The sequence below is a fragment of the Girardinichthys multiradiatus genome, chromosome 19, assembly GCF_021462225.1.
Source record: "Girardinichthys multiradiatus isolate DD_20200921_A chromosome 19, DD_fGirMul_XY1, whole genome shotgun sequence".
Classification (NCBI taxonomy): domain Eukaryota; kingdom Metazoa; phylum Chordata; class Actinopteri; order Cyprinodontiformes; family Goodeidae; genus Girardinichthys; species Girardinichthys multiradiatus.
In genome coordinates, this window is record NC_061811.1 from 38,103,676 (window position 1) to 38,247,854 (window position 144,179).

General features: G+C 40.2%; 3 protein-coding genes across 7 annotated transcripts; all 3 read right to left on the reverse strand.

Annotated features, from left to right (window-relative positions):
- Positions 1–280: 280 nt before the first annotated feature.
- Positions 281–99,798, reverse strand: mipol1 (mirror-image polydactyly 1). Of its 5 annotated transcripts, none has more exons than XM_047344914.1 (14): positions 98,856–99,797; positions 85,441–85,532; positions 69,143–69,218; positions 66,599–66,639; positions 66,072–66,357; positions 59,766–59,871; positions 58,164–58,269; positions 57,212–57,338; positions 44,598–44,631; positions 44,311–44,481; positions 30,707–30,760; positions 15,522–15,616; positions 5,833–6,024; positions 281–763 (listed from the first exon to the last, which is right to left on the reverse strand). In XM_047344914.1, exons 1-14 carry the CDS (start codon positions 98,945–98,947, stop codon positions 697–699), a joined length of 1,539 nt encoding a protein of 512 aa, XP_047200870.1. In that variant the 5' UTR covers positions 98,948–99,797; the 3' UTR covers positions 281–696. The 5 variants fall into 5 exon arrangements, with proteins under 5 accessions (XP_047200870.1, XP_047200873.1, XP_047200869.1 ...); XM_047344917.1 differs by lacking the exon at positions 98,856–99,797 and adding an exon at positions 88,531–88,664; XM_047344913.1 differs by lacking the exon at positions 98,856–99,797 and adding an exon at positions 87,569–88,500.
- On the reverse strand, positions 88,802–98,824 carry c19h5orf63 (chromosome 19 C5orf63 homolog). Its single transcript, XM_047344918.1, has 4 exons — positions 96,736–98,824; positions 95,529–95,629; positions 94,326–94,382; positions 88,802–89,034 (listed from the first exon to the last, which is right to left on the reverse strand). The coding sequence occupies exons 2-4, from the start codon at positions 95,622–95,624 to the stop codon at positions 88,861–88,863; spliced, it is 327 nt and encodes a 108-aa protein (XP_047200874.1). The 5' UTR covers positions 95,625–95,629; positions 96,736–98,824; the 3' UTR covers positions 88,802–88,860.
- A 483-nt stretch (positions 99,799–100,281) lies between the features above and the next one.
- traf3 (TNF receptor-associated factor 3) lies at positions 100,282–113,349 on the reverse strand. The gene is made up of 14 exons (XM_047344912.1): positions 113,209–113,349; positions 109,271–109,442; positions 109,019–109,184; positions 108,113–108,164; positions 107,923–108,027; positions 107,665–107,829; positions 106,689–106,769; positions 106,498–106,572; positions 106,309–106,401; positions 106,067–106,207; positions 104,282–104,456; positions 103,851–104,194; positions 101,557–101,748; positions 100,282–101,473 (listed from the first exon to the last, which is right to left on the reverse strand). The coding sequence occupies exons 2-14, from the start codon at positions 109,428–109,430 to the stop codon at positions 101,438–101,440; spliced, it is 1,785 nt and encodes a 594-aa protein (XP_047200868.1). The 5' UTR covers positions 109,431–109,442; positions 113,209–113,349; the 3' UTR covers positions 100,282–101,437.
- Positions 113,350–144,179: the final 30,830 nt, after the last annotated feature.

Below are 144,179 nucleotides of genomic sequence, written 5' to 3' on the forward strand. Positions count from 1 at the left end.
TTTTTATCCAATTTGAATAAATAACTGAATCTGACTGCACTGTTCAATGGTTAGGACTAATTGGAATGTAGGAACCTGACTGTTGTGAAGTGCCTTGAGACGACATATGTGAATTGGCACTATATAAATAAACTGAATTGAAAACTGAATTCTTGTTTTCTATCGTAATCATTTGTTCTTTACATAATTAATAATTGGATAGAAACACTTGAAATGTGTCACCCTGTGTGTATCTATAACAGAGTTTTGCATTTTTATGGAATTACTGAAATAAATGAACTCTGATCATATCCAAATTTATTTACGAGCACCTGAAAAATCTAAATCAGGGCAGCTGGCAGACAGAAAACCTTTAAACAACAACAGATGTTAAAAATGAAAACTGCATTAGGAAGAAAACAGACATGTTAACAAGAAAACTCACATCTTTGTGGAACAGCAAGTTCTAAAGACATAATTAATATTTATTTCATACTCTCCTTCCAACCAAGGAGAGGAAAACACAGAAGATAAAACTGAGGTCTGACTGAAAGAGACAGAAAAGGCTTTTAGAAATTCTGTTGCTTAATTCCTACTGCTGCCACTACATATAGTTTTATTCTTAAAAAAGTAAAAAAAAACTGTACAGTAAAAAAAACTCCAAAACATCAATTTAGTTATACAAAAAGGACCACAATAAAAGTCCTAAAATTTAGCTCAGATGACAGAACGAAGACTTCCTGCTCCAACTTTCTTCCTCAACACTTCCACCAGACGCTCCAACCTGAGGAGGAGGAAGAGGAGGATTTCAGTGTCAGAAATGCAGAACTCCTCAGGGATGAAAACAGGAGAGATGATGAACCCTGCATAACTGAGTGTGAGTGGACAGGAGGAGGACGGATGACACCAAAGATCAGGGAGAAGTGGAAACTCTCCCTGAGCAGAGTCTTTGAGTAAGTCCCACCTGGTCCCTGTCACTGTCACCAGGTTAATGCAGCACTGCCAGCATGCACTGCTGACAGCAACGACGGGTTTCTAACCATCAATGAGAAAGTTAAATGGTGCAGAGTGAGGTTGGTGTATTGTGTGTGTGCATGTGATTTGGATGACCTTCTAACAATCAGCGAGGCTCTCTTCCTTTCCTATTCAAATTAAACTCCCCATTTGTAATAAGCTGCAGATTTGACTCAGTCCTTCCCATCAGAGAGCAAACATTCCTCTTCACAGCCCAGAAACTTGGATGGCACTTCCCATCCCCCACCCCCTGCTGGCAGCCAAATTACTGAAGAAAGCCCCAGGTTTGAGCCCAGGAGGACAGCACAGGACGCAGACGGAGGACTTAAGCTGTTTTCATCACGAATCTCATCCCTTCATCTTCAGGTTGATGAGTTGAGAAGCAGCAGCAGCAGAAGAAGAAGTCACGTTCAATCAGAGCGTTTTCCTTTTTGAATCCAAATCTGAAGGCTTAGTTCTTCCTGATCATCTCGACTGCAGGGACACCCGCATCATAGTTTGCTGAATATGAATCATCAGAGCCAAATCCCCTTAGTCCCACATACTTAACCAGTCTTTGAACACCTCCAGAGTCTCTGAGGGAAACTGTTTCTGGTGGCATGACACAGCTGGTTTCCACCACAAAATTACAACCTCCAAAATTCTTAGTGAAGAGATCATTAGGAGTTTTTATTTATTTTTAGGAGTTTTTATTTGAAAACAGCATTCTGTGGAAGAAACATTTGTTTGCTAATCATTATCTAATGATCCATGAACATGCTGAACATCCCCCTTTTTTAGTCTAGGTACACCTACCTGAATGTTGGTCCAACCTGCCTCCTCTAAATCCCAGATCATGTCTGCTACAGGAGTGTTAATCTCAGCATCAAACATTCAGATATGGCCTCAACATTCCTGTGGCAGACATTCACAGACCCCAGAGTGCAGGTTCAAATGACAAATTTCAGAGCAGACTGAGGAGTTCCTTTGCACAGTGTTTGGCTTGTAAGACAAGCTGAAATTTGGTCTCATCTAAGTAGAGAACGTTCTTCCACATGTCTGCTGTGTTTCCTAAATGGGTTGTAGCAAACTTCAAGCAGGATTTTTATCTAGCTTAATGGATTTCGTCTTGTAACTTTACTAAAAAGAGCAAAAGTGTGAGTCTCGACACATTGTTTTCCTTTCAAAAGACTGCCTCGTCTGAGCTGTGGATCTCTGCAGCTCCTCCAGAGTTACCATGGGCCTCCTGACTGCTTCTCTGATTAATGCTCCCCTTGCCCAGCCTGTCAGTTTAGGTGGATGTCCATGTCTTGGTAGGTCTGCAGATGGTCCATCCTCTCTCCATGTTCAGATGTTGGATTGAACAAAGCTCTGGGAGATGTTCAAAGCTTGGGATATTGTTCTAGAACCTAACCCTGCTTTACACTTCTCCCCAGCTTTCTCCTTGACTATCTGCTGTGTTCCTTGGTCTTCATGATGCTGTTGGTTCTCTAATGTTTTCTAACAAACCTCTGAGGCCAGAAACAGAACAGCTGTGGAGCTTCAGAGAAAACATGTTGGTGGGGTTGAATATACAGGGGTTGGACAATGAAACTGAAACACCTGTCATTTTAGTGTGGGAGGTTTTATGGCTACATTGGACCAGCCTGGTAGCCAGTCTTCATTGATTACACATTGCACCAGTAAGAGCAGAGTGTCAAGGTTCAATTAGCAGGGTAAGAGCACAGTTTTGCTCAAAATATTGAAATGCACACAACATTATGGGTGACATATCAGAGTTAAAAAAAAGACACATTGTTGGAACACGTCTTGCTGGCGCATCTGTGACCAAGACAGCAAGTCTTTGTGATGTATCAAGAGCCACGGTATCCAGGGTCATGTCAGCATACCACCAAGAAGGACAAATCACATCCAACAGGATTAACTGTGGATGCAAGAGGAAGCTGGATGAAAGGGATGTTCGGGTGCTACCCCGGATTGTATCCAAAAAACATGAAACCACGGCTGCCCAAATCACGGCAGAATTAAATGTGCACCTCAACTCTCCTGTTTCCATCTTGGGCTGTTGACAATGTGAAACATGTATTGTTCTCTGATGAGTCCAGCTTTACTGTTTTCCCCACATCCGGGAGAGTTACGGTGTGGAGAAGCCCCAAAGAAGCGTACCACCCAGACTGTTGCATGCCCAGAGTGAAACATGGGGGTGGATCAGTGATGGTTTGGGCTGCCATATCATGGCATTCCCTTGGCCCAATACTTGTGCTAGATGGGCGCGTCACTGCCAAGGACTACCGAACCATTCTTGAGGAGCATGTGCATCCAATGGTTCAAACATTGTGCCGTGTATCAGGATGACAATGCACCAATACACACAGCAAGACTGGTGAAATATTGGTTTGATGAACATGAAAGTGAAGTTGAACATCTCCCATGGCCTGCACAGTCACCAAATCTAAATATTATTGAGCCACTTTGGGGTGTTTTGGAGGAGCGAGTCAGGAAACGTTTTCCTCCACCAGTATCATGTAGTGACCTGGCCACTATCCTGCAAGAAGAATGGCTTAAAATCCCTCTGATCACTGTGCATGACTTGTATATGTCATTTCCAAGACGAATTGACGCTGTATTGGCCGCAAAGGGAGGCCCTACACCATACTAATAAATTATTGTGGTCTAAAACCAGGTGTTTCAGTTTAATCGTCCAACCCCTGTATATGCATAGCAGATATTTCTGATATTTATTTATAAAACAAAACGTTTAATCACGTATGATTTTCTTACCACTTCACAAATAAGTGCTATTTTGTCATTTCTATGAAGTTTGGGGCCAAAGTCTAGTTTTACGAGCTAATGTTCCTCATAGAGTTGAAACTCTGGACAAAAATCTTTTTTCTAATGTACTCTCTAGTTTTGCTTTTGCTTTATGATCTAATACACAAACAAACCATGTCACTGTCTGTTCTAGTTTTTCTTATTTCAGTCAGTCAGTCAGTCAGTCATTTTCTACCGCTTATTCCATAGTGGGTCACGGAGGAGCTGGTGCCTATCTCCAGTAGTCTATGGGCGAGAGGCAGGGTACACCCTGGACAGGTCGCCAGTCCATCGCAGGGCAACACACAAACAACCATGCACACACTCATTCATACACCTAAGGGCAATTTAGAGTTACCAATTAACCTAACAGTCATGTCTTTGGACTGTGGGAGGAAGCCGGAGTACCCGGTGAGAACCCACGCATGCACGGGGAGAAGATGCTAACTCCATGCAGAAAGACCCCAGGCCAGGAATTGAACCCAGGACCTTCTTGCTGCAAGGCAACAGTGCTACCAACTGCGCCACCATGCAGCCCTTTTCTTATTTCATTCTCTGGTAAAATCACTTGATCCCAGTCTTAATAGGAGTCAGTTGATTATCTTAATGGGGCAAAATTCTCCTCCTCACATTTAAAGCCCTTATTGATCTAGCTCAATCATACATCAGAGATCTGATTGTTCCATACGTTCCTAACAGAGCACTTTGTTCTCAGACTGCAAGTTTACTGGTGGTTCCTAGAGTCTCTAGAAGTAGAATGGGAGGCAGATCCTTTATTTATCAGGCTCCTCTCCTGTGGAACCAGTTCCCAGTTTTAGTCCGTGAGGCAGACACCCTGTCTACTTTTAAGGCTAGGCTTAAAACTTTCCTTTTGATAAAGCTTATAGTTAGAGTGGCTTAGGTTATCCTGAGTTATCTCTGTAGTTATGCTGCTATAGGCTTAGACTGCTGGAGGACATAATGACCACTTTCACTCGCTCTGCTACATTCTCCTACTACTTTGTAATTTTGCATTATTTGCTTTATTTTAGCTTTTAACTTACAATCTTCCTTATATAATTGATACACTTGGCCCTGTCTTTTAGTGTTCAATCCTGGCTCTCTCGTAGACATAACTACTGACTGCGCTTTTACTACGACTATGTCCTTTCATCCTCTAGACTTAAAAACTGCCTCAGAGCTTATCTGCCTAGCTGTGTTTCTCTCCTAGATGAAGGTGATAAAGGAGCTACTGCTGCTATTAACGCACAACCTTTCCTTCCCATAGAAAGTACTCCTGGATCAGTGCTTCTGTGTTCTCTTTGTGTCTCTGCTCTGTTCTCTCAAACCCCCAGTTGGTCGTGGTAGATGGCCGCTCACACTGAGCCTGGTTCTGGTTCTGCTGGAGGTTTCTTCCTGTTAAAAGGGAGTTTTCCTCTCCACTGTCGCTACATGCATGCTCAGTATGAGGGATTGCTGCAACGTCAACGGCACTGACTGTCCACTGTCTCTACATGCTCATCCAGGAGGAGGGAATGCTACAAGACACTGACTGGATTCAATCTGCTGGGTTTCCTTAGACAGAAAAACGTTTAACCAACTTAAATAATAAACGGAATCTGACTGCACTGTTTGATAGTTAGGATTAACTGGAATTGATGTGGTTGACTTGGAGTCTTTATGATTCCACTGATTTGACTTTGTTTGTCAGTAAATGCGTTGAGACAACATGTATTGTGAATAGGGATTTTATAAATAATCTGAATTGAATAATAAAAGATATAAACCTGCTGACATCACCTGGAATGTTAAAAAATGAATGCTGATGTTGATGAATGTTACTCCTACAACTATTGAGTCTATTTTAGAAGCAGTACAGAAATTCTTAAAGTACAAAACAAATCTGTAGTGAAAAAAAATAAAGAAATTAGTTTCCATGTTTTTTTTAGGTTTAACAGAACAGATGTAGTCTGAGCTGTCAATGCTGTAAGACTGTATTCATTCAAGACTAATGAGAACATGTAAGTGATACAGAACAAATCTGGGTTCATTTGTTTGTTAGTAACTGACCTATGAACTCTCTCACTAGCTTCCTTCTCAGCCTCCTGGCTGCGCTGGAGCTCTGCCTCAGTGGTTTCCCTCTCTCTGGACAGATGTTGCAGTTGAACCATGAGAGTCTGGACCTGAGATGACAAGTCCTCCTGATCTGCAGATGACTCAGCTGAAAGTGATGGCTGGGAAGGAGTGACATAGCCCTGACAGCTGACAGAGGAGAAGGAAGATGGGGTTATGTGGCAGACCAAAACAAATAATTGCAGCTATGTGAAGGGGAAAGACAATAATAATAAATATGGCATACATTTGTATTCAGATATCCATTTTTGCCCATTCTCCTTTATAACACAGCTCAAGCTCAGTCAGATTGGATAAAGAGAGGCTCTGAACATCATTTTCAAGTCTTGCCACAGTTTCCCAAGTGGCAAACTTCAAGCAGGGCTTCGACTGGACTATTGGAATGGGTGGGTATACTCTGTCCCAGTCTCAAGTCTTCCGCACTATCTAACAATATTCTCTTATACTCTCCCAACACCTAATGTCACCATGGGGGTGATATATTCAGGATGTTGTGCAGAATGCTATGTTTTCCTCCAAACATAGCATTTTACATTAGCATTTTACATGTAGGTCAAAAAATGACATTTTTGTTTAATCTGACAAGATCTTAAATTGACCTATTTTGGTTTTCCTCTTGCCACTTTTCCATAAAATGCAGAATTGTGGAATTGCAACTAATAATAGTCCTTTCAGCACATTCTCCCACCTGAGTTGTGGACCTCTGCAGATCCTCCAGAGGTAGCAGGGGCCTCTTAATGCTTCTCTGATTAATGCTCTCAAAGCAGCCTCTGAAGTCAGTTTGTTAATCTGGATTCTATTCTGGGGGTCAAAGCTAAGGGGGATGAATACATGCCACATATCAGATTTTGATCTGTAAAAAGGTTAGAAAAGGTTTTATTGTTTTAGTTTCTCTTTACAGCTATGTTCTACTTTGTGTCTATTTGATCAAATCCCAATAAAATTGAAATGATGTTGTACATTAAAATTTGTACATGTAAGAAGACAAAATGTGGCAAAATTCAAGGGGTATGAATAGTTCTGCAAAGCACTGTAAAGAGTGCACCGACAAATGAAAAACGAATGAAAGAATTAATATTCCATTACATTTTTATCCCGTTGCTTTGTAGTTTGCTACAGAAGACATTCTGAATAAAGCACAGATACAAGCAGCACATTAGACAGCTGAACAAGTTTTGACAAAACATAAACTCAATTTAAAGCTTTCATTATGAGCAGAGATATGAATTTCTATCTTTGCAAGAAATTGGTCTCAAGAAATTTTGACAAACTGTAAAACTGACAGTTTTAGTCACAAGCCATCATTTGCTGCTGTGATGAATTACAGGCAGGTTGAGCTCACCAATGACAGCCAGTTCCTCTCTGTGTAAATAACCTGTTTAATAGGTCTACCTAGCTACTGCTCTCAGACAACATTTCTCCTGACTTCCTCCTCCCCACTGGACAACATGCCAAACTAAATCTGACTCTTATGGACTCCTGTACTATCTGGAGACTGTGTAATCTCTACTTTCGCTTTGGGTGACCACTACGTTATGCATTGATATCAGAGTTTGAGGTTATGTACATAAAGTCATCATTTGTTAGCACCTTCTAGCCGAGTCCTCAGCTGCCTTGCAATAGTTTACATTTTTCTGGGCATATTTTTTACCTTCTGACATGGAAATGAATGCAACTATCATGAGCTGCAAGTCTGAACACAAAAGAAAAGGAAAAGTTAAGAATATATCCCCTTTAACTCCACTCAGAGCCCGCCTCAACTAACTCATCATAAAATAAAAATCTATATCGGCCCAATTCACATTCTAATACATACTCTTCAATTCAGTTCAACCAGTCAATTCAAATAAGTCAGAATTACATTCAGTCCATCTCTATACAAAATTTAAGCTCCATCAGAGCCATGGTACCGATCCTTCACAGGACCTGAATATGGAACACAAGGTGTCTAATGATTTTAGTAACACTAAATTTAAATGTAACAAATCTTGAAGAAATACAAATTTAAACAGGATCTAAGTTTTTATTTAATTTCTTCTATCAGACTAAAAGTGAAAACAAAATGTCTTCATCCTCTCCCCTGCTTTGTGCAGCCTCTTGAGGTGTCTCTGCAGGCGTTCAGCATCAATCCTAGTAATTTATGGAGGCTCACATTTTCATCAGCATAGACAGACTTGCTCCTCATCTTTATTTTGTTTCACTTTGCTGCAGCTGCTTTTCTCAGAACCGGACTCAGACCCCTCTAGGAAATCCTCCAACTGATCTTAAAGCCCAAAACACACCTCTCTGGTGGTTCAAATCTGCCTCATAAGATCTTATCTAATTACTGTTTGTTTGTTGTCCTCATTGCTGGCTGTTTACGCCTGTTATTATTCTACAGGTTATCCAGATTCCTCTCTGATGATGGGACACCCGTCGCGTGTCTCTAGCTGCATTTGGACAGAGATGAATCAAAACCTTGGACTTGTCCCACAACTTCTGTGCTTCTTATCATTCCTCTACACACAATTTTCCTCATACGGTCACTTCGCCCACCGGATATTATTTACGGTGCTAAATGTAGTTTTCAAAGGATTTCATTTATTAAGGGAAATAAGTTATCAAAACCAATAAGTATGTGAAAAACTAGTTGTCTTCAAAACCTAACAACAGGTTGCGCCACAACTGTCATCAACTGTTTGTTAATAACAGGTAATGAGTTTAAAGTCATGAAACAGAATCACAATCAGATTTAAGCGTGGACATTGACTAGGCCACTCCAAAATATTTTTCTGTTTTTCTGAACCATTCAGAGGTGGGATGTTGTTCTTTGGATTGTTGTCCTATTGCCCAGGTGAGCTTGGGAATAAGGTTGCAAACGGATGGTCAAACATTCTCAAGGATTTTCTGCTAGAACACAGAATTTGTGGTTCCATTTACCAGTAAACCATTCCAGTAAAGCATTACACTACCGCCACCATGTTTAGCTGTAGGTGTGATGTGCTTTTTCTGAAATGCTGTGTTAGTTTTGCACCAGATGTAATGGGAAGATCACCTTCCAAAATGTTCCACTTTTCTCTCATTAGTCCACAACGAGTTCTTGTAATAGTTTTGGTACACGACCATTCCTGGGAAGGTTCTCCTTTGTTCCATATTTTTTCCATTTGCGGATAATCGTTTTCACTGTGGTTCACTGGAGTCCCAAAGCCTTAGAATGACTTTGTAAAAAGGTTATAGTAGTTTTGGATAATAGTTTTCAGAATAGTTTAGTTTTAACGTTTTTTCTCTATTTAAGTTTGGTTTTAGAATGGGTTTGCTAGATTTTATTATTATTATTATATAAGTAAAACTTAATTTTAGTTTAGTGTTAATCAGTTCAAGTGCTAGTTTCAGATTTTTCATACTTGGGTTAATTTGTAGGTGCAGGTTTCATAAGGGTCAGAGTATCGTCTTTAGGAAATTAGGTATATATGTATTGGTTAATAAAGAGTCAACACATGATACCATTTAGAGTAAATGGATACAATTATTGTTGAACAACCAACTGTCCACAAAAACTAACAGTTCACAAGAAAGCAGCTTTAAGGGCAACATGTGTGTAATACTGCACCTGCTCAAAGTAGCCCATAGACTAAGGACACACGTGAACATAATAATATTAACTAATATAATACCACGCAATATAATGTAAACTTATCACATAGTCTTGTGGACATCTCAATCTCAGTAAAACATATTAACCAATGCATCCTGCCGCTCGTGGTGTTCTTGCGTATTAACTGGCGAGCAGTGGAATTTTTTTCTTAAGTGTTGAAAATTTCAGAAATGTACTCCAACTGTCAGACTTAAATGGACATGCAAGTTGGTGTTGCCACTAGGGACATGTGATGGCACTGAGAGGACAGACGAGTGCGAACCTTTCAAAAAAGATAAAATGATTTGAAAATGTTAATTACCGTTATAGTGTTTATGTGAAAATAAATGGACGAAAAAAGATATGGTCCTACACTTTCCTTGAAGTGAGACTCCGATGCTCGATAACTAACTTAAGCACAGCTTGAGCCAAGATTATTTTTACACTTAAGTCCATTCTTAACAGCAATCTTAAGAGTATTTCTGAGAGGTTTTATAAATATGGACCCTGGAGTCTCTGTGAGATTACCTGGGTAAAAAAACAGGTTAAACCTGACAAAAGTGTAAAATATGTGAAAATAGTAGAAGTAGTGAGATCAACAAAATTACAATATTATTGAGACAGTGGCAGCATCCATCCATCTTTTATTTTCCACTTGTCCAAGATCCGGTTGCGAGAGCAACAGGAAACCCCAGAAATCACTCTCCCCAGCGACATCCTCCAGCTCATTTCGGTGGGATCCCAAGGTGTTCCAAGGCCAAACGGGATATAAAGTCCTGCCAGCGAGTTCTGGGTCTTCCCCAAGGTCTCCTCCCAGTGGGATGTGTCCAGAAACCCTCCAAGGGGAGGTGTCCTGGGGGCATTCTGATCAGATGCCTGAACCACCTCAACTGATTCCTTTCGATTCATAAACGCAGCAGCTCTACTTTGAGCTCCCTCCAGATGTTGGAACTCCTCACCGTATCTCTAAGGGTGAGCATGGCTATCCTCCAGAGGAAGCTAATTTTGGCAGTTTGTATCCTGCAGCACCCCCCACAAAATACCTTGGGAGACAGGGTCGTAGGGTTTCCCCAGATCCACAAAACACATGTTGACCAAAGAAGCATACTCCCATGACCCCCGCAGCAATTCCGCAAGGGTAAAAATCTGGTCCACTGTTCCATGGTCAGGCTGGGAAGTGTGATCCCTCGATAACTGGATCTCACTCTCTGTTCCCCTTTCTTAAAATGTGGACCACCACCCCAAGCTGCCACTCTAGCTGTGTTTTCTCAGCCTACCATGTGGGCAAGTCAAATATGACAATGGCCAGAGCCTTCAGAAATTCAGGCCGAACCTCATCCATACCTGTCGCTGGGGAGCCTTTCAACTGCCTACACGACCCCTGCCACAGTGATGGAATCACATTCTCCCAAGTCTTCAGGCTCTGCCTCCTCTGCGGAAGACATGGTGAGCGGATTGAGGAGATCCTCAAATTGCTCCCTCCACCATCCAATGATGTCCTCAGTTTGGGTAGGCTGTTCCCCTCGCAAAACAAACACAGCTTAGGATAGTTCAAATTACGCTTCTCTGAGTCGCCAAAGGGTTTTTTAGAATTTCCTTAAGTCCAAACGAAAGTCCCTCTCCATAGTCTCTCCGAATTCCTCCCATGTTTGAGTTTTTGTTTCCATAACCACAGAAGCTGCAGTCCTTCTGGCCACCCAGTACCTTTCAGCTGCTTCTGGAATTCCCAGGGACAACAAAGCCCTCAAGGCCTCCTTCTTAAGCCTGATGGCTTCCATCATCACTTACACTACCAGTCAAAAGTTTTAGACGCACTTTCTCATTTAATGGTTTTCTTTATGTTCATGTCTATTTATGTTGTACGTAGATTCTCACTGAAGCTGTGAATGAACACATATGGAATTATGTAGCCAACGAAAAATTGTAGAGGAACTTTAAATATGTTTTCATGTTAGAGTCCTTAAAGTAGCCGCAAATTGCTGTGATGACTGAAATATTAACCTTTGGTCGTCTCTCAGTGAACCTCTGGGAAGTTCTTTCAAGACTCTTTGGAAAACCATTTCAGGTGACCACCTCATGAAGCTCAGGGAGAGAACGCCAAGAGAGCAAAGCAGTCATCAGAGCAAAGGCTATTTTGTAAACATCTAAAATACACAATTGTTTAGAGTTACTTCACACTTTTTGTTTACTACATAGTTCCATGTGTTCATTCATAGTTTTGTTGCCTTCGGTGAGAATCTACAATGTAAATAGTCATGAAAATAAAGGAATTCATTAAGTGAGAAAGTGTATCTAAAACTTTTGACCGGTAGTGTATATCCACTCTCAAAGAAAAAAAACTCCAAAATCAAAGCATGCAGCCAAGGCCTAGTATGTGACTGATGCCTCTCTCACTGGGCAAAGCCATAATAGGAGAGATTCCAGCCCTTCTCCAGGAGCTAGGTTCCAAAGCCCAATGATTTAGTTAAGTAAAAAAAAAAAAGAAAATAAACTCCAAATGTATTATTCTTTTGAATTATATATATTCCCTTTGTTTTCTCCTTTTTCGGTTTTGTCAAAGATAACTAGTTTTTAGATTTGTTTTGTCCCAGGGCTGTTGTTTTTTTCTATAGGAAGTAAACAAATAAGTACTACACTTTAAAAACATAAAACGTTGACTGCTCCAGCAGCCTTTATCTACTCATCAGTCAGTCACGTTTTTGGACCTCATCACAGCACATGACCATGGAAACGGCCATCATGTGTAACACTAAAACATTTCCAGGTTGCAACGCTGCAATACTACAGAATAGTCCCACTATAAATAAATAATATTAGGAAGGTCCTTGCACCTTTCCGTCATGAAAACGTGGTCCCCCAAGGAGGCATGCCCCACACAAGGGTTACTACGAATTTTCTGAAGTGAGATTCGTTGAAGCATTCGGAAATAGTAGTAGTAGAAAGATGTCCTATCCCTGTGAGCTTATTGAAACAGTAAATACATCCTGGAAGTGGTGGAAAATCAGTCTGCTTCATCAGCTGATTTGGTGAAGCAGCTGAGTGTGAGTCCTTTGGGATAATTTTCTAACAACTGTAAGACCTTGAAAGCACAGGGACATACCACCTTCGGGGCTGCTGCACAACTGACAGCCTGACACAAATTTAAAAGTTTCCCCCATTTTTGGCAGAGCAAAAGCGGACTTTTGAGTCCAAGCTGATCTGGCATACTGATACAGCTGGCAGGCTAAACCAAAGTTACTTCACATAGAAACTCGGTCGTCGTTCCAGCTGGACAAAACGGCACCAAATGTAACATCGGTGTAGTGAAAGACTAGATGTCTCACAATAGTTTACTAGAATTTTGGCCCATTCCTTCTGACAAAACTGGTGGAACTGGGTCAGATTTGTAGGCCTCCTTGCTTACACACACCCTTTGAGCATATTTTCACATATTTTCTCTGGGACTGAGATCAGGGCTTTGTGATGGACAATCCAAAACATTGACGTTGTTGTCCTTAAGCCACATTGTCATGAATTTGACATTAATTACATCACTGTTTGGAAGGTAAAATTGTGCTCAAGCTTCAACTTCCTGGAAACCACACAATAACATGTATTTTGTGAAGTGTACCGGTCCCTCCTACAGCAAAGCACCCCCTCAACACAATGCTGCTAACCCTGTCATTCACAGTAAGGATAGTGTTGTCTGGCTTGCAAGATTGCTCTTTTTTTCTCCAAGTGTACAGTTAAGCTCACAGTTATTCATAACCACATCCCTGGTAGATAATGGTAATCTTTTAATTTTACCAACATGTTTTTTCTGGGGGATGCACAGAGGCAGAGTTGTTAGCTCTGCTGCCTGGCAGTAAGAAGGTCCTGGGGTCTTTCCGCATGGAGTTTGTATGTCCCCCCATGCATGCATGAGTTCACCTTTAGGTATTCCGGCTTTCTCCCACAGCACAAAAATAAGCATGTTAGGTTAATTGAACTCTCTAAACTCCCCCTAAGTATTAGTCTGTAAGTGCTTGGTTGTTTGTCCTGTGTGTCTCTGTGTTGTACTGTAATGGTCTGGTGACCTGTCCAGGGTGTAACCCCCTCCTCTCGCCCAATGGTGGAGATAGGAACCAGCTTTCATGCAAGGATAAGTGGGTAGGGATGATGGACAGATGGTTTCATCTGACTGGAACATTTTAAATCTGATAGAGTAGCCTGTCTCAAAGTCCAGACTACATACATTGTTTGAACATTGGTTATGCATTGTAACCCCAGATTCTGAGTATAGGTGCAGCCCTCTAAGGCTATCGCTAGCGATAGCTATTAAGGGCAAAACCTATATGAAATAGAACTGCAGTCAATCTGGAACAGTCTTGCAGTCTGGAACACGAAGGGAGAGTCTTTAAATTGGACATAAAAATGAGGAATGATGTTGAATTTGGTAATTTGTGCATTTGATCTAAGAAATCTGGGGGAGTCCAACAATCTAAGTTTGCATATTTGTGCCCTTTTCACTGAACCTCACGCCAGTGTAAAGTCACTTTACTCTGTCTGAGCCTAACAACCAGCCAGCCAGGCCTAGCTCTCTCAGACGGTCTCAGTGGGAGAGACCTGAGCCCTATTGGTAAGCTTTATTCAGCACAGGATTAAGAGGAACCACGCAAAGAACATATTACGAGCCAAATAATCAACCAGAGCATTTCAAAGCAAAGAGAAAACAAGCTAACATTTGTTTGTTTCTGTGAACTCCTCTCTGCACATAGATCCTCACAGAGCGATATGCACTTTTAAAGAAAGAGAGCATACTATTTTGAAAAAAATATACCCCTCATGTTTTTATGTTTTGAAAGCTGCCCGTCTCATTTCCCATTAGAACCAAACTTCTTGCTTGATTAAGAATAATTTTCAATTAAAATCTGCTGGGAAATGAATCATCTTGGTTCTTGACTGTAATAAAAGTCATTATAGCCAAACAATGTTTTGTTTCATCAGACCACAGAACCAAAAATTAAAGTCTTTTGTCCCTGAGTGCATTTACAAACTAATTTTTAAACTGCCTTTTCATTAATGGCTTCTTCCTCTTAGAGTGGCCTCTTGGCTTATGTTGGTACAGGACTGGTTTCATTGTGAATGATGACACATAGACCCAAGGATGAACCAAACTAGTGGAGGACTACAGCTCTCTTCTTGATATCTTTTGATTTGTCCATGATGTCACAAAAATTTATAGTGTGTTGTAGGTGTTCCCCTAAAATACATCAACAGGTGACCCTCCAAATAATTCAAATGTTGTGAAAACCATCCTAATCCATGATATCATTATGTGGGCTTTCCTAAATTGTTTAAAAGATATAGCAAACTTAATAAATGCAAACTTCTCACTTTGAAAGTAAAGAAAATTTTGGAAATAAAATATAAATAATCTTGCTCATCTTAACTGATCTAAAACAAGAAGTTTAGTCAGATTTACTGTCAGACAGTGAGGTAAACCTACATATGTGTTTTTATACAGTCTGGTTTTAACTGGAAATAAAATAAGGCTTAATGAATGATGGTTTTTAAGTTAGTACAAGTTCAGTTAACGTTCTGCTAATGTGCAGACCAAAGGTGAATAAGTTAATAAGACACTACTTTCATTTTTGTGTTTTACTAATTATTTTAATTTAGTGTGGGGATTTCTACTATGATGTAGAGGCATCAGGGTCACAATCTTGAAAAGTTGGAGTAATACTAAAGTAGACAACTGAATGCAAGCTCAAAGAAATCAAATATGGAATAAAATACTCACTGACTGATCAACTAATTGGAAACAGATTAATTACCAAAACAATCATTATCTGTGCTGTGTGGTCAAACATGTCCAGTTTGGTCTCGACTATTTGTGTTTCTATTTCTATGTGTAGATTTTGAGCAAAACAGTTTAATTTCTGTCAAAAACAGTTGCTAGTTTGGCACATGGTCTCCGAGTCTCACAGTAAAACGCTGGACAGCAACGGCGGTTATGTAAAGGTGAATTGTATTATTGCTGATGATCACTAACCTGTGATTGGCTTGTAATGCTTGAATTTCAGCCTCGAGTCGTTGTCTCTTGTCCAGAGCTGCATCTCTCTCATTCTGCAGCCTCAGCAGCTCCTCCTTATCAGATAAAACACATGGCAGTCACCTTGTGATAACACAAAGGTCTGTCTGAGCATGTTGACAGCAGAAAGGACAAACAAGCTGTGTGAACAATAATCCTTAGCAGAACCATTTCCATCAGTTGTTACCAACTGCTGTAATAAAAAAGCTGGTAACACTTAAATTAATTACCTTTCAGTGATATAACCCATGAACTGGGTGAATAATACCTAAATATGTACAGTGGCTTCTAAAAGCATTTATCCCCTGTGCACGTTTCCACATATTGTCACATTACAAACACAAACATAAATATATTTTATTGGAATTTTATGTGGGTGACCAACACAAAGTGGTATACAGTTGTGAAGTGGAAAGAAAATTTTACATGATTTAAAACATTCTTTACAAATAAAAAACTGAAAAGAGCGGTGTGCAAAAATATTCAGCCCCCTTTACTCTGAGTGCAACCAATTGCCTTCAGAAGTTGCCTGATGATTGCTAATGACTAAATAGAGTCCACCTGTGTGTAATCTAATCTCAGTACAATACAGCTGCTACAGATGTTGGTTAAGAGAATATTGGGGAGCAAACAGCATCATGAAGTCCAAGGAACACACCAGACATGTCAGGGATGAAGTTGTGGAGACGTTTAAAGCAGGCTTAGACTATAAAAAGATTTCCCAAGCTTTGAACATCCCACGGAGCTTTGTTCAATCCATCATCTGGAAATGGAAACATTACGGCACAGATGTAAACCTACCAAGACAAGGCCGTCCACCTCAACTTACAGGCCGAACAAGGAAAGCACTGATCAGAGATGCAACCAAGAGGCCCATGGTGACTCTGGATGAACTGCAGAGATCCACAGCTCAGGTGGAGGAATCTGTCCACAGGACAACTATTAGTCGTGCTTTGCACAAATGTGGTCTTTATGGAAGAAAGAAGAAGAAAGCCATTGTTAAAAGAAAACCATAAAAAGTCCCATTTGCAGTTTACCAGAAGCCATGTTGGAGACACAGCAAACATGAGGAAGAAGGTGCTTTGGTCAAACGAGACCAAAGTTGAACTTTTTGGCCAAAATGCAAAACGCTATATGTGAAGGAGAGCTAACACTGCACATCACTCTGAACACACCATCCCCACTGTCAAATATGGTGGTGGCAGCATCATGCTCAGGGAGTGCTTCTCTTGAGCAGGGACAGGGAAGGTGGTCAGAGTTGATGGGAAGATGGATGGAGCCAAATACAGGGCAAACTCTGAAGAAAACCTGTTGTATTCTGCAAAAGACTGAGGGGGGAGTTTCACCTTCCAGCAGAACAACAATTATATACATAAAGCCAGGACTACAATGGAATGGTTTAAAACAAAACTTATTAATGTGTTAGAATGGCCCAGTCAAAGTCCAGAGCAAAACGCAATTGAGAATCTGTGGCAATATTTGAAAACTGTTGGTTACAAACCCTCTCCCTCTAATCTGACTGAGCTTAAGCTGATTTTGCAAAGAAGAATGGGCAAAAATTTTAGTCACTAGATGTGCTGATAGAGACATACCCTAAAAGACTTGCAGCTGTAATTGCAGAAAAAGGTGGTTCCACAAAGTATTTTGGGAAGGGGACGACTTCACAATTGTATCCCACTTTGTGTTGATCTTTCACATAAAATTCTAATAAAATATTGGCAGAGTGTGTGTTTGTGCTTTAAATGTGCAAACCCACCAGGCAGCAAGGAGATCAAGTTCTGGATAACAATGGGACTGACTGTTTAAATAAAGGCTTAATTTACTAACTGTGTAATTAATGAACATAAATGTCAACACACCTTATAATAAGGATTGCTGTTACATCAGCTCTAGATCTTACACCATAACATTATCACATGCCTCCTGTACCAAATCTGCAGGTGCATTTAAGGACTGGTTGGGGGAGTAGGTTTATTGTGGTTTGTGAATTGATGAGTGGATTTGGATTACTAAACTCTGTTGGAAAGGATGCAGGAGCAGATGAAAACAAGCTCATGCATTACAAGAATAGAGTGGTTTGTTTCTGGTACCGCTGTTAATCTTTGCTGACTTAAATTAACATTAAACAACAAAACGTTTCAGTGATTAGATGTTCAAATCTGAATTTGCAATAAACAGTCTAAATAGTGCAGATTTCTACCTCCTTCTATATTTACCATAGTTTCTGTTTTTCCACACCACAAACATTCAGCAGTGCTATAACAAAAAATGAGAAGCACTGTAGGAAAATCTACAGTCATGAAAAAATAGGACACCCTACAAAAACATGTTTGTTCCTCCAACATATTTGGATATTAAATATCAATTTGAATCCTGGAAATTCAAGAATATAAGTTATATAAATTAACAATAAAAACTGATGAAAAAATCTTTTGAAATTTTCGGTAAAATGTATTTAAATAATTCAGGTGATGAGTAAATGAGGACATCCCCATATCTATTTCCACTTAAAATGGCTAAAATCACACACAGGTGTGTCACATCAGGATGAGAACATAGTCCTGTTTAAACCTCAGACATTTAGTTTGGTGCTCCTCACTAAGTGAGGGTGAACACCATGGTGAGATGAGATCCAAAGATCTGTCTGAGGCCTTCAGGAAGAAAATTATAGCAGCTTCTGAGTCTGGAAAGGGATTTAAAGAGGTCTCTAAAGAATCTGAAATCAGCCGTTCCACTGTAAGGTAAATAGTCTACAAGTGGGGGAAACAGGTGTCAATATGCTCAGGCATGTCTGTCCTAGCAAGTTCAACCTTAAAACAGATTACAAGACTCTAGATTCCAAAGAAGAGTCCAGACGTTTCCAAAAACCCTAAAATACTAGTGTGGGGCTTATAGCAGGCTCTCTGTTGATATGAAAGTGCATGTCTGTACAACCAGAAAGAGACTGCAGAGGTAACTTACTGCTCTCAAGGTATATCAGGGATTTAAAAATCAATGGTTCAAAACCTTTCAAATGTTCTGTCATAAACCTCCTATGGCTTGAGGCACTACTAATAAAATACCAGTAAAGGTTCTGGTGTGAGTGGAGTTGGAGTAGAGTAGTTCCCCACTTGCTGCCCCTCTACCTGCTTTAGCACAGCTCAACCTGGTCTCTTTAATTTTACTTGTTTACAAGAAAGACGGGGAGCTGTTTGGAATATTATGGGGTGGGAATTAAAAAATGCAACTTATTACTCTTATTAAAATGTCCCTTTAAAAGTAAAGATGGCATGCTAAAAGTCTATAACAGCATGTCTTTTAAGCAAAATCCAGACTCTAACCGAACCCAGCTAACTAGCCAGCTAATATTAGTTTTTAGTGTTACTCAATAAAGACCAGGGCCCGTATTCACACAGATTCTCAGAGAGCTCCTAACTTAGCCTAAAGATTCCTGCCAAGGACTCCTATCTTAAGAACGATTCAGGTCTCTGCTGAGAGGGACTCTGAGAAAGGAGACGACAGAGATTCCTATCTTAGTGAGGAGGAGTGGTTGACCCGTAGTTAGGTGTGACGCTGCCTTCTAAGAGCTCTGATTGGTTGTTGCAAACAGCAAAACCAGACAAAAGGGCTCCTAGTAATCAATGGAAAGATATTAACCGATGATAGAAGTTAGACTGGATTCAAAAATAATGATAAAACTTGGCTAAATTAAATGATTTGTCACACAGCATCAACATGTTTAAAAGTAGCATATTTACATGATCATTATTTTTGATTTATTAATTATTATGTTTACTCGCCATGCTGGTAATTTTTATACTGCATCTATTTCATATTAATTAATTTCATACTAATATTAAAATTCAGCCTTTTACTGTGATCTCCTTCTTGTATAATGAGGTTTAGTTTTGGAAAATGACCAAAACAAAACAGAGAAAAAAAAGGTGGAGAAAAGCGAACTGAACAGAGAAGCAGAGCCTGCTGGTGGAGAAGAAGAGAGGAGTGTTGAAAGGTAGATTTGGTCACGGTGGGAACAAACAGGTATTCCCACCAGATCAATGCGTCGCTCCTTCAGCTTTCACCAGGTTGGAATGTGAGCAGCTCTAGTACCTGCTGCAGTTAGAAGCTAGAGAGGAGATAGCAGCTCACCAGAGAACGTCTCCACAGATGGGAGCGTTCTAGATGATCATTTAGGCTAAGGCTGCTGACATCATCATGTACAATACAGCAGATACTTTCTCTCCTCATTTACATCCTACTTCTATATATATAGTACTTAGATTATTGTACTTTCTCTTGTCTAAAGTTTGTATTTAAGTATACAGTACAGACCAAAGGTTTGGACACACCTTCTCATTCAAAGATTTTCTTTATTTTCATGACTATAAATATTGTAGCTTCACACTGAAGGCATCAAAACTATGAATTAACACATGTGGAATTATATACTGAATAAAAAAGTGTGAAACAATTGAAAATATATCTTATATTCTAGGTTCTTCAAAGTAGCCACCTTTTGCTTTGATCACTGCTCTGCACACTCTTGGCATTCTGTTGATGAGCTTCAAGAAGTAGTCACCTGGAATGGTTTTCACTTCACAGGTGTGCCCTGTCAGGTTTAATAAGTGGGATTTCAAGTCTTATAAATGGGGTTGGGACCATCAATTGTGTTGTGCAGGAGGTGTATACAGTACACAGCTGATAGTCCTACTGAATAGACTGTTAGAATTCCTATTATGGCAAGAAAAAAGCAGCTAAGTAAAGAAAAACGAGTGGCCATCATTACTTTAAGAAATGAAGGTCAGTCAGTCCGAACAATTGGGAAAACTTTGAAAGTGTCCCCAAGTAGTCGCAAAAACCATCAAGAGCTATAAAGAAACTGGCTCACATGAGGACCGCCCCAGGAAAGGAAGACCAAGAGTCATCTCTGCTGTGGACGATAAGTTCATCCGAGTCACCAGCCTCAGAAATCGCAGGTTAACAGCAGCTCAGATTAGAGAACAGGTCAATGCCACACAGAGTTCTAGCAGCAGACACATCTCTAGAACAACTGTTAAGAGGAGACTGTGTGAATCAGGCCTTCATGGTAAAATAGCTGCTAGGAAACCACTGCTGAGGACAGGCAACAAGCAGAAGAGACTTGTTTGGGCTAAAGAACACAAGGAATGGTCATTAGACCAGTGGAAATCTGTGCTTTGGTCTGATGAGTCCAAGTTTGAGATCTTTGGTTCCAACCACCGTGTCTTTGTGCACCGCAGAAGACGTGAACGGATGGACTCTACATGCCTGGTTCCCACCGTGAAGCATGGAAGAGGAGGTGTGGTGGTGCTTTGCTGGTGACACTGTTGGGGATTTATTCAAAATTGAAGGCATACTGAACCAGCATGGCTACCACAGCATCTTGCAGCGGCATGCTATTCTATCCGGTTTGCGTTTAGTTGGACCATCATTAATTTTTCAATAGGACAATGACCCCAAACACACCTCCAGGCTGTGTAAGGGCTAATTGACCAAGAAGGAGATTGATGGGGTGCTGCGCCAGATGACCTGGCCTCCACCGTCACCGGACCTGAACCCAATTGAGATGGTTTGGGGTGAGCTGGACCGCAGAGTGAAGGTAAAAGGGCCAACAAGTTCTAAGCATCTCTGGGAACTCCTTCAAGACTGTTGGAAAACCATTTCAGGTGACTACCTCTTGAAGCTCATCAACAGAATGCCAAAGGTGTGTGGAGCAGTAATCAAAGCAAAAGGTGGCTACTTTGAAGTACATAAAATATAAGAGATATTTTCAGTTGTTTCACACTTTTTTGTTCAGTATATAATTCCACATGTGTTAATTCATAGTTTTGATGCCTTCAGTGTGAAGCTACAATATTCATAGTCATGAAAGAAATCTCTTTGAATGAGGTGTGTCCAAACTTTTGGTCTGTATTATATATATATTTTTTTTCAAGTTTTATAGATTTTTTCCAAATGTATTTTTTTAAAGCATTGTACAGTCTGCAAATATTTAAATAATCCTGTACTATATTGTTTTTAATTTTGTTGACTTTTTATTCATGGTTATTTATTATTGTTTCTATTATTTTATTATCCTTCCTAATGTTACCTTGCTAGAGGTTGACCTTTAACCTGTCCTGCTGCTGAAACTATTTAATTTTCCCCTAGGGGGAAGATAAAGTTGATCTTATCTCTATATTAATAATTGTTTGATTGTTATAGAAGTTTATGTGCTCTTTTACTCGACTATTAAGGAGGCGATCGAGTCGGTAGCATTTTTATAAATTTGCTGTTGTTCATTGTAGGACAATATTTCTCCATTCTCTCTGTCTTTCCACCATCTTCTCTGCTTAAGACACTCTTAAGCTCACTAAAAATTCTCCTCACTACTCTTAACATTTCCTCAAGTTAGGAGCTCTCTTAAGGCCTAAGATGCTTCATGAATAACTTTAATCTTATTAAGGGAAAATTCTAAGAAAAATCTTGGAATTCGAGAAATTCTAAGATTTTTCTTAGAATGACGTCACTAGGAGCTACTTTTAGTCTTAAGATTCTATGTGGGGTGGGGGGATAAGTGTGTTTGTGTCACCAACACAGCCCAGAATAATTAGATTACATTCAACTCTTCCTCTGCACTTTTTGGTTTTGCCTCAGAAACACCCTGTTTAATGTCACCCCACAGGATTCCTGTTGGACTAAGGTCTGTAGATTGGGCCGACTTAGTTTTGTTTATTTTACTGGTTTGCCACCAAGGTGAGGTAACCTAGGTTCAGTTTACAAAAAAAAACCAAAACAGGAAAGCACCACAATGAGAACTGACAAAAGATTTTATTCTATTTGAACATAATTTAGTACAAATGCAGACAAGCGATGGGTATGTAAATGACTTGAATTGCAAGAGTGGTTTCTAGAACACCACCAGGGTGAATGCATGGTGACATTTCAAGAGCAGCAACATTATTATTGGAAGTTGCTGGAGCATCCAATAGTCAGTCTAACCAGTGAGGAAGGGCCAGCAGACATGGATGAGGCCTTGTAGACTCAATAGACAGGGGTAGGATCCCTTGCAGGTGTTTGATAGGAGTTACATTAGGGCTTTACAGGAAACCGGATGGTTGTATTGTACAACTGGTAATGCCACCACATGTCCTAGATGTGCTAACTCTTTGGAAATCGGATCATTTACCATCAATGTTACCATGGCACGTACCAAATGATGTCCAAATGGGAACAGTCTGTCTACGTGCTAAATGTATCTGTCTCCTCTGCTTGGTAAGCTACTTTTTATGTGAACTTGTTAATATTTCATGTGCAGTCTGCCATAAATGATAGAGAAACTGAAACATTACCAAATTCCTGCTGGTCCCCCATACCTGCTGCCCCTGCACCCAAATCCCTACTCACAAATTCTGCTGCAAGTGTTAAACCTGTCAGCTGACTCTTCCAGGACGCTGTGTCTCACTGTGTCTTTGGTAAAACTCTGTTAAGGCTGACTCCAGCAGGGATTACAGGCCTGACCCTGACCTCCTCCTCTTCCTTCTGCTCTATTCTAATTAAAGCCTCCGAAGGTCTGAGAGTTTAAAGTGAGACATCAAAAGAGGAACCAAACCCAGAGAGTCAATATGTGTTTTTTCCAGCCGGGCCGGAGGAGATGCTTCAAAAGAGCTGCCCGCCTTATTAATCAGAATAATTTCCAAATGAGGTGATCAGTAAGCAGGAGTGACACAGAGCTGACCTTTAACATGAGGAATTAAGGTCAACGAAAGAAAGGAAGAGTAGTGGGAGGAGGTAATAAAACTACTGTGCCAGGACCTTTGACATGATGAGGGCAGATTATAGAAGCAGAGGAAAGATGGGGGAGGAGGATAAAATGAGAGGTTCTTTATTGGACATATTAGAGAGAGAGGAAGAGAACAGGAGGCAAACCTGGAGCTATGAGAGCCAAAGGGGTTAGGAAAAGGAAGGCAGAAAGAAAGAGGGAACGTTCTTTGACCTTTAACAAAAAGAGTTGAGGTGAGCAAGAGGTTTTCTCTTAAACAGGGGGAAAGATCTCATTCAGGATGTGGAAATGAGGAGAGAATGAGCTTAGTATCATAAGCCTTTTTTACACATGAAGACCACATAATCAGCTCCAGACATTCTGCAGAGAGTCAGACACACTCCTGAAAGTGGGAGCCTCTGGGTGGGAGACATGTTTTTGTGAAGTAGGACCACAGAGCTACAGGTATTTGAATGCACTGACACTATCTACTGACTGCAATGAAGGCAACAAACAGGCTAGAGAAAGAATGTTAACACACAGTCAAACTTTAAACCATAGAAGGGGATATTACAGAAATACAACTGCAGATGAACAATAAAGCATAATGCCACACGTTTAACCAAAATGGAGGCAAAATACAGATACAGTCCTCACCTTTGCTTTTCTGTTTATGTGACATCCTGGTGTGGGAAGCCACTTTGTTTCGGAAGTGGACCCATTCAAAATCACTTCTACTGTTGGAATATAAGGTGTTTTGATTTTATTCTGCTTTGGATGGAGGTTCAGAGTCTGAGTCATGGTTCACCACTGGATTACACTATAGGGCTGAACATCCACTGATTAACAATGGATTTTAAATATTGTGATATACATCAAAACTATAAGCGATAAGATAAAGCCCAAACGTGTATATATTATTTTTTGACCATATGGCCCAACTGTACCGACATGGGCCCATTAGTGTACCCATACTGTCAACTTTGTAATCCAGTCACATCACATGTTGTACATTTAGATCCACATGCTAAGGAGGTCTTTGCTCAACCTAGCTATATTAAAACTGTGGAAATATGACATTATTGGTTCTTTGTTCTGAGAACTTCCAAGAGATAAGGTGGTTACCACAGATAAAGGATGGAGTTTTATTTGCCTGCTGCATCCATTTAAAAATGTATTGGTTGGGGTCTGTGGGCTCGACACTGCAGCTCCCTGGGGCTTCTGCACTGTGGCTGCTGGGTGGTTTTCCTGGGACTCTCCCCTACTCTTCTCTGGGGGGGTTGCAGTAGTCTGGCGATGGTTCTCCTGGGGTTCCTGTGCTCTGGGTGGCCTTTGGGTTTCTATGGCTCAGATCTCCTCCATGTCTGTCTCAGGTCCAGGGGGGCAGGTCTGTGGCTCCTCACACTCGTTATTGCATATTTGTATGGAGAAACTTTATATACACAAGTGCTGTCGAAATAAGGTGAGATCTTTCCATGTAATCCATGCAACATTCATTAACTGTCAGTCATTTTCTACCACTTATTCCATAGTGGGTCGCGGGGGAGCTGGTGCCTATCTCCAGCAGTCTATGGGCGAGAGGTGGGGTACACCCTGGACAAGTCGCCAGTCCATCGCAGGGCAACACACAAACAACCATGCACACACTCATTCATACACCTAAGGGCAATTTAGAGTTACCAATTAACCTAACAGGCATGTCTTTGGACTGTGGGAGGAAGCCGGAGTACCCGGTGAGAACCCACGCATGCACGGGGAGAACATGCAAACTCAATGCAGAAAGACCCCCGGTCGGGAATTGAACCCAGGACCTTCTTGCTGCAAGGTAACAGTGCTACCAACTGCGCCACCGTGCAGCCCCACATTCATTAACTGCTCACAGTTAAATCCATAAAAATTACAATAAATATCCTTTTGTGTAATCCATGCAATAATTATTAAAATACACAGTTGAAGCAGTAGAGAGTGAAACAAGCATATTCTCATATTCTAGAACTGAGAGACTGGAGAGGCCTGTGTGTCGTCACATATTAACTGTCTTATCTTTTGCAGAAGTATAACCAAGAAGTGTAACCAAAGGAATAATGTATGATGATTTTCCATTTTCTACAAGTATTAAATGAAATTAGTAATCTTTGATTATCAAGTTAAACAAGTATTAAATGAAACAAGTAATGTTTAATTTTCAAGTTAAAACACATGATTGAAATATGATTGAGAACTGATAATTATTAAGGTTTGGAAATTCTCAATCAGCTACATATGAAAGATAATGTTGTGATGAATAAAAAGGATGAAGTTTAAGTAATGGTTTTAAACTGTAAATGAAGTAAACGCTGTAACTAAAGGTTTGAGCAGCACCGATTTAAAGCCTCTGTTTAAGAGGAAGTGTAATGTTGAGTGAGAAAGGAATAGAGCAGATGTTCAGGAATTGGGGAAGTGAGAGCTGTAGCTTACAGCACAAGGCTGATGACTGAGGCGGGGGCGCAGGTCAAAGAAGAGGCCAGCAGACAGCTCAGGACCGAGGTGATGATGGCATGTCTGATATGGACACGGCTCGGGAAATTCCAGAAAATCACCTTATGTCATGGGTGACCAATGGGACAGCCATGGCAACAACCACTGACCAATGAGCACAAAGAGTTTGGTGGAAATGCTCTATAAAATGGGCAAGAATAGAGGAACTAGTTGGTTGTTTCCTCGCAGAAGACCAGCGAACAAGATCGGACGGAGAAAAGACGCTCAGATGAAAAAGGAACAGAGACACAGCCCAGCTGATCGACTGCATTAAAAAGAGGATCAACCCATGTGCCCTGAAGGACTGTGCCTCAAAATTAAGAATCTGATTTCATCTACAGCCTTTTTATCCAGACAACAGAAGTGAACTTGATTGGTGAATAGCTGATTGCTCTAAGTTTCAAGCTTCTGGAAGTCCTGAATCAACCTCATTTATGTCTCCGGGGTTTCCTTCAACTCTTCAGCCTCTGGAAGCTATTGTCTTGTGACATTTGACAACAAAGTTCCTGTTCAACCATCAAAACCTGGAGCATCAGTGCCTGTCCACTTAGAGGAAGAAAACTGAAGATTGAGTTGTATTTCCTTCAAGAAATCACTCGTTGTTACCAGAAGAAACATCTCCATCGAGTGCATGGATGAGCCTCCGTCTTCAAAGCCTCTCCAACCTCACTAGTTTCAGCATCAGGGAAAGACAGGTTGAGTTGATTGATTTATTTCTATTATTGAAATGATTATGTGTTGCCGAATTTAAGCTGTTACTGACCCCTGCATAAGCGTTACTAATTAAAGAAAGCATATAAAATTCTAGATAAATCGTGGACATTCAATTATTTGAGTTACCGTATTTTTGGTTTTTCATTGGTGGTAAAAAGTCTTGTTGCCTGGTTCTAAGAAATTTTAGGAGGTTTTTATAGGTTGCCTTAGTCAAGTTTGTTAAAATAGCGCCCCTGGGGCTCGTGCCGAGTCACTAAAATTAACCTAACCCATATACCAATAGCCAGTTGTGATATTAGGGAATGAGCAGCCGTTAACAGAAGTGATTGTTGAATGTGAATGACTGCGATAGGCTACTCAGTTGTCCAGACCTCCAGTTGAAAAAGGGCGAGACCTTTGTATGAAGGCTGTCAGAGGCTAGGCGAGTCATTTCTTGACACCAGCTTAAACAGAACTTTCAGTAAACCTGTTTAGTAAGACCTTTCAGGTTTGGGGAAGTCCGGACCCGTTGGATGGAGAGCTGGATTGAGCAATCCCCTTATACATAGGGAAGTAGGAGGGAGGGGTTAGCTCATCGGACAACGAAAGTGCGCTTACACTTAAAGGTGTATTATTATGTACGTTTCTGCAGGTGTAGAAGCAAGCAGGGTGTTATCTTGTATTCTTATCATCCTTCTTTCTCTCCTCCATTCTTTTCTCCTTCTCTCCCTTTTTCCTTTTTGCCCCACCTCTCTCTCTTTTGTGCTTCTAATTCTTTCCTTCTCGTTTCTATCTCTGTGTCCGTAACAACTGAAATAATCCCAAAGTAGTTTCTAATAAAGTTTATTTTATAAATATCAAGCAGGGCATTAAAGCGTTAGCTGTAATACCCTGCTTGTGATAGTAAATCTGTTGGGCTTCTTCTTGGCACTCAGCCAACAATACTGAGCTCTACTCTGCTGGACAGGGCACGGTAAAAAAAAAGAAAAAGATTTTTGTCTGTTATTCTTCTGATGACCTGTAAAGCACTTTGCATTGCCAGGTGTATGAGCGGTACCATACTTAGGACCTGATCTTTAAAGATCCCAAATAGCGGGTGCTAATTTGCGTGTACGATAAATAAATTGCATGTGCAATAAGTGGGCGTGTTGCATGTGATTTTCAAAGATTGTGCGTGAGCAATGGATAACAGGTGCAAAACAGGTGCATACTACCCTATTTAAATAAGGAAATTGCATGTGCTACTTACTGGCTGGAACAAGAAGAAAAGCAAACAGATCCTCTGCTGTGTTGCTAGAAATATGCAGGGATTGTTATGCTGCATCATTACAAATGATCCAGTTGCTGATTTCTTCCTTCTGTTCTGTTCGGCCCTTGCTTTTCTGGACTGTTACAGGTAGTTAGCTTTTGTTGTGCTACTCACAGCAGGTTTGTCATCTGCCCTGATGAGATTATTTTTCCTATCTTGCGTGACGTAACTCGCAACAAATTGACCAATCAATATTAACAATATAAAAGACAAATATGTCTGTTTATTAATTTGTCTCCCTTGATCTTTTAATTCTTTTCAGAGACTGCCCGGGTTCTGTTGTTTTTTTGAGAATATATGTTTGACCATAAACAGCCACAATATTTAAGCCTGAATGTAATATTAGCAAGATAAAAATAGGTTGTTGTAAGAGTTGGCAATCTGTATGCTATAGCTTTGCTAATTTAAAACATAGCATCACATAACTATCCTGCAAAAAGTTAAATCGAACATTATGTATGTAAAAATAAATTATTTTCCAAGGACTTTACTAAATTAATTTTGCCAATATTTGAACGATATACAAAGTGTTTGATTGTTTAAATAGTTTTTTGGTGACACAAAATGTTTTACTGCATAAAGCAAACCCTGGCATATGTTCATATTTAAACAGCGTATTCCAACTGATCCAGCTCCGATTGCCCTGCGATGACACAACGTTATTGTCAATAATGCATTTATTTTTGTTTAATGACAAGGTCAAAGCATACACGGTCTTTCTCACCACATGGAAAAGCTGCCATAAAATGATGATTTTTCACCTTCAAAGAAGTGATTTTACTGTCCAGTTTGTAAATGAAGGATTTAATTTTCCTTATAATGTCTTTAGTTCTTTTCTATTAATTATATTATCAACATCAAGCACAGTGGGTCTTTGCATGATGTGCAGTTACAGGCTGTGCGCGCTTGATCAGTTATGTGTGCATTTTGCCATAATCAGGTTTGTGCGTGTGCAGCAGATGATCACTGACAGCGATGTTACGCTGGAATGATGATGAAGTGTTGCAAGGAGTTTTACCATAGGAGAAATATCATGGCTTATGTTTGTGATTGGCTCCAAATCGAGTTTAAATAATCCTACATAGAATCCTCTGTTATCATCTCTTTTTAATATTTTTATTTTTGACAACCCAAATCTGTTGGCACATGTACATAAGATTCTCTCTCCCTGTCATCTGTCTCGGAACATTTGCATATCCTCCTCCCATGAATTTGCGCGTTTGGGTCATTATCATATGTTTTGCACATTCATGAAGGCAGACACAATAAAAAGTTTGCGCCCGCAGATTTTGCACACGCAATCCGATTAGCACCTCGTTTGTAGATCAGCTTTGCTGACGCAAAAAGGTTTGCATTCTAGTTTGTACACGCAAATCTTTTCAAGATCAGGCCCTTAATTGTGAACATGACATGTTCTTTAACATATTCCTCCTCAATCCTTTCTCACCAAAACAGGGTTTCAGTTAAAGCCACAGTAGAGTTTAGAAACTCCACTCATTTACTCTGGTGATGGTAGACCAGAAAAGGCCTTTTCCTGCCATACATTGCAAACAGTCAGGTGGCCTTTAGATGACATCTAACACAGGGATCTCAAACTCTAGTTCTTGAGGGCTGATGTCCAGCAACGTTTAGATGCATCTCTGCTTAAATGAACCTGAATAAGGGCCATAGGGGGTACTCTGTAGAACATAATGACATGCTGGGGAAGTAATTCAGCCATTTTATTTAGGGACACATCTAAAAGTTGCATAACATCAGCTCTCGGGGTCTGGAGTTTGGGATCCCTGATCTAATGTTTGTTTCGCAGTCTGACAGACCCCAATATTAGTCATCAACCAGGCTGTGGCTTCATGTTTTATAACATGGGATTTTTTTCATTTACTGAATAAATGAACCCAAATTAAAGGTGGGATTTTTCTTAATGTTTCAGTCAAAGATTTTGGTCTTAAAATAAAAGATCTCTGGGTACAATGTTTATCACTTTATAGTGTACATTAATTAAAATAGGTGGTCAAGGTCCAGTTTCACCACGGACTGTTAGTTTGATTTGAAACTTTAGATTCAAATCGGTTCAAAGGCCTGATTTAAACAATCAGCCAAAAATTGTGGTTTGTGATATGGGTGCAGGATATCCACAGCTCAATGAGTGTCTGGCGTTAATTTGATGGCAGCTGCTGATGTTTCTGTGTGAAATTAAAATGCTCTCCCGGTTCTAATCCCCCCAGAGCCCAGCCTAATTAACGGGCTTGAGGGGGATACACAGAGCAGCGATACATTAATAACAAAATTTAATTTATTTCAGAAAAAAAGATGCAGGCAGAGATACAGGAGAATATTTGTTAGCATAAAAAAAATTCATTCTTCTCTTCTTGTTTGAGATTTCTGTTATCTTTACTATGTTTTTGTCTTGATTTAAGTGTAAGCTTTAAGGCTTAAGCACTGAGACAGGTGTAGGGTTTTAGCAGCAACCTATGTATGTTAGTCAGGATGAGGGAGGTAGGAGCTCTCTGCTTAAGCGTCAAAACGTGATCGATAAACTAGAGCTGATTCAAAGTTTTTAAAGAGTGAATGAAGGATTTTACTTAATTTCCCATTTTATCTGGATATACAAGGGAAATGTTTCTAATAACACACTATAAACTCATACCTCAGTATTCCTTCTACTGACCCAGAACAAATCTTACAAATACTCTTTTTGCTTAATTCCATTGAATCTCACTGATTGTACCATATTTGGTCTGTGACCTGTGTGCAGAGTAACTAGCGGCATAGTGAGGTTTTAAGAACTAAAAAAAGAAACAAAAATAAGATTCCGACTGACTGAGAATAAAATAACATTTCCAACATGTCCAGCATGTTAAGATAAAGTTATAATCGGTATGTCTTTACCTGGCTGACTGATTGGTCCTTCTGCTGAAGCAGGTTCTCCTTCAGCCACTTACACTGCAGACACAGAAAAGGAGGAGTCAGTGCTTCATGACCCTTAGTTCACATTCTCACACAGCATCTCCATGTTCTGACAGAAAAATCTCACACACTTTTTAAGAAGTTCTATTTTCATAGCCTATGTTAGCTAATAACTAACGTACCAGTTATTGTCACTACTTGGTACAAACCTGATTCCAAGTTGGGACGTTGTGTAAAACATAAATAAAAACAGAAAGCAGTGATTTGCTAATCCTGTTCAATATATATGCAACTGAATACACTACAAATACAAAATATTTAATGTTCAAACTTATATACTTTATTGGGGTTTTTTTTGTGCAAATATTAACTCTTTTTGAATTTGATGCTTGGAACATGTTCCAACAGAGCTGGGACAGGACCATGTTTATTATTGTGTTACATCACGTTTCCTTTTACTCACTGTGTTTGGGAACCGAAGACACTAATTGTTGAAGCTTTGTAGGTGGAATTGTTTCCCTTTCTTGGTTGAAGAACAACTTCAGTTGCTCAACAGTCCGGGGTCTCTGTTGTTGTATTTTGCACTTCGGGTTTAGCAGGAAATCTCGAAAAAATATCCCCTAAACTTGTTTTTAGTAGTTTCTGTTAGAAGATAAGATGAATGGTCATAAAAAAATCACCTTTTTTAGTTAAAGCGGTGGTTTAGGTTCAAAAACTTTCTTTATAGAACACTTTTTGTACAGCCAAGAGTAGCATTACATTTTTACAGAGTTTTAAAAAGTGGGAGCAGAATGTTTCTTGATAGACCCTGGAGGACTTCACCCTAATCTCCAAAGATCATCTGCAGTGTGGGAGATTTTTCTTCCTCTAGCATACATGCCCCCTTGTTAACCTCTATCTTTAAAGAGGCCTTTCACAGTGATGAGAAAGAAATCTACACTTTTTAAAATCTAGAATTTTATGTATCAGGACTAAATAATATAATATGGTCTGTATAAGGTTCTAAAATGATATAAATTTGACCTTAAGTGTACAAAAACCCACAACAAATTCCACATGGATATTATTCATCACGCAAAATGAAAAGAACTGTGTGAGAATGAACAAGTCCATCCTCGCTGCTTCCATTGTCAAGAAGGAAAGATATGAACAATGATGTAAGTGAAGCAACTCTTACTGCCCGTCTATCTGGAAATATTGAAAAAGAATAGAGCAGCATGCTGGGGTTAGTTATCAGTCATCCTGGACATACCAATCTTACTGCTGGTTTGGTGATAATAGTGGCTGATGGCTAGAGCTCTCCTTGTCGTCTCCAACATCGTTGGTGGCCATCATTTCTGCTCAACGTGAATCGACTTTCATCAGAGAACAGCACTGATGCCCACTGGTCTCTCATACCGCAGAAATGTTCCCATTCTACGTAAAATGATGATGCCTGGTACTGTGGTCAGGTACCCTTGCAGGTCATCTAGAGCACAGTGTTTCTTAACCCTGGTCCTCAGGGCCCACTGTCCTGCATGTTTTAGATTCTGCTCTCTGCTCTAGCACACCTGATTCAAATGATTGCATAATCTCCTCAGCATGCCATCTAGTGCTGCAGATGCCTGTTAATAACCAATCTATTTAAGTTAGGTGTGCAACAGCAGGGAAACACCCAAAACATGCAGGACAGCGGGCCCTGAGAAACAGGATTAAGAAACCCTGATCTAGCACACAGACCACACTCATGTAAACTATTTCTAATGGTCTGAAGTGACACTCGCACCTCCCTTAAATGTGCCTGAAGTCGAGTGGCGTTCTTCATGTGGTTTCACAGGGAACTTTCACAATGAAGAGGTCATAAGTGTATGATGTGGCCAAAGGATGTCTACTTCCATCCCTTTCTGTGACTTGTATTGGTCTCATGAAGTCAGAATGTGAAAATCATGATGAGGAGGACAGTTTAAATATCACCTCTGATTGAACCAGGACGTTTATTGGTCAATTCATGGATCAAACACCTGCTGTGAATTATGTCATTAAGCTTCTTGTTGGAGAACAGGAAGTTGTACAAAAAGTACTGAAACATTGAACAGTTGAACATTCAAATGTTTAGAGAAGGTCACATTAAGTTCAACTGTAGAAGTTGTAGTGCATTTTGGGTTCATCCTTAAATTTCAGCCGAACCCACAACAGCTGCGTCAAGGACTGTAGCCTCTGTATGTGGGTTGCACGCTTTATCCCTGCACCACCGCCGCACAGATGACGTACTACTTGAATACCACTTCCATTTAATCTGTTCTTAAAGACCTAGAGGGGAAAAACTGTCTGGTTTAGTTGAAGGTAGGCAGTAAGGGAATTACTCCATTGTCCATTTTCCTGTGGTACAGGGAGATTTACCAACAACAGAATTCCATTGGTGGCTGTGTGTTACGCCACATAAATGCTTCCTTCACCTACATTAGCTGGTGTAGGCTGCCACATGAAAAGGGGCTTGGCAATAAAAAGGGCAACACCGTCTTCTTCCAGTTGCTAATGGATTAGGTTGGAGAATACTTTGGTTAGTCTCCCTCTCCTCTTGCCTTATAGGATGCCAACAATGTGTGAGGGAATCTGGATCTACTTTGTTGATGCAACATTTTAGAATCTAGCTTCTATTTCTCCTGTTGTAATTATGCCACAGAACTTCTGATTGAAAGTGTGACTTTTGAGGTCAGAAACCTTGAATTTGCAGATGGCAGTAGCTTAACCAGAATGTCTTTTGTTACATTTAAATGGGAATACAACAGTCTCTCTCAAAATTTCATTTAAAATTCTAAACAAGAATAAAGGTGGTCCATTCTGAAGCCCATGAAGCCCTGTCACTTCTTTGATGGACGTTTCATACTTTTGTTAGCCCCTGTTTTGTATGGTGCATGTCCATTGGGATAAAGGGTGTAAAATTCTACTTGGTGAGTAGTTCTACAGTGTCAGAACAGGTTTTGAGTTTAGAAAACTCTGCATTTTCTTTAATATGAGACAGAAAACAAAACTACTTCTCTAGGTCGAGAATTTATTGGAGACTCAGGACTTGATTTGCACAAGACTGCCCTCTCTGTCCAACCCACTGCACTTGCTAAGGCACACACGATATCCCAAAGAAGAGGCCTTTCTCATGCAGTGCATACATATAGGGGTTGGACAATGAAACTGAAACACCTGGTTTTAGACCACAATAATTTATTAGTATGGTGTTGGGCCTCCTTTTGCGGCCAATACAGTGTCAATTCGTCTTGGGAATGACATATACAAGTCTTGCACAGTGGTCAGAGGGATTTTAAGCCATTCTTCTTGCAGGATAGTGGCCAGGTCACTACGTGATACTGGTGGAGGAAAAGGTTTCCTGACTCGCTCCTCCAAAACACCCCAAAGTGGCTCAATAATATTTAGATCTGGTGACTGTGCAGGCCACGGGAGATGTTCAACTTCACTTTCATGTTCATCAAACCAATCTTTCACCAGTCTTGCTGTGTGTATTGGTGCATTGTCATCCTGATACACGGCACCGCCTTCAGGATACAATGTTTGAACCATTGGATGCACATGGTCCTCAAGAATGGCTCGGTAGTCCTTGGCAGTGACGCGCCCATCTAGCACTAGTATTGGTCCAAGGCAATGCCATGATATGGCAGCCCAAACCATCACTGATCCACCCCCATGCTTCACTGTGGGCGTGCAACAGTCTGGGTGGTGAGCTTCTTTGGGGCTCTCCACACCGTAACTCTCCTGGATGTGGGGAAAACAGTAAAGGTGGACTCATCAGAGAACAATACATGTTTCACATTGTCCACAGCCCAAGATCTGTGCTCCTTGCACCATTGAAACCGACGTTTGGCATTGGCATGAGTGACCAAAGGTTTGGCTATAGCAGCCCGGCCGTGTATATTGACCCTGTGGAGCTCCCGACGGACAGTTCTGGTGGAAACAGGAGAGTTGAGGTGCACATTTAATTCTGCCGTGATTTGGGCAGCCGTGGTTTTACGTTTTTTGGATACAATCCGGGTTAGCACCTGAACATCCCTTTCAGACAGCTTCCTCTTGCGTCCACAGTTAGATGTGGTTCGTCCTTCTTGATGGTATGCTGACATTACCCTGGATACCGTGGCTCTTGATACATCACAAAGACTTGCTGTCTTGGTCACAGATGCGCCAGCAAGACGTGCACCAACAATTTGTCCTGTTTTGAACTCTGGTATGTCACCCATAATGTTGTGTGCATTTCAATATTTTGAGCAAAACTATGCTCTTACCCTGCTAATTGAACCTTCACACTCTGCTCTTACTGGTGCAATGTGCAATCAATGAAGACTGGCTACCAGGCTGGTCCAATTTATCCATGAAACCTCCGACACTAAAATGACAGGTGTTTCAGTTTCATTGTCCAACCCCTGTATCTTATACAATGGATGATATCAAACAAAATTACAGAGAATGGTTTTAAAAGGTTAGGGGGTAGAATCCATGGGTTAGACTTCAGACCCCTCTTCATGAAGATGAAACATTACCTCATCTCCGCCTCGGGTCAGTAAGTCTTGTTCTGTTATTTAGATCCATTTATGTCAATGATTTATCAGATGAGACTCAGAGCCTGCATCAAAGCAAGCATCAATCAATTAGGGTCAGAGTTATGTTATGCACAATGCAGCTGACTGTTGCTCGGCCTCATAAGCAAGTATTCACCTCACTGCAGCCCCCCCTTTAGAATAGAAGTTTGTTTTCTGATAGTAAATGAGACAGGTATCTCTAACAATTTGATAAACCAATATAAAAGGAGTATTACTTGTAAAAAAAAGATGTTTTCTTTTTACATTTTATCATACAATTAAAAATATCCTCAATAATACATTGAAAAATCTGTAGTAGTATTAAAGCAATTAAATCGTTCTTATAATTGCTGACCACATTTTTGCATGTTTTCTCTGCTATTGTGATGATTTATTTTTGGTAATGACCTTCAATTCTTTAAGATTAGATGGTCTCCTTGCCCGTCACCCTAATCATTAGCTCCCTTCACAGATTCTCTGTCAGATTCAAGTCAGGACTGTGGCTTGTCTATTCCAAAACTTTATTACTGCCAGTCAGAAGAAACATGGAAGTCCTCTTTAAACGATTGCTTTAAATCTAAATCTGCCAGGGATATTAATCATTTTGAGCTAACATGTAAAGACCAAACAACCATCTGGCAAAGAAAGTTCAATGCTCTATGTGTAGGCGAGACTAATGGAATCAGTTGGAGCTGCTCTGAGCATTCGGCATGCTGATGTGAGTGAATGTTCATCAGCCATGTTTCTCAAAAGCTGTGCATCTTCTACTCCATATTTAACTCAAGGCAGATCCAGCCATACTGGCATAGACATGTACTGAAGAGGCAAGCACTATTAATGGTAAAGGTTAGCAGAATGGTTTGGGTTAACTTAAACAAATTGGGTAATTTCAACATAATGTCCTGGTTTTGATAGAAATATTTGTTCAGACATGTTAGGGTCAGGTCTGCTCTGTGGATAAGTGTAAACCTATGTCCTCTGATCTCTGAAGCAAATATCTATTCATATAAGTGCTGAAAATGTTGTTATAACAGAAAGTTACCAGAAACATGGAATCAAATTTAGCTGGTTAAATGGTTGGAATTCTGTCTAAAAAATCCCTATTACTAAGGGAACACCTCCATGTCATATTGACACTGAGCACTAAGAGACTTCCCAGAACACATCACAGTGACATTAGTGCTTCTGGTGTAAAAAATTAGGCTATTAGACCAAGATAAACCCACTGTCATTGCTCTCATTTAGAGGCAAAAATGAAAGGTTTTTCAGCTTAGACTGTGACATTAGAAGAGATTCATTATTAAACCAGGGAGAACAAGAACAGCTCTAGGTTCCTTCTAAGTATTGGAGACAGGTTGACAAAGAGCCGCAGCTCAACCTTCATCAAGGTGTTCTTAACCATGGTCATAGTTATTGAAGTTATGCAAGCTATTGAAGTTTTAAAAAGGTAATTTATTCTCTATTGCTGCCTTTCAGCTAGTAAAAGCTAATTAGAACCTGGAATAAAGTGTTCTAATGTCTCATGCACCTGTCAACAAGTGACTCCAGCTGTTTCTATCCTTTTGGTCACTCAGGGTAATTGTGTGGAAATCAAAACGTCAGTCTTCTTTTAGTGCTCCTGTCAGGGAGTGGGGTGGTCAGCAGGTCTAGATGAACTTTGATGAGCTGTGATAACCTATAATTACCTGATACCAATTCAATAAGGAGCAGGAAGTTCCAGCTGGCATATGGGTTGGAGTGCTCAAGAAGAACCTACCCCCTCTTTCTAATATTTCCCAGAACCCCCAGCTGCTGAGGGAGATAATCCCTGAGAGATGAAAGGAGGGAATGAAGAATCTGCGAGCAACAAGGGGTGGAGAGGGACGGGGAGGGGTGGAATCCTCCAACGTGGAGTGCTCTTTCTTCTACTTCTGTGAGGATTATGGCAGCATTTGAAACATATTTCACTGTGGTGTAGCACTGGAATGAAGGCAGGATTAAGGTGTTACCATTGAGGGGTGGTGTTAATGTAATAGGGATAGTTGTCAAAAGACTGTGAAGCAGTGTTATTGGCGGGGGTCACTGGTATTGATGGAAGTGAAGTTGATACACTGGTGAGGCATAGGTTGAAGGAGGCAGGCATTAGAGGGAGGAAAGAGGTTAAAATCTGAGGCTATATGTGCTAATGAAGGGCAAGTCAAAGGTTCTGTGGTCTGTCCAAAAAATGGGCTGCTTCAGCAAGACAACTGCTTCCTAATATATGCAAATGAAGTACATCCATATGAAGCTGCTACAGTTGCAGTTTTTCACCATCATGAGGGAGCAGTACATAGATCCCCTGAGAGGCTACAGATAAAAAATAAATACAGATTTAAAATTTTTATGATCCACTCTTTCTCATTATCTCATCTTTTTTAATTTCTTAGTTAATTTCTTTATGCAACAAAGGCTTCACAACCTACAAATCGTTTCACAGCGGCTGCATGATAAACATGATATAAAAACGTTGAAAGTTTCCAAAGGTTTCTGTTAAAAAATTACTTTTGCAAACTAAGTTCTGATATTTTATACACTATTAAAAAACTGTAAAGAACAACTGATTGCTAATATTACTGTTGAGTGTTTTTTGAATAAACGTAAGATAAATTGGCTTCATTTACTTATTGCGATGAGAGTGAAGTTGCTAAGATGAAAACATGAACACTCAAAAACTTCAAGCCAGCTGTTCAAGTGGTAACTTATTTATTGCCTATGCCTATTGCCGATGACCGGCTGGCCTGCAGTACAGGGGCCCCTGCAAGGAACTGTGCTGGCACCATTCCTATTCACCCTCTACACTGCAGACTTCGCCATCAACTCCCCAAGCTGCCATCTACAAAGGTCTCTAATGACTCCGCCATAGTCGGCCTCATCAGAGGACAAACCTGCTGCCTAACATATCCCACACACCAACAGCTGACACGATGAACAAAAAACAGTGTTAATGATTTCACCTGTGGTCATAATGTTATGCCTGATCGGTAAAAGTTTCATGAATGTTAATAGATATTGCTGAATTGATATGCTAGTTATGTTGAAAATATCTGAAGTATATTGTGATACATAGCGCTACAGGTACAGTAGATGTTCCTCCATGCAAAGGAGTTTTGTTTTTTGTGTTTTCCAGGAGGAACATTCTCATTTCTGTTTTCGGTCCTTCCCATTCTCTTTTGAAGCCAGTTGCTTTGGTTACCACTGCTGTCTGGCGATGCCGGAGCAATTCAAGTAACCATGGTTACCACACTCTGTCAGTCACAGCAAGGAAACAGATGAAGGCTCCTGATCTGATTCTTTTTTTCATCTGAGAAATATCAGAAGGAGGCGGGGCTTCTGAGCCCACCACCTGCCGCACAGCATGCTGGGAGAACAACCAATCTCCACATTCAACTGGCCAACTCTATTTCGCTCACATCCCACCAAGAGCCAGACTCGTCTTTTTTCATTTCTACTGATTTCAACCCCACCCCCACAGAGAGCGGTATATAAATTGTGGGTAATAAATTCAACACTCTGCAGGTTTTGGTAATAAACTCTGTGAATTGAACTTTGATCATAATCAGCCTTCAGAAGAGAGAAGGGAAACGAAAATGAGGATCTTCTACTTTAAAGTAAGAAAGAAAATTGTAGCTTTAGAAACTTAGAAATAAACAAGAAACCATAAATATTAGTAATGAAGTAAATAATTTAATTAGATTTCATTATTAAATTTATTATTGAGGAATCAGTGAGATTTATTAAGAAGTATGGCTAAATGGACAAGAAGTAACCTTAAAAGTATAAGAATATAGGTTTGCATGCAAGGAAATGGACAGAATTTATATAGCATTTTTCCAGTCACACTGACCACTCTAAGCGATTTTCACTAGAGACACACACACACATTCATACACAGATCGGTAGGCAACTTGATTAAGTGCCTGGCTCAGGGGCACATAGACATATGGCAGGAGGAAGCTGGAATCACTGAGAAACATTAAGAAGCTTATGTTTACATGAAAGACAAATTGACCTTTGAACCCAGCATTTTTAGTATTTGGGCTGTTTTGAAACATTTAGGATGCATTAGTTCTTACATTCCACTAATGTGTGTGTGTGTGTGTGTGTGTGTGTGTGCAGTTATGTAAAAAAAATATTATATTTTCAGTTCTTTATTAATGATCAAATGTCAAAGACTGACCTTTTTTTTACCTTTGCAATAACAAAACTCACTTAACAAAAAAACTCTTGCTAATTACACAAAAGGTAATAAAAACATTTTTTCTAACTGGGGACAAGTGAGGACACCCTACACCCTACTAGCTAATGTTGCCCCTTTGGCAAGTTCCAAGTGTTATGAACTTTCATTTTTGATGCTAATGTTATATTTATGCAGTTGGACAGAGTCTCAAGGCAGCTGATGTTCACACCAAATACAAATGACATTGCCCAGAATGCTAAAGGTCACAGAGTGATAGAAGCACAGATGAGAAAGAGAGGAAAGAAGAAAATACGCAAACTGTATTTTTCTAAAATTGAGCAGCCCTATTTTGAGTCATTTTCATGTTGCAGGATCTATTTCTGCTTCACCTTTAATGTTCTTTAAGATGTTCTTACATTTTCCTCAAGCTTCCTCTGATACACAGCAAGATTCATGGTGGATTATATGACAGTGAGGATCCTGCTGCAGCAAAGCATCCCCAAACCATGACACTTCCAGCTCCATGCTTTACAGCATTCATTAGGTATTTTCCTGGAATGCAGTATTTGATACTGTATGTCAAACATGTCCTCTGCTCAGATGTGCAGAGGACATGTTTGACATACGTCAGTTTTAGACTCATCTGTCCAAGGACCATTATTCAAGAAATCCTGGTCTTTGTCTACTTTCTATGAGGAAAACCTAATTCTGGCCTTTATGTTTATCTTAGAGAGGCAATGTTTCTTCCTTGCTCACATAACATGGAAGGTAAACTTTATGCAATCTCCATTTGATTGGACAAACTTTCACATCAACAGTAGCAAGAACCTGCTGTAGGTCCCGTTCTGACATTTAAGGGTTTTTGGAGACTTCTTTTAGCATCTTGCAGTCTGCTTTCAGGGTGAACTTACTTGAACATCCAGAACTGGACATGTTGGCAGTTCTTTTGGACTTCCTTGTAGACTAATTCCCATACAGTGAAATGGCTAATTTCAGACGGTTTTCAATTTCATTTAATTCAGTTCTAAACCTTTAATAATTTTGAAACAGTTGGAAAATTCTGAGACCTCCTTAAATCCCTTACTAGACTCATGAGCTGCTACAATCTTCTTTCTGAAGGCCTCAGATCTTTGGATCTCACCATGGTGTTCATTCTCATCTCAATAGTCAGGAGCATTAAACTCAATGTCTGAGGATTTAACTTTCGCAATGATGTGATACATCTGTGTGGAATTTTAGCCATTTAAGTGGAAATTTACCTAATTTATTCCTCACTATAGGTTCTATGCTTTTATTTCATTTTGCAGAAAAGTATTTTCTTCAGGTCTAATTGTCTATCTATATTATTTTTCTGTATTGTTAAAATATATATTATATATAATATATAAAATATATATTAAGATCAGTATGTCCAAATATGTTAGAAAAACATGCAGGCTGTTATAGGGCACCCCATTTTTTATATTGTAGATCTGTGGTCCCACACCCTGGTCCTAACTGCCCCCTGTTATACATGTTTTAGATGCGTCCCCGTTTCCATGCACCTGATTATAATAGGTCACTAAATGCAGTAATGAACGGTATGCTGAGAAGATATATGGAGATGCACTAAATGCATGAAATCGGTTAATGACTTGAATTGGCCAATTTTATACTTGCCCAGCCCTGGTCATCGATTGGCCAGCTAAAAGCTACAAATGTGATCAATACCAAAGCAGTAAGAGGTCAGGCTGATAACACCCTTTAGTGTGGAAGCTGTTAATGTTTTTCAGTATGACTGAGGTGTTCAAAAGTAAGGTCAGGGGATGCACAAAAATTGTAGGAGGATTTTAGAAGGAAAAACTGCATTTTCAGCGGAGGTATATCTGTTGTTAATTCAAATGTTTAAACAGGTGGTAGGACTTCAGAAAATAACAGGAAGCTGAACGATATACAGTAAAGCTGCTCTGTATCTTCATTTTAAGGAGTCTAATTACATTTGTCATGGAACACGCTGGCTTGGGAAGTGTTGACAAGTTTTGGAGTTTTAGGTCCGGGTCTACTAACTCTGTTTACAGTAACTAAGGCCAAGGTGCTACCCATGCTAACCATGCGAAATCTGTCTCATAAAGGAGATATGCTTTAAATCATTTAGCAGGGTTTTACTTATACATGTTCCACAGATGTGTTTGAATAAATCTTTGTTTTACTTTGTTGCCAACATGTTTTATAGTTAAGACATTCACCTTGTTTATGCAGAAAGTAGAAAAACTCTTTTGTTGTTTCTTACAGTTCCCAACTAGACATTAGAATTTGTCAAAATTGTTTTAGAAAGCTAGAGCTTCACAAATCAGAAATTGGCAAAAAAACCACTTGTGATCAGGGCATCCCTAGAGGTGTCCATTTATGTTCATTAGGTGTGCTGAAGAAGGGACATGTCTGTAGCATGTAGGATTACGGACCCTGAGGATCATCCTGCTGTGGCAACAAATTTTTATTACAGATATAATGGGTATGAACAGGTTCAAGGCATTATTTTGTATTTCAAGAATCTTTTTGCTGTTATTTTGTTAAGTGAACTCTTCTCCGCACTCCAAAAATTAAGCTACTGTTTTATCCTGAACAAATATGTGTAAAAGGGCTGCCTGAAAATTCTAAGCAAAGCAGATTGTACCCCATGTCATTATCTTAATTAGAGAAATCACTTGTTGTGTAAATATAGACTGATTAAAACGTGATAGCTGATTAAATCCCTTTAACTAAACCCTTTTTTTTTTTTTGATAGCATGATTAAAACTACAAGTGGTGGAAATGATTTGTTTCAGTGAAGTTTCAGTGAAGTTTATTTGGAAAGTCTTTTCAGATCATACCTCCACCTCCAAAAGGCTCTCTTCCATCTGCTCCTTTCACTGTAATGTGCACAGATTACAGAGTTGTCGGTGCACATCACAGCCCTTGGCACTCTTGCCCGACCTCATGTGCTAGCCTATACATCAGCTCAGTAAACTAGAAGAAGGGGTTCAGAGTTGATCCCTGGTGTGCCCCTTCCACACCAAACATATCTTGCACTCCTACCATACCCCACCGTCTAACATTCTTGCGACATGTCCTGAACCATTCTCACAGATATTCTCTCTTGACAACTTATCATTTAGGGAACCACAAAGTGCTATATTAATTACTTCCCAACTTCTTTACAATTCTCCATCAACACTATCACTTATTTGCATAAATTGTATTTCAATTACTGTGGTTACCAGACTTTTCCCCACATTTGTATGTTATGGCTTATCAATTTTATCTCTCTACAGTTAACAGCTCTGCACATTACAAATAAATCTACAAACATTTCTGTTCATTTAAATAAAATATGTTATCTTGGTATAATAAAAAACTCTCAACCCTTTTTAACTAATCATCCAGTTGCATCACGAATAACCAACAGTTGCAATTGAAAAAGTATGTGAATTAGAGGGGGGGCCAAAAAAATTTTGTAAAACGTTCTGTATTAAAACAGTCTTAAAACTATACCAAGGATAGCCATGGATGGAAGAGAGAACAAAAACAGTGACAAGAGAAACATCTGATTCACCCACCCTAGCCCTGACTTAACGGCAAAGTTGAGCTAAACCAACAAATCAGTTAGTAGTGTGGCAATGAAATGTCATGGCACACGATCTGGCAACATTCAAATGAAGGAATTCATAACTGGACCTCATTGTGTATCTGGAGAATTGAATTCATTTTAACCTGGCAGAACTGAATTAAGAATTACTTCTCGTTAAAGATATTTTAGCACAAAACCATATAAAGATGCATAGAAACTGTCAGATAACTGTGTGGGCCTAGGGTTTGGTGTTCCTGATTGTAATGTCATGGTAAATAAAATGATTAATGACAATCATTGACAGAACTGAGGAAGATTATATTTTCTGCAGTTCTCCATAAAACACTACTTAGTAACTAATTTCTCAATTAGTGTGCATTGTCCCTTTTGAATTAAGAAATAATTTGGTAGTTTATTCATAAGCATTTTAAGCTGTTTTAATTACATTATGTTGAACAGAAGATGGTACACTGCAATGTGTTTTTTAAGTTAGAAGTGTTTATCATATGTATGTAGTGTTTAAAATGCAGTCTTACTTTTCCCAGAAAGCACTGCCAAAACCTCACCTTGGTTTGTTTTAATGAAGTCAACATCATGTCTTGTCTGGATGTATTGTCACAAATCTAGCGGTTAGCATGACAGTGTAATTTGATACTTCTTTTGTAGGTTTTTAACTATTAATTTCACTATATCAAACTAACAGAGTTTGGCTGGCTGGCATGAAATATGCTGAAAGCAAGCAAGTTAAAAACTGTTTACAGCGTAGGACTTGAGTGGGTACTGTGGCAGCTAAAAGGTTATTTTGGAAAGTAGTTTTACTGACAGAACAAAGAATTTCTCATCATCTGTGGGTAATCACAGTTAAAGCTTGGCCCTTCTACCAGAACTCAGGGATCCTGAGCATTCTAAGGCTAAGGGGAAGGTTTCTGGAACCAGCTTGAGCTTATTCATGAGTCACACCGTCTATGGCTTGATTAAAAATAAAATAAACAACATAAACCACCGTCATCCCTGTAAATCTAAAAGAAGCAATGAAAGCAATGAAAGGAGAAAAACCAATAACGATAAATGACATGTCACTTGTAAGTCCTTAGATAGTTCTCTGAAGAACCATCTTAAAACTTGTTTTCTTGTATCAGCCCTAAACTACTGGACTGTTTTTGTTGGAAAGGTGATTAAAAAAATTCAGTTGGAAATTTGTCAGGATAAAAAAAATCAAACATGTTGTAGACAGGTAACTCACTTTGTCAACAGATTTGTCTCTCTCCTCCATCACGGCCTTCATCTCCTGAGCAGTGATGTCATTTCTTCGTTGCTGTGCAAGCCGCAGATGCTGAACTAGAGCAGTGCCGAACTGTTTCACTTCAAGAACCGATTTGGCTTCACAGACATGCTGGAGGAGATTTTTAACGTCCTGAAAAACAGAAACAATCAGATCAGATCTGGTCAGGTCATCAGTTTAAGAATAAACCACCAAACATCAAAACCCCAATCAATGCACTGTTTTCTAAATTTGCTGAGTGAGCTTACCATATCAGTGTCCTGGATGCTGAAATCATCTGACCTGACAACAGAAAAGCAGATAATCTGTTTCTGGAGCTTGTAAAGGTGGTCGGTCTCTCTGTTTATCAAGTCTAAAACATTTTTATAAGAGTTTTGTGAAAAGCAAAGATTTTCAAGGTACCAAAGGCCTCTAGTGTAGAAATAAAAGTCTAATAGAAATGGCGAGATATAGACATACAGTTAAAACCAGATATTTACATTCACTGTATAAAAAGACAACATATTTTCCTCACTAAACTCTTCTTGTTTTAGGTCAGTTAGGATTACCAAAAATCAGAGATTTTTTGACATTCTTCAAAGTCAGAAGTTTACATACACCAAATTTTCTATACCTTCAAACAGAGATGATGACATCATGGCTTTGAAAGGCTTTAATAGGCTAATTCACAACATTGGATTAACTAGATTAACACACCCATGGATGTACTTTAAGGCAACACTTCAAACACACTATGTCTTTGTGTGACATCATGGAAAAATAAAGAAATCAGCCAAGATATCAGCAAGAGAATTGTGGATCTCCACAGGTCCGGTTCCTTCTTGAGTCCAATTTTCAGATGCCTGAAGGTTCCACTGTTCAAACAATTATATGCAAGTACACACAGCATGGGAAATGTCCAGCCTCCACACTGTTCAGAAAGGAGACAGGGTCTCCAGAGATGGACATGAAACGGCCCCAGAACAAAAGCAAAAGACGTTGTGAAGATGCTGCTGAAGCTGGAAGTGAACCCAGTCCTGTACCAACATGGGCTAAAAGGCAGCTCAGTACACTTCACAGAACAAATGGCAACACATTATGTATAAATATTGAAGCAACATCTCAAAAACTCTGCCAGGAACTTAAAGCTTGGACACATGGATCTTTCAAATGGACATTGTCCCTAATCATACCGCCAAGTTAGGTAGAAGGTGGCTTAAGGACAACAGAGTCAGTGAATTGGAGAGCCCATAACAATGTCTTGATCTCAGTCAAGACAATATTTTGTGCAGAGATTAAAAGTTGTATTTGAGCAAGGCAGCCTATTAACCTTCCTTCTGTAAGGAAGAATGGGCCAAAATTCCAGCAAACTATTATAAGAAGCTTATGGAAGGAAACCCAAAACGTTTGACCCAAGTCAGACAGTTTAAAGGAAATTGGATGTAAACTTTTAAATCAAAAGAAAGTTGTTAAAAGATCTCTTATTATTCTGGCATTTTTGCCAGAATGGGTATGAACATAATTATTATTTTGAAATGTTAAGTCTGATTTCATGTCAGATAGTGAGAAAAATTGGCATGTGTTTCTATACAGTGCATATTAATGTTTCGTTTTGTTTAGGCGCACGTGTAGAGAAGCAATGGTTAGGGAAATGGTTGGATTTGCAAAGAGCACATCACAAGTTGAGAGACGGGTTTAAAGTCTGTCAGTCCAACTTGATGAGGATCACATTTTAGGTTTACATTTCAGCAGGAGGTCCTATTGCCTAACTGCCCAGTTAGTAAGTTGTACTCATTAAAACAAGGAGCAGGATGACAATATGTGTGTGGATTCCCTCCAACATTCCAAATAGTAGGGAAAATCCTTAAATCTCAAGGATTGTGTAATTTAATTGTATATTATTTTTCTAACAACTTTGTATTGCACCCTGTTTCCATTTATCTAGATTCCTGTTTGGGCTCAGTGACTCTTATGAAATATAACAGATTATGACCACAATCAAACCAAACATAACTTTGCAAACTTCTGTAGATAGATATTATTTATAGGACTCATACAATCACCTTTCTATGCAATAGACTATGAGTTGATTATAGAACATGACTTCAAATCACTAGTTGCCAAAGTGGGTAAGAAATTATCAATGGGAAACATCCAGCAGCAGACTTCATTTCATACCTTATTAGGTCAGATCCAAACTGAAAAAAACTAGCAAGGTATGAAATGATGAAGTGGTAAAGTGACCTGTAATGCTAAATGTCTACAAGGCATCCTTTGTGTCTGATGACTTTCACTGATGTTGACTGACTGTTGAACAGTTGAGCTTCTGTCTGGTAAAACATGGTTCCACTCTTGATACCAGAACATTTGGCCTGTCCTGCCTGTTCCTTTACGTACCCAACACTTGTCTGGAAATGGACCAGACTGCGTCAGAATCTAATCCCTTCTTTGTGGTGAACTAATCACATTTAAAAGAAGAGCTTATATGAGGATATTATGGCCCATTCACAGTACCTTGCCAAAGTACTCATACCAATAAAAGTGTTTCTCAATTTGTCATATTCCAAACACAATCGTCACTTTATTTCGATGTTATGTGATAGAGAAACAAAAAGTAGTGCATGAATGTGAAGAGGAAGCAACATGATACATGGTTTTTAGTTTCCTTCAAAACTACAAATCAGAAAAGTGTGGGATTTATTTGTATTCTGCCCTCTTTAATCTGAAACTCAGAGCAACCAGTCACATTTAGAAGTTACCCAACTAATCCATATTTCCATTAGTACTTACTCAGCTCTGTTCAACTTGGCTCTACTCTGCTATTAGGGTTTTCTATTAGGAACAGTTACTTGGTACCAGCTTCTTTTTTAGTACCTACTTGGTCAAGGTTCCAAGCAACCAACGTCCAGTTGAAAATGTGATGTCAGAAGACTATTGTAAATGGTAAATGAACTGAATTTATATAGCGCCTTTCCAGTCATATAGACCGCTCAAAGCGCTTTACACTAGAGCCACATTCACCCAATCGCACTCACTAACGCTCACACATTCATACACCGATACGCAGATTGGTAGACAACTTGAGGTTAAGTGCCTTGCCCAGGGGCACATCGACATACAGCAGGAGGAAGCTGGAATCAAACCCACAACCTTCCGATTGCAAGACGACGACTCTTTGTTCACTGATTGGTTAAGGGGTAGCATCATTAGTTGCTTCACTTGAGCGACTCCAAGAATCAAAGCCAATATTTGAAGAAACTCACAAAAGCAACTAGTGTATTCCAAGTTTTAAAGAAGATGGAAGGACTGAAATCAACATCATGGTCCAAAGACAAGGTTCAGACATTTTTGTCCTTGATGGCTGATGAGAAAATAAAGAGGGAGCTAGACGGACCTACCTGAAATGTAAAAATATTAAAAAAGGTGTACGAGCTGATGACCCAGCAAACAGCAACGCAATGTCATAAGAAGCTTAAAAAGCACAGAAGCGATTACCAGACCACAACGGACCACAACAGCTGGAGTGGTTCAAACAGAAAAAATCGGAAGTCGTTCAACGAATTTACAAATGCCATTTTAGGGAACTGCCTGGCAAGCATGGGAAGGAGAGTGGCCTTGTCTCAGGCCACAGCATTACTGGACTGCATGATGGATGATGGTGAGTGTTCTGTGACTTTAAGCTCTGTTTGTGTTAGTAAACGGAGTCATATAACCTCTGTTGTTGCTGTTCTGTTTCTGGCCTTAGAGGTTTGTTAGAGAACATTAAAGAACATGAAGCATTATGAAGAGCAAGGAACAGAGCAGACAGGTCAGGGAGAAAGTTGTGGGGGGTTTGCTATGATCCTTGGGTGTCTGTTCCTGTTTCTGTGTTGTTTCCGTCCTTCCGCTGTGCAGCAGCTCTCCTGTGGGCAGAGAAACCACAGGGATCGCCACAGCTCAAGATCTGCAGCTGATTACCTGGTAGGTTATTTAGTGTGCTGCGCTCCTCAACTTCGGTGCTCTAAACCATCCCTTCTCCATTTCGGATGTATATTTCTTGTGCTGAAAACCCTGGAACCTCAGATTGAAATCCTTTCATTTGTTTCTGTAAATAAACTGTATAACTTTGACTTCCAATTGTCCCCAGTTTTTGCTATTGAGTCACAATTCATCTCACAATATGACAGGGTAAGCTGATAAAACAATATCCCAAACTTAACCATTTCACAAAGTCTGTTCAAGCCTGAATTCGAACATGAAGAGAGGGTGACAAAGCTACCAAGACATGGTTGTCTACAAAGACTGACGGGCCAGACAAGTGGAGCGTAAATCAGAAGAGCAGAGAAATGTGTTGCTGGCAACCTTATGCTGTTGAGATACTTTCTTTCAGCAGGGACAAAGAGCAAAACATACAGATAAAGCTAACATGGAAGTGCTTAGATGAATGCAAAGTTGTTTGTTGGAATGGCCTAGTCAAATTCCAGAAATAAATCCAATAGTAAACAATGAAAATAGAAAATTGCTTGAAAATCCAATTTGACTGAGTTCAAGCTTTGTGGACAGAAGAATGGTTTTGTTCCACGAAATGTAACAAAATGTGAAAATGTTCAAGAGGTATGAATACTTTCAGGAGCCACTGTAACCGCCGGGTTTAACTTTTACTCATGTATATATATTTAACCTAACAGAACACGTTTGTTCTTCATGTTACTCTGCATGAATCACCCTCTAGTGTTTGCTCTTCAGACTATTCAGCTTATTTCAAAAGTTCAAGCCAAAGCAATGCAAGTTATGCTAATATGTGTATTGTGAATAACAAATAAGAGGTGTGAATTGGTGCCCTGCAGTCAATTACGTAGGCCCTACAATGGTCCTGGTCTTTGTGTTCCTACCAATGACCACAGCGACAGCCCGTTAGATTACCTGAGCACCACACAGCAGCTGTGCAATAAATTTATCCTGCGATCCCTGAAGTCCATGTTAAAATCTCTGTCATTTTGAATTCATTTTAAAGCTGTAAATGCATCCCTTGAATGGACCCCTCTGCTGTTCATGAATTCTTCCTCCTTCTGAAGGAGTCTTGACGGTGGACGTGCAGCTGGTAACTACCTGATCTTCTGTCTCTTCTCCTGGGAAGTACTTTTCATTTAGTCTGCTGCTGTTTTGCTGTAATAAACTGTAATAAGGTGGTCGAGGCGGCTCCGCTCTGCAGGGAACAGCAGATAATGAAAGACCGGCCAACTCCAATAAAGCTCCACTAACACCCTGCTTATAGCCCCATCCAGCCTGGCTCAGCCCAGCTCGGCTCGGCTCGCTGGGCCGCCTTCATTACCACTCCCACACACCTTCACTCAGGCAAGAAGCAAGCAGCCATTAGTGGGAGCAGATGATCCAAGTGAGAATCCCGTCAGTCTCCATTTGTTGCTTTAACAAAGTTTTACAAGTTAGATGACATTCTGTGTCTCATTTCTAGAGGAAGACATTAGTCCTTAATATTGTTTTCAAATTAAATCAGTCAGAAATTGAATCATTTCCAATCTAATGTGATTTGGTTGGTTTTCTTGCAAATCCTTAACTTCATATTTAAGAGATGTTTCTTTTTGTGAATCTGAAATAATTTCTCCTTCTGCATTCTGTATCTTTAAAGATGATTAAATGTTAACTCTATGTTGCTACTTTGTAAGTCAGTATGAGACTGCTTTATTTGACAGTAATTCGTTGTAACAGAGTGTCAGATCCAAGCTCCGATCAAAGAATGTGAAAATTATTTTAAGCGTGGAGGTTTGGAGGATTTCAGAAACTGAACATACATGTTAATACTGTAGTGACATACAGTAAATATTTGGTATGTTTACAGTACCTTAGAAAAGTATTGAGACCAGTTAAACTTTATTACATTTTGACGTTACAACCATACATTTCAGTGATGCATGGTAGCAAATGTTTATAGAAATAAATATCTGAAGTGTGGTGTGGGTATGTATTCCCACCCTTCTCTTCTGATACCCCAAAGTTCCAGTCCAAATGACTGCAATCAATAGTAACTACAGTCCACCTTAGTGTCATTTAAATTCAGTAAATACCCAGCTGTTCTGTTTCTGGTTTGTTAAAGAACATTCGAGAACAAACAGCATCATAAAGACCAAGGAACACAGCAGACAGGTCAGGGATAAAGTTGTGGAGAAGTTTAAAGCAGGGTCAGGTTCAAAAACAATATTTCAAGCTTTGAACATCTTACAGAGCTTTGTTCAATCCATCATCTGAACATGGAGAGAGGATGGACCCACTGTTGACCTACAGAGAAGGTGATTAAAATTATAGTATGTCAGGGAACATTTTTTGACCTACATGCAAAATGCTACGTGAGGTGGAAGACCCATCACTGCGCATCCCTTTGAACACACCCCCACTGTATATGCTAGTGGCAGCAGCATGCTGTGGGGATAGAATGTTATAACAGAATGGTTTGGATCAAAGCATATCAATGTGTTAGGATGGCCCTGTTCAAAGTTCAAAAACTTTATTTCCACATATGATCTCCATCCAGTCTATTTTCCACAATTATGCATTGCTTTGTGTTGATCCATGTCACACAATTTCTCTACAATAAATTGAAGTTTGTAGTTGTTATGTAACAAGATGTAAATAAAGCTCAGTAACAGGGACTGTCTCCCTGATATTTCGACATGAATGAAAGCCCATCACCTCCAGCAAAACCTCTCTAAAACGGAACTGCTTGTCTTCCCAGCTAAACAGACCATACACCACAATATCTGCATCAAAACACAATCCCTATCTCAATTAAAGGTTGCTAGAATCTTGGATATCATGATGGATGATCAGCTGACTTTTAAAGATGCTGTTGCCTCTATTGCTCGATTTGCATTGTTAAACATAAGAAAAATCAGGCTGTAGGTGGTAATCTCCCACCTTGACCACTGTAACGCTCACCTAACTGGTGTCCCAGTCTGTGCCGTGAAACCTCCACAGAGGGCTGAGCTTCACTGGCTACCCTTAGCTGTCTGCACCAAATTCAAGTTGCTGATGTTAGCATTCAAAGTGCTTAAAGGAACAGCTCCAATCTTCTTGAATGCTTTCACAAAGGCTTATGTAACCACTCTGACACCCTAGTCATCCAGAAGTTGTCTGATAGCAGCGCCTACACCACGCTCAAGACAATCCAGACTATTCATGCACCGTTCCAAGATGATGGGTGCTACTAGAACAGGGACATCCCTGTCTATCCTGATGAAACTCTTGAAGTCCAAACTCTTCTGATAGCATCTCCTAACCTAGCACCTAATCTTGTAGTTCCTGAACCCCTGTACTGCACTCTCTTTCTGCACGTCCCTCTATGTCTGCATTCTATTTCTACTCTGTCATCAGTGTCATCTCTGACAGAACCTGACAAGTGGGCTTCCTTCTAAGTAACTTATTGTTAGCATTGATATAGATTGCATTGTTATATTTTTATTATTAATTCGCTTTGGATAAAAGTGTCTGCCAAATAAATAAACATAACATAATACAGCTAAACAGTTCTTACATCTTATAATATAGCTGAAATTGGAGATTGTGATTTTATTCATCTTTTGGTTTTCGGTATTTCAGGGCTTGTTTTCTTCTAACGTGTATGACTGCATTTGCTCCGCCCTACATATCACAGTCACCATCACTTTATTTAGTTCATTGCTGTTTTACTTTTGCTTGGTAGTTTTTATTTTACTAGCTCTCTACAGAACCTTGTGTTACTATATTTTTGTAATTTCTATACATCAGCTCTGATTGATTAATGACTGTTAAGCTGCTATTACACTGTTTCCTATCTTTCTACACATGTAGGTATACCAAAAGAATTAATGTTATTTGGGTCCAAACATGAAGAAATAAAGTTTGCTTTAGATGCATCGCTGTGTTGTACAGTGTACCAGTGCGTGTGTTTTTGGATGATGGATATAAATGGATGCAAGTTTCACAGTGTCTCAGGGTACAATTCAGTTCTGAGTTTACTTCTTTTGTGTTAAAGTGTTGATTAACCACATAGGGACAGAAATCAAGTGTTCTATGATTGTCCCCAATTGGTCAAATAGGTTGTAGCTGATTAATTCAGCTACAACCTATTTGATCAATTGGGGACAAATAGGTTGTAGTTGAATTAATTAGAAAATAGGACATACTGCTATCCGTTGGAGCCACTCCACACATTCAGAATGCAGATGTGATTGAATCTTACTCAGTGCAGACAGAAGGCCTGCATAATCCAGTGGTTCTCCAACTGTTCAGGCCTGCTTTAGTGAGAAGACATTCCAGGCCGCCCGCCTCAACAAGGCTTGGAAAAAAGTGCAAATTTAAATTTTAGTTCAAGAAATAAAACCAAGAAGTCAACCTTGACATCCCAAGATTTATTTTATTTTCTATCCAGTGGTGTCCAGAAGATCATGTAGTATTTGTAATTTTTTACTTTTGGTTGGGCTTTCAAAATAAAGAAGCAACAAAGTAGAACCTGTAGTTTCATAATAAAACTAAACTGCTAACTATATAAAAAAGAAGAATCTTTTAAAAACCACAAAGTTCATTAGTGCAAAGAAACCAAACTCACTATTTCATATCGATTGTTAAGATTAAAATTGTTGTTAAACGTTTGAACCAAATAATATCAATATCAGTAGTAGTGGTATTTTTTCACTTCTAGATTTCACCTTATTCATCATCACATAATACAGTGCCTTGCAAAACTATTCAACCCCTTTAAATGTTTTTTTCACATGATGGATTTGCAAGAAATAGTCTAAGTTTGTGAAGTTTGTGCCCCAGAGGCTGCAACACCACTAAACATGAGGCATCACATTATGAAGACCAAGGAGCTCTTCAAACAAATCAGGTTGTTGAGAGGTACAAGTCAGGGTGGGGTTAAATATACAAATCTTTTATGCTCCCCCAGAGCATCGTCAAATCCATTATCTTCAAAAGAAACACGGTAACACGGTAACACAGCAAACTTGCCAAGAGACCACCAATACTCCCAGACCAGGCAAGGAGGGCAATAATCAGACAGGCAGCACAAAGACCAAGGGTAACTCTGAAGGAGCTGCAGAGTTCCACAGCAGAGACTAGAGTATCTGTCCATGGGACCGCAATAAGCCATACACTCCATAGAGCTGGGCTTTACGGAAGAGTGGTGACAAAAAAAAACCTTTTACTTAGTGTTGTAAATAAGAAGCATGTTTTGAGTTTGCCAAAAGGCACAGGAGCGACTCCCCAAATGTATAGAGGGAGATGCTCTGGTCAGATGAGACTAAAATTGAACTTTGGCCACCATGCAAAATGCTATGTCTGGTGCAAACCCAACACATTTAATCAACCCAAGAACATCATCTCCACTGTTATTTTGTCCTACTTATTATTTGCTTCACAATAAACAAATAAGTCTTCAAAGTATTAGGCATGTTCTGTAAATGAAATGGTGCAAACTCTCAAACAGTCCCTTTTAATGCAGTGCAGATCTTTGGCAGAAATATCAGGTGTTTATACATTTTTTCTTCCCATTCACTGTAACATAACATGGTCTCTACTTTTCTTTCCTTCTGCATACAGTATAACATTTATATGGCATCACACTCTGTCACCATGGAAACTTTGATTTGTCAAGTGTCAGTCAGTCATTTTTTACCGCTTATTCCATAGTGGGTCATGGGGGAGCTGGTGCCTATCTCCAGCAGTCTATGGGCAAGAGGCAGGGTACACCCCGGACAGGTCGCCAGGGCAACACACAAACAACCAAGCACACACTCAGGGCAATTTAGAGAGACCAGTTAACCTAACAGGCATGACTTTGGACTGTGGGAGGAAGCCGGAGTACCCGGTGAGAACCCACGCATGCACAGGGAAAACATGCAAACTCCATGCAGAAAGACCCCCGGTCGGGAATCGAACCCAGGACCTTCTTGCTGCAAGGCAACAGTGCTACCAACTGCGCCACCGTGCAGCCCTTTGTTAAGTGTGTTATATCAAAATATGTTTGGGTTGCAACACTAGAGAACTTTACAGTGATTCCACTCCCACACACACATAATATAATACCACACACATATGAACCTGAGTGACTTCCTAATGTTCAATTTCATGTAGCCAACTGTTTGCAGCTATACCAGCTTCAGCTCTATGGGAAGGGCCTGGCATGCAGTCCCTCTGCTGAGATTCACATAAAATATGTTATTGAATAAATCTGAAGATCACATGAGTTTGGAGGTTTGTAGATATTGATTCTGCAGACAGTTGGGGCATTTGCACACCTCAGTATCCTCTGACCCAGTTCAGTGATTTTAGGTTATCTACCACTTCTCGGCTGAGCTGCTGTCTTTCCCAATCACTTCCATTTTTTAGCAGCTGAAATGTAAGTACTCAATAGTGTTTAGACATCTGATTTTCTGCAACCAACACAGCCGTTGGAGCTTTTGGACCACAGAGTGCACTATTTAAAAAAATGTATTTCTGTATCCTGAAATAATGAGGAGACCGGCTGACTGTCAGCCAGGCCTGTCAGGAGCTACATGGGATGAAGGATAAAAAAAAACATAGAGCCTCACATTATTCACACACACATGAAAAACATGTTCACTGAGGTCACCTCCTCAATCAGGAAAACACACATACTACTGCCCCAACATTAACACACAACAACATGAAGCAACACACTGCAACACACTCATTGAGGTATTCAAGGCTTCCTCCTGCCATTGGGAAAAACACACACACACACACACCAACAAAAACTGACACACACTGAGTCCTGACAGATGGAACATGCTCCTCCATATTCTGTCCTCATAAAAAAGGACTGCGGCCTCCAATATCAATTACCCTCTCACTCTGGGGGGGGTGAGGGTGGGTGTGTTTGAAGCAAAGGAAGAAGAACTAGGAAGAGGGGGTTTAATTCTAATTAGATTTTCTGGTCTATTTGGCTGCTGCTTGAAGAAGACAAGAGCTCATTTCACAGCCCTCTAACCAGAGTGAGGAGGTGCATAATAAAGGAGGTTGGGGGTGGATAGAGAGAACGAAGGTGGGCAGGGATTCTTCTTTAGCAGACACTAAACATGTTTCACATGTAAATAAATGAAGAAGACAGAACTACTGCTCTACAGACAGTCTGCTGGAACAACATTAAACAAGCATTGTAGAAAACATACAAAGGTAGATTTCCAATCCAAACCATGAATACACTGTGCTAAAACAGATGCTAAACTCTCCTCAGAATGGCACCCCTCTTACTCTATAGCATCAATTAGTCAAAGCTGCTTACTTTGCTTCATTAGTTCTGCATCTAAACAGAAGTTTACATTCAACCATCATATGCTTACAAGAATTTATTTTAGGCTTTTATTGATTTACATGAACTGTTCTTCTATTCAGGGTGAAATGATTATACAGAACACATCCTCAATGAACTTGGTGCGCAAGTGTGAATATGTTGTAGATTTTCTCCGATTCAATACAGGTCATCCATTCAGGTTCAAATCTATACATACACCTTCATAAACATCATTTTAATTAGCCATTAACAAACGTCTGGCTGGATATTTTACCACTCTCATCACAACCAAAAGAGCTGTTTTAAATTGGTGAATTTTCTGGAATGAACCCAGTTTTTAGCTATAGTCCAGAAATCTTCAATGGGCCTGAGGCCGGGGCTCTTCTTGAGGCTTAACGTTAGCCTGCTTTATCCATTCCAAAACCTGTTGTCTGTTTTTGAAGACTGTTCTTTTGGGAAACCCAATTTAGTCCAATTTCCAACAATCTGACTCAACCTGTTACCTTCAGAAGTGGGTCATTTGTAAGGATTTTCAGTAAGAACCCAGGACCCACTAAATCTCAAGTCTGTCATTTGCTGGATAAAGGGTCCAGGGTTGCTTTTCACTATGAATCAAGTCCAACATCCACAAGAAAGAAGCACAACTAATATTTGGAGCTGCCCATGTGAACAAATGTCTTCCTTGTCAGAGAAGACAACGATTAAGCTAATTGGCCACAATAATGAGAATTATGAAGACAAGAGTTATGATGAGGCTTTGCAATCTAAGAACACTGTACCAACTGCCAAGCATAGTGGTGGTAGCAGTATGCTGAGGACCTGTTTTGCTGCAGTACGGTGATACATTACACAAAGTGGATGGAATAATAGGAGAGGAGGACAACTACTAGGTGTTCCAACAGAACAGTTATTCAAACCAACCTTAAAACTGGGTTGGGAACCAACCAGGCTAACATTAAGCTTCAGGAACGGCCCAGATCTCATGCCTATTAAACATTTCTGGACTATGCTTAAAAACTGGAAATCAACCAAATTTAATAAACTCTACCAATTTAGATAAGAGTGTTCAAATACCCAGCCAGAATCATCGATGCAAAACTGGATTTTAACATCTGTTTCCATTAAGCAATGCTCTCGTGTTTATGCTTTATTATTTTCTTTTTGTCTTTCCTTCAACCCCTTGGGATTGCTTTGTGCAAGAATGGTTCAATAGAAATAAACTACAATTTTATTTGTATAGGTCCAACTTTCTAATGCTTCTTCGACCAGAAACTAGTGTTGGAATGTAAACAGTAAAGCCCAGAATTACTCATTTCTCTGGTAGATTTCAAGTGAACGTTATACTTGGCCAACATTCCGACTGAAAAGAACACTGATGTGTATTAAAATAATACTAGAGTATGCCTTAGATTTCAGCAAAATATGAAACAATTTCTATGTTCGAGCTACATTTAATGGCCATAATTATTTATACGTATTGTCAGAGTCTGTGTAAAAATGAATAGTACATTGATGACCATGATGAGTGGATGCAAACTTCTGACGGTTACTGTAAATAATGCTGTATATTATAATGATTATCTGTCCGAATCATACTCAGCTGCCTGCTGCAGTCGGCGGGCACGAAGTAAAGCTTCATCTCTCTCCTCATTGGCCAGCAGTAGTCGTGACATCAGAGCCTGATCTCTGTCCTTCTGAGCCACCAACATCTCCTCCAACACCGCTGAGGAAACAATGAGATGGAGAAAAATGGGGAAGTCATAAATTCTGGTTTTAGAAGGCCATCTAGCAAAAACAAAGCTTAAAAATGTTTCATTTTGATATAATTTAATGGAAAATGTGAAAGACAGGGGAAACAAAATCAGGAGACAAAGAGAGGAGTCTGCTTGGGTGATTTTAGTAGAAGCTGAAGGAGCTGAATTCCTCCAAGATGAACGACCAATCAGTGCAGACATCCTTATTGCCACATAGTGTGTGTGTGTGTGTGTGTCAGCAGTAATAACACAGAAATGACCACAGCTCATCTGAGACTGAGAGCCAGGAGACTCTGCTGGTTATTGAAGGGTTATGTGTGGGCTTCTATCAGGATCCTTTTCATACAGTTGCTCTTTTATTTCATAAAGAACTCAACTGAATACAATTCTGGCATTTCCTACCAAGCACTGAGTGAAGTGCATACTAATTACTATGTGCAAAGGAGGATTAGCATGATGGAGTATTCTTGTTACAAGGACTAGTTGCAGCTGCATGGTGAGAGTGCAGCACAATCATATTGGTTGTAGTGAGGGAGAAGTTGGGCATGGCAGCCAAAGCAGCAGTGCTAGCATGACCAGTCCTGCTTTAAAATTTCAGCAGCCGAGCCAAACTGCTGTGCAAAACCCCCGCAGTTATGCATTGGTTGTAATGAGACTTCCAACACCTCAACCCTGGAGCATTGCCTGCTGCCACCACAATATTAAAACACAAACTTGGCACAAACGTTTTGGACATGCTCAAAGCAGTTGGGGGGGCATGTATTAGGGTCGTCTGCCTCCTCCTCACTCCTTACCTGTGGGTGTCTCCCAGTTTTGGACTCCTTGGTGCTGCTTGTTCAGCTCTTCATCCACCTCCTTCTGCAGCAGCTCTTTCTCCTTCTGAACCATCTGCTTTTGAACCTGATAAACAGTTTCTGAGTTAGACACCGTCTGCTGCTGACATGACTTGTTCAGAGAAATTCAATCTAACAGTTTAGTTTTAGATGACTGACAGAAAGATGTGCTGAAGATGACGATGCTTCTAAAGAACAAGCAGCTGGGACTACTGGGCCTCCTTGTTATCCAGCCAATCATGAACAGCAAAAAACTGATTTTTTGATTTTTGAAACAATATTGTTGTAGATAATATCAGTGCTATGATAAATACTTCTAAGTAGTTAACAGGTAAATCAGTTTCATGTATGCCATCAATAATTAAACAATCTGTTTACCAATCTGAGCTAAATTCTTTTCCTTTTCCACTGACTGATCAGTTAATTATAAACTCAAAAGTCCAGGAGTTGAATCTGTTTCTCAGCACTATGACTTACCTTCAACCAGAGATCAGAACATGTTATGTACACACGGAGAAAAATCACAACTGAATCAAAGTAAAAATGTATTACCAATCAAACTAATATAGAATATCTGTAATATGCCAAAGTAAAAAAATAAAGGGACGAACAACCATCAAACTACATCTACTGATAAAAATGATGTCTAAAATCATGAGGGAAAGTTCAGCAATCATATTAGCTTACTAAATAACCCTAATTTTATTTGATTTCCCTAAAAGTCTCTATGAATTTACACAGAAAATGTTCTTTTCAGGAAGGCTTGCATAAAAAAAAAGTTTCCAGAGTACAGCAGGGAAACATCCACAGAAATAAGGCAGATAGATAAACACAGATGATGTTGACAACACACCACAGCAATTTCAACAGTCACATTCGGACAGTGGATCAGACTAGCAAACTTGACAACTTATCTTCATGAGAGCAGAGGTTCACACATCTGACTTCTTCTGGTTCTTTGTAATTTCTATTTAATCTCTTTCTTCATCATTTGAGGTGTCTGGCCTTGTAAAGTCCTCCTGAAACGTCCTGCCACATCTATGGTTGGTGACATGGGTTTCAGGAGACCCTCCGTATAATGTGTTGACACCGGATGTCAAATCCATTTAGGAAAAACTCTCACCAAACTTTTTAAAAGGACAGAGTCTATTTCCATTATCCCTCCTTAAAAACCCTACACATGAAAATGGTCAGTGTAACAATATTAATATTCATGTCATTCTAAGAAATCATTTGGAATCATTCTATAACAGCAGATTCATTCAAAAACAAGACAGTTACTACTTGTATCAGACAGAGCTTTAATGTATTTAATAAATCTAAACACTTCACTGTTTAGATTTTGACCACAGCTTCTCTGTGCTCGCAGTTTTATTTGTAGCAGCTTACCAAGGCCCCAGGTCCCTCCGATCTATGTGTGTGTCAGTACAAAACATTCCCCACAAGTTAAACCTTGAACTGGGGAGAAAAAGGGAAGCTAGAAGTCTCCCTTCTGATGGTAGATGAACTAGCATCCTCTGAAGCAGCAGCTCACCATGCGAGTTCTGTAATGAGAGTACTTACTTTGTTGTTGAGTTCCCTCATAGCGTCCAGCTCCTTCAGTAAGAACGAGATGTTTCGGGCTTGATCAACAGTCTGATGTGGGCTGGATGCAGAAATCTGGGGAGAGCTGCACAAAACATAACTGTCCATTTAATGTGTGTAACCTAACAGTCATCAGCTTTACAGTAGGCAACATACGTGAACAGTGTGATAACCGTGGCTTCCAAATAGTAAAAGTCGTTTTTGCTTGGAGAAGAATCTGCCTGAACTTGACTAAATGTAAACAGTTATATTCATATATTAAAATATTAATATAAAGATCATTTATTTAGTAACTCCATCTCTAAGTTAAATGGTAAATGGACTGAACTTATATAGCGCTTTTCCAGTCATACAGACCGCTCAAAGCGCTTTACACTAAAGCCCCATTCATCCAAACACACTCACTAACACATTCATACACCAATAAACAGATTGGTAGGCAACTTGAGGTTAAGTGCCTTGCCCAGGGGCACATTGACATCATATGGCAGGAGGAAGCTGGAATTGAACCCACAACCTTCTGATTGAAAGACAACTACTCTTCCTACTGAGCCACAGTCACCTCACATTATATAGATTGTTTCCACACAGACTGATATTTACAATGCTGTATTTCTGTTGATTATGATGATTTTCTGTTTCCAGCACATGAAAACAAGACATGTAAGATTAGAATATTTCATCAGACCAATGAAAAACATTTTTAATACAGAAATGTGGGCGTAATTAAAAGTATGTCTATTACTAAAGGGTTTTATTTTCAAAACTTACCTTTAATCTGACAAATGAGCTACGTTGGAATGCAGGGTCTAATTTATTGAATATATTTCAAGTCACATTTTAGACTAAATTCCTCTACAAGCACCTGAAGAAACCACCATAAAAATCAGTACAAAGAGATCACGTTGTACTGAGTCATTGTTTGAGCCAAATTTTGACTCCACCAATCACAGTGGATGCTGCTGTGGACCATGAAGCTGAACAGGTCAGATGTTTTACCAGCATGAATCTGTTCATATTCCTGTTTAGTATCTGTACATAACCACCACTTGTAAATGTTTTTCTTCCTTCTTCCCTCAGGTCTTGGAATGATAGGTATGGGACCGGCTGAATGACACATGCAGGCATTTTTGGAACTATCTGGTAGGAAAGGGCTAAATATCTCTACTGATTAATCTTGGTTATTGTAAGATTGAAACATTCACATCCTGTTAGGAATCTAGCAGAAAACATCATTGAGACTCAAAAGTAAAGTTTTAGTAAAGTTTTTTTTTTTGTTGCCACATATACATATATGAATTGAATACATCCCTGACCGAGTGCTCAACCAGACGTTCCCAGCATACCTTCTCTACATGCTTAGGCCTACCAAGTCTGTCCGGATTTCTCCTCTACCAGTGGATCCAACTCACTGTCAGCGGTGATCGGTAAACAGCTCAGATCCTCTATTCACCAGAGTATTCAAGACATGCGGCTGGAGGTCAGAAGACACAACTATAAAGTCAATCATCAACCTCTGGCCTAGGGTGTCCTAGTGCCAAGTGCACTGATGAACACCCTTACGCCTGACCATGGTGTTTGTTATGGACAATCAGTCAATGCAACAGAAGTCCAACATCAAAACACCAGGTTGGGTTTTAGATCAGAGTGGCCATTCCTCCCAATCACACTCCTCCAGGTGTCGCTGTTTTTCAGGTGGGCCTTGACGTTCTCCAGCAGAATAACACTGCTCGGCCCATAGGCTAAAACAACTGTCTTCTCTCTGACCCGAAGGCGCAGGGATGTGACCCTCTCATTCACTGAGGTAAACCCCAACACGAGACGACTGATCTGAGGAGTGACAAGCAAACCCACCCCAGTCTTTTATCAGGCTACTTCAGAGTAGAAGAGAGTCCAACCTCTCTCAAGAAGTTTTATGGTCTGAAGGAGGTTTGGGAAACTGCATCAAAATAGTCAAGTCATGTCAAGTTTATTTATTTAGCGCTTTTCAGCAACAAGGCACTCAAGGTGCTGTACCTGAGGAAAAACATTACAATGATACAGAAAATCAAACAACAGAGGTAATAAAAAAAGTAAAGAGAATAGAATGATGGATAAGAAAATGAAAGGAAAGGTCTAAACTGAAAACGTAACTAATAATGTTTAGATGGCACAGTCAAAGGCCACTCTAAACAAATAAGAGTTTAATCTTGATTTAAAGCAACTTAGGGTTTCAGCACTTTTACAGTTTTCTGGGAGTTTATTCCAAATTAGTGGAGCATAAGAACTAAAAGCTGCTTCTCCATGTTTGGTTCTGGTTCTGGGTGTGTAGAGTAGATTTGAGCCAGAAGACCTAAGAGGTCTGGCTGGTTGATACACTGACAACAAGTCTGTAATGTATTTTGGTGCTAAGCCATTCAGTGATTTATAGACTAACAGAAGTATTTTAAAGTCTATTCTCTGAGCTACATGGAGCCAGTTTAGGGACTTTAGAACCGGGGTGATATGCTCCACTTTCTTAGTTCTAGTGAGGACGCGGGCAGCACCGTTCTTGATCAACTGCAGCTGTCTGATCGACTTTTTAGGCAGACCTGTGAAGACATTGTTGCAGTAATCAATTCTACTAAAGATGAACTAAAGATGAATGCATAAATTAGTTCAGCATGAATAGGCCATGTTCAGAATCATCAGAGGTCGTCAAGGAAGTTAACAAGCTTCCCAGTGGCTGGGCCAGGTTTGAATGAGATCCAGCCAGAGAACGTTCGAAGCCATGGACATAGAGAGGCCATGAAGGTTGGGATGCCACTTCAATATTGCATGGAAGTCTGGAACAACACCTGTAGTGTGGCAAACTGAGGTGATGGTCCTACTTTTGAGAATGGGGACAAGAAAGTGTGTTCCAACTATCGAGGGATCAAACTTCTCAGTTTCCCTTTTTTTGTTATTTGACTTTAGAGAAATTCTGTCTCATCCAGTAATCTAAAATACAGTTGAAAACCCCATCATTGGGTTTGGGGTCCTCAGGAGACATGGCATTATAATGTCGTATCATCAGGGCAACTATGAAAATTGATTCCATTACTCGATTAAATGAAACAATATGCAAGGACAAATTCAACATGGACAAATAAATGCAACAATAGAAAAACACTGAGATAAATACAAATGAATCAACTCAGAATAAACGATTTAATAAATTGAATGACCTATTATTTACATGAGGTCATCCAAGGTGTGCATGCATGGTAAACCCTTTGAAAGTATTTAAAGAGCAGAATTTCACAACATAATATAAAGAAAAAGCACAGTGGCATTTTGCTTTATAGGTGAAAAACTATTTTCAGCACATTTGATCGTATTTTCTAGAAATGTGTGGCCAATTGTTTCTGGGTTTTTATATCTATAAAGACAAACGTGAGTTTTTACTGTAGCAGGTAGAGAGGCTGTTGGTCAGTTTAGCTGTGTTTGGTCAGGTCTCCTTGGACATCACCCCAGTGTGTTTCATTAGTTTCCTCTTGTGTGTTGTTAGGTATTTTAAAGTGATTATCACATTATCAGATCTGAAGCACAGAAGTGCAGGTAGCAGATTTAATAAGCACTGACTGATGTTCGCCTGTAATTCTCCCTTATTACCTTAAAGGTCAGATTGCTTCTTAGTGTAATAAAGCAGGTAAATAAGACACGGAAATATGAGTGACACTGTATTTTGTAATTGACTGTTTCTGACTTTATTATATCAGCTCCTTCTAATCAACTGCTCCCCCTCCAGCTGCAGATGCTTTTACTATCTTTCTATTTCTATAAGGCCCTCAAGCACTTCAGCTAATCAAATCAAATCTAAATTTAACAACTAGCACTTCATACAGTGAAGCACCTTCAAATGCTCCACACGTTTATTTGAAAAAGAATCGAAAGAAGGGATATTAACATGAATCACAGTATCTACAAGAAAAGATGAGGATTCAGTGAAAAGCAATAAACTTTTTAATAAATCTTTTTGTGGTGCAGCTCTACAGATACAAAATTAATCCTTAAAAATAAGCACACATATTATAGAATTTCCAATACCAGCAATATTATTATTTAATTAAAACAGCTCAGATAGATGACATTTGTGTTCTTCCTGTTTATTCTAAATGATGTAGGGTCATTAAGGTCAGTCTGACATCCTCTAAACTCTGACTGAACACCGGAGCTGGTTTTGCAGGTCAACTGCCCATTCTGGCTTCCGACTAATTGAAAATTGCGGATAGTGTGGCAAAAAAAAAAACTAACTAAAATTAACTAAGCAGATTCTTGCTGTAAACGCAGATGTACATTTTATTTATATAGCATTCCTGCAATGCTATATAATAAAATGCAAAAATTGCAATGATAAATAGCAAGAATATCTGCAATATCATTTTAGTTCCGTAAATAAAAAATTAACTGTCCTTGCATTTTTTTTCTGGCAATACTAAAATTGTACGTCATTCATAAAAAACAGTGCTGTGAAAAACGTTGTTTCCTCTTACAGATTACTGTTTTTGTTTCAAATGTGAATGGCTTAAATACCTCCTTCAGTTGATACAATCAATTAACTGGTCGTGTAAACTTTAACTGGCATTTAAGCTCAACCAGCACAAATATTTCATTTTCCAAATTTCTTTTTGATAAGTGATGAATCTGAGAAGGATAAAATATAACAGCCATTGGAAAATGGCTCATCTAGCATGTGTGTAATCTTGTCCAAATGCTGCTTGTTGAGTAATTTTTTTCGCTTAGTAAACTAAGCGAAAAACATTACTCAACAAGCAGCATTTGAACAAGATTACACACCGCAAATCATATTTCCCAGTCTGTTATTTAGAATTTGATGATAATTTCTGAAATAAATAAATGTTTTACAGCTTTAAGCTTATTGAGTGAAAACAGCACCTTTAGCAAATTGGATAACCACCTTTACTTATCACGACGTGAATATTCTGTAGACATTACAGAACTCTTTAGTATTCAGGTCATATTCACAAAGTGAGCTTTCTCTGTCCCTCTCCTTACTTGAAGAGATCCCCAAGGCTTTGTCCTAGGCCCTGTCTAGTTCTCACTGTACATGCTGCCTATAGGATCAATTATTTTCATTCTTGTACAGATTACATACTAATCTAATTGCCTTTAAAAATCTGATCTAAACAAAAGAGGTGGAAAGGGTTGTTAAAACGCAACAACATTTCTCCTCAAGAGAAGTCTGTCTTGCAAAACACTATCCAGTTGTTTTTTAATAAGTGACGTCTGGTTAAATGTGTAAGCTATTATTAAGAGTTCAGGATATGAAGGTATGGACTCTAAACCATTGTGTATGTAGGCTTGAGACTCTTGATTTTCCTTGACTAGTCTTTAGTGGTTGACACAGTCGACTAATAATGCTGATCAGGATGGCTTACTATACAAAAGCAAGGGAGAAGGTGCTGCATAAATATTGCAAATGGAGGCTGACTTTTTACATGGTGCAGGAGCATTTTAGGCTAATGGCAGAAAAAAAGTGATAGAGTGACAGAAAAGCCTCAGCATTCGCTAAAGGTCTACTTCTCACTGCATTTCAAATTTCAAATTTAAATGAAATAATATAATACTAAATAATAATACTAAAATAGAGCAATCAATCCTGAACTGGATAATTTGAAACTGAACAAAGATTCTTTAAAACATAGTTTTCTATGAGAAAAGCTAAAGCCTCGGATGGTTTCCAGTTTCCAACATCACTGTGAAGAAGTTGAGAAGTGTAACTTTTCATTAAGATATATCTTAACTAGAAAAAACTTTAAGGTTGCTAAATATATTCAGTAAACAAAAAGACACGTTTGAATCCAATTCACTTGTTAAACATCCCCCTGTGGATGTTATACATGGAATTTGTTATTGAAAAATAAAAAAAAAACTGGTTGGGATATTCAGAAAGAAACATTTACACTTTTGCAAGTTGACCAACAGGAAATGGGAAGGAGAGAGAGGGAAAGACATGCAGCAAAGGTCAACGGGGCCGGAACCTGAACCCGCAACCGCTGCGTAGCAGACTGTAGCCTTTGCATATGGGTCGTGCGTTTTACCCCAGCGCCACCGCCCACACCACCATTTACACTTTTTAATGTCTACATTAGTTGAAGTGGATGTGAAAGGAGTTGAAGTACCTGTACTACATCTTTTGGTGCTTCATCTACAGCAATTGTGTTTTGAACAGTCATTAATGTCACTCCAATACAACTAAGAGTTGAAATATTGGTAGTAATACAATTATACTAGTAGCAGTCATTACGATAACTAGCCTCTCACCTGTTGCCAGCAGTTACCAGGTTTCTTCCCAGAACAGGACTATTTGGACCTTTAAATGCTGCTTCTTCATCTAAGCAGTCCCCGGCGCTCTCTGCCCAAGAAAAAGGATCGCTGCTCGGCCGGATGTCTGCTTCCATCTCTCCTGTACCTCCTGGAAAGCTTGAAGGCAATGCAGCCAAGGAGCTCTTAATGGATGAAGGTGACACAGGAGAGGCAGTCCTCCAAACAGGGGAACAGTTAGGCGAAGGAGAGCAGCAGACCGGAAACTCCTGAAGACAGCAAGGGGCTGAGAGGGGGAGACAGAAGAACAAGTCAGTAGAATGGAAAAAGTACCTGAAATATTTCAGTGGCAATTTGTAAAGTTGGTAGGAAGAAACAAAGAAGCCAACCAGGAAGCATGGAAGGAGGTAATCACAATCACAAGTAAGTATTAAAGTAAGAAAGTGCTTGGAAGAACTAAAGCCCTGAGGCAAGCAAAGATGTATAATAGTGTTTGGCCAGTAGGAGGGAGGGATGGATGGAGTTACCCTGAGGTGAGCTGCAATCCAGATTTAGACTGCTTCCGAATCTGTAAACCACATGAAGAACAGTGAGTCGTGATTCTTAGAGGGTTAAAGATGCAACATGTCTTCATGATGGTGAAGTAGGTGCCATCATTGCAGAGCTGCAAAGAATTCTTGTAGTTTTTAGTGAGTCAGACATTTATCAGCAGAAATCCTGCAGGACCTACAGGTCCTTCTCAAAATATTAGCATATTGTGATAAAGTTCATTATTTTCCATAATGTAATGATGAAAATTTAACATTCATATATTTTAGATTCATTGCACACTAACTGAAATATTTCAGGTCTTTTATTGTCTTAATACGGATGATTGTGGCATACAGCTCATGAAAACCCAAAATTCCTATCTCACAAAATTAGCATATTTCATCCGACCAATAAAAGAAAAGTGTTTTTAATACAAAAAACGTCAACCTTCAAATAATCGTGTACAGTTATGCACTCAATACTTGGTCGGGAATCCTTTGGCAGAAATGACTGCTTTAATGCGGCGTGGCATGGAGGCAATCAGCCTGTGGCACTGCTGAGGTCTTATGGAGGCCCAGGATGCTTCGATAGCGGCCTTTAGCTCATCCAGAGTGTTGGGTCTTGAGTCTCTCAACGTTCTCTTCACAATATCCCACAGATTCTCTATGGGGTTCAGGTCAGGAGAGTTGGCAGGCCAATTGAGCACAGTGATACCATGGTCAGTAAACCATTTACCAGTGGTTTTGGCACTGTGAGCAGGTGCCAGGTCGTGCTGAAAAATGAAATCTTCATCTCCATAAAGCTTTTCAGCAGATGGAAGCATGAAGTGCTCCAAAATCTCCTGATAGCTAGCTGCATTGACCCTGCCCTTGAAATAAAACCCAGTGGATCAACACCAGCAGCTGACACGGCACCCCAGACCATCACTGACTGTGGGTACTTGACACTGGACTTCTGGCATTTTGGCATTTCGTTCTCCCCAGTCTTCCTCCAGACTCTGGCACCTTGATTTCCGAATGACATGCAGAATTTGCTTTCATCCAAAAAAAGTACTTTGGACCACTGAGCAACAGTCCAGTGCTGCTTCTCTGTAGCCCAGGTCAGGCGCTTCTGCCGCTGTTTCTGGTTCAAAAGTGGCTTGACCTGGGGAATGCGGCACCTGTAGCCCATTTCCTGCACACGCCTGTGCACGGTGGCTCTGGATGTTTCTACTCCAGACTCAGTCCACTTCTTCTGCAGGTCCCCCAAGGTCTGGAATCGGCCCTTCTCCACAATCTTCCTCAGGGTCCGGTCACCTCTTCTCGTTGTGCAGCGTTTTCTGCCACACTTTTTCCTTCCCACAGACTTCCCACTTGAGGTGCCTTGATACAGCACTCTGGGAACAGCCTATTCGTTCAGAAATTTCTTTCTGTGTCTTACCCTCTTGCTTGAGGGTGTCAATAGTGGCCTTCTGGACAGCAGTCAGGTCGGCAGTCTTACCCATGATTGGGGTTTTGAGTGATGAACCAGGCTGTGAGTTTTAAAGGCCTCAGGAATCTTTTGCAGGTGTTTAGAGTTAACTCGTTGATTCAGATGATTAGGTTCATAGCTCGTTTAGAGACCCTTTTAATGATATGCTAATTTTGTGAGATAGGAATTTTGGGTTTTCATGAGCTGTATGCCAAAATCATCCGTATTAAGACAATAAAATACCTGAAATATTTCAGTTAGTGTGCAATGAATCTAAAATATATGAATGTTAAATTTACATCATGACATTATGGAAAATAATGAACTTTATCACAATATGCTAATATTCTGAGAAGGACCTGTACAGTGGTGGCCAAAGGTACTGAGACTGCTTAGAGCTTCAGTTCTTATGGTGGCAGATTGTGCATATTCCACACAGCTATGAAAAATAACCAGATGAGAATCATTTACATGAAAATAAAATGAAAGTTAATAAACAAGAACCTCCAAGGAAAGATGTGTTGTCCAGTCATGTTCTCGTTACTAGTACAGTGTAATGCTAATAGTGAAACCTCCTGAGGCTACTCAGGTGTGGGGCTCACTCACAATTTTACCCTAAAGAATTGCCATAAATAAAGAGTGGGATGAAAACATACTCCAGCAATGGAACAATGTTTGCTGAGTCACTTATAAGCATCTCAAAGATCAAAATTGAGACATTTTGGGTTCATTTGGGTCACTGAAACCCCTCCAGAACTGAATCCCATTGAGAATCTGTGCTCATTCCTGTACTATCCTGAACTATGACAAACTGATAAAGCAAGATAAAGGAAAAATCAGACATCATCAGTGAGGATTTGGCCCAGACGCTGATATCCAGGCAGGTAATCCTGTAAATACTGCCTCTTTGCATGAAGTTGATGAATTTCTCAATAAATAACTTCTGAATCATGTAAAGTTTTTTACTGAACTTTGTATTACCAAAAAGGACAAAAGACAACACTGAAGCAGGAAAGGTTGTGACAAACAAAATGAGTGTCACTTTCAAAATTTCAGGCCGTGACTGTAGAATCTGAAAGTGGTGCACCAACCTGTTTATGTTACTAAGGTGCTGTCTGGAAGGTGAAGGCAGACGTTGCCGCAGCTCCTCATTCACTCTGGGATTAACTAAAAAAAAAAAAAAAACTCACCAGTTGAAACAAACTGACACAAACCATTGGTCTGTCTGTCCATTGTAAACTACACTTTAAAGTAACAGTTTAGATTAGAGGTTATGAGCAATCATTTTCTTGACTGTATTAAAGCAAAACCTTTTTCTTTTTTTTTTTAGATTTTTGGATAAACTGAACCGGGCCAAGACAAACAAGTTTCAGCCATTTTAAAAGTAGTTAATGAAAACACTATTTCATGAACTTTTGAAGTGCTCCTCCTTTGCATTAGATGGTTATTGAAATACAGGAGTATGTGCTTTTATTACAACAAAGATGAAGGGGATTTGTGGTACTGTGATAGACGTTTCACATGAGAAGGCCACTGTTACACAGTGATACTTAGTAGATGGTAGACAGAGACTTATTAGCAGTTAAACATTTAAAGCAACGGTTTAAAAAACAGTATTGGCATGAACTGCAGTGACAGTTTTGAAATAAAGAATTTTTTTGTGGTAACGTGGTAAATCTTTCGGCACTGGCCTGACAAGCTGTTAGCTGGAAAACTAATCTTTGTTTTTCAAATTGAAGATAAGCTAAGAGAATTCTTTGTGCAGGTTAGATACTGACTGGTCAAAGATTTTCAACAGATCCCCACTTTCAGTTCTTGAGCAGTCAAATTTTCTTAACAAGGACATCAAATACAGAAAACTCATCAATGTGTCATAATGCTGCCAAAGAGGTACATGAAATATATTCTAAGTCAAAATAAAAACAGCATTAAAATCATCAAAATCTATGCAACAATACAGTTTCAAAAGTGCAGAAACATTTTGAGAACAACAGAGACTCAATTAACTCAATTAACCATTTTGTCCCTGAAAGACAAAGGGACAGTCCTGCAACCATCTCCCACGACGCCCCCCAACAGCTGCAGCCACAATCCACCACCCCCACCTCCCCAACCTCAAGAGGGGCCTTGGCACCTCCAACCCCCACCAGCCCCCTACCCACGCCGAGGACGGCTCTTTCCATCCAGGAGAGGGACGTCAACAAACTCTTCAGGAGACAGAACCCCCGGAAAGCTGCTGGTCCGGATTCTGTCTCACCAGCCAGCCTGAAGCACTGCGCTGATCAGCTGTCTCCAGTCTTCACAGACATTTTTAACACCTCACTGGAGACATGTCATGTGCCAGCCTGCTTCAAGTCCTCCACCATCGTCCCTGTTCCCAAGAAGCCAAGGACCACAGGGCTTAATGACTTCAGACCCGTCGCCCTGACCTCTGTGGTGATGAAGTCCTTTGAGCGCCTTGTGCTCTCACACCTAAAAGACATCACCGACCCCCTCCTGGACCCCCTGCAGTTTGCCTACAGAGCCAACAGGTCTGTAGATGATGCAGTCAACCTAGCCCTTCACTTCATCCTCCGGCACCTGGACTCCACAGGAACCTATGCCAGGATCCTGTTTGTGGATTTCAGCTCTGCCTTCAACACCATCGTCCCAGCTCTGCTCCAGGAGAAGCTCTCCCAGCTGAGTGTGCCCGACTCCACCTGCAGGTGGATCACTGACTTCCTGTCTGACAGGAAGCAGCGCGTGAGGCTGGGGAAGCACGTCTCTGACTCCCTGACCATCAGCACCGGTTCCCCCCAAGGCTGTGTTCTCTCTCCTCTGCTCTTCTCCCTGTACACCAACAGCTGCACCTCCAGTCACCAGTCTGTCAAGCTTCTGAAGTTTGCGGACGACACCACCCTGATCGGACTCATCTCTGATGGTGACGAGTCCGCGTACAGATGGGAAGTGGACCATCTGTTGGACTGGTGCAGCCAGAACAGCCTTGAGCTCAACGCTCTAAAGACAGTGGAGATGGTTGTGAACTTCAGGCAGAACCCAGCCCCACCTGCCCCCATCACCCTCTGTGACTCCACAATTGACACTGTGGAATCTTTCCGCTTCCTGGGAACCATCATCTCCCAGGATCTCAAGTGGGAGCCAAACATCAGCTCCCTCATCAAGAAAGCCCAGCAGAGGATGTTCTTCCTGCGGCAGCTGAAGAAATTCAACCTGCCAAAGACTATGATGGTGCACTTCTACACAGCCATCATTGAGTCCATCCTCACCTCCTCCATCACCATCTGGTACGCCGCTGCTACAGCCAAGGATAAGGGCAGGCTGCAGCGTGTCATTCGGTCTGCTGAGAAGGTGATTGGCTGCAGTCTACTGTCGCTCCAGGAACTGTACACCTCCAGGACCCTGAAGCGGGCAGGGAAGATTCTGGCTGATCCCTCCCACCCCGGTCACAGACTCTTTGAGACTCTCCCCTCTGGCAGGAGGCTGCGGTCCATCCGGACCAAAACCTCACGCCACAAGAACAGTTTTTTCCCATCTGCCACCAGCCTGGTTAACAAAGCCCGGAAACCACCCTGACATTCCCCCTTTCCCCCACACCCCCCCTTTTTTTGCTGACAGGACACCTGGAACCTGTAACTCTATGCGTTACATTAACGCTCAGCTTGGACTCCTGCTTACTTGCACTGCTTTACTTGCACAATGATCACCTGCACTGTTGTATTGCTCTTGCATCTTATACTGCTCTATATTTACTCTCACTCACTTAAAACTGTGCACTTATATTTATATTATATTGTAGATATGTTTGTACTGTTTAATTTGTACTGTATTGCACCGACTACGCCAAAACAAATTCCTTGTATGTCCAAAAACGTACTTGGCAATAAAGCTTTTCTGATTCTGATTCTGATTCTGATTCATATCATCGGTGAGGTATTTGAAATGAAGTCAAATACCTCAGCAACATCCTACATCTCTTCTCACAAAGAAATGTAGGAAGGTAAAGTTTATGTACGACATGTTGAAACCTTCGGCAGCTTTTTCTGGGAGAAGGCTGATAACAGGAAGGCTGATCAGAGCACAGCAAAGTTGCTTACTGTCAAGGAACATGCTGAGTTTGGAAATGTTGGCAGTATTTTAGAAATCTCAGAGTTAAGGTAATGATTTACAGACAGACACTGCTGTTTTTACAATGACTCCTCTCACACTCAGCAGTATGACTGACTGCTCACAGTTGGAAGACTATAAAAACAATATTCCCAATGCTGCTCTTTTTATTATTTTAGGCTCTTACAAAGAGATTAGACTGGGCCGGTCATGGTATCAACAGGTCAAACTTTTCAAAAGATCGTAAATCGGTCATGAAATTGCCTTTCCAGAAATAATTACTGCCTGATTTTAAACAATACCACTCGATGATGATTATGTTTGCATTGTTTTTTTATTGTAAAGATCTCAGAGTATTCTTGCATTTGAACAGAAATATGCTGTGATTTTCCTCCTAAGGTCGAGTGACTGCCTTCATGTCCAACAACAAACAATTTCTAAGGGAACATTAGGCTGAAGTATTTCATTCCTAAATTCTAAGAGAAACATGTTAAGAAATGTATGACATTTATGAACTATAGCTCACAAATATCACTTCCTTTTAAAGGAGTTGATAGACAGTGAAAATATGAATGATAACACAGAAAACCCAAAAGCCAGGGCTAAGGGCGTAGCTTTACATTGTAAAGTAGAGGGACCACCAGGGCATTTTTAGGGTCTTCAAACTTTGAGGACTTTAGCCCAGACCCTGAATCGTTTAATTTTCACAAGAAAGTGACCCAGTTTATTAGTGATTTAGAATTAAACTAATGAAGGTCATGTTGAACTACCTCTCTGCCTTGGCTGGGAATCAAACAAGCAAGTTTTTCAATAATTTTTCTTGGTTTTCATTTTTTGGTGGTAGTTAAAGTAAAGGATGAAGAAAAGTTTACAACTGATGAAAAAAACATTTTACTGAAGCTGATAACGACACATTTTGTGATACTTAGAAAAAAACAATCTGTATTTCTGCTCGTTCTGTCTGACAAAAATTTTTCATAAAACTTAGAGAAACTTTGCTTACTGTGGGTAAATATTCATTTTTCTGTCTTTATTTGACTCATTTGTTTTTAGATACAAATGTGAAGTCTAATGTTATTTTAGGGTTTAATGCATCTTTTTAACAGACTTCTAAATGTCGTCTTTCATGAGATTCTGGGTTATCAGAAAACATCTGGGCTTCAGCCCCAGATGTTTTCTGAGGTGACTGGTCTAACAAAGCGCCTGGGTACCTCTGTACCTCAGCGCTAGGCTACATGTACCAGCATTCACAGTGCATCAGTGTGTACAGGTGTGTACAAACAGCATAGAGTCAACAAATTATTTACCATTTTCCATAACAGTGAATAATCGCTCTGTTTTGGCACTCTTTTCATGTTTCCAACCAGTGTCACCAGCGAATGCATCAAAGCACAGCAAATGGTGAACGATGGGTAGAGAAAGAAGGTTGCTTTCGATACCCAGCTACTATGCTGGCAAACTACGTTGGAAAAGGAAAATAATTTAAAAAAATCAACAAGTTATCCATGCACGATATTTTTGTAAATCAAAATTATGTGATTTTATTGGTTGGGGGGTTATATTGACTGGATCAGATTTTTTTTTGGGGGGGGGGGTCATAACCCCCCTAACAACCCTGCAAATCGCACCTTTCCTAGGACTCTGGTTGAGAAGCAGTTGAATTACAGTTAAAAAGACATATTTTCTTCTTCACTTTGAAACTTTTCTAATTTCCTGCCATCATCTGCCTCCACATGCTTCTGATCTTTTTGTGGACTCAGAGCTAATTGATCGCCGCAGCTCTCCTTATTATTCATGTACAATTACAGATGTGATAATGTGCTTAAATCCTTCTAAATGACCGTTCATGCCTCGCAATCGCTTTGAAGTCTCATCCAAGTTCAAAAAATCTCCAGAAAAAAGGGAAAACACAAAGGCCAATCAGAGAAGCAATCTGCATAAACCAATCAGAGGAGAAGGGGGATGACAAGGAGAGCTGTGTGTCCCCTGCCTCCACCCTTTATTTTTATGGAATATCAACTAAAGTCCATTAATTTTTTAAGCTGTATTTAATACATTTTGTTCTGAAAGTTTGGAGCTGTGAGTGCCGGGTGTTCCAGCTGACTGCATGAATATTAATGATGGTGTTACGATGATTAAAGAGGCTTCAAGTCAAATCCAACACAATCCGCCTGTGATCCAGCCCGCCGTCACCACACTGCCACCATGCCGCACATGAATTTAGATATGGACATTAAGCCAAGGATAGACACGACACACGCAGGAGCCTCACCCCCCCAACCGCCACCATCCATACTCCACACGTATATTAAAGAGAGCAGAAACATACAGTAAGTATGATGCACAACATGGATCTGATCATGAATACAACTTCAAGCCTGAGGTTCCTTCTGTTAGTCCAATCAGCCAAAGAACACAACCAGTAAGCTTCTCTTTCCATAGCAGATAAGTTACTGGAGACCAAGCAATTCTACATCTTCAATTAAATACAATCATTCTAATGTTTCTCCCATGGATGCATGACCGTCTACAAACCAATCAATCTTCTACAGATTTATTGGCAGTTCAATAGTTCTTAAAAGTATTTAGTTATGGTCCGATTCCAGCACCTAAGATACACTCCTGGTTAAACCTTTAGAACTAGGGAAAACTTACGAGTATTCAGATTTCATGCAGCTGGGCTGTAAGAAGGTTGTACATTTGAGTTTAAAATGCAAAAAGAAGAAACAGGCAGCTGATCAACGGGATAAGGCCATTAGCCAAATAACATCAGAACTAAAGGTGTCAAAAAAGAACAGAGTGGTAAGTAGCTCCACTGTTCTTGTTGATCGCGTCATCCACCCAGTAGGGTGGTGAGAACTGAAGCACTGTTTTGTTCAAAGATCCAGTGAACACAGCACTGACCCTCACTCAAGATGGATGGTCGCTTCACATAGCCAGCTACAGTTTGGTGCACCTGCACAACCTGAAGTTCAAGTGTTCCATTAAAAGAAAACACTGCCAGATCATGATGGAGCCTCCACTGTACCACATAGAAAAATATCTCCACTGGGACCGCTTAATTATGCCAGTAATGTCAGGATCGCCCAGACTAAAGTTGTCCTCAGAGGTGGCCTTTGAAGATTATTTTTGGTTTTTAAGCCCTTGTGTCACAAATGATGTCTTATGGTTGTGGGGTAGCAGATAGAATCAGTATTAATTTGGGTCGAGCATCTGTCTGTGTCTTCAAAGACAGCGTGCATCTCAACTACCCTGCCACGTTCAAAGAAAATATTTTCCCTAGTCTGAATGGCTAGAGAAATTTCACATGAAAACCAGATTTGTGCAGAGATTTGGGTTAGTTTTTTCTGGAGCAAATGTACTCAACGGATTTTCCTATGCTGGCATTTTGGGGACAGTTTTAAAAATATTTTTGAACTAAGTGGCACTGGATGATTGGGACTTATGTTTTGGTTTTCAGTTGAAAACTGTAACTGAAATCGGTCAAAAATACACAGCAGTGGCATGGAAACACTGCAGAGCCCTGAAGGGTCATAGTGAACTCAATTCAGTAATTCATTCATTTAAAAATCTAACAAACAATTTAGATTCAATGCTGTGCAATCCAGTGTTTGTTATTGTGAGTAAAACAACTGAAACCTTGAGGATATTTAATATAAACTGACCCACTAAACTCTTTCTCAGCTGAACACAGTTGACTTCTGGAGACCTTTAATTATGATGAATCCTGTAAGAGAATTAAGTCATTCATCACTAAAAGATAATTGCAAATTCATTCAGTGCAATATCCATTGCATTTTCTCTTAGTTGCTATATGCATTAGTTTTTCCTTTTTTGTTAGTGGACTGCAGAAAGAACTGCTTTTACAGGGTCAACTCCTACATTCAGAGAGACATCTTTGCAGGATTAAACCGGCATGACTGATTGTGTGAAGGACCCAAAGCAGGCTAAAGAGGGAAGTCATCTTTATGTCCGTTTCATGGGATAACTGACAGCCATATGAAAAATATATATATATTTTTTTTTACAAAAAAGCAATGTAGACTAGTAGACTGGTTCCAAAAGATTCTGTGCGGGTTCAAGAATTTACGTTTTTACCTAAACCTTTACCATGTTTAGCAACAGAGAAACTTGACAGGAAACAGACCTTTTAACTCTGCGGCAGTCATTGCCTGCGGCTGTCAAGGAAAATATTTACATGCTGGCTTGTTAGAATTGATATTAAAGGTTTGTCATTATTTCAGTACAGTTTTAGGCCAATCCAATTAGTTTTTGTCTTTTTAACGAACCAGGATGATTTCATTAGAGAAACTGACTGTGCTTGATTCTGAAGCCAAAGAGAACCAAGGAGGGTTGTCTGTTCTGACAGGAGATCTTTGACGTCATTAAATCCTCTATGCAGTGACTGCTATAGTGAAACTGTGTCTTTAATCTATCAAATGTAAACCTAGGTAACAGCTTTTTATTTATTTTCAGTGGCACAGACAATAATTTATGTTCCTTCTTTTCAAAGAAGGCTTCAGCCTGTGATTAATGGACCAAAACATTATCTGGATATTGTGAAACATTGCATTTCTTCCACCAGTCATCAACTCCTGTCTCAGTTAGCTGGTGAACACCATTGGCCAGTGATACGAATGCAATACATGAAAAATAAACCACATGTTTTTGTGTCAACACAAATGTAATAACTGTATTCTTACACATTACGGTTACATTTAAAAAAATTTCCTATCACATGTTTTCTTATACTATAATTCCTTTCACCAAAAAAACTACATGCAAACATTGGAGTTACCACCAATATTCTCCTTAGTGAGCTCTCTTTCCATATTCTCCTTAGTGAGCTCTCTTTCCAGCTGCTGTAGCATTAAGTACAATTGTAGGTGTTCACAATGCAGACAGAAAATTTTGCTTCTCTGTTCTTAAAACCATTAGGAGAACCCTTAGAATGTTCTGGTCTAAAAACACCTATAAGTAGGTACCATTAGTCCTTAAGGATACCAAAGTCTAGTTCTAATGAGACAGAGGTCTTGGTTAGATTCAAGGATAAAGGTGTGAACTGTGATTTGTTGAAGAGCATTGCTGGGTAGAATGGATGAGCGGTAAGGGTTCAACGTTTAGTTTTACACAATGAATAGAAGTCAGTGCAATGTTCTCAAAAGGATAGCAGAGAATGTGTGTGTGTGTGTGTGTGTTTGTATTTGTAGACCACCCACTTAGCAGATCAAAGACTGTTCACACAATTGTCTCCTCCCTCTCTCCTCTTATTCACTCTGCAGCCTGCTTCGGTCAATAAATTAAATCTCTTAAACACACCGAGTGTGCGTGTGTGTGTGTGCGCTGTGTGTGTATGCGTGTGTGTTCTCTGCCACAAACGAACCTTTGATAAGTCACAGCTCATCAAAGGTCCTACACTTTTAAAGCTGACTCCTGATTTGTTTCAGACTATTAGACTTTATTTTAGTAGACATAGGAACAATCTGTGGAGCCATTCACTCCCTGGATCATATTAACATGCCCTTCAGTAATACTGTGAAAAATCTTGGTTTTATATTTGACCAGTGCATGTCCTTTAAATTAGAGTTGGGACCAACCCGATCCAACAAGGGTGTTGGACCCAAAAACGGATGGCCTTCTTGGATTAATATCGAGCTGAGGCCACAGAGCCATCCACTAATCAAGACTACATGGTCTGAGGCATCAAATTCACGATTAATCCCGTATGTCAGTGCTAAATGTGTTCAAAACAGTTTGCATGTCTTTCAATTTAGAAACTAGTCACAGAGACAGATTTGCTCCTAAAACAGATTCACTATGCAAACCGCATTGCTTTTCAATGTGGTTTGCCCACATTTAAATTAGGTATTACACATGAATTCATAGGAATGTCCGTCCACATTTATACATATTTATGTAAGTTACTACGAAAGCATTTATCTTTGCACCCTTAAAGACTAAAGTTGTTTGCCTTACAGAGACTGCACGGAACAATTACAGTAATTTTAGTTGCAGAAGAAGAAAAAGAAAAAAAAAGCTCATGTGAGAACTGTCACAGAAGGTCAAATTAATTTTATTTTCCTAAAAGGTCTGCCTGATACTTTTATAAATAGTTTTTCATTCAAACAGTCATACTGCTTTTTATAAATACAGAATCCAAGGATCATGATTGTGCAACATTCTAGCAAGGACTGTGTGGAGAGGGGGGATATCGTTTCAACTTAATACATCAAGCTAGTATACTGAGTACATATAGATACCTTGTCATAATTGTACAATCTGACAGATGTAAGCCTTAGATCAGTAGGGGGTGGTTTTATCTACAAATGAATTAGTTCGATGATATCTACTGTGTTTGTAGCTGAATAGATGACCATGTCTTGATCAATAAATGCATAGAAGGTTTAATAAATTGTCTTTTTTATATTATATATATATATATATATATATATATATATATATATACACAGGTCCTTCTCAAAATATTATCATATTGTGATAAAGTTCATTATTTTCCATAATGTCATGATGAAAATTTAACATTCATATATTTTAGATTCATTGCACACTAACTGAAATATTTCAGGTCTTTTATTGTCTTAATACGGATGATTTTGGCATACAGCTCATGAAAACCCAAAATTCCTATCTCACAAAATTAGCATATCATTAAAAGGGTCTCTAAACGAGCTATGAACCTAATCATCTGAATCAACGAGTTAACTCTAAACACCTGCAAAAGATTCCTGAGGCCTTTAAAACTCCCAGCCTGGTTCATCACTCAAAACCCCAATCATGGGTAAGACTGCCGACCTGACTGCTGTCCAGAAGGCCACTATTGACACCCTCAAGCAAGAGGGTAAGACACAGAAAGAAATTTCTGAACGAATAGGCTGTTCCCAGAGTGCTGTATCAAGGCACCTCAGTGGGAAGTCTGTGGGAAGGAAAAAGTGTGGCAGAAAACGCTGCAAAACGAGAAGAGGTGACCGGACCCTGGGGAAGATTGTGGAGAAGGGCCGATTCCAGACCTTGGGGGACCTGCAGAAGCAGTGGACTGAGTCTGGAGTAGAAACATCCAGAGCCACCGTGCACAGGCGTGTGCAGGAAATGGGCTTCAGGTGCCGCATTCCCCAGGTCAAGCCACTTTTGAACCAGAAACAGCGGCAGAAGCGCCTGACCTGGGCTACAGAGAAGCAGCACTGGACTGTTGCTCAGTGGTCCAAAGTACTTTTTTCGGATGAAAGCAAATTCTGCATGTCATTCGGAAATCAAGGTGCCAGAGTCTGGAGGAAGACTGGGGAGAAGGAAATGCCAAAATGCCAGAAGTCCAGTGTCAAGTACCCACAGTCAGTGATGGTCTGGGGTGCCGTGTCAGCTGCTGGTGTTGGTCCACTGTGTTTTATCAAGGGCAGGGTCAATGCAGCTAGCTATCAGGAGATTTTGGAGAACTTCATGCTTCCATCTGCTGAAAAGCTTTATGGAGATGATGATTTCATTTTTCAGCACGACCTGGCACCTGCTCACAGTGCCAAAACCACTGGTAAATGGTTTACTGACCATAGTATCACTGTGCTCAATTGGCCTGCCAACTCTCCTGACCTGAACCCCATAGAGAATCTGTGGGATATTGTGAAGAGAACGTTGAGAGACTCAAGACCCAACACTCTGGATGAGCTAAAGGCCGCTGTCGAAGCATCCTGGGCCTCCATAAGACCTCAGCAGTGCCACAGGCTGATTGCCTCCATGCCACGCCACATTGAAGCAGTCATTTCTGCCAAAGGATTCCCGACCAAGTATTGAGTGCATAACTGTACATGATTATTTGAAGGTTGACGTTTTTTGTATTAAAAACACTTTTCTTTTATTGGTCGGATGAAATATGCTAATTTTGTGAGATAGGAATTTTGGGTTTTCATGAGCTGTATGCCAAAATCATCCATATTAAGACAATAAAAGACCTGAAATATTTCAGTTAGTGTGCAATGAATCTAAAATATATGAATGTTAAATTTTCATCATGACATTATGGAAAATAATGAACTTTATCACAATATGCTAATATTTTGAGAAGGACCTGTATATACACACTTTGTATGTGAGACCCTAGGTCTGATGACACCTACAGTCCAGCCAAAAATAAAGGATGCAGTGTCAGAACAGTGAACGTGTATATATTAGGTGGGACTGTTGGTGTCATCAAACCTGGGGTCTCACATACAAAGGCTTGTATGATTTTGCTACTAAAACATGGCGTATGGAACTCCCAGAAAACCGTTTTAATACAATAAAATCCAGATGTATGGAACTGTGCGTACGCATTAATTTGAGCACATTTCCTTTGTACATCAAACTCAATGTGCAGTTGAGCACACATTAGGGAACTCAAGATTGCTCCACTGATAAGGACCCTTCTGCCTTTAACAGATATTTTCAAAACGTTTCCAAATCTAGTCTCACTCTCTCTCCCCATCTCTCAGCCTGAATGAACCACAGACATGGTTCCATAAGGCAAATCAAGCTGAAACATCAGCTGATTCCTGTGTCACTTTGTTATAGAAACCCCTTCTGTGGTTTCTTTCAGATAAATTGTGTTTTACAAATCTGAAACAACATGACAGTCAAGTATCACTGCCCAATATTTTAATGCACATTATTTTCATATTGTTGTTCTGTGTGTTGCTTTATTTTTATAGTAAGATTTTTACGTAGGTTAGAAAGCTCTTTAGATCCCCACTATACCAGCAATATTACATCTATGTTTTGTTATTATTATTCAGGTGTAATACTTACTGCTACCTAATACCCACCCAGTAGTTTTTGATTTTTGTCAATGTCTGTAAACGGTCACTCTAAAAAGGAACATAATTCCCAAAAACCAGCTCCTGTTTCTGTTATTGGTCACCAATTATAGTTTAATATTATTTACTCTGATAGATTTAGGGGAATAAAATAGTCTCAAGTCAAACTTTACACAGGGTAAACATTTTTTTTTTCATGCCTGTAAGCCCAGAACTGAGTGTCAGAACTCAATGTCTGGACTTGGTACCAACTGTTTCTAGAAACCTTGGCAAATCTGTAGGATAATATTGTCCATTTTTCACACATAGTATTTTACTTCTGTCAATGGACAGACTGGAAACCTAAGCCAGTCCATTGGTTAAAAAGGGTTTTGTCATTCCAGCCTCCACCTGCATGATGAGGAACAGAAATTGGTGAGAGCGAACCTGGTGGGACCCGGTATCAGGCAACAAGTGATTTCCCCCCAGTCTTATCAAACCTCATTCATGCCAACTGCTCATTGTTCACTTATTGCTCATTCTATTACAAAAGAAAATAGTTAACCTACTTTACATGAGGCTATGCATAAACTATCATAAATAAAGCCCCCATCTACTAGTAAACTTTAAACAAAACTGCAGAAGTGCCTCCAGAAAATCTGCTACACATTTAAGTTAGTTACATTTCGTTATTTTAACATTTAAAAAACATGTTTTAATCTGTGACTTTTCTGCAGTATTCTCTAACCTTTTACCAGTCCAGCCTCAACCTTTACTATAAAGAAATTCACTGCTTCCCTCACACTACAACCTGTGCTTTCCCTCAACTTACAGGTTACAGTCCTGCAACTTGCAGGTTTCTTTCCTAGAACATACATGATACTACCCCAGAACTTACAAGTTACTACCCTAAATTTAGAGGTTCCTTTTTCAGAACTTACTAGTTACTTTTAGGGACCCGTATGTATTCAGGAGTAACTTATAACTGCTCCTTTCCTTAAATTAACTGAGGATGTTTTTAAACTTCTGGTAAATGTAGCCAGATGCAACATAATAAAACTGTGTTGTTCAGATGAAAACAATACATTTCGGTTTTTTTTCCCCACAGTAGCTGCATAGACTTCTCACTATCTGGGGTCTATGGTTACAATAAAGCAGAAAGACTGTTTAGTATTTAGTGGTTTTTGTTTATTTTTTGAAAGGAATATCATAAATGCTACATTCAGCAACCTTATTGCATATTCTCCATATATCATGCAGCACTGTCATCTGCAGCGGTTGGACGATGAAACTGAAACACCTGGTTTTAGACCACAATAATTTATTAGTATGGTGTAGGGCCTCCTTTTGCGGCCAATACAGCATCAATTCGTCTTGGGAATGACATATACAAGTCCTGCACAGTGGTCAGAGGGATTTTAAGCCATTCTTCTTGCAGGATAGTGGCCAGGTCACTACGTGATACTGGTGGAGGAAAACGTTTCCTGACTTGCTCCTCCAAAACACCCCAAAGTGGCTCAATAATATTTAGATGTGGTGACTGTGCAGGCCATGGGAGATGTTCAACTTCACTTTTATGTTCATCAAACCAATCTTTCACCAGTCTTGCTGTGTGTATTGGTGCATTGTCATCCTGATACACGGCACAATGTTTGAACCATTGGATGCTCATGGTCCTCAAGAATGGTTCGGTAGTCTTTGGCAGTGACGTGCCCATCTAGCACAAGTATTGGGCCAAGGGAATGCCATGATATGGCAGCCCAAACCATCACTGATCCACCCCCATGCTTCACTCTGGGCATGCAACAGTCTGGGTGGTATGCTTTTTTGAGGCTTCTCCACACCGTAACTCTCCCGGATGTGGGGAAAACAGTAAAGGTGGACTCATCAGAGAACAATACATGTTTCACATTGTCCACAGCCCAAGATTTGCGCTCCTTGCACCATTGAAACCGACGTTTGGCATTGGCATGAGTGACCAAAGGTTTGGCTATAGCAGCCCGGCCGTGTATATTGACCATGTGGAGCTCCCGACGGACAGTTCTGGTGGAAACAGGAGAGTTGAGGTGCACATTTAATTCTGCCTTGATTTAGGCAGCCGTGGTTTTACGTTTTTTGGATACAATCCGGGTTAGCACCTGAACATCCCTTTCAGACAGCTTCCTCTTGCGTCCACAGTTAATCCTGTTGGATGTGGTTCGTCCTTCTTGGTGGTATGCTGACATTACCCTGGATACCGTGGCTCTTGATACATCACAAAGACTTGCTGTCTTGGTCACAGATGTGCCAGTAAGACGTGCACCAACAATTTGTCCTCTTTTGAACTCTGGTATGTCACCCATAATGTTGTGTGCATTTCAATATTTTGAGCAAAACTGTGCTCTTACCCTGCTAATAGAACCTTCACACTCGGCTCTTACTGGTGCAATGTGTAATCAATGAAGACTGGCTACCAGGCTGGTCCAATTTAGCCATAAAACCTCCCACACTAAAATGACAGGTGTTTCACTTTCATTGTCCAACCCCTGTATAATATAATTTCACATTATCTGATCAAAACAAAAGGAAAAAAAAGGTTTCTTTTGGTTGAAGCATACTGAAAACGTACCGAACCGTGACTATAAGACTTGGTCACTACTGAGCTAGGGGTTTAGTGTACCCTCCACCCTGGTTCAGAGGGATAATAACTGATCTCGACTTTGTTGTGTAATTTATTTCCATGGTCAGGCTTCCAAAAATGCATATTTTACTGATTTCTCAAGCCTAAGCATGTTGAATATTGTCTGCATTGCTGGTGTTGAGTTTAAAGAAAATGCAACTCAGCATATGTATTTCAGATTTATTATTTTGTCTTAACATACAGAATTATTTATCATCAATAAATGTTTATTAATTGTATTAATAGTTATACTCGGCAAAAACAATGATATTTTTCTTTTTATATGACAAATTCCACATATTTAGGGTAGGCAGATGCTTCATTTTTTTCCATCAGTGTAAAATACCTTGGCTTAGCCTACCTCTCATAAACCAGTCAGATCCATCCAAAGCACACAATTACAATACAAACGCACTAGTTCCCCTCATATTCTAATGGACAGACACCTTATTCTTTCATCAGGTTTTAAATTTACAATTAAAAAAGGAATCCTGGTTGTGACCGCCTAATGCAATCCAAAATTCAAATACATTCCCCCACAGAATTCATCCCACAGTTAACGGACTCCAACATGGTTCCACTGTGTTGCCAATGTGAGGCTGTGTGAAGCAGGAGCTCAGCCCATGGACAGACTACCTTATTTCACCTATACTTAATAACTGACTGCTAATTTCTGAAATACTGAAATGGTTTATATGTAATTTTTCATAATGGCCACAGAAGCCTAAGATAAACTAAACAAAGTGATGCATAATAGTCAAGTGGAAGGAAAAATAAAGATGGTTTTAAAATCTTTTTACAAATAAGAATCTGAAAAGTGTGGTGTGCATTTGTACTTAACCGCCATTGTAGGTGGTTCTACAATATTTTGTAGAACCACCTTTGGTAGCAGGTTCTTTGGAGGTTTGTTTCTACCAGCTTTCCACATTTAGAAACTGACACTTCTGCCCATTTGTCTTTGGAAACTTGTCCGTATTTAGCTCCACTCACGTTTCCCTCAACTTAGACCAGCTTCTGTGTCCCCACTAAAGAAAATCATGCCCACAGAATGTTGCTGCCACCACCAGATATCACAGTGGGAATGCCGTGTTAAGAGTACTGTACCGGGTTCGTTTTGGTTCACAATACTGCATTTTGTACTTCCGCAAAATATTTTATCTTGATCATATCTGATCAGACAACCTTCTTCCCCATGTTTGTTGCATTTCCTACATGACTTGTGGCAAACTGCAAACAGGACTTCTTCTGGCTGTCTTTCAACATGGCTTTCTTCTTGCCACTCAACCATAATGGTCAGATTTGTGGAGTGCATCGTGGAGCCGCAAATGGCCCCTAGGCTGCTTCTTGGACACCCTTGATTTATGGGGTATCAGATTAAAAGGGGCTGAATACACTTTTCTGATTATTATTAAATACATTTTAAAAAGCACTTGACAATTATGCACTACTCTGTACTGGTCTGTCACATTAAAATACATTCAAGGCAGACATAAGGAGAGATATTTCAAGGCCTAACAACAGTTTTGCAACATACTGTGTACAGCGGCTTTAAACGTCACAGCAAAGAACTCAATGTTACTAATTTACCCAAATTATCATCAACATCATACATTTGTACCTGAAAAGGATGAATCTTTCCCTTGAATAGAATCGAAAACAAAACAAACTTTTAAAAGAAGGGAAGCCCTGAACTAACTGCGGTGGTAGTCACACTTGTGAACACTTGTGCCAGTCTTAATGCCATATGAAGGGACACAGCGCCCCTTTATGGGCAAACTAATACATTACAGCTCTTATGACCTACAGAGACATTAGGAGGTACTGCTGAAAACATATAGTTGTAGTTTACCTCTGTACATATCCACCAGTGAGTCCCTGAGTTCCTTCTTGGAAGTCCATGATGGAGAACTGATGACTTTTGGATCCTCAAAACTCTTTTCTCTAAAAAATAGAGCACATGCATCCGATTTTCTGTCAGCCAACATTTAAGTATGACAAAAACACATCACATGTTCATTTTTAAAACGCCATAGTGACATCAAACAGACCTGCAACTAATACATTTGAACAGCTATGACTGTCCAGCCAAACCTTTAAAGCATCCAGAAGCCTCACTACAGTGTAATCCTTTAATAGTCCAGTGTTCTCTACAACGCCTCCAGTTACATAAAACAAATGTCAGAATATTCTCAAATTTAGCACACAGACTGAAACAGAACAAAGCAATATGATAAAATATGGAGTTCCTGTATCCTTAAAGCAACACACCACTGGAACAAACACATACAGGTCAGACCAGTTCACTTTCCAGTAAGACTGGTCCCACTGAGCGGCTACCAGATGAATCAGTTCACTAGGCTGGTCTTTAGTTATGCCATGCATGTGATGACATGTGGTCTTAGGGACCCAGCTACTCACTGGCTGTTGACTCTCACTCTGTAAGGCAGCATTATTTGACCAGCCAAAAACTGGTTTAGACCAGAGGTCACATAATGTCCCAATTTAAAGTTACTCTAGCTAAAACAAAGAAACAAATAAATATCATTACAGGAATGATAAGAGTTTTCTCCAGTCTTATGAAGCACAGTTTAATGCAGTCCTGCCCCTCCCCAACATGTTGCTTCATAATACTAGCTGGCTACTTTACCCTTGCTTACATAAAAGAGAAATATGGAAATATTTTCGGTTGTGAAAAAAATGAACAGTAAAAGGTATGGAAACTAAAGGAGCACCACCTGTCACTCCTGTTAAGGTAAAGCAGTGTTAAAGCTATACTGTTGGTAACCTCAGACTGTTGAGCAGCTGTGTGCAGGCTCTACCCCAGCTAATAGCTTGATTAATTAATACGTTAATCTTAGCTTGTTTTACTTGTGTTATAAAGGGAAAAATGGCAAAAACTGATATCTTTCAGCAAAGAAGCACTTAAACTACTACAAAGTTTAAAAGGGGTTTATTCAATATTTTTGCTTAAGTCTGTTAATCCAAATTAAAACAATATTTGCTATAGATAATTAGGTTTGTAATAATCCATATGTTGTATGATTTTAGCTATTTTACTGTGGATAACAGTTATTTTTTAAAAGAACTTTGATCAGAAATGTTGGTGTTAATACCGTCACACACTGAAAACCATTATATTTTAACTCAACATCATCAAACTGTGAGAAACCTATAACAGCCCATGGTACAAAATAGAAATATAAGCTTTCTCTAAAAAAAGGGTTCGCAATGGTTCCCTTTAGCGTTTATGATGATGAGGATGAAAGATCCTCGGTCATTTTAAATGTAACATGGCCAGTAAAGTTTTTGAACTAATATAATTTGCATATAATATTTTATTGCCCTATTGACACTGCATTGCAAACCCATTCTGGCCAGCAAGTGCAGCCCACAATGTGAGACATATATAGAAATACTACATTTCTTGCAAATAAAGGATTTTCGCAGTTTTTGTGTATATTACTCAACAAAAATAGTTATAGTGGACAAAATAGTGATAGTCCTACTCATGCATCCACACTATGCAGCACTCTCACTCCAAAATTAAAACCTATGAGAAGCAGTTTGAGAACACTGTTGTACAGATAAGACGTTTTTATTTAGAATAATGATTATTTGCTTGGATAAAATAGCCGCCAGTTAAGAATTTCACAAAATGAGGAATTTTTCATTAATTGCTGTGAGGTGCATTTGGTTGTTCGATCACTTAGTGGAAGGTGTAATATTAGTTACACAGTTATTTTATTTGTTAAAATGCTATGGCAATAACACAATAACATGGTGTTACTGGAGTGATATTCCATTATTTGCTTTACTACATATAAACTGACCAATGGTTTAGTTATTGGCCATTACATTATTGGTGGCTACACACCATCAGTGACAGCTTCTTGTAATTATGAAGTTTTTGATCAGCAGCCTTATAGTTCCGTTCATAGATGTTAAGCTAAACCACAAAGAACAGATTCTTTTCTTACTCCAGCTGCTGCTGCAGATCACAGATCTTCCTCTTGGCTTTCTGCAAAGCAACCTGAACATCCACAGATCTGCCGCTGTAACTGCTAGACGCCATTACATGAAACACACCTCGCCATGGCAACCGCCACACACACACAAACATTACACAATACCACTTCCTGGTCACGCACAAAGAAGCTTAGCTGGGATTGGCTGAGAGCCCAAAATGCTCCACTTTCAGAAGGTGAAATATTAATGAGCTCATTGGATCACAAGCCATGTGACTCAAGTTTTGGGTTCAGACGTAATTCTCATCTTGTTTGCCAAATTTATGCAGGTTTGCCTACTGTTTTTTCTTCCCTCCTGCCCACATGAAGCTCTGTGAAACATTTTAAAGTCTTTGTTCCTAAACTGCTCCTTCAAGGACAGAGGTGGCTTGCTGAGAAGCTACAGGATTTCTTCTAAAAAACTCTTCAGGGCTTTCATGGCTCAGTTGTCTAGATCTAATGGCTATGTGCCCATTGCTGATTGTTTCAGTGGTGGTCAGTATTGGCAGCCTGGCTGATCTGCAGACCATGAGACATTTTTTTTTATGACACTTTCTATCAAAACCACCATGAACATTTTGAGCAATCTGAGCAACGGACATCTGTTGGATCAGAACACACAAGCCAGACTTTGGATACCTACATGCATCAATGGGAACTGGTGACAGGATCCTTCCTTGGACCACATCTGCTAAAAACTGACCACTACAGGATGTTTCTCCCCACCTGCCCTCCCCTTTTTTTTTTCTTTTTTTACAGGAGATGCAGGTTTGCAAATGACCCAGTCCTGCAGATGTCACAATTTGACCCAAATTCTAAAGTTTTCAGAAACAAATGGCTATACGCTGCCTAATATATTCCACGCACTAACAGGTGCCTGAAGCAGAGATAACCAACATTACTCACTTCACCTGTCAGGGGTTGTAATGTAATACCTGATTAGTTAACATTAGCATTGCCGCAAAGCTCAGCTGAATCAAATGACATCCAGTGGAACGTATAGGGTGAGATGATGCAGCGCTGTCAGTCGTATTTCATCGGCATCGGTTAGAGTCATCTAGAGTCCAGAATGTTTCATTTGGTCAGAGGTCTACCCTATCATGACTGGAACTTTGTTGGGTGAGCTGAGACATGAGCAAGTTGACAAGAGGAAATGTGTTCAAATAAGAAATTGAGATGAGCACAGCAGTGAAAGAAAAGCAATAATTAATTGGGAAAGTTGTCTTTATTGACAGATATCTTAAATAATTTAATAAAAAATATGCTCATGATGTGTTTTGATTCTCAATATCTTGAAGCAGTTTGTCCAGCAGTGCGGCATCCACTCCATGTTTCATCAGAAACTGCCCATTCAGGTGGAACACTGGTATGTCCCACTTGTACTTGTCCCACCACTGTCGGTTTTCTGGGAGACTGATGTCCACCTGCTGCAGGATGAACTGGAAGAGGCACAGAGAAACAGCCATGTCAACAGAAACCCAGAGTGGAAATATATACAGGTCCTTCTCAAAATATTAGCATATTGTGATAAAGTTCATTATTTTCCATAATGTCATGATGAAAATTTAACATTCATATATTTTAGATTCATTGCACACTAACTGAAATATTTCAGGTCTTTTATTGTCTTAATACGGATGATTTTGGCATACAGCTCATGAAAACCCAAAATTCCTATCTCACAAAATTAGCATATCATTAAAAGGGTCTCTAAACTGAGCTATGAACCTAATCATCTGAATCAACGAGTTAACTCTAAACACCTGCAAAAGATTCCTGAGGCCTTTAAAACTCCCAGCCTGGTTCATCACTCAAAACCCCAATCATGGGTAAGACTGCCGACCTGACTGCTGTCCAGAAGGCCACTATTGACACCCTCAAGCAAGAGGGTAAGACACAGAAAGAAATTTCTGAACGAATAGGCTGTTCCCAGAGTGCTGTATCAAGGCACCTCAGTGGGAAGTCTGTGGGAAGGAAAAAGTGTGGCAGAAAACGCTGCACAACGAGAAGAAGGTGACCGGACCCTGAGGAAGATTGTGGAGAAGGGCCGATTCCAGACCTTGGGGGACCTGCGGAAGCAGTGGACTGAGTCTGGAGTAGAAACATCCAGAGCCACCGTGCACAGGCGTGTGCAGGAAATTGGCTACAGGTGCCGCATTCCCCAGGTCAAGCCACTTTTGAACCAGAAACAGCGGCAGAAGCGCCTGACCTGGGTTACAGAGAAGCAGCACTGGACTGTTGCTCAGTGGTCCAAAGTACTTTTTTCGGATGAAAGCAAATTCTGCATGTCATTCGGAAATCAAGGTGCCAGAGTCTGGAGGAAGACTGGGGAGAAGGAAATGCCAAAATGCCAGAAGTCCAGTGTCAAGTACCCACAGTCAGTGATGGTCTGGGGTGCCGTGTCAGCTGCTGGTGTTGATCCACTGTGTTTTATCAAGGGCAGGGTCAATGCAGCTAGCTATCAGGAGATTTTGGAGCACTTCATGCTTCTATCTGCTGAAAAGCTTTATGGAGATGAAGATTTCATTTTTCAGCACGACCTGGCACCTGCTCACAGTGCCAAAACCACTGGTAAATGGTTTACTGACCATGGTATCACTGTGCTCAATTGGCCTGCCAACTCTCCTGACCTGAACCCCATAGAGAATCTGTGGGATATTGTGAAGAGAACGTTGAGAGACTCAAGACCCAACACTCTGGATGAGCTAAAGGCCGCTATCGAAGCATCCTGGGCCTCCATAAGACCTCAGCAGTGCCACAGGCTGATTGCCTCCATGCCACGCCGCATTAAAGCAGTCATTTCTGCCAAAGGATTCCCGACCAAGTATTGAGTGCATAACTGTACATGATTATTTGAAGGTTGACGTTTTTTGTATTAAAACCACTTCTTTTATTGGTCGGATGAAATATTCTAATTTTGTGAGATAGGAATTTTGGGTTTTCATGAGCTGTATGCCAAAATCATCTGTATTAAGACAATAAAAGACCTGAAATATTTCAGTTAGTGTGCAATGAATCTAAAATATATGAATGTTAAATTTTCATCATTACATTATGGAAAATAATGAACTTTATCACAATATGCTAATATTTTGAGAAGGACCTGTAGAGTAGGCGGGAGCAATTATTACATTGCTTTTATTATAGCAAAAAAAACTATGACCATCATGTGATAATAGGGATAAAATAACTCACAACAGGGGGGAAATCTTTGGCGATTAGCAGGACACACTCAATAAGGGAGTGGTTCTGCAGGTGGGGACCACAGACCACTTCTCAGTACCTATGCTTTCTGGCTGATGTTTTGGTCACTTTTGAATGTTGGTGGTGCTTTCACACTCGTGGTAGCATGAGACGGACTCTACAACCCACACAAGTGGCTCAGGTAGTGCAGCTCATCCAGGATGGCACATCAATGCGAGCTGTGGCAAGAAGGTTTGCTGTGTCTGTCAGTGTAGTGTCCAGAGCCTGGAGGCGCTACCAGGAGACAGGCCAGCACACCAGGAGACGTGGAGGAGGCCATAGGAGGGCAACAACCCAGCAGCAGGACCGCTACCTCCGCCTTTGTGCAAGGAGGAACAGGAGGAGCACTGCCAGAGCCCTGCAAAATGACCTCCAGCAGGCCACAAATGTGCATGTGTCTGCACAAACGGTCAGAAACCGACTCCATGAGGATGGTATGAGGGCCCAACGTCCACAAATAGAGGTTGTGCTCACAGCCCAACACCGTGCAGGACGCTTGGCATTTGCCAGAGAACACCAGGATTGGCAAATTCGCCACTGGCGTCCTGTGCTCTTCACAGATGAAAGCAGGTTCACACTGAACACATGTGACAGACGTGACAGAGTCTGGAGACACCGTGGAGAGCGATCTGCTGCCTGCAACATCCTTCAGCATGACCGGTTTGGCAGTGGGTCAGTAATGGTTTAGGTTGGCATTTCTTTGGATGGCCACATGGCCCTCCATGTGCTCGCCAGAGGTAGCCTGACTGCCATTAGGTACCAAGATGAGATCCTCAGACCCCTTGTGAGACCATATGCTGGTGTGGTTGGCCCTGGGTTCCTCCTAATGCAGGACAATGCTAGACCTCATGTGGCTGGAGTGTGTCAGCAGTTCCTGCATGATGAAGACATTGAAGCTATGGACTGGCCCACTCGTTCCCCAGACCTGAATCCGATTGAGCACATCTGGAACATCATGTCTCGCTCCATCCACCAACGTCACGTTGCACCACAGACTGTCCAGGTTAGTCCAGGTCTGGGAGGAGATCCCTCAGGAGACCATCCATCGTCTCATCAGGAGTATGCCCAGGCGTTGTAAGGAGGTCATATAGGCACGTGGAGGTCACACACAATACTGAGCCTCATTTTCACTTGTTTTAAGGACATTACATCAAAGTTAGATCAGCCTGTAGTGTGTTTTTCCACTTTAATTTTGTGTGTGACTCCAAATCCAGGCCTCCATTGGTTGATACATTTGATTTCCATTGATGATTTTTGTGTGATTTTTTTGTCAGCACATTCAACTTTGTACAGAACAAAGTTTTCAATGAGAATATTTCATTCATTCAGATCTAGGATGTGTTATTTGAGTGTTCCCTTTATTTTTTTGAGCAGTGTAGATTGTAAACCCTAAAAACTGATACTGCGATTGGTTACTTTTGCAGTTTTTACTATTTTTTTACTGTTGATTCTATGAGATCATCAGTAAATGCTGAAATATCTCAGAATAGATAAAACATTTTGTACTGTTTAGCAACATTGCTGCCCAGCTTAACTGTTGTAATGAAGTATCCTTTTGATAATTGCTGTCTTTCCTTTTAAAGCAGTACTTGTTTTGTTGCTGTATACAGTGATGGAGTTATAACCACAGACACTGTTCATTTTTAACCCTTGTCATTGCCATTTTAATTGGCATCACAATAAATACCAAAACTATCATGTTAAAAGTGCCCATCCCTGATATAAAGTTCTCTGTGACAGAAAAAGAACATTTCTCATTGGTTAAAGGATTGAAGCATGCCAGCTTCAGGAACTTTCCAAGTAAAAATCCAGTTAGATTCTTTCCACCACTTCATCTAATGCTTTAAGGCTTTGAAGGCAGCTGCTCAGCCATGGAAACCCACTCCATGAAGATCTCTACTTACTGTTATTGAGCTAATCTAATGATCATGTGAAGTTTGGAGCTCTGTAGATGTTGATTCTGAAGAAATTGGTGACCTCTGTGCAATGTGCCTCAGCATCCTCTGACCCCACTTTGGGATTTTACGTGGTTATTGCTGAGGTACTGTTGCTCCCACTCGCTCTAACCTTTTATAATACTACTAACAGCCCACTGGAATGTTTAGTGTGAGGAAATTGAATGAGTGGACAAGTCGCACAGGCGGTACCACAACAAAATTCACTGAGTCCATTAGAGCAATCCATTTTGTCACAAATGTTGCAGAAGCAGTGTGCATGACTAGGAGCTGGATTTGATACACCATCATTTGATGGAGTTTCATAGGGATCCCACTGGAAGTTAAATAAGAGGGTGGAAGATTGTAACAATTATTCAGCATCTGGGACTTTAGATGTTACTGTGTCCAATGTAGGAGGAGCATACACACAAGAAAAAGAAACACACACACACACACACCAAGGCAGGAATGTTTAACTGTGCACCAATCATTAAAAAAAACACCATTACATCTATGTCTCCCATTTAGACACAGGTGTTGAACTCCTACCAGCACGGAGTGTCGTCCTGTAAGGCAGCCAGGGACTCAAGGCTGAGCTCATTGTCAGCCGGACCCATGTTTTATCTGTTAGTTCAATCTGTCAGCATTAGAACACCTGTCCACACAGATCTGTTTCTATGGACAGTCTGTATCACGCTGGGGTCCAACAGTGGTCCCCATGATCCAAACGAAAGTGTGGAATCAGCTCAGATATCGACCCTGACCCAGTGCTGCTCTGTTGGGTTTTTAGAGCCAGTCCCGGCAGTGCTGGATTGACTTGCTGAAAGAGATGACTGAGAACTTTGTTCTGCACTGAATCACTGCTTGTATCCAGGCAGTTACTGGTTACCACACCCTACTGAGATCATTAGTGTAGAAGTTCCACCAATTCTGTTAATTTGATACCACAACCACTGCAATACACTCACAGTACTTAACTGCACATGCAGTGTGTAACTTTTTTCTCAGTGAACTGTAAATGTTGCATAGATTTCTGAAACACACAAGACGATATCCAGACTGGGATAGTGCAAATACTAAGGGCCAATGATCCTGTCACCAGTTAACCTTGGACCATATCTGCTTAAAACTGCCGCCCCCCCAACAAGGGCTGCAGTTTTGTAAATGCTCTGACCCAGTCCTGCAGATGTCACAATTTGACACAAATTCAAACTTTTTCAGCAACCAATGGCTACATGCTGCCTAATATATCCCACCCACTAACAGGTGCCAACACTCTTTCTAAGGAACTACTTTTTAGGTAGGAATAATTGTGTAATGTGTGTTTGGAAAAAGAGAAATTAAATTGCAAAATACATTAGATCATATTATATATTACTGTTTTACCTCATGTTTAAATGATGTGAACCGTGATATTTTCACTCAAGGTTACCACATATGTCCCTGCTTAGTTTAACCTGACAAATAAAACAGATTTGAAAGAAAAAACAAATGTAGGTCGAGGAGCATCAGAAACAAAGAAGACATTATAGATGAGGGTTTAGTCTCACCCTGTGTTTGAATGGCTGCAGCAGTTCTTTAGCTTCATCACACAACGGACATGGATCCTACAGAGAGACAAGTCATTTACATTTAGTGTCTATAAACATAATGTGAACTACAACTACAGTGATGCAAACTAACATTGTATAAATTCTACCACTGAGGTAACAACTAAACACATATTAGGGATGCACCGATCAGGCATTTTCTGATCTCTGGTTTTTATAAAGCTTTGACCTGCCAATTCTAGCCGATTCCCATTTCTATAATTAACAGCATTCTAATGGCCGTTCATTATTTAGGTCAGCAGCAGAGGTGAGCAGTGACTTTAAAATAGGGTCTTACTTTTTTCAAATAAAAAATCATCTGTAGTTGGCATTTTAAATGGTCTTTAACATTTCATATTAGTGATTAGCATGGGTGTCATCACTAACTGCAAACATCCATCTTGGTGTCTATTTCCTAAAAAGAAGTGTAGATCCTTACCTTGACAGAAAGATTTCCAGAAGACTGCCAACATTTCCAAACCCAACATGTTCCACAACAGAGACAGGATGAAGTGTCAGAGGAATGGAATAGAGTTCCTTTGCACTAATACACTCAGTCTCTCTGGTATCTACGGAGCGAGTCCTCCTCCAATTCAACTGAACAGTGCAGAGTGCTGTCCTGGGGCCGATAACTCCTCGTACCCAAACATTAGGTACAAAACGACCAATGCGGCAAAATTTTAAAACGGCAAAGAAGCAAAATGACCGGCATCCATCCCAGCGTAACCATGTGTTGTAGTAGCCGGATACAACAACCAACATGGCTCCATAGAAAACACAGGCTCATTTTAAAAAGCTCCTTGCAGCCCTGCTCTTTCTCTGACTTTGTTTTTAAGCAGGCAGTCAAACTTTTAGTTTTCTTCCCGCTGTAAGACCTTCCACATAGAAGAGTACTGTGGTCAGCTCGACCCGGTAGGTTGGCTAAGGTATGGTGGCATCACTGATTGGAAAAAAACATTGGATTTTTCAGTTTCCAACCAAGCTTTCACCAGTCAGAGTCGCTCAAGCTAAAAATCATCCGATTCCAATCAGTGGCCAATTTCTCGGTGCACCTCTAATAGAAATCTTTTACTATCTCTGGAAGTTCTATTATGAATGAAAACATACAGTAAATGGGAGGTTCTGTGGGGAGTAATAAAGAACGCAGGGTTTTGTGACTGTTACCTTTGTGAACAGAGTGAGAGTAGGCAAAGATTTGGATGAAAACATTCTGTGGAGCTGCAGAGCAGGACGGCCACACAATATCCTGTGTACAAACATCCTGTCTGAGAACAGAGACGTTAAAAGATTAAATCCAGGAAGCATAGGTCTCTAATTAATATATCCTGAACAGTTCTTCCTACAAGAGTTGAATGATTCCACAATATACAATTGCAAAGATGCTCTGATGTGTTTTTTGGATCATTGTTCTATTGGGAAACACATGGTCTCCACGTTTATTTGAGGTAAAGGTGAAACATTTGATTGGTCCATTTACTTTATGCAACACACCAGTGGCACATACAGCAAAACAGCAGGATGTTTGATAGCTGGTAGAACATCCTTAGGTTTGAAAGTTTCACCTCGATTTTTCCAAACATACTTCTTGTCCTTGTGGGCAAATCGCTCAATCTTTGTGTCATTTTACCATGAAACCTTTTACCAGAAAACTTTTGGGTTGTTCAGAGATGCAAGGTGTTGCTTTTGGAGCAAAGGCTTCTTTCTTGGTTTATCAATGAACTGAGTTGGACCCAGTTTTCTGTATATGGCAGGCTTGAGCCTTCATGGTGCTTGGGCTTTCCCTAAACATCTTAACCAATACCGGTTTATCTGAGGTGAAGGTTTTCTTCCAGATCATGCATATTTGGCAACATCCTATTGTTTTGAATATCTGTCAATCCAATAAGTGCTGTCACTCTTGCTCACTTCCATCCATCCATCCATCTCCACATAATCGAAATCAGGTCGGAATCAATGCAGAGAAACAGAGGCTCTAATTAAGCTCCCGCCAGATGATGGAGGTCCTCATCCTGTTCTAAGGCTAAGGTGTCTGGCCACCCTTGGGAGATGGATCCTTTCCGTTGCTGGCAACCAGGCTCTTGTCCATTTGGGGATGATCCCTAACTCATGACTTTAGGTGAGAGTCAAAACATACATAGACTGGTAAATTGAGAGTTTCACTTTTTGGTTAGTCATTTCTTCACCATGACAGACCTGAGCAATGCCTGCATTACTGCAAATTGGACTACTGTCCATCAATTCATCTCCTGCTCCTTCCTACTTTCATTCATAAACAAGCAACCAAGATACTTAAACTATTCCACCAGAGGGAACCATCCACATTTTTCCCGTCAAGAACCATTGCCTCAGACTCAAAGTATCTGACTCTCACCTCGGCCAGTTCACACCCAGCTGAAAACCGCTCCAGCGTAGGCTGAAGGTCATGGCCTGAAGAAGCCAGCAGAACCACATCATCTGCAAACAGCAAATATGTTTTCTTGAAATTCCCAAACCAGAAACCCTCATCTCCACAACTATGCCTTAAAATCCTGTCAATGAACACCACAAACAGGATAAGAGACAAGGGACAGACCCGGAGGAGTCCAATCCACACTGGGAACAAGCTTTACTTCCTGTTTAGAATGCAGAGACATATCTTGCTTTGGTTATTTGAGGACCAGATTGCTTTTTAAAGCATCCCCAACACCCCAAACAAAATGCCACCATCTCCTTCCTCACGATAACAGATCTTAGCTTTGTTAAGTTAAAGAACAGTCTTCCTCCACATCCTGGAGAAGTCAGAAAAAGGTTATCTTTATTCTCAATACATTTTCTAAACTAACTAAAAGGATTCCTTGTGAATGCAAAAACTACACCCAGAAACTGCACAAACGCATTAAAAATGAAAACACACACAGTCTCTGATAACACCTGTCAGAGTAGATTATCAGTCCATCTTTTCATCTAAATCAACTCAAATACACAGTGGGTCAAAATCCAAGACCTAGTCAAAGTCGCAGGCTGACCTTGATATCTACTGAAACAATGTTATATGTTAGATTCTTTGGATAGTGCCGCTTTGGCTCCACATACAAGACAAACAGATCTGTCCTTCACCTTTATGACCAGATGTTCTGCTTCCTACCAGTCCAGACAGCTTCTGGTTGGATATTTATGGGAAGGGTGGCCCAGAGTGACCGGTAGTAGCATGTAGTCTACTGAGGAATGTCAACAAAGAAGTGGGCTTGTTGGTCCTCAATGACATTCTCATACTAGCAGGGCATTCTGGGATTTGTGATATTAGCTGTGCATGTTCTGTCCACAGGCTGGCCAGCTCTAATAGATGAATATATCTCACAGCCCAAATATAATTATATTGTGGGCCAAATTTGGCCCATGGGCCTGAGTGTAAGTCACAGAATCTAAATAAATAGTGATTGTTTCTACTGCTCCTGGCAGGAATTACTACTGAGAATGGATGCTCAGACCCCAGGTTTGACACAAGACTACATTATTTACCAGCTGAATATTTTGACATTTTAACACAATGTTGTAACCTGCAGTAAATCCCATTTTCAGATCAAGCAGAGGAAAAAATAAACAAAATTTCAAACAATGTTGAGGGGAAAATAAATTGTATCATGTGATACTATATCTTTTATCCTACTTTGCGTCAGATTTCTTGATTCTATAGGTATGACAGTAATTATTGTGGCAGTGAAACTGAACTTAGCTCTACTGAATCACATTTAAATATGGGGTCTGGGTGGTTTGGATAGCCTTTATCTTTAATAAATGAAACCATCATAATGAAGGTAGTTTTAGTATTTACTCAGTTTATATAAGACAGAAATGTTGGTTTGATAATCTGTAACATTTGAGACTAAAAAGATGTTTGTGTTAGTTAATTGTATTATTGCTGTTGGCTTTGTTTTCCCAGAATGTTTGTAACTTTAATTATAACTTCTTTTTGGTTGTGCTTGCAGAGCCAGGGAAGAGCCAACCTCTGCTGCTGATGATTTCCATAACGAGGAACTTTGGATTTAGCTGACAGCTCTCTGGTTGGGACCATGTTTCCTGCCATTCAGCAGCTGCAGCTGCTCATTAAGGTCTACAAACTTTTAACTGCAGACACATTTGCACCATTATACTTGTGCTAAATATGAAGGTGATTTTGTAACATTTAGCCACGAAGTAAAGCAGGAGCATCTGCCAGGAGTAGTGATTTCAGATGTTTGCCATGTTGTAGGTTTAACAGACAGGAAAATCATCTGAAAGTTTGTTTTAAGGATCAGTTTTCAGGATGGAGATAGATTGGAGCGAATGTCAGGAAACGTGGGCCTCTTTGCCAGTTTTACATACTGCGGGGTCGGGAAGGTTTCCAGGGAGTCCGCTGCGCCTCCTGGAGCGACTGTGACCGCAGGACTCAGGAGCTGCTCGGGTCTACAGCTCACAGTAGAACCCGGACAGAGGAACCTGGTGGAACAACAGCAGGTGTTAGAAAGGTTTTACCTGCTCACTGTTGTCCTTCCTCTGCTCTCTGTCTGCTGCCAGCGATGTTCGGAGACGATGGACCAAAAACTGTGACGCTCTGTTGACCACATGGAGAAGAAGAAGAGCAATATAAGAGCTCTACGGTGAACGGCGAGCTCCCTCTGTTGGCCATAAAAGGCTCAACATGAACGAGTAAATAACCAGTGGGTCATTTTGCGTGTGATCGTCCTGCCACCTGGTTTTTATTTCCACTCGTGGAGTATTTTTAACAAACAATTTCCCAGCATGAGATTTTCAAGGAGTAGCCAGGAGAACTCTAGCTTTCAAACTAACAGAAGAGTAAACATTACACGACAGCAGCTGAGAGACTACTAATGTCCTGTTGGTCAGCCATGTTAAAGCAGATCAACAGTGAAAAAACTCCAATGTGAGCTGGAAATGAAAGCAGGCTACGTTGGAGCATCACCATACCTTTATGATATGGTTTATGATATTCTAGATTTCTACATGTTTACAACAAAGTTGCTCATTCTAAAAATGTACATGGCCGTCTGATGACAGAACCTCAACCAACTTATGTTAGGGGTAATGACCCGACATACCATGAGCCACCAAAAATATAACAAGGATTCTATGATGTACAAAGAACTTTTTTAGCTTTCTCCTTTCCAGCCGATTTTTCTCATGACACTCTGGTTGGCCTGATATTCTCAAGTGTTTCCTCAGTCTCTTTTCTTTGACTTGGCTTTAAAGTTACTTAGACAGCAACTATTTGATTTTAAAGGTTTAAAATAATCTGTTCTCTTCTGCCCTGTGATGGACTGACAACCTGTCCTGGAGGTGCCAGAATGAAACACCCAGCCATCCAAATGGATCCCTGCCATTCCCACCATCATTGGCAGAATTTTTATTTCAACTTTCTTCTCATTTATTCTGACCACTAGAGGGAGATATAGAAGACAAAGCCAGCCCCATTGTAGTGTTTTTTTTTTTAACTACATGAACATTTGAAACTAGATAAAATTATAATCTGATGACTAAAGATTTCTTACCAATTGTTAAACTTTAGATATTAATCTGATTTATGATACTGGAAAGTACTTAGTTCTGACACCACTGAGTGGTTCGAGTCATGTTCGACATGTATGACGTGAAAAGCAAAAAAATGTTTTACCTTTGTGAATCTGGAACAGAATAAAACATTACTGCTGGCTTTCTGAACCGTCAACATGTTCTGATAATACCCACAAACCACCAGAATATGTCCCAGCCTTCCCATGACCCGGAACTAGTTAAGGTGCTCAGAGGATCTAACCTGTTTTATGCAGGTTATTCGGTTATTTTCAGAGCAAAATCAGAAAATGAATGTCTTTAAAGTCCAATGTGCAATCCTTAAAAAAAATTCTGTCTTACATATTTAACCGAAGTTCACACATGACAAAGATTGTTCTTCTCTTTTTATTTTTACACTTCAACAAACATTAAAACTGTGCAAATATATGGAGAAAGTTGGATGAATTCTGCCAACACTGGAAAACTCACTAACACCACAGGCTGTCCAGCTGGGAACTCTTGCAGGGACTGGACTGAGGTCTCAGTCTCTGGTCCTTTCAAAGTCACTTCATTTTTTGGACTCCTTTGATTAGTTCTGCCTCAGCTCAGTGCTGTTGCTGTGGACCCTTGTAGACTTTTAGAAGGTGTGACAGTGAGTCTTGACATTAGACATCTGAACCATTTACTGAAGGCTGCTGTCTGATCCAGATAAACTGTTTCACTGATGAAGTTTAGTATTTGCTGCTGACACGCTGTTTTCCTTCCCTACAGAAAGGTCTACAAGTAATAAAAGCTAGCTCCGAACCACAGGTCAAACCCAACTACTCTTGTCAGTTTGATTGCATTAAAAAACCCGCCAACCTGGACCAGCCAAACCAGCCTTCACCCTGACTCAGAGCTGCTGATCCAGATATGTTTGTTAGCTGCTTCAATGTTAGCCAGTCACCAGGCGCCCAGGGTGAAACATGCTAGGCTGAATGAAAATGGTTAGTGAAAAAATTAGTTAGGATATTAGGTTAAAAAAAATAGTGCTAGTGTGACATCAGCTAGTTAGCCTGACAAAACCAGTTTGAATGAGTAAAACATCTGCTTGCTGAAGAGCTCCTGTCACTTCATTACTCAGTTTATGGCTTTGTACTGACCCTCCCTCTGATCCCGATGTACTGATCTGTACTGGTGTGTACTGGAGTTTTAAAGCCTCTTCTGCAACTGTGGCATATTTCCCAGCATAACCCAGTAAACAGGTACTAAACAGAAAGTCAGGCTCAATGCACGTCAGGAATGAGCAACAACAATGCTCTCACTGTCATGGGCATGTTGGTTCTGGATAAGGTCACCATGATGCCATCATAACAGATCAATTCACATACAACCAGACACACACAGCTCTGCAGTCCATATAACAATCAGAAAATGAAGAGCACTCTGATTGACTGCTTCCTGTCCTTCAGCCTGATGAGCCTCTAGCATCACTGATCCTTCCCATTAGTCTTGGCTGTGCAGATCTTGCACTGGTGAGGTGATATCAGACTAATAAGTTCCTAATATCATGGGTCAGGAAGGTCAGATGTATCCACTGTAACCTGCAATTCAAAGGAAGGTTCAGCAATCATTAATTAGTCATCTTAATAAAGATGCTGCAACTTATCCAGGAGCGACACCCCACCTTGATGAAGATTGTATCATCTTTGATGTAGTTGCCTGCCTCCAGGATGCTTTGAGCCACAAACAGAGGGCAGCCAGAGGCAATGTTCATCTCTGCCGTGGGACGCCTGAAGCTGCTGCTGTGTGGATCAGGCTTGAAAGCATCACCCAGGTGTTTCCTGGAAGGACCTTGGTCCATCAGCATGAGAGTCACCTAACAGACACAAACATTTACAGAAAAGCTCACACTGACTCCTAGGCGTCAAGCTACTAAAACTGCCCCAAGAAATCGGCTGGAGTTATGCTTGACCAGCTGATTCCTGTTAGCAATCTTTTGGAAATCATACAGTTGTAGTACAGTTCAGCTTACTCAGGGTTATATTCTAACACAGACACAGATGGTGTTTACTTTTAAAATGTTACCCCGTCGACCTTTGCTGCCTGTCTTCCCCTCTCTCTCCACCCCATTTCCTGTCGATCAACTTACGAAGGCCACTAGTGCCACAAAAAACCCCAAAAAAACAATGTTATCATCAAGTGCCCTGGGGCATCTGCGCTGCACCTTCTGAGCCTCTGGCAGCTTGCTCTGGAGTTTCTAGTTGTTATAAAGGAAATCCTCATTTAATAATTGTTAATAACTATTTACTCTTTTATTTGTTTATCTGTCAGTTGATTTACTTGTTCGTTTATTTTTGCTACTCATACTTGGTAATGACATTAAGCCAATATTCTATTTTTACAAATATGATTATTATGATTAGTATTATAACCAGTATTGGTATTACTGCATTTGTGGATATTTCTTTGTTATAGTATATTGCTGACTATCAGGTTATTTTGTTTACCATCTCAATAAACACACATACTGCACTGTGCATAGATAATGGACTACACTGGACTGTTTAATTTAATAGAATGTCACAAACGTTTGTCTTTTTGCCTCTTCACCTATTTTAACTGGCCTTTTTTGTTTTATTTACCTCACAAGTAAAGAAGTTAGTAAAAAAGAAAAAACTATATGTTGCAAAGGGCGCGGTGCTAGGGCAGCGTAAGAGCATGTGACCCATGTAGAGAGAGGCTTCAGTCCAAAAATATATCGTCACCTTCCTAAAAAAATGGCCTAATTTGTTTTTTGTCCAGAATGATGTTTTTTGCCTAAATCTTCTCCTCATGATGCTAGCCACCTCTTGTAAAATTGTCTAAATCCTCAGTTGAGCTGGTCGTACGGTTCCATGCCTGTTGTATAATGGCCTATGTCCAGAGTGTAACTTACGTAGTTTTACAGGCTTTTCAAAATGGCTGCCACTTCAGGAAAAAAACTAAATATTGCATAGATATTTAGTATTTTAATTCTGTCTTTCATTCAGCATTTTCATCCACACAGTAGCTACATTCATGAAGCTAGCATTCAGCAAAGAGTGGAAGAGCTCCAGATCCTGTGGCTGGGCTGTAACTTTCTTTTTAAAGATTACTTCATCAACTGTTTTTCTTTTAATTCTCCACATTATATGATCTAATTGAGAAAGATATTTAGCTTAATAAAAAGGACCATTAGAAATGGCTATGTCAACACTCATTTGTTGTTATTGCCTTTTTAGGTGAAATTGTTAATAAATATTATATTTTATTACGTTTTTTGTGTTTCCTGAAAAACTTGAAAAAATACCGTAGGCCATTATTTTAGGAAGGTGACGATATTGTGAAAGAGATCACAACACATTTTGTGATGTGAAAAAATAAAATACTGATGCCAAGTTGAATCTGTCTTATAAAGGAGCAAAGAAGATATGCTGCAATTGTTTGTAGTTGGGTTTAGTTTGTAGAAATATGTCAAGGAAGGGACTAAGGATAGGAGGGAGGAAGGACACGAGGCAGGAAAGACAGAAAGTAGGATTGGATGAAGGATAATTGAAAGGAAGAAAGAAGACAAGGAGAAAAGGTAGGAAAGAACGAAAGGACCCTAAGAAAAAAGGAAGGATGATTTTTAGATAATGGGATAGGGAATAAAATATGGGAACTCAAATATTTTTCAATTCTCAATTTTTATCCCTACTTTTCAAGACCTAGATAATAGTTAAATCAAATTCAACACTTTTACAGAGTACATAGTACAGCACATCATATTGTTAGGAAAGTTATATTTTCTGGTATTTATACTTCTTAAAGGGAATTTGGAATCACCTAAAATGGGTATTGGCAGGTCCTTTACAAATGTTAGCAATCAGAACAAAATCTCTGATTGGTGCATCTCTAGCAACCAGACACATCAATGATGAGAACTGAAGACTTAAATATATCATACAGAATGCACAGTACCTTCTGTTTGAAGGGCCAGGGCAGCAAGGCGTCGTACTCGCCCTTCATCACCACAAAGAACAGCGACAGGTGCGTCGACTTGCCCATGCCGTCTCCATTTAGGTAAACCCGAGCACACATCTTGTATCCGAAATATCCGGTATAAAATGGCTGCGAGTACAGCGACAGAGTTTTTCCTGCCACAGCTTCTTGTTTCCGTCTCTTATAGTCCCGGATTTTCCAGATTAGAGTCCCATTGTAGCTTGCGGTCTCCAGTACCTGGAACCTCAAGTCCATGTCAGCCAACCGGATTTCATGGACACTCAGCATGTCGTCGTGCCGATTGAGCTGAGTTTCCAAAGATGCTACAAAGAAGGGAAATCCATCCATCAGTTCCTGATTAACTGGTCAAACACTTTAGCTAGTCATCAAAACTAAGTATATAAACTAACCAAGAGTGTGAGTTGATCCAGGACCACTCCGTCCTCCCTGTTCTAAGGTGGTGAGCCTTGTCCGAACGTTCTCAACCGTTCCTCGTAAGGTTTCTACCTCGTCTCTTAGCACACGAAGTGAACGGAGCTCCAGCTCTAACTCCAGCAGCTTCTCTGAATGCGAACTCATCAGTTTCTGGGGAAACACAGAGAGGCTTGAATGTTTTAGTCTGCAGGCCACAGAAAGCGTCATAATCCAAGAACAAGACGCTTGGGTTATTTAATCCCAATAATTGTTCAGGCACACCCAAATGTTGCATTCAGTCTTACTGCTGTCAGCAATATTTTACATTATATAATTATATGTTTTATTGTCTGTAAAGCCTTCATGGTAACATGATCGCTTGCCATCTCAGATGTTGGGTTCCCCTCAGAGAAAAGGTTACAGAAAAGTGGGATTAGGGTGTGCAGGAAATGCCTCTCGAGAGATCAAATCAGCTGTCAAACTGTCCTGATCTGGCAAAGGATCCTGTCCAGCCCATCTCCTCCTCTGAGCCTGCTTTGTCTCAGCCCCTGTAACAAACTCAGGATCTTGTTTCAGTTTAAAAGGCATTTGAAGTTGAAATCCTATCCCTGCTTTCCAGGTTCTGTTTCTGATTTCGTTTAAGGAATTTGGTCTTTAAATGGCACAAAATGCTTGCCTAACTGATATGTGAAGGCCAAGTTTTGATCAGGTGCAGAACTGTCTCAAAAACATTTCTTCTTCACATATCTTTATTGTCATTGTTGTGTAATTGTCATTATTGTAGCCCAATAAAACCCAAATCTGAGGAAAACCTAAATCAGCTGAGAGAGCTGCAAACCAAAGACCCAGTGAGCATCATCTGTCCAATCTTAACCTCCCATCACCACCCCCATAAACCAGTGATTTTAAAACATGTTTTATTAACTGAAAGCTAGGCGTTGCCTACTGCCTCGTGTGTAGTTCAAATGCTCACTGACAAACACTCCTCATAAACATTCTTTAGAGGGCTTCCATTGAATACTGCCTTCTAGTTCTCTGGGACTTCCTGTCACAAGGCCTGGTGTCTTGAAGGGTTCCCTTTCTAAATCTAACTAAAGATTCCCCTTCAAGATTCAGTAATGTTCAACATGTTTACTTAGCAAGTATCTTTTATTTCAAGGTTGTAATTTTTTAATTGGCCTACATCGACAAACTGGAGCTGAGCAATTACTATAGCTGTATCTACAATTGTCTCATTATAGCCAAACTCAAAGGTATTTTATTGCGATTTTACGTGACAGACCAACACCAAGTAGAGCATTCATTTTGAAGTGGAGGGGAAAGGGTGCAGGTTTTTTTTTATATTTTACAAATAAAAATCTTAAAAGTGTGGTGTGCATTAAAGAAGGCCATGGTGACACAAGATGAGCTGCAGAAATCCAGAAATCTGTTAACAGGACAACTATTAGCCATGTAATCCACAAACCTGGCTTCATGGAAATTTCAAGAAGAAAGCCATTATTGAAAGAAAGCATTGGTAAGTTGCCACGAGCCATATAGGGAACGCAGCAAACGTGTGGAACAAGAAGCTCTGATCAGATAAGACGTTTTGGCTCACATAAAAAAAAAACGATGGGAAAAGGTAAACTAACACTGCAAATAACCCTGCACACACCATTTCAATTCATGAATTCTTGTTTTATATGTCAAGGACTAAAGTTAATATTATAATTTATAAATAAACACTGGAGAGAAAAAAAACAGGTGGAATCCCCACAGGATATGAGGTTGTTGAATAGTACCTGCATGGTGGCCAGCTTCTGCTCCATCTGCCGGTTCTTTTCTCGGAGCTCTTCGTTCTGGCTCTCTAACTCCGACAGTCGGCTGCTGAGAGCAGGAAGCACCTTACACCTCTCCATCAGATCTTCCTTTATGTTCTCCACCTTTAATCACAGACAGTCTTCAGCCACACTGCAGCTTTCAGAAACCTTAACCAATCCCCTTAATCTTGCCTTGATCAATATCATTGGGTTGCTATGGTTACCTTGTTCTCTAACAAGCAGTTCCCTTTGACCATCATTCTTAGATGCTCAGCCACAAAGGTTGAGTCATGCTGCCTCATGTCTTGATTTAAGCCCTAAAACACAAGAAACAGAGAACATGAGCTACTCTGTTGAAACATTAAAGATGAGAAAAAAAAGAAGAGAAGATAACAAAAAGGAGGAGGAGTCACCTTGAAGGTGCAGCCATAGCGGTGGAACAGACAGTTGACCTGAGCTTTGGGACAGTCATGCTGGTGGCTGGTTAGCTAAAACAACACAAACAGTCAGTGAATCAGTGGGTCTCTTCAACACTGACTGTATGACTGTCAACGTATGTCACTGTGTTTGGAAGGGCCCAGAGAGGACACCGTCTGCTCCGTACCTCACTCCGGGGCAGGGAAGAGAAGGAGCAGTGGTTGGGACAGGACACAGGAAACGATGGACACACAGTCTCTTTGTGTTTCTGAAAACAGTTTCACAAAACATTTCAATCCAGAAGGTCTGTTCACACACCACCAAACCAGCAGCTGTGTACAGTGATTTGCATTTCAAATGCCAACTTCAGTCTAATTTACAGGGACTTTATGTGATAGAACAACACAAAGGAGCAAAGTTATTATCCTTAAGTGAAAGGAAAAAAAAAACGTTAGGGGCTGCGGAACGCAACGATCCCTAAATATACAGCCAGAGCTTGTTTAGATCAAAGCATGTTTAAGTGTTAGAATGGCCTAATTAAAGTCCAGGTATAAATCCAACTGGGATTATGCAAGACTTGAAAATCAATGTTCACGGTTGTTGTCTGTCCAATCTGAGCTGGAACTATTCTACTAAAACGACTAAAGACCTGCAGCTATAACTGCAGGGAAATACTGCCTCAGCCACTGAATACTAATGTACTCCAAACTTTTAAAGTTGGAAAAAGATGTGAAAACCATGTTTACTTTTCTTTAAACTTCACAATTATGCACATCTTTGTATTGATCTGTCACATAAAACCCTAATAAAATACATTGAGGTTTGTAGTTGTAAAGCATCAACATTTGAAAAGGTTCAAGGGTGTGAATACTTTTGGAAGGCACAACTGTGATGGGTTAATGTGGATGAACGTGATTTACTTTTTATCTAGTTTCCAGCAGCTTGAATCACCGAAAAGATTCTTACAGAATTGAAATGCAATAAGTGGATCAATAAGGGCTCAGGTAAGGTTCCCTTACACTGTCAGAGACCACACCCCTCCTCACTGAAGCAGTACACACCACTCCCTGATCTGTGCTCATAGTATATATCCTGTCTGCTCATTACTACTGCATTATAGAACCCCACCCACACTGCTCAGTTCGTTCAAGAGCTTTACTCACCTGTAGGTCAGTCAAAGGCATCTTGGTCATGCAAAATTCACAAGTGCTCTCTCTGTGTTTACATTTCCACGCTAGGTGCTCAGGAATCTCTTTTCTCATCACCCTCTCTTTACATTTACCCAGCGGACAGGGAACCTCGAAGAACGGACACACATTCAGGTGGTCCTGGAGACAGAAAGATGGAACAGGTGGTGTGTACACTACATACTGCATCTTCTATCCAACAGGATGGTGGAAGTGAAATTAGTGTGTGCTCACAGGTATCTGCTGCAGACTCATTTGCTCTTGACAGCCATTAGGTTTACTCCGACAGAAGACTTTCAGTGCCATAATCTCTCGATGGCAACACACATCTCTAAAGATCTGAAAGGAAACAAAACAGGAGTCTCTTAAAATCAATCATTCATGACAACATGCCTCTGCTGTGCCTGTTTTTCTGCACACACACCTTGTCTTTGAACAGTGGCTCCATGTCAGCTGGACACACTGGGTTTGAGTGACTGCATGGAGAGAGAGGTCAAGGTTATGAGGTGCTGCATAGATGGTCCACAAGAACTGACAGGGAGGCTAGAGGTAGAGATGCTCTATGAACCAGTTGTTGCCAACCTTTATGATTGTAGCTAAGTTCACTGTCGCCTAAATGACTGAAAGGTGTAGGCTAAAGGTCCTGAATGAATAAATCTACTTAGACAATAAAAAAAAATTAACTGATAGTGTTTATGCTATTTCTGCATCCCTGAAACCATCTACTGTCCACTCGCCACACTCAGCAGCATCTTGCCATGAGGATTCTACCCCACTGGGGGCACCTGGGGGCCAAACCCCGGTTGAGCTCTCGTACAGTGTCCTGTCACTGTGTGCCAGCACATGGATATCCTACTGCGAGGGCCTGTGTCCTGCAACGTTTTAGAACAAGTCCGAGAATCGACTGGCTGCATGTTAAATAAAGTTCTGCAGATGTTTGATAATAAACTACTCATTTGATTCAGGTGTGTGGAACAAGAAAAGAATCTAAAGGATGCAGAACAGCAGCCCTGACTTTGGGTAAACTGTGCTAGATGATCCAGGCACACCAGCGCATCACTACTACTGCACACTAAAGCGGTGCGCAGGCAACACATCGTGGAGATGCAACCACTGCTGGCATAAACCTCTACCCAGAACTGTGATATACTGCTACCACTATGAAAACCCCTGAGTTCTCACTTAGAAGGTTTTGTGCCTGGCGGGACTAATCAGTGTATCTCTATGAACAATGACATTCACATTATTAAGGACACCACAGTGATAATGTTACATGTCAGCGAAAACACTCTCCAGCAAACCCAGAAGAACTTAAATCTGTGCAGCTCACCTGAGGATGTCATTGATGCAGCTCTGACAGAAGCGGTGTCCACACTCAGTCTGGCGGGGCTCACACAGGACCCGCCTGCATGCCTCGCAGCAATATTTGGCTTCTGGCTTTTCAACAAAATGATCTCTGAATCCTCCATGAAGAGGCTGGAAACCTGCAGGAGCGCCTAAACAAACACAGACAGAGGATACTTAAAACTAAACCAAGAAACAGACACACCAGACAATGTGATTTTTTTTTTTACATATTTACTTTGTTGAGGAATGAGATCGCATGGAGGCCAAGGATTGGCTGAGCGGTGGGAGGGTGGCGTGATGGCGAGGGCCGAAGAGAGGGGAGAAACAAGTGAAGGCGCCACCTGTTGAAGGGGTATCTGCACTTCCCTCCCATTAGCACTTCTCCCTGATGACATGACCTGAGGAGGCTTAACAGGTAAACAGTGAAATGGTTAATCTCCATGCTTGACTGCATTCTGGATGCTCACAGCAGTCCAGAAAATCCCTGGGACAAAAAGTTCCAACGAACAACACAACTGATCAAACACCAAATTTCTTTGTATATCCAGCAAATACGTTTCCTCATATAAGGTCCAAAAAAACTGCTGTGTTATCCTGTACATGTGATTGGACACTGATCACATAGTTAATAATTCAATCTTTGTTGTCAAGGGTTTTTGACCAAACAAAGGACTTCCTAGAGACTCTAAACGGTGAAAAAAATGTACCAACTTTAAAGAACAGAGTAACAGGTAGCATCTAATGTGAGACTATCAGCAACAATAACAACATTGGTGTGACTATAATTTGTATGTTTTTGTTCTTTGAACAATTTATATGGGCTGTGTTATTTTTATTTCTCACTGGGTAACTAATAATAATTATCCTTCTGTTATTACTTCCACGGTCAAACCACAGACTAGTGTCAATGTGAATGGCAAAACACATGAACATAACATGTTTGATAGTTGAGTATTTTGATCAATTGTGGACCTCAATATTTTTCACAAAAGCCACAATTGGGCTTTATTAGTTAGGTTTTCTTTATTTTTGTGAGAGATTTTATATCAAAATGCTATTTCCATGACATGAGAGATTATGACCTTTGGTCAAACCAAAGTCACATAACCACATTTCCAGACAGCAGTGAATAAATGGTAACAGATAATTTTATGTGTATTAAGAGACATGAAAGCATGTAAGAAAGACATAAAGGTGAGTAACATTAGGCCACAAAACAGTAATGGTAACGCCTGAATGTGCCGAGGGGTAACAAAGCAACTGGGCAACTGACATTGGTTCTGTTGTTTTTGGTTTTTGAATATCTGAAATTTCAACAAAGAAAATAATTTTATTTTTTTTATCAACTAACCATCTGTAACTTCATTTTATTTTGGACATTTTCAGAATTTTAGACGAATTTTGCAGAAAAACGTAAAAGACCAGAGCTGTATGTATGCATGTAAACACCAATGAACTCTCTCACTCAGACACACACACACACACGTACACAAACAGTGCACACTTCCTGTCAGGGCTGAACTGTGGGGATGTTAGGGGCTTTTCCATTGATTCCATTAGCAACACAAGCACATTCTATCTTTGTGAGCGTGACACAGTTGCAGACTGAAACTCAGAAATTACCGCAAAAAAACTTGAATATTACTCGGACTGATGACTGTGATCCTGGAAATATTTTGTAGTGTAAAAAGTATTGTTTCCTATTTAGAAACTAATTAAAAGGGAACACTAAGGAAGACCTACATCAGCTTGCAAACAGTAAATTCTTTAGATTAATCAGACAAAACATCATGACTAAGTACTCTGTTTACAGAAAGAGAAAGTGGAATGATTCTTCAGAGGGGCTTTCCTGAACCCAGATCAGCTGTTACAGTTACAAAAATAAAGTGTTTGAATTGGTTAATGAGAAAGTCAGAGCCAGAACAAAGCCTGATGAGGTTCAGAATTTCTCAAGAAAATAGATCAACCAAATCCGTCAGTCATAGCAGTTTGCCTCATCCTTCCTACCAGAAGTCAGAAAACCTGCCAAAGTCTAGTTGAGTGAGGAACAAACTACATACAGCCCTGAGTGAAAGGCTGCATGCTGCGCTAAGCCAAGCGCCAAACAACTCTTTACAGGCACTACATGGTGTTCTGACTCAGGAGAAGCCTCACATCACATTTCATAGAAATCATTATTAATACCTGATATCCAGAGTTGATTCAAATGACATGTACGGCTCTGGAAACCCTGCAACTGTTTTACTGAGTCAGAGAAACATGCACAAGGTGGGGCAGCCCCCCTCCCCCCACAGTGGCATTATCTGAACGAGGGAACACATGTTTCATGGTATGCATGGGGCACATATAGATACTAGAGATGCACTGATTAGACTTTAAATGGCCAATACTCAATTACGTGTGAGGCTTGACCCAAGTTTGACTTCCTAAGGACTGCAACAAATAAACAAGAGAAACATTTATGGCAGGTTATTTTATAAAGGTTCTAGTGCTGAATAATTAAATAAATCACATGATAATCCTCATTTATGCACCAAAGCACAAGTCCCAAATCTTTATCTTAATTTTATTTAACTCAAAACATGGTGTGTGAAAGTACAAACTGTTAGTGGTGTGTTTGTAGCCTGAAAATTGTGGGAGTTCTTACTTTGATGCATTTAATGAATAGGAAAAATAACTGATTTTTCAGCCTGACAATCATATCACATAACATTATGGCCAATCAAGGAAAAACTGGCCAATAGCAACAGTCAAATGATTTATTAGTCCATCTCAAACATTGTAAGAAAACATCTAGCATTTCTGTTTGATAGATCCTATAGTCCAAATGGATCAGATTATTGAATTCATAATTCATTATTTTTCCACTGAAGTCATGTGGGTTGATATACAGAACCGAGGGTGGAAGCAGAACAATGGATTGGAATAATTTTCCCGACATTACCCGGCAGTGATTGGAATTCTAACACATATGGCTATATTCTGTTTTGACCATCAAAACACTCCCAGACTTGCTTGTGGAAACAAGTTGACCCTAAAATGCTGTTTGTCCAGCAGTGTTGTCTTGTACCTCCTGAGAGATCCGAGTTGTTTCTGAACCAAATTTCCTACAACCATAACATTTAGAGATCCACTGGTCAAGCCTTTCCTGGCCAATACCAATATTTGGTTTTCTCTGAGGTCTCACCAGCCGATTCTGACTCTCAATGATTCCAATTTTTCCTTCTGAATGCTTTCACATACGAAGAAAACTGTGCTGTGGAGTCTTTGATAGTGGTGACAATGTGGAATCCAACAGAAAATGAAGGAACTAGAACTGTATTCCCATTTGTGCATCAAAGTATATGTCCCAAACATTTATCTCATTTTTATCAAACTATATGCTATTGGTTGATGTGGTTATAGACTGAAAATTGTGGGAGTTCTGTTTTGATGCATGTAATAAATAAAACGAAAAATCTGATTAATTTGGTATTTCACCTGTCAATCGCAGCCCCTCGAGAAGGCCGATTCCGATTTCTGGTCAATTAACTGATACATCTCTTAAAAAGACCTCCTTCACCCCCTTCAAGAGCTTACTTCACCCAATCCAGCCTGCTGTCATTTGGTTCTCTGGTTTAAAGCAATCCATCCATGCCGTTTCTGTGAATAGTTCTCCTCCTTACCCCCAGTTCATGACTCACAGCAGGTGACTTCTTCTGCACAACAAGCATGCGTTCAACACTAATAACATGACCTTAAGTCGCTGACATCTGACCCAACAGTTATTCACCCTTCATCTGAACAGCTTCCACAGACACAAACACAGTCCAACAGAGAGAATAAATGATGAATACCAACAAGAGACGTTCCTCTGGTACCTCTACACCTTCTCGCAGTGTTTCGGACACTCATCCCTCTCATTACTGATGTATTTGTCAGCTAGAATCAGACAGCGGATGTAAACACAAGGACTGCTAATGCTAGCGAGCACCTAGCTTCTTTAGCTTCGCCGCTCTTCTTGTCAATAAAAAGGATTTATTTATTAAACCCGTCAGAAAAACACACACACACAGCCAAAGTCATCGGTTGAATAGACTGATTTTTACTGGTCCATGGGCCTAAATGTTCATCCACTCTCAGTGATGTACTGAATGTGTGTGTGTGTCTGTGTCGGTGTGTGTGTGAACTCACATCAGTCTCCTCGGCAGGCTACAGCTCGGCGGATTCACTGAGGATTCAAATCGTTGCCGTTCCGCTGACGCTGCCGTGGAGCCTCCAGGCTTCAGGCGGACTCCTCATGGTCCAGTTCCGCTCAGCACTTCTCTGAGTTCGGTCTGTACTGTCAGTTCGGGAGAGAAACGTTACTGGGTCCACCTCAGAGAGCCAGCAGGGAGGCCTGGGCTGATCACACTGGAAACCCCCTCCGCTGCTTCCGCTCAGGAAATCCCCCAGTTGCCCAAAGAGGAGCATACCGTCAGGGGGCGCAGCTTTCCCGGAGACTCCAGGGAGAGACAAGGCTGCGCCACAAGGTGACGCTGTTTGTCAATTTTAATCTGAAACGCTTCTTGTCCTAAACCGTCTAAACGCCAACGGTTTCTTTTTGTGGAAATAACGAAGTAGCAAAGGAATACATTTCTAAGGAACCACGAAGTAAAATATACATTAATTAGGGAAACAAATATAAGCAAATTCTGTGTTGAGGCAAGTTCCACCGAAATTATGTTTTTTGTTACCAGTTCTATTTAGATAACCTCATGGTCTATTCAAATATATCTCGTACTTTAAATTTTATTACGCTTACATTATATTGAAACTTTAGATGTCAACACAGTCTTATGCTAAACTCCTAAAAACATTCTTATCTGTCTTGAACTCGTTTTGCTCCTGTGTATCATTCTTATTACATGTTCGAACCTGGTTTTAAAAAAAAACTATTAGTTTCGTTCTGGTCACTTTTTCAAATTCTATACGAAAGTAAAATTGTGAAAAAAATTTAAATAAAATTTATGACATTTTACAAAGCACATAAATCTGTGTCTTCTTATATTTACACTGTAAAAAGCCTTTTTTGTTACTGGCTGACATTAAATCGGTCAGGATTAACCCACATTTGCTAAATGCCAGAATCATGCGAATATTTATTTTACTTACTATATTTACTTTAATGTATGGTCACTCCAAAATATTGACTTGTTGTCAATATTGTTGTTCTTTAACGGTTTTGTAAGTAATTTGGCAGTATACTAATGGTCCATCTCTGGAACACAGAACTTATCTCTTTTCTGAACACTATGTTCCTATGCTGTTTAAACTTGCATATAATTGTTTAATCAGTTGAAGGTGGAACATTCTGGCATCTGGAAATTGGATCTAAGGATGGACCAGACTTGTGGAGGTCAACATTTTTCTTGGCTGATTTCTTTAGTAAAAATACATACATGGGTGTGACCCCAAATGTGGTTAATTATTTTGGCATTCAGCAAACAGAAATCATTTATTTAATTATTTTAATAAATGTAGTTTATAATTTAATAAGACAACTAAAATTGAAAGGTTTACTCTGATTTTTATGTAAGACAGTGAGATTTTCTAGAGTACGTACAAATATCTGGTCTCAACCATATGTTTTATTTTTACGACTATTTTACCTGAGCAACTTTAAATATATAACTTTCTAATTCATATCAAGTTTTACATTTTCTAAGATCTCAGAAAAACTACTTTTTCAAAGGCAGGTTAATTGCCTGGAGTATTTCAGCAGTTTGGATTTAGACCCACCTCAGTATCAGTAATGCAACTAGTTAAATATATATCAGATTCAATAAATTCGAATATGCCTCTTGAAGAGGCTCATTTGTCAGATTACAAGTATCTTTTAAAAATAACCTTAAAGTAGAGATGAAGATAATGTTCTTAGCTCACATGATAGATGTGGCAAAGGTTTTACGCCGGATGCTCTTCCTGATGCAACTCTTGTCATCCCACAGTGGCTGTGTGCTGGTGCCTGCAGGGTGTGACTGGCAGGTTCAGCCGTGACAGGTGTTTCTCGTTGAGCCCACAAAGGGTTCTTAAGGAACCATCAAACCATTGCTCACCTGCCTGTCCACCCTCCAACACTGCTTGTTCAGCTGAAGCACTGCCTCCTAAGGATCACAAAGAGAGGACTTCTGCGCTACACTCCTTTACTTCCTCCAAACAACAATAACCTCTCTCCTCTCCTCCTCAGAGCAAATCCAGATCCCTCTGGCAGCCTCACTCCATTAACTACCTTGTTTTGTACACATCCATATAAACTGTTAAACTGCTGTTTAGTCTCCATAATTGTGTCCACACTCAGAGTCGGTAAAGCCAACATTATGGCAGGACGGGCTGACCAACAAGACTCTGGGCCATAATTACGGGGTGCCATTTCCAGGGCATTTTACTCATGATTTACTTCTTAAGTCCCTAACTCAGCAGCAAACCGAAATCAAGCAAACAGTCAATTTCAGTCAGGTTCAGGATGTTGTTTCCAGGTTTCCATGTCCTCCCGTTAATCCTGTTACATCTGTTTTATTTTTCCTTCAGCCCAGTCCATTGCCAGCCCCATCCAGATCCAACCTGTTGGCCGTGAAATAATTTTACCTCCTCCCGAAACGTTCTCTGGGGACCTCATAAAATGCAGGGGGTTCCTCTTGCAAAGTACCCTTGTATTCCAACGCTCTCTCTACTGTTTACTGGATGACGTAAGTAAGATCTCATACAGCATTGGTCTGCTCAGAAACAAAGCATTAAGGTTTGCTGAAGCTATCATTCAAACGACCATTCAGTTCTATTAATTTCAAGATCGTCTGGATTTATTTAAACACTTTCTCTCAAACTCTGAGTGAAGAGGAGGCTGCTGAAAAACTATGGACTCTTAAACAAGGTACCAGAACTGTTGCCGAAATGGCCATCGAGTTTTGCACGTTAGCAGCAGAATCAGAATGAAACTCCCCAGCCCTTAAAGGAGCCTTCCTAAATTCTCTGAGTGACACACTGAAGGATGAATTGGCCTGTTGCGATGAAACCAAGTCTCTAGAGGAGCTTATTCATTTATTCATCTGCATAGACAATCGTAAAAGGGAGATAGCCATAGAAAAGTAGACCCAAAACAATTCAGCATCTACACAGCAAACTTCCTAACCTCCTGTAGCATCATCAGGTCCTAACTCTCAGATAGCTCAGAGGCCTTATTTGCCTGAGCCTATGCCGATAGGTAGTCCCCTATGGAAAGACAGAAACGTCTTAATGCCGGTCAATAGCTACGTTTACATGGACATAAGTAATCGGAATAAACGGGCAGATTCAGCAGGATCGGAATGAAATTGCAATCCGACTGAGAGGAGTGGTTTTTGCCGATTGACAATCCGATTGACATTCATGTAAACGCTTGACAGGATCAAGTTGCAATTCCAGGTGACACACAAACATACACATGTGAACATGTAAAAAAAAAATGACAAAGGAATCAATTCAACAAAGGTCACATGAGGAGGAGAGTGTGCTATTAAACAGCAAGAGGGAACAACAAAAGAGAAGCAGAGGTGAGATATCAAATAGTCTTTTAAGGAAGATTCCAATAGTTGATTGGCCAAATGTTCACCAAGGTGGCTATTCCAATCTGGCACTGATCCCTGGAATAATCTTAGTTAGCAGGGGGATATGAGAGTGATTAGCAGCTAGAGGCAGAAAGTACTGACAGCAGATGGAGAACATGGGGGTACTGGCCCCACCAAAAGCGAAACTCCCCAGATGCAATCTCCCTGATCTCCATGAAGTAGTTAAAAGTATCCCTAATGGCAAAGCACCAGGACTCAATGAATTCCTTGCAGAATTCTACAAATAATTCTGGCCAAACTAACCCTCATGTTCCAACAAATGGTCACAGAAATTAAGGAAGCCTCAATACTCTTTCCAAACATGAATTGTGCTAACATAAATCTTGTTCTTAAGCCATACAAAGATTCAACACTTCCATCAAGCTACCAGTATTACTTATAAACGCAAATAGTATGGCATTACATGGATAATTCAAGAATACTCAAATAGACTGTTGCAACACCCAAAATAAAAATGGTTTGTTTCATTAGATGCAGAGATTTGTTACTTGTCATTATGACAAGAAAATCAACTTGTCCACTTGACTGTTTTATAAATTTGTTTTGTTTGATTTCAAAATTTTTAAAGGTCAAAATTGCAGAATTTACACATTGCCAATTCAAATACATGTACAGAAAAGCAATGAATAGCTGTAACTTACAACTGGTGCCACACACACTGACCGATTTGCTACCTTTCGTAAATTTGGACATTGTCATTGTTTTCTTAATAGTTTTGACCCACATGCAGGAAGATACTCAAGAGACAGGAGAAAAAGTTCAACAAGTTTATTATTTTCAGGAATGTGATATGTAACCGGGACTGGAGGCACCAAACTGTACACAGAAGACCAGGTAAGTTACTCTGAAGTTCTACGGGAGATTACTGTAAACAGAATTTGAGTCTTTACTTACTGTTGACGGTGAGTTGGTTGAATGAGGGAGAATGATGTGGAGCCTGGGAGGACGGATCTTATACTGCTGCTGATTCCGAGAGTTTATCCAAGGGAACGGTGAGCGCTCTGATGACGGTTCAGGTGAGCACTTGACAGTATGATATCCAAATATTTGTTTAAAGGGAACAGAGGTTACCTGGTGAGGTTTCTGTGGAGTTAATTGGTGGAGGGTGATAGGTATTATTAAGTCAACTCAGAGGTAAGGAACGACACAGAGTCAGTTTTACTTGCGGCAAGGGTAGCTGTGCAAAACAAACTACGAAGTATTAGCCCCCTCTCTCTTTATTTATACATGCTTGGTCACACACAGTTCAAACATCATTCAGGGTGGGGTTGTGTGTGTGTGTGTGTGTGTGTGTTTGTGTGTGTGTGTGTGAAAGGTTAGGGTTCATGTGTCTTGATTTTAAGCAGAGAGAAAGGAGTGAGGATTGGTGCCAGTCCCTAGATGTTGCTGATAATAACATAACTCACCCTTCTCTCTTATCTCTTTGTCTATGGCATGTGGGGGAAGAAAGCACTTAGAGCAGACACAAGTGATAAACAATATAAAAGTATAAAAAATCCTAACAGTCCCCCCTTTTATCACAAATAAGTCACGAGTAAAATACATGTAAAAGAAAACACTCTGTGTGAGCACAAACCCACAGGACGGAAAGCAGATTTCATTGTGGGAAACACTCACACGGTCCCTCCGCTCAGGCGACCACCAATCATGGCAGAGTAAAACAATATAATAAAACAAAGAAAACAAAATGTAATAAAAGTAAAAGAATTAAAACAAGCCTTGTTCATATCATCATTGCACTTTTTCTCATTTCACTTAACAGCAACTTCTTTCGATTTTCTGCTATAAGGTCATTTTATGAAGTACAATTATGAATACACTCAGGCATTGAAGATATATTCATTTACAACATGTCATCATAGTCATCTGTTTTTGGGTCCAGTGATGTCAACATTTACACACAGTATTTAAAGAGTATATGGGTGTTATCTCCACTTAAAAGAGTTATGCTTTATGACCCTAGACCATCCTCGGCCAGGGGTAACAGACCATCTGCTGGTTCCTGAGACATCACCCAAAAGGAATGGTTTTTAGCCATTAAACTTCTGATAATGGCTTTTACAGCTTCCTCCTCTAACACAGATGTTCTGAAGAAAGAGAGGTAACCTAAAGGTCATACACTTTGGAACACCTTAGAGCACTTAATACAAGAATTTATATTACAACTCCTTTCTTCTGGTACTGAAAGCAAACAGTTTTTTTTCCTCAAAGAAAACAAATTATAAACACAACTTAAAACAAAACATAAATCCTGCTGCCTCTCCTGAGTGGCTTCTACGCTTCAAGCTGCCCTGTTACCAGTCTGGTACTGCTGTCGTAGGAAGCTCCTCTAGAAATATGTTTAGAAACAGGAACTCTAACCTGCTGGAAGTTAGGCTTCCATAGTCCAACTAAACAACGGTGAAAATGAACACATTCAAATTTGTAATAATACCATAATGATAGACATCAAGCAATAAACATGAAAGTTAGATAAAAGCATCCGAGATTTCCTCCTCAGAGTCAGTTTCGCTGTCAAAGTGGGATAAAAGAATTTGGCTGACCCTTGCTGTCCAGGCAAAGGAGCCTAGTAGCCACCAAATGTTAAGAAATTAAGGAGAATAAGCATCATGGCGCATGTTTGACTGTTTCTCTGTTGCAGACGTCACCAGTCCATCATCCAGAGAAAGGTTATGTGCAAATGTGTAGAGGTCTTCCCTGTATGTTTCCTATGTGTCTCTCACTGTGGTGTGTGTGCAGTGAGGCAAATGACCTTATGATTTCTAACTTTCAGGCAATGCGATGGCCTTAAGTAGATTCTGAAATAACGTTGCACTGCCCAAGGGATTATTGTGCCCTTGTAAAAACAGTGTTCTTCAACCACCTCTTCAATCACTCGCCAGTGATCAGCTTACAAGTTCTTTGTCTTGTGGTGGTCCGCTGTCCTCACACCTTTCAGGCCGTGGATGATCCAGTTGGAAGATGACTTGTGTCCTGGAAGCCAGATGAAGCTGGGGAAGCTGGAGCTTTCCTGCAGCTTTCCTGAGTGTCTAGTAGGATCTGATATGGGCCTTTCCAGCGCCTGTGGCTTCCAGTGTTTTCTCCTAGATTCTCTGACCAGAATCCAGTCGCCAGGGATAAAGGACTTGAGGGTGGAAGTGGCTGTTTCTGGTAATGCAGCCTTCACCGTCTGTGAAACTTGAGAAAACACAATGGACAGGTTTTGCAGTAAAACAACATCCTATCTTCACACAAAGATGTGGAAAAAAATTTATCTTGGAAATATCCCCACGTTACTTTATTCTGACATTCCCCCCTTCTGACGCAGGGTCCAACCCATGCGACAATCCAGCAAAAGGTTTAAACAAGAATGTTCTAGTAACCAAGATCACATTAGATAGAACCAAAGAAATTAATTCTGACATAACTATGTATCTTTATGAATTTAACGAAAGCAGCATAAAGAAAATCCAGATGTTTTTAATTGTAACTCAGTTCCATCAACAACAAAACACAAAATTCAGTCGTTGTACAGTCCATCAATGTCTCACTTAGAAATTAGTCACATATCATCCTGTTTTGTCTTGTATGAAGATGAGTATTAGATTAATGGACATCTAATGTAATTCAGATGCATTAATCCTACAAATGGAATCTAATAAATAATTCCCACCAAGTATAAAGTCATGACTCAGATTCTTTATCAAAAATATACTCCTTACTTTTGGCATATCTTGAACTGTCAGCTAGCTTAATGGCACCAGGGAAAACTTTCAATCTAATAAATCACCAATGATTCTGTATGCAAAACTATTTCTTCAAACTAGGTTAAACTATTTCATTAACTTTTTAATAGTAAAACACATAAATCTAAAAGTCACGCTACATCCAAAAAAACATGTTATTAAAGCAACAATCACTACAAGCATTTTGATTCTATTGTCTCTTAAACAGTGTTAAAACTCAGGAAGGGAGGTGCTGAGAGTTACCATGACAGCAAAGGCATGAACCAACCTGGTAGGTGGGCGGAGTCAGGCAGAACTAACCTCTGATTGGCAGCCTATGGGCGGGACCACAGTTTCTTCATTCAAACCCATCTTAGTGAACCTTAAACTGCAAAACTGTTAACATGCACCTACCTCAGAAACAAGCATCTTCTTAACTCTCCTGAAAACTCAAAGTTTTAATCAATCTGGGATTTAGAAACATTATTCTAAACATGGATTATTGTCATGCAACATATAAACAAACATGCATTCCAACAAAACAAAGACAAAACATCAAAGACAGATAAATAGCCAAATTTGAAGCTTCAAGAATTAAAAGAAATTTTTAACAATCTCTTTTCAGAATATGTTTTCTCAGCCATATCTTTTAATGCTATAATTGATAAATTTTGTTATGACAATCTTCAGGATCCTTTTTAAGATGAGTGCACATAATCCAAAGAGATCTCAAACTATTTAGAAGTACAGCAACAGTTTTCTCTTAAATGAATCCAAATTTACTGATGCTGAAACCTTTTGCCAATTCTTTGTACTGTAACTCTGTAATAATAATAACTACAATCCTGAGAGTTATTGTTATAGTTCTCTTTTTGTTTGGCTCAATTTGATCACAGCTGCATTCAAGAATTTCTCTGCTCAGGTTAAATGCAAAGAAGTATTTTAAGCCGGCGTTGATATTTTTATGGTATACCCAAACAAAACAAAAACTACAGTGTTTGACTTAATCAGAAATTAAAATAAGAAGCTTGACTCCAAACTGGACTTTTTCCACAAAGTTTTTCAAAGGGAAGACACAATTTTCCTTAATTTGGCTATTTAAATTTTGAGAGTTGTGGAGAAAATTATTACTAGAACCCCTCTTTAATAATCCAAATGCTGATAAATGTTCCAATATTTTATCTCTTAGTAATCTGAAATTACCTTGTGTACCTTTGTATTCCTAGTTATTCTTTTAATCTTTAAACCCTGAGAAATCAAACAAGGAGACTGGAGTTTGAGCCGACCATCCTCTTTAGTATTGAGAGAGCTTTTATTTCTGTTCTTTTCCTAAAATGAAGGATTTTACTTGTCTTTATTCCGTTATAAAAATCCTAACCTTGGTTCCAAAACAAAACTCTTCAACCCCAATCTGTGTTCCCCAGAGTAGAAATTTTGAGTATTATTGCATTTCAAAACCACCAAATGACTGGAACTCATCATTGGCTTAGATCTATTTTAATAGGTAATCGGTCTACCTTTAATTAAATATTATAATTTTATGGACCCAAAATCTATGGCTTACGGGCTTCAGGAGTCCAGGAACCACAAGTTGAGTACTACTCCATTGAACAATGGTGTTAACTTTCTGCAGAGATTGAAGGATTGGCTAAATATATTATTTCTGCTTGGACAATAATCAGATTTAAAATTATTAGTTCACAGCTCCTAATTTACCTCAGATCATATTTGCTCCTAACCCAGTTCATAAGAAGCTTCAGACAAACATTATGCTAAAAAGCCAAAAACAAAACAAAAATAAAGATCTGTTTTAAAATAAAGAAAAAGCATGCTTAAAAAACTTGGTACTGTGGTGGAAAATAACTCCACGGTTCTGAAGACCTTTTCCATGCAGAGTCTTTTAGGAAGCATGAGATTAATTTAATTTTTGTGTGGTACCACTGTCCAATCAGAATCTTTCTAAATAACCCAATTTTTCCCATTCTCATTTTAAAGGTTTGTTTTACCAAGGGAAATGAGTTTAACAAAACCAATTACTCTCAAAAGGTTTAAAAGTTTTAGCTGGTGATATCTCAGAAAACAACAAGTGTTTTAATATTTCTGTGCAGCACAGAAGTGATTAGGTTTCCTTTCCTTCCCCAAAGGGATAGAAACTGCAGAACCAAGCCTTTCATAGTTTTTGTCAGGATCTGATATAAGGTACAGTGTAAATCAACACGCTGCATGAATCAGAAGAGGGAAGGAAAAAATTAATATAACCTCTTCCCAGCAGCTGCTGTGAAAAACAATGAATTTGTACTTTCCATAAGCGTAAGTTAACACTTGCGGACAAAAACTGCACCCCGCTGTAAGTACTGTGTCAGAGACTGTATGAAGACCATCTGCAGTAGAACTAAGCCTGTTTTAATGAGGTCTCTACCCATTAGATTTATGGAATACAAACTCTGACAACAGAAAATAATACCTGAAAGAGACCCCATCAGGTTTTACGCATTCGCTGGGTTTTGAAAATGCTCCTTCATGAGATCTGTCCTGAGAATGACAGAAACACTTGGTTACTGCTGAGTTTTGGAGATGTTGTAACTTCCTCTGCTTTTTAATAACTTTTAATAACTAGAATAATTGACCCTGAATATTCCACGACGAAAGAGAACTTGCTTCTCTAAAAGAATTAACCGGAAAGCATCAAATGAGCTAAGTTTTTTAAAGTTTTTTGAGCCAACCCTATTGAAAATACTTTTCTAACCCTAAAATAATATTTTAACCCGCTTTATCTGTCAACGTCAGTCCAGCGTGTCACATGAGCAGCGGTTAATAAGCGTTCTTCGTTGCAGAAAATAGGAAAAGATTTATGCAAATGTGTGTGTGTTTGTACGTTACCCCCATCAGTTTCTTAATCGCTTCAGAGTCAGAGGACTGTGTGCCATGGCAGTCTATCAGTCCAAAAAACAACCCAGGCCTTTCAGGTCTGTTGGTGGGACATTCAATCCTTCTTGTCCACTTTAACTTCTCCAGGAGGGAGAAAGAACTTTGCTCCGGCCTGTTTCTCTTCTGCCCGCATAAGATGTGCTTTCAATATAAATCCAGTGTATCCCTCAGCAGCATGGATCGTTGTCCATCTCAGTGGGGCCACACTTCTTCTGAGTTTTGTTCTGGTGGAAACTCACACTGTGATTTGCAGCAGGCAGGCAGACAGACAGGCAGACAAATCTCTCTCTTTCAGGCCGTGCTAAAGAAGCGTCTCTGGTGGAGTAGCCATGAAGGGCAGGTTTCTAAAGTCCAGACTCAAAAATGCAGATGTTGCACTCAAATCCCATATATGTGTGTGTGTGAGAGGCAGAAGAAAAAGTTTAGTATAGGTTCAAATTTTAATATATCCGGCTCGAAGGACCAAATTAATGATAGGTATTATTTAGTCAACTCAGAGGTAAGTGTGGAGATATATTATGTGTGTGCATCATTATTATTAGGTTCATAACCAGTGTGGGAAATAAAATGTATAACATGTGTTAGTATAAAGACATTGTGTATTGTGTGGAAAATTACTGAAAACTGCAGAAGTGTGTGAAAATTGGTGATAAGTGTTACTCCCTGCTTATATCAGTAGATACGGGATGCAGCTGTGAGACAGGAACATGTCCTAATATGGTAGGGAGGAAAATGTGTGTATGTGACTACATGTGAGAAAAAAACTGTAAACAGGGCACTGCCCATTTTCATGTGTGTTTTAATAAAAGCCATGTGCCCAGTGAGAAGCTCCGAAGTCGTCTCGGTGTGTGGTCATATCACATGAGAGCTTCCCTGGTCCAGGTACTTTTAAATTCAATATAACGGTGTCTGAATGTATTATTTCAATGGGTGTGAATTCTTTTAGCTTACGGTGAATAAACGAACACGCCGAAGACCTCTCGGAGGGGGTGCTTCAACAATTGGTGACATGATTCACGGCTGAATCAGGGAATTTGGACAAAGAGAGAGTGTGACAAACGAACCTCCTGACATCCAGGGGCCCCCCCAAATCATCAATCAAAAAGGTATTGTGCAGAGCCTATTGTATTAAATTCTGCCAATTGAATTTATGTATAGGCCAAATTATCTCTAGGATGTCAGTGGTTCTGAATGTTATTACTCTGCAAAGCTGTAAAAGAGTGTGCGTTAAGTGAACGCGTTTAAATGGAGTCAGACATGAAAAACTGAAATAAGGCCAAAGGTTAAAGTCCTTTTAAGGTCAAAGGTTAAAGTCCTTTAATAATGTTAAAGGCCTTTTAAGGTCAAAGGTCAAAGGTTAAAGTCCTTTAATAAGGTTAAAAGTCGTTATATTGCATTTTTTATTAAAAAAAAAAAAAAAAAAAAAGAAGACTTTAGAGGCTCCTCCAGAAATCTTACAAAGGGTTAGACTCCCATCTAGTGGTCACACGGAGGAATTACACAAGTGACTGGCAGTGCAGTCAGAAATTTATGAAGGGTTAGAGTCCCATCTAGTGGTCACACGGAGGAATTACACAAGTGACTGGCAGTGCAGTCAGAAATTTATGAAGGGTTAGAGTCCCATCTAGTGGTCACACGGAGGAATTACACAAGTGACTGGGAGTGCAGTCAAATTTAAATCTTTGAACACATATTCTGACTTAAAAATGCGGTTGGATTTTTAATTATTTGAGCGAAAATGAAATGCATTTATTGAATATAGGGTGAAGTGGCTTGTAGTGGATTGTTTTTGCATATTTGTGCATATTTCCTGTGTGCGAGTGTCTGTCACAGACTGTTGTGTTGAATTGAGGAAGTACGAGCTGGAATGTGTGTCTGTGTGGCGGATTATCGAAGAAATGTGAATGTTAAGAGTTTTTGCTGATATTAAACGAGACTGACTGTGACAAGCGCTGACTGACTGATTGTATGCGTGTGTGGGTACAGCCAGCGGAGAGCAGCCATACCATTGCGGATGAATAAATGCACTGTGTTGTTAACAAAGACAATACAGTGATAAGTGGATTTTGTGCGCATATTGTGAAGAGTTCATTGAACATTTATTTCACAGGATTTTAAACAACATGGAAGGGACTGAGCAAAAGCTCTGATTTAAAAGGAGATGTGAAGTTTATGGAAAATTATGTGAAGGGGGCCGAAGAAATATGTAAACGATGGCAAAAAAAATAAAATAAAAACGGATTTGAAAAACTTTTAAAACTTTTCAGAGTAATTGGTTTTGTTAAACACATTTTCCTTGGCAAAACAAACCTTTAATGCAAAAATTGGGTTATTTTTGAAGGTAAGAAAGATTCTGATTGGACAGTGGTACCACACAAAAATCTCATGTTTCCTAAAAGACTCTGCATGAAAAGGCTCTCAGAACCGCAGTTATTTTCCACCACAGTACCAAGTTTTTTAAGCATGCTTTTTCTTTATTTTAAAACAGATCTGTATTTTTGTTTTATTTTTGGCTTTTTAGCATAATGTTTGTCTGAAGCTTATTATGAACTGGGTTAGGAGCAAATATGATCTGAGGTAAATTAGGAGCTGTGAACTAGTGATTTTTAAATCTGATTATTGTCCAAGCAGAAATAATACACTAACAGGTCTGGGAATATTTAGCCACTCCTCTCTTCAATCTGCAGAAAGTTAACATCATTGTTCATTTTAGGAAAAGAAAAAGAAATAAAGGCTCTCTCAACACTAAAGAGGATGGTCGGCTCAAACTCCAGTCTCCTTGTTTGATTTCTTAAGGTTTAAAGATTAAAAGAATAACTAGGAGTACAAAGGTACACAGAGTAATTTCAGATTACTAAATCATAAAATATTGGAACATTTATCAGCATTTGGATTATTAAAGAGGGGTTATAGTAATAATTTTCTCCCCAACTCTCAAAATGTAAATAGCCAAATTAAGGAAAATTATGTGTGTCTTCCTTTTAAAATATTATGTGGAAAAAAGTCCAGTTTGGAGTCAAGCTTATTATTTTAATTTCTGATTAAGTCAAACACTGCAGTTTTTGTTTTGTTTGGGTATATCATAAAAATGTCAACGCCGGCTTAAAATACTTCTTTGCATTTAACGTGAGCAGAGAAATTCTTGAATGCTGCTGCGATCAAATTGAGCCAAACAAAAAGAGAACTATAACAATAACTCTCAGGATTGTAGTTATTATTATTACAGAGTTACAGTACAAAGAATTGGCAAAAGGTTTCAGCATCAGTAAATTTGGATTCATGTTAGAGAAAACTGTTGCTGTACTTCTAAATACTTTGAGATCTCTTTGGATTATGTGCACTCATCTTAAAAAAGATCCTGAAGATTGTCATAACAAAATTTATCAATTACAGCATTAAAATATATGGCTGAGAAAACATATTCTGAAAAGAGATTGTTAATAATTTCTTTGAGGTCTTGAAGTTACAAATTTGGCCATTTGTCTGTCTTTAATGTTTTGTCTTTGTTTGTTGGAATGAATGTTTGATTATATGTTGCATGAAACAATAATCCATGTTTAGAATAATGTTTCTAAATCCCAGATTGATTAAAACTTTGAGTTTTCAGGAGAGTTAAGAAGCAGCTTGTTTCTGAGGTAGGTGCATGTTAACAGTTTTGCAGTTTAAGGTTCACTAAAATGGGTTTGAATGAAGAAACTGTGGTCCGGCCCATAGGCTGCCAATCAAAGGTTAGTTCTGCCTGACTCCGCCCACCTACCAGGTTGGTTCATGCCTTTGCTGTCATGGTAACGCTCAGCACCTCCCTTCCTGAGTTTTAACACTGTTTAAGAGACAATAGAATCAAAATGCTTGTAGTGATTGTTGCCTTGAAAACATGTTTTTTGTATAATAATTAAGGATGTAGCATGACATTTAGATTTATGTGTTTTACTATTAAAAGGTTAATGAAATAGTTTAAACTGGTTTGAAGAATTAGTTTTGCCTACAGAATCATTGGTGATTTATCAGATTTAAAGTTTTCCCTGGTGCCATTAAGCTAGCTGACAGTTCAAGATATGCCAATACTTTTCTGAGTCCTAATACTTTTTTGAGTGCTGATACTTTTTTGAGTGCTAATACTTTTTTGAGTGCTGATACTTTTCTGAGTCCTAACACTTTTTTGAGTGCTAATACTTTTTTGAGTGCTGATACTTTTCTGAGTCCTAATACTTTTTTGAGTGCTAATACTTTTTTGAGTACGAAAACTTGTTTGGGTGCAAAAACCTTTGAAAGTGTGAATACTTTTGTAAGGTGTAAAAACTCTTTAGGGTGCTAATTGTTATACTACCAACAATACCAAGATAAAATGCAAAAGATTCATTTTACAGGGAAATGGTTTCATATTTGGCTCAGATTGTGTGCATTCCTGATTTTCCTCTTTGAGAGAAGTTAAATTTCAGCTCTGTGAGGCGACCTTGACGGGGAGATGCAGCTGCCTGAGAACAGAGATAACACTTCTGCACAAAACGCAGAAGCTTGTCTCTGCTGAGAGATGGGGATTGTAACTCTGCCCTGCATGTGTCGGGCTCAAGGTCCGCGGGCCAAAAGTGGACCCCAGAAGTTTAGTGATTCTCTAGAAGTAGAACCTTTGATATGGTGATTGTGTGCTTGAATGTTATTTTGTCAATCAATAAGCAGTTTTGTCTACATTCTGCCACAATCTGCCTTTTGAAAATGTTTTGAATCTTGCTCTTTATGTATAAAAAAAAAAAAAGAAAAAAATTGGCTAAAGTCTGCAGATACAAAATGAACCTGGATTGAAGCTCTAACTATGTTTATTTAATCTGAGATCTTCTCCAAATGCAACAGTATATGTCAGTCTACAGGAGATACTAACAACTTCACCTACTGGTATAATATAAAGATCTGATTGAATATGTGAAACAAACAATGATGAAAGTTTTTCAACAGGTGATGCTCATCCAGGATGAAGACAGTGTTCCTAGGAAATGCAGCTCATTCATTAACAATCAATTTTTCTCCTATAGGTGGACGTTTTGCTGACTCTATGGGCTGAATCTATGAATCATTATGTGCACAGACCAAATGACCAAGGTTCTGACTGACTTATGAACCTCACTGACCTGACAATGATAACATGACACCCAACAGACAATACCTTTAAGGTGGACCCCACTAAGACCACCTTATTGATTCTTGGTGATTAAAAAAAAAGAATTGAAGTGTTCAAAACAGACCTAGTGGAAACAAAAGGGGTTATGAGGAAATGATGTACATTTTAAGAATAATAGAAGTCAAATTATGTTCAAATTTTTGCAAATAAAATTACTCTGACAGAGAAATAAGAAAGTAGTGTGTGAATGTGTGTGAATGGGAATGACTGATTTCATTGTAATGCATCTTTGAGGGACCTTAAAAGCGCTAATAAAGGTCTGATGTTCTGATGATCATTGCCAAACTTATATCTTAATAAGGTTTCCAGAATCTTTTCCGAAAAATCATATAAAGATAGCAAAGGTTCTACCTGTATTAAAAATACTGATAACCATAAGAAGGTTCATAGACCCGTCTTCAATTTTCCACAATTCTTTTACAAACGGGGTATTTAAACTTTCATGTGGCCAAATGTCTGTGTTTGACTTTCTGTTTTTGTGAAATAAATGTCTGTTTCATGTTATGTAAAAATTAGAGTTCTCAACATTACCATAATAATATTAGGTCAGTTCTCTATGGTAAAACAAAAAGATTTTAACAGACGTTTAGACGTTTTCCAGTCACGTTCAAAATGATTGAATTAGACTCAAACTTAACATAAGATGAAATGAACCTTAACAGAATTACTGGACTGGACTGAAATAGAGAAAACTTGAGTTAGTTGAAACAAACTTTAGTTACTTGAATTAAATACAAAGCTGACTGAAACTGTACGGTGTATCTATAAAACTGGGTAAGATAAACTAAGATTATAAGATATAATATGCCCTTAATTTTTTGTGTTCATCAGTGACTGAGTTTTTATTTTTTGTTTTTAATAAGAACTAAACCAAGCATTATTTAAAATAATAGCAACTACCAAAAATAGTGATCTCATTTTTAAATGTAATAAGGACAGCGGCTACAGTGACACATGGGGAAGACCCATGTGTCAAGGGGGGAATATGTCACATCTGGTAAAGCATTAATCCTACACTATAAATTTTTCTGACTATGCAAAGAATTTTTGCAGATCATGCATCATTTGTTGCAAACACGGGGGAAGAAGTATTGCCTAGTGGTAATAGATTAACCTAGTTACACATTTCTTCCCCACATATGGTATCCCACAAATTATAAGGTCAGATAATGGAACTCATTTTGTAAATAAACTAATAGAACTAAGTTCTAAAGCATTAGGGGTTCAGTAACAGATTAAGGAAAACAATAGCTCAGGAGGCAGAGAAAAAGAAGAGAAGAGAAAGAGCAGCTACAGAATCAGCTCCTTAAATTGCAGCTGCAAGAGGCCAAAGAGAAAATTAAATAAGAGAAAAATGATATAACTGAAAATGTAATGTTAGCTGCAGCTCAACCTGTTCCTCCAGCTGCGTCTGCACCTCCAGCAGCACACACCCCTATGTCTATGACTGATCAGTGGCAAGGAGGGGGTTACTCCTTCCTGCAACCTATCCATTTTAATAATTACAGGTACAGTGTCCCCGGTCATGGAGGCGGATGGCATGTTGGTGGTCGGCTGGTCGTGGTGTATGGTGTGGAGCACCCAGAGGAAGGGGTGGAGCCAGCGGGGCACTGGGAGATGTGTGCTACAACTGTGCAGCGTGGGCACAGCAGATCCCACGTTGACTGCAAAGGTGGGAGAGAACTGTCTGAATTTTTGAGTGGACACTGGAGCTACTTATTCCTCCATAACACAGCAACCTCCTAAACCACTGCTCTCTGCCAAGACTGTTTCTGTGATGGGCTTCTCAGGGGCTGCACAAATTCTTCCTGTTCAGATTGGGACTCAGAGAATAACTCACCCTTTTGTGCGTTCACCCAGCACACCTGCTAATTTGCTGGGCACAGACTTATTAGTGAAGCTGGGGGCATCAGTGTTGTGTGGTACTGATGAGTTAACGATACCTTTTCCAGATGGTTCCTTTTTGGCATGTGGACAAATGCTTCAGCATTGACAATATTTTTACAGCCAGTTGCAGAGGCATATGCTGACATCTACTGGGGACTGCTGACCGAACCTCCAAGCAGCATCTTCTCGGTGTATCAGCTGTGGAAACCCTGGATTCAAAGTATCTGCCCCTGCACCTCTCCGCCTGACCCGCCCCATGTCACTCTGTTCTACGACCGTTGTCACACAGAATGGTACCAGATTTGTTTAATGAAACAGTAGAAGGTAGGACATGGTTTATTTCATCCAAATATTTTTATGTGGCTCTTGAGGGTGTGGCTGCAGCAGTTGATTTAACACCTGACCAAGCAGAATGGTATTTACTGTCAGATGAAGCTGTTCCTCATGTTTCTCTTTCTTTGCATCCTGAGTATCAAGCTAAGGAATTGAGAGGAGTGGTAAAGCACTCTCTGGCAGCTGGGGACTGGCAGGACACCTCAGTCACCAACTTAATTTTGGTTACAGAGTTCTCAAAACAGGTTCCAGAGAAACTAACCGAGGGACCCCAGCCAACCACGTCCGAAGCTGAGTGGGTCCTGCTGAAGGTGATCAAAAGGAAGTGGTTAGAGCCCAGGTGGACGGGTCCATTCCAGGTCACAGAGAGAACCTCAGATGCGGTGAGGGTCAAGGGCAAAGGAGACACGTGGTATCTTTGGAGCCAGTGTGCAGCAGCAGAGGCACCACAGAGATTGCTGCCAGAGGTCCAGCAGAACCTGAGGGACAACACCAGCACACCAGAAGACCTTTCTCACCCAATTCAAGGGGCAGAATAATCTCCTAGGGTGAGAAAGCGTTCATTTACACCTAAAGGTTAGTCTACACCTTAGGTGCACCGTCAGATCAGTGGTCCCACCAATAGGGGCAGAATAATCCCCTGGTGAGACCACTTAGCTCCAGGTCAGTCTACACCTGTGAGTGAAGACCAGGACATCACACAGAAGAGGCGGATGTGATTGAGCTTTAATCTCTTTCACTGGTGGTCGTAGCTGCTCTCCCACCGAGAACTGAACTGAACACTCAGAACTTTTTAAAAAAAAAGGTCTTTTGTGTTTCACCATATTGTTAATCCTCATCTTCCTTTGCAGGTACCTTCGAAAGGAATGGGAGGTGAAAATCTAGGACCCAGGCCCCTTAAGGGTTGGGTCATGGTAGGTATAGGTGTTTTAGCATTCTTCATTGTTACATTGATTTGCGGATTGTTCTGTGAACTGCCATTCCAAGCATGCTCCAGTCATCCAAACAATAAAGTATCAAAACGCAGCACTCCACCCATTGCCAACAAAACCAGGGCTGGCCCTTTTACCCCTCTATGGAGAAATGGCAAATACACTTGTTTTAACTTCACTTCCAAAACCCCGCAGGTGAATGTTGGGGAAATTCCTCGCGATTGGTGCAACTCCACGGTGTCAGGCTCAGTGATAGGTCCTTGGGCAAGATCAGGACTTTATTATTATTGTGAAGGACACCGCCTTCTGACTAGGATCCAAAATAATACTATTGGAGTGTGTGCCATGGTTAGGTTGCAGGCACCTCTCCTCTTGTTAGGAAAAGACCTTAAGAATCTTCCTTCAACACACGCCCAAAGCACATCTTTAACTAGGAGAAGGTGTAGACATATCATAAAATGGAGCGCAAACACCTTTGACTTAAGCAAAGACTCACCCACTTACATTGATGCAATAGGAATTCCTCGAGGCGTACGTAATGAATATAAATTAGCGGATCAAGTCTCAGCAGGCTTTGAAAACATCCCCATTATAACAGCTTTGTTCCATGTTACTCCCAATAAAAACGTAGACCGCATCAACTACATCCATTACAATGTTTTACGTCTAGCTAACTTAACAAGGGATGCAGTAGAAGGCCTGTCTGAACAATTGGCACCAACCTCCCTCATGGCTGTGCAAAACCGAATGGCATTAGATATGTTGTTAGCAGAAAAAGGGGGCGTCTGTTCGATGTTTGGGGATATGTGTTGCACTTTTATTCCCAACAACACTGCACCTGATGGTTCCGTCTCAAAAGCTTTAGAAGGGTTAAAAACACTTTCCGCGACCATGCATGAGCACTCAGGAATAGACAATGCGTTAGGAGACTGGATGACGGGCATGTTTGGACATTGGAAAGGGTTGATTATGTCATTGTTTATTTCCATTGCTGTTTTTGTAGCTATTATGGTTACCTGTGGATGCTAACGAGGAGGAGGACGAAGATTAACCCGTTAGAGTAAATTACAGGGCGTCTGATATGTATTACTGTCTAGGGAGCAGAAGGATGGTAGAATATTATATTGGCATATTTGGACAGACTATGGAATAAAGCACGGATAGACACCCTCCAGTTAGAGGGGTCAATACTCCCTGTCAAGACTTAGAAGGTTGTAACCATCCTTGGGACTACAAAGGCCGGACTGGCAATAGTCCCTGGGCACATGGCATGGCATTGGAGGCAGGGTCAAAAAGCATGATGACAAACATTTCCTTCTGCTCCACAGGTTGTAATGACTGTTCAAATCTTTTATGCAGTATCTCCAAGTAGTGGTGAAGTCACATAGGTGACTTCAAAAGGGGGAAATTGTGGAGATATATTATGTGTGTGCATCATTATTATTAGGTTCATAACCAGTGTGGGAAATAAAATGTATAACATGTGTTAGTATAAAGACATTGTGTATTGTGTGGTCTGCATAAGTATTTCTCACAGAAGAGGTGAAGTGGAAAATTATTGAAAACTGCAGAAGTGTGTGAAAATTGGTGATAAGTGTTACTCCCTGCTTATATCAGTAGATACGGGATGCAGCTGTGAGACAGGAACATGTCCTAATATGGTAGGGAGGAAAATGTGTGTATGTGACTACATGTGAGAAAAAAACTGTAAACAGGGCGCTGCCCATTTTCATGTGTGTTTTAATAAAAGCCATGTGCCCAGTGAGAAGCTCCGAAGTCGTCTCGGTGTGTGGTCATATCACATGAGAGCTTCCCTGGTCCAGGTACTTTTAAATTCAATATAACGGTGTCTGAATGTATTATTTCAATAGGTGTGAATTCTTTCAGCTTACGGTGAATAAACGAACACGCCGAAGACCTCTCGGAGGGGGTGCTTCAACATAAGGAACGACACAGAGTCAGTTTTACTTGCGGCAAGGGTAGCTGTGCAAAACAAACTACGAAGTATTAGCCCCCTCTCTCTTTATTTATACATGCTTGGTCACACACAGTTCAAACATCATTCAGGGTGTGTGTGTGTGTGTGTGTGTGTGTGTGTGTGTGTGTGCGTGTGTGTGTGAAAGGTTAGGGTTCATGTGTCTTGATTTTAAAGGAGTGAGGATTGGTGCCAGTCCCTAGATGTTGCTGATAATAGCATAACTCACCCTTCTTTCTTATCTCTTTGTCTATGGCATGTGGGGGAAGAAAGCACTTAGAGCAGACACAAGTGATAAACAATATAAAAGTATTAAAAACCCTAACAGAGGGTGAGCAGGGTTCGCTTGCTTGAGGACGAAGGGTTTGAGCTGTCAGCTGGAACTTGATCCAAACAGGTTTCTATGGAAGCTTGAGTTCTTTGACTGAGACAGGATCCCAAACTTGAAGCTTGGAGCCAGGACTGAAAGTCACAGGAGCTTGAGACCAGGACTGTAGGTTTCCTAGGAAGGAGCACACAAACAGGTAAATAAACTGTGATCTTTAGCTTGAACACAATAATTGAGCTTGGCCAGGAGAAGTTACCACAAAGGAAAACACTCAGGCACTGGAGTGCTGACATCTCCACCTTCTTATACTCCAGGATGATGGCAATGGGAAACACCTGCTACCCTTGGCACCAGAAGTTCTTGGCGGCATCTAGTGGTGAGAAAGTGTTAGCCGCAGACAAAACAATACATAAAACTCCCAGACTCCAACAGACATACAGTACTTTTCTGTCATAGATCCGCCTACTATATGTAGCTCACCAAAAGATTTCTCAAATGTAAAATTTTGAAAGAGGCACCACACCTGCTTTTTCACTCTCCCCGTCACTGTTCGCTACATTCATTAAACCACTAACAGCTGTAATTCGTCTTAACAAAAGAAATTGCAATTCCAACAACTAATAGAATCCACAAAATTCGTTTATATGCTGATGATGTGTTGCACTTTCTAGAAAATACAATCCCCTCTCTTACTAGACAGTAACCCTACTACATAAAGTTTCAGACTACTATATCAGTTGGAAAAATCAAAAGCCCTCCAATATTCATCTCTCTCCAACTAGTCCTTTGCAGATAGAAGGGTTGAGAACTCAAAGGGTTGAGAACTCAAAGGGTTGAGAACTCTCCCTTTCTCAATCAAGGGAAAAATCTCTGCAATTAAAATGGTGGTCCTCCCTAAAAGAAACTGTGTCTTCTTTATGATCCCAGTTAAAACACCCCAGACTTGGTTCAAAAGTTTAGATTCTATCACATAAACATTTTTTATGGACATCTAAACCTCCGGAAAACTTTGTAAAAGGCTAAATGTCATGCTTTGTGTTTTTGAAGCTGGACCAAAATGCAGACGAACTGGTGAAGGTTTTAATAATAAAAAAAAGAAACCCTACAGGAATAGCACAAGAAGAACAGGATATGAAGAACGGGTAGAAAATCAGTCAGTGTAACAGGAGGATTTAGAAAAGAATAATGACAATCAGTAATCTTATATACTAAGGGAAGAGTGCAGACTTGAATGCAGGTGGGTTAATCAGGGGGTTATGTGGAGCAGGAAAGGAAGACGGAGAGCAGAAAGACTGAGGGAGGGAGACTAATTAACATTAGTGGGGTTAAAGTAAGACAAAAAGAAACTACTTGCCAGAGAAATAAATCAAAATATACAAAGAACTGAAGACTCAAATAAACAGAGAAACTAAACACAAAGGAATAGACTAATATGCCAAAGCCCTAATGGCAAAATTAACAGCTGAGAATGGCAAGACATATTAGAACATATAAAACAACAAGAAAATGAAAAAAAACCACCAAAAGAAAACCAAAACCTGAACACCTGTGAATTGTGACACTAAAGGTTTACAAGGATTGGAACATCCAAACTTTTATAAATATTACATGGCACATAGATTACAATATATTTTTTAATGGATTTGGAAAAATCCATCTGACACTCTATAGAAATTAAACAAATACTATGTAAGGAAATCTATCGTAGTTATTTATTAGCCCTTTAAGTAGCAGCACTGCTTTAAAAGCATCAATATCAGCACATCTCTGACAGCCTGGTGGAAATGTTTAAAAATCAGTAGGTCTTCAACTCTCCCATGCAGATGAACACCCATTTGGAACAACCCATGCTGTTTAATGTTTTAAAAGATTCATATTAAATTCTTTAACAAATAAACATAGAACTTCCTCTAGTAATAGCTTCAACCCCAAAAGTTACTCTCACAAACATAAAACATAAAGCTTTTAGGAGTAGATATACCAATCTTACTTCCTATCAGTAAATGGGATTATCCACCAGTACAAACCTTAACTACTTGAGTAATTTGCCATTATAATGACCCAAAATGCCAACCAGCTTATACAATAAAATCCTTCACAGAATGCACTACAAAGGGTTTCTCACTACTGACACGTCCAAGATGCATGAGAAATTTACCTGATAACTATATGCTTCTGGCACTGTCTGCTTGTCTATGGCTTTTCTCTAAAAGTATGTGAAGACCTATTAAATGCCTAGAGTACACAGTCCCAGTCTTCCCCTCACTTTGTCTTTTTGGTGACATCACAAAAGTGGATTTGGATTTGAGGGGTTGATGTCCCTAGGTGGACTGGGCTTTTGGGTGTTGCCCTGACGTGGCAGTGAGTCTGGCATGAAGGTATCGGTGGTTTATGTTCTTTAATTCTTCCCATTATCTGTATTCATTATTGTTAGATACAGTGACATGCAGTCAGGGTAGTCAGGTGAGGCACTGCCCATCAATATGACAAGTAAAATACTAGCAAAGATAAGAGAAAATCAATTTGTCCACTTGACTGTTCTATAAATGAGTTTTCTGTATGATTTCAACATTTTTATGGTCAAAATGTTATGCCGTCTGGCTGTTGGAAGGGTGGTGTGTGCATGCAGTGCTGTGTTCTCTCTCACTCTCTCCCTACAGGGTGCAACTGGCAGGTGCAGTGCCACAGGTGTCTTCCACGAGGACGTATTAGGAGGATTTTTAAGAAGCTAGAAGCTAGAGGGAGGCGTCAGACCATTAGCTCACTCAGAGTGGTTTTCCTCCAACATTGGCTTCTACCATGCCCCAGTGATCCATGTCTACTCTGTTGGATCTAGCTGAAAGCACCTCAGACAAAGACTCCAGATTGTCAGTCTCCCTTCCGCTCTCGAAACTAGCCTCCTAGAAACTGAGAACCATTCTTCCTTCCGTTCGCTTACCTGCCTGTCCACCCTCCACCACATGCTGGGAACCTTGTGAAAAGGATCAAGGTGACAAAGAGAGATACAGTTTTTTCCACATAATCATACCGCCTGTAACAAACTGAAAAGGAGACCCGAAATTTCAGCTAGACACAACAGATGAAAGTTTAAAGGTTTATTGAGATTTGTAGACACAGGAAGCCACCAGAGGTGAGACCAGGAACCCCTGAGGGCAGACAGATAAGTTAGTGGCTGAGCAGAGAACTGTGGGCAAGGTGAAGCTCAAAGAAAAAGCCATTAACCTTTTCAGAATCCATGACAGAGTAAGGATGCTGATTTTCAGCTCCTCGGGGCTATAGGGTGGTGACAGCGGAATGACATCACCGAGGATCTGAGAGAGTGTGAATGAGACTCCTTGGTTTAACATAACCCAGTAGTTTAGTGGAATGCAGAGGACAGAGGACAAAAACAGAGTCTATATCCGACAAGGGCAGGGCAGAACAGGGAAATCCAGGAGGCAGAAACGAGATCGAGATCAACCCCGCAGGCAGGCAGGGAAGGTTAGGTGTGTCAGCCAGCGCACAGCATATAAAGCCAGGACAACAGGTGGAGTGAGTGAGGCATGATTAGGGTACTGGCAGGGGAGAAGCAGGTGAAAACAATGTTCTAGATTGCTTCTGCACACAGAAGATAAGAGGCAGACAGGGGCAGTGCAGACAAACAGACTAATCATAACACCGCCTGCCAAGCCTCAGCGGACAGATTCGCCCTCCCCAGAACTTTTAACTCCAACTCCGGCAGTAAGCTTAATCTCTACCCAAACATTCCAACAGCAGTCAAAGCTTCAATAAGACATTGCATGCACGTACAACTTAGAACACATTGGACTACAATAAGTGGCGATTCTATATCGGCCTAAAATCCTACTCTATCCTGTGGCGTCTCCTCCTTTGGCAAAAGGGGAAAAATATGATAGACCGTCAGCAGTCAACTGAGCTAAAACAAAAACAAAAATTTCGTCTCCTTGGAAAACCTCCATGGGTTTTTCTTGAGTTACATTCCAGGTCTACGCCTTCGATCTGAACAGTAAAACCACTGGTCTTCTTATCCCAGTAAGCTTTTAGCTCGTTGAGCTTGGCCAGTTTGGCCAGAGAGGAGAATGAATGAAAACCCACGTGTGAGTTTCTTCTCCAGAATGATGTGCACCTCCATTGCGTGGTAACCGCATCTCGGTTTTCAGCAGGAAAAAAAGCAATGGTGGAGCATCTCACTGTCTCACTGTTCTTATATAGCTCACTGTGACATCAGAGCTGAAACATCCACTTCCTGTTAACTGCAATGTATGCTGGGAGGTGTAGTAGCAGACGTTAAATGGTCCAATATCCCCCCTGGGTGCGAAGGGTGGGATTAATCGCAGTCTTTCAAGCTACTGGGACCATTCTGTCCTTAGCTTCGTCTGTCCGTGACGAAGCAAAGACAAACAACAAAACTGTCTCTGTGTTCCTCTTGGCAGGAATGGAGGTTCACAATTCAGTTTGTTCTTCAAAAGCCTAAGATTGGGCAGGATAGAGATTATCCTGGGCAGGCCTAAATTTTGACTAACGCATAACTATTCATGTAGTTCAGTTAGAAAATACAAAGAAACAATACATTCACATCATTATCACAGTTTTGGTAACCCCGAGACAAAAGTGAAAACAACAGCAAAGTGTCATCATTTTAGAAACTGATTTGACCCACATGCAGTTAGCACTCAGGACGCGGTGGAGTAACGGAAAATTGTTTATTTACAGGAAACAAGGAGGAGCAGGTAAACAGGAACAGGGGCGTCAACTGTAAGGGAAGTAGAGCTGGTAAGAAAGACAATGAATCTTTAAGCGCACTTTCTAAATAATAAATCTGTCTTACTAGGAATGAAGAATGATCCGCCAGGAGGGGGAGAGACAACGGAGCTGCGCAGAGGTGAGACAAGATTGAGCACATAAGGCTGATCTCTGATCCTGTTTTAAAATGGAAACTCAGTTTGACAAGTCCTGGTGAGACAGTATAGGTGACGTGTATGTCCCTTTTGGTTCCGTTTACTTAAGAACTTTAGAAAAATGGTTTGTGGTATTTCTCCTGGCGAGGTCCCAAGGGGTTCTTGGAGTTTCCCAGGTATATCTCCCCATCAGATCAGGTAAACTATGGTGGCTGTTGAGACTGGATCCACGCCTAGTTGTGCTGATGGGGGTTTTGGATCCGGTTTCACCGGATGGTCAGCTGCCTTCTAATGATGATGGAGGTTTGGTGCATGCCTGGCGCACTACCTCTATCAGAATCTTGCGGAAGGCATCCTCTATCTCTGTCTTCAGATTCCATCCTGCATGTTGACTCCAACCTTTACCATCAGGCTTACCTTTGGTTCTCACATGATGGTCAGGTCGTCTGTTCAACCGGAAGTGGTCCGGCAACTTGGACGTTGGTTAGTACCCCCCACCCCCCCGTCCAGTTGACCAAACCTAAGTTGTTCCCTTAACCTGTTCTTACCATGTGTTCTGGTTGAAGGCATTTCTGTCTGCACCTGTCAAACCCTAGCCTCACCTTCTGATCCCTTAGTCGGGTGTGCACATTTTTCTCATGCCATCTGAGCATACTTCTGGATCTCTTGCATGCTAAGGCTCTTTGTTCTGCAATACATAGTAACATTGTATCACACACTCTCAGAGGTTGTGGAGGAATAAAGATTTAAAAGCATGCCCCTCCTCTATGTCGGGAGCATTACGTCCTTGGAAGTAAGCAGCTCTCAAGCGCCGCTAATATTCCCTGGGTGCTTTGCTTTTTTTTTTGCTAGATGGGGAAAGCACCAAGTGTTGCGGAGGCCTGGTCCGTGTATACCGAATATTGTTCCTTAAAAGCTTCACAGAGGGTCGAATAACAGTCTCAGACTCCAGGGGATAGGCTCTCCATGAACACATGTACGCTCCTGGTTGTTGTCTTCCAGATGAGCTTCAACTTTTCCCGAGCCCATGGGCAGTACAAATCTAAAAGATAGAGCACAACTTCCCTAAGATAATCATCAATGTTTGATTCGGCGTTATTAGGGTAAAAAAACTCTATGTCTTGGGCCAGAGACTCAAGTTGACATGTGTGCAATCCACTCTCAGGGTTGCTGTTGGCCCATCTGAGTCATCATCCGAAGGGTTACTCCTGCTACATCCAATGGTTTGTCAAGGCATCATGCTTCAACCTTGGGGGTGGCACCGAAGGCTGCTCAAGGTACAATGGTGGGCCCTGTGCTCCATGGACTCAAGTCAACTTTATTTATATTGCATTTTCAGCAAACAAGGCGCTCAAAGCACTGTACATGTGGAAAAACATTACAATGATACATCAAATCAAACAGAAAAACAAATCAAATGACATTAATAATCCTTGAGAGTTTATTGGTAAGAGCTGGTTCTAATCTAATCTTTCTAATAGAGGTAATTAGATCATTAAGTCCTCTGTGGTAAGGAATTCATCCTGTGCTAGAAGAAAGTTCCAAACTTTCAAATACTAATAATGTTTGGCTTTCACTAGTATAAAATAGTTGCAATACAATCCTTCTAAGAAATCTAAAAAATCTCTGGTCATTGGTGTAAAAACAGCTTAAGTCCAAATTTTCAAATACTAATAATATTTGGCTTTTCAATTCAATTCAATTCAATTCAATTCAATTCAATTCAATTCAATTCAATTCAATTCAAATTCAATTCAAAGATACTTTATTGATCCCTGAGGGAAAATTAGAATTCCAGTACAACCCATCCAAACATACATCATGACACAAGACAAGGGGGGACGGGTCACCGAGGCTTTGCTGCCCACTCACAGGCGCTGCCCTTTGCTGGTAATCCTTCTGAGAAATCTGAAAATCTATAAAAAGTAATGAAATCACACATTTAGGTAAAGTAAAATATGAGGGGAAAAAATCCAATTTCAGACTCTATTCTTAGCAGAATAATAATAAATAATAAATGTTGTGCTTCAGGCAGTTGTGAATTTCCAACTACTTTTAGAATTTTGCTGGTATGTCTCAATTGCAATTCCAAATAACCAAATTTCTGGTACTTTCCACAGATCTCGAGCATACAACTTCTCCAAGATTATATCCTTTAACCTCTGAGTCCAACCGCTGCCAGGCTGCAATTCTAGAATCGTGTCCAGATTGCAATTCTGCTCTCTTAACATTTCAGTCTGAGTGTTGATCACTCTACACACTCCATCCAACATCGCAAGCAGCTTTGGAAGAACGCTTTGAGCAGCCGCCCATGTTTTGCGAATCCCTCGATAAGCCAGGTAACCACCAACTCCAAAAGGCAGAAATCCTGTTATCAAAAGTCCAAATATGTACACATTTTCTATGTCCTCGACCAACATCGTAGTCAGGCACCCGATCTTCCACTGCTGCCAAGAATCCATTGTGTATCCAGAGAAGAACGTCCTGTCTACAAGAGGGTTCTGTCAGGATCTGGGCTGTTTGTGTTTTGGTGTTGCTACATGTGCTCTGTTTCAGGCGGTGCTGGAGCTCTCAGGTGTGCTGGGTGACAGGTGTGACTTGTTCCACTGATTACTATGAAGAGTACTTAAGCAGGAGGCTGCCAGCACTTCAATGCGAGAGTGTTTTGCCACCAGTGGTACAAACTTGAGCCACACTAAGTTTATGCTTCGTTCTTTGACCTCGTTTAACTTTGTTTTTGCTCCACTACAGATTTTGAAAGCCTAAGCTTTGGATTTCTGTCACTGAGTTTCTGACTATGTTTCTGGAAGTTATTCTGGATGATCAAGCCCGTCTATGTTCTGTGGATTCCTATCCTGTCATCTGCCTTCGTTTGGATTCGCATCAAGCTGACAGCTTCCTGCTCTCTTCGTCTCCTGAGCCAATCCACAAGCGTACCCTGTCCACCCTCCAACGTAAGCCCCCGCACATCGAACTAATTCCTTTGTTCCAAGCTCACACAGAACAGCACCAAGTGAACTCTCTATGGATATCCCTGCTTAAGACCTGGATGCTGAATCTCATTCCCCCTGGCGACCTGACCACCATTACTCAGTAAGCCGATCTCAGAATAATGTTAATTATTTGTTCTTAGTTTCGTTTTTCCTTCCATTACCCATACTCATCCGTTCTCTTCACTTCTCTCCCTACAGTGAGATTTTCGTCTGTTTCGTTCCTGATTTCATCATCAATAAAACAGTCTTTATTTTACTTCCTCCTCCTGAGTGTTCTCTGTATGTGGGTCAGAGCTATTTTGAATATAATGACAGGTTCTCCTTTACCCTGTCTTCCCGTCGAAAAGATTCGATCACTTACGTTGAGAGACCAGCTGACCAAATCCATAATTTACAAGTTTGGAGGATATGCAAATCGAGGCTCTGAGAAAAACACAGACAAAAAGCAGAAGCAGTGATCAGCAGGGATGTAGGGAGAGAAAACGCGTGTGTCTTCCACCGAGAGCAAGACAAAAAAATTTAGGTCCTGGGCAGCGGTTGAGGGCGGTATGAACCACCTGAGTCCGAGAGACGGCTCTCCTGACACCTTGGCGTATGTGAGGGATCGTAGAGGAGTGTGCTGCGAGTCAAGTTTGAAGGTTGCTTGCCCCTAAACCTTGAACTATTTATTTCTACTGAGTCCACTGCCAGGTATTGTTCATGGCTGTCTATTACAGTGGGGTGGGACACCACACCAGTGAATCTAATCTGCCTACTCACACCTGTTCTGGACTCTGTGGATGTGTGGGGAAAACCACAGGCTTGGGAAGGAAATCTCTGGAGAGCAGCTTCTACCTTTTCCAGTTCTGAGTGGAAGGTTCTTTCAGGGTGTCACAGGTATGGCTCACCTTCAGAGATTTTAACCTATGAGGTGGGTTTTATTTCGGCCCCCCAGTCCTCCAAGGACGGGGGAGTGGCTTGGCTACACTCAGCTGTCTCCAACCTATTTTCGGCTTCTGTTAGTTCACCCTTGAGGACATCCACCGTCTGCAAAGTATCATTCAATTCAAACTGCAGTTTAACACGCTGGTCAACTTTCAACATTAACCTTCGCTGACATAAAAGAGTGAGCTGTCCTAACACATCTGCGACCCGTCTGTCTTTTGGTGGGTTTTTAATGACTTGGAGCAACTCCTGAATCCTTGCTTCACATTGCTCAATGCTATAATCACTAAGACCTTTACGCTCCTCTGGGGATAACAGGATCAACAGCCCAATCACTTCTTGTCCCTGCATTCCTATGGAGTCCTCCTGACTCACACCTCCAGCTGCAGCCTGGGGTATTTTCTCCATATTGGCCAAAATGCACAATAACAAACAAAGCTGTTCAACTATGAACGACTGCTAAATCAATTAGCAATAACACAAACAGACCAAACTGATCAGTTATGTATGATCGCTAAAGTCAAGTAGCAGTAACACAAACAGACTAAGCACTCTAAGCAGCTGTCTGATCCATAAAATATCTTGCAGGTGTAAGGGGTGCTTAAAATGGGTACGCAGGTTTGACCATTCAAACTGTGGCTTACCCTATTCTTTAATGGAAATAATACAGTCAGTCAGTCATTTTCTACCACTTATTCCATAGTGGGTCGTGGGGAAGCTGGTGCCTATCTCCAGCAGTCTATGGGCAAGAGGCGGGTTACACCCTGGACAGGTCGCCAGTCCATCACAGGGCAACAGACATACAACCATACACAAACTCATTCATACACCTAAGGGCAATTTAGAGTGACCAATTAACCTAACTGGCATGTCTTTGGACTGTGGGAGGAAGCCAGAGTACCCGGTGAAAACCCACGCATGCACGGGGAGAACATGCAAACTCCATGCAGAAAGACCCCCGGCCGGGAATTGAACCCAGGACCTTCTTGCTGCAAGGCAACAGTGCTACCAACTGCGCCACCGTGCAGCCCTGGAAATAATACAGTAAACAAAAAAAACATTTGAAATAAAAAAATGTATATATTTATATATATATATATTTTTTTTAGAAAAAAATAATTAAAAGTGAGTTAAGCAAACTAAAACCTTCACACACTATTTCTAGCTACAAATGAATGTTTCTGGTACACACTATAGGTTACTTACCTTCTAGCTGGGTCTACAAAGTTAGACAGCTATAGTCTGACCAACATGCTTCACACGATAAAACCCAGCAAAACCATTTAAATTTCAGAGAAGAAATGGTAATGAATGATCAATAACTTCAACTTTCAGCTCAAGTTACACCCTCTGATCAAAGGTGATGGAATTATCTGCCTGTGTTGAAATAAAATGATTCAATCTAAGTAGGAACTGTAATTCTCACTAGTAACCACCAGATGGCACC

Coding starts and splice junctions, on each gene's coding strand:
- mipol1 (XM_047344913.1), bottom strand. CDS start 87,711: ATGTTTGTGTGTGTGTGGCGGTTGCCATGGCGAGGTGTGTTTCATGTA. Junction 66,640..69,142: donor CACCTTAGTAACATAAACAG/GTTGGTGCACCA, acceptor TGTGGTTTACAG/ATTCGGAAGCAGTCTAAATC. Junction 59,872..66,071: donor CTGGTAACTGCTGGCAACAG/GTGAGAGGCTAG, acceptor TGTTTTGTGCAG/CTCTCCCCAGATTTCTGCAT.
- traf3 (XM_047344912.1), bottom strand. CDS start 109,430: ATGTCATCAGGGAGAAGTGCTAATGGGAGGGAAGTGCAGATACCCCTT. Junction 104,457..106,066: donor AGAAGCTGGCCACCATGCAG/GTACTATTCAAC, acceptor GTGTTTCCCCAG/AAACTGATGAGTTCGCATTC. Junction 101,749..103,850: donor CCTGGCCCTTCAAACAGAAG/GTACTGTGCATT, acceptor TGTGTCTGTTAG/GTGACTCTCATGCTGATGGA.
- c19h5orf63 (XM_047344918.1), bottom strand. CDS start 95,624: ATGTTTGTACACAGGATATTGTGTGGCCGTCCTGCTCTGCAGCTCCAC. Junction 94,383..95,528: donor CTCTCACTCTGTTCACAAAG/GTAACAGTCACA, acceptor GTCTCTCTGTAG/GATCCATGTCCGTTGTGTGA. Junction 89,035..94,325: donor TGCAGCCATTCAAACACAGG/GTGAGACTAAAC, acceptor TGCCTCTTCCAG/TTCATCCTGCAGCAGGTGGA.